At 41.2% G+C, this 144179-nt stretch overlaps 1 protein-coding gene across 1 annotated transcript; it reads left to right on the top strand.

Annotated features, from left to right (window-relative positions):
* Nucleotides 1–69310: 69310 nt before the first annotated feature.
* Nucleotides 69311–134032, top strand: HTR2A (5-hydroxytryptamine receptor 2A). The gene is made up of 4 exons (XM_004012066.6): nt 69311–69470; nt 69926–70669; nt 73757–73957; nt 130075–134032. The coding sequence occupies exons 2-4, from the start codon at nt 70258–70260 to the stop codon at nt 130872–130874; spliced, it is 1413 nt and encodes a 470-aa protein (XP_004012115.1). The 5' UTR covers nt 69311–69470; nt 69926–70257; the 3' UTR covers nt 130875–134032.
* The last annotated feature ends 10147 nt before the right edge of the window (nt 134033–144179 follow it).

The raw sequence follows: 144179 nt of genomic DNA, 5'->3' as shown, positions 1-144179 counted from the left end.
GCCTGGTGGGCTGCTGTCTATGGGGTCACATAGAGTCGGACACGACTGAAGCAACTTAGCAAGGTTGAGTGCTTACATATTTATTATACATGTTATAGCTTCCTGATAGATTGACTATTACTATGCAAAGTACTTATTTGTCTCTTGTTACAGTTTTGACTTAAAATCTATTTCATCTGATATAATTACAACTATTTCTGCTTGCTTTTCGTTACCATTTGCATGGAAGTATGTTCCCATCATTTTACTTTCTGCTTATGTGTGTCCTTAAATCTAAAGTGATTTACCATGTACCCCAATATTCATAGTAGTATGATTTATAATATCCAAAATATGGAAACAACCCAAACACCCATCAAAGATTACTGGCTTAAGAAGATGTGGTGTACATGTACGCAATGGAATAATACAAAGTCATAAAAAAGAATAAAATATTGCCATTGCAATAATATGAATGGACCTAGAGAATATCTCAGTGAAGAGAGTCAAAGACAAATACTATCACTTATATGTAGAATCTAAAATATACTACTAATGAATCTATATACAAGACAAAAACAGACATAGAAAACAAAATTATGATTATCAAAGGGGAAGGTAGGGAAAAATTAGGAGTATGGGATTAACAGATATAAATACTATATATAAAATAGATAACCAACAGGGATTTACTATACAGCACAGACAGAGGAGCCTGGCAGGGCACAGTCCACGGGGTCGTAAAAGACTTGGATACAACTGAACATGCAAGCACGTATAGGGAATTATATCTTGTAAAAATCTATAATGGAATGTAGTCTAAAAAATAACCGAATCGTTTTGTTGTACATCTAAAACCAGCACAATATTGTAAATCAATTATACCTCAATTAAAATAAATTACAAATTAAAAAAGCAAAGTGATTTAGCATGTAGGTATTTTTTTAATTCATTCAGTCACTCTATATTTTGATTAGGGAGTTTAATTCATTTACATTTAAATTAATTACTGATAGAGAGGTATATTATTGTCATTTTAATAACTGTTTTCTGTTTTGTATTTCTTGTGTTCCTCTTTGTCTCTCTTGCTGTATTTCCTGGTTCTTTATGGCTATTTTGTAGTGTCATGCTTTGATCCATTCTTATTTTCTGTTTTGAATCTTCCATAAATATTTTCTGTGGTTACAATAGGACTTACATAAAACATAGCTATCACAATCTATTTTGTTGATAATAAATTATCAGTCACATGCAAAATCATTTTTTTTCTTCCCACACACTTTATGATATTGATGTCACAATATCCAATAAGTCTCTACTCATCAGAATTAAATTCGCCTCCCATTTTAAACTTAATTATGATGAGTAGAGACGTAAATCTGCCTCCCATTTTAAAGGGCTTCCTTGGTGGGTTAGTAGTAAAGAATCCATCTGCAGTGAGGTAGTGCCAGAGACACAGGCTCAATCTCTGGGTCAGTATGATCCCCTGGATGAGAGTCTGGGAACCCACTCCAGCATTCTTGCCTGGAGAATCCCATGAGGACAGAGGAGCCTGATGGGCTACAGTCCATAAGGTCACAAAGAGTTGGACGCGACTGAAGAAATTTAGCATGCACGCACACTCATTTTAAAGGTTATTTTCAACTTTTACAAACAAATTTAAATGTCTGTTTTGTACTTCAAAACATTAAGGAAAAATGAGTTTTCGTAAAATAAAATTATTCTCATCTGAAATTTAGTATGATTAGCTAAAACAAAGTAACAACTGCAATGCTGATTAGCATGATCAAAGCAACAATGATACACATATTTAAACTGAAAATATACAATCACAGATGCAAATTTATACATGTATCCACTATCTTTGATCCAATTTCTACCATGCTTACCATTCTAGCAGCTTCTCAGACAGGAGAGCATGCATATCAAGCTTTCTCTGCTGGAAGCTTAGCAATAAGGAACTTCAGGCAGCCACAAACATTTCATTCCTCTTTTGTCTCTACTATTATACACACAGTTTGACCCCTTATTAAATGGCTTAAATAAAGTCCTGCAGTAAACAAGTGCTTATTGACAAATGCAACCGTAATACTCAAAGAACAATTTGCCTACCTTCCAACTGTTCTTAAAATGAGAAGCCACAGAAGAAATGTATCAGAAAAAAAAATATATATATATATATATATATATACACAGATCAAGCCAATGAGGAGCAAGTATTCATGCTATCTCCAATCTCTTCCCATTAAAAGGAGATATTTCATAACATTTGCACGTGTAGAGTCCTGCATATTAAATACCTACATGATGCATGCATGCTAAGTTGCTTCAGTCGAGTCCAACTCTTTGCAACCCCACCAGGCTCCTCTGTTCATGGGATTCTCCAGGCAAGAATACTGGTGTGGGTTGCCGTACTCTCCTCCAGGGAATCTTCCCCAACCCAGGGTCAAACCTGAGTCTCCTGCATTGGTAGACAGGTTCTTTACCACTAGCACCACCTGGGAAGCCCTTACATACCTACAAGGTTGTTTTTTTTTTTTTTTTTTACTTTATAATACTGTATTGGTTTTGCCATACATCAACATGAATCCGCCACGGATGTACATGAGTTCCCACTCCTGAACCCCCCTCCCACCTCCCTCCCCATACCATCCCTCTGGGTCATCCCAGTGCACCAGCCCCAAGCATCCTGTATCCTGCATCAAACACATGCAAAAATACCAACTAACTTGTCTAAGACCTGAATGATAAGGAGACCTCTGGGGCTGAAGTTTCTGGAGGCAAGGTTTTCAGACAAAAAGAATAATCTGGGCACATGCCTAGAGGTCAGATGAGTTTGATGTGCTTTAGGGAAGAAACCAGAGACAGGGGCTGAAGGGGTTTCACATGTGATGGGAGAACAGGAAAAGATGGGCTTAGAGATGCAGACAAGGGCCAAGTCAGGTAGGAGACATAGACCTTGGCAAGAATCTGAATTTTATTCTAAGAGATGCAGAGAGCCATTTGACAGTTTTAAGCCGGAGCATAAGAGATCTGGTAGATGGGCCAGAAGGCTCACCCCAGCTGGTGTGTTGGGAACAGCTTGTGGGCTCTCTAGATGGGGTGGGAATGGAAGCTGGTAGACTATCATAAGCATCAAGACAGGAGGTGGGGGCAGTTTAGAATAGAATGGTATAGTGGAAGCTGGGAGAGAGGGCAGATTCAAGACAGATTTTGAAGATGCTGCTGGTAAAGACATAATCAGGAGATAAAGGCAAGACAGCTAACAAGAGTGAATCCTGGGCTTTGGGCTCTGGTGGCAGAATACCTACGCTAATAGAATATGGACAGTCTGAATAGTGGGCTTAAAAATGCAAGACAAACGTTCATAAAGATCAACTTGAAATTCTGTCCCTAAATTATTACTTTTTAACCCACTGCAAAAGTTTGAACAGATTTGGTTTAACACAAGTGTATGTGAAAAAGGTTTTGGAGTTTCCATTGAGTCCATGCTTAATAGAACCCCAGACAGCAAGCAACAGAAAATATGGTTGCTACTGTACCCATATGCATGTTTTAAATACATATATGCAACGCATAAACACAGTGTTGTAACTCAACATTGTATTACAGAGTTGTTTGCTATTATAAACCTTTCATAATGATCATTTTATAAACTGCATAATATTCTGTTGATTAAGTACATCACAACTTAAATAGCCCTCTATGGAATATACAGGTTATTTCCAGTTGCTTTACGATCTATGAGTTCTCACAGTGACTATCAGGATGCACATAGTATTTTCAATACTGGGGCCCATTTCCTCTGAGAAAAATCCTAGAGATAGAATTTTTGAGTTGGGACCTGTTAATATCCAACCAGTACATATTAGTACAGCCATACTGATTGATGTTCATATTTAGTCATACTGAAATATGTCCCTGTAAGTTAGGATATGACCACTGCCCAGCACCTCCTGAGTACCCACTTTTCCCATCATTAACCCCTCCTTTGGAAGTATTTTGACATCTCCAGGATCCCAAAAGGAAAGTGTCAACACCTGGCTTCACAAAATGGCTCCAGCATTGTGCCCAGGGTCCTGACTGGTCACTGGCTATGCATTATTAGCTGTTCAATATCGTGATATTCCAGGGTCACAGGTATTTAAGTTCATCATCGTCGTGGTGTAGTGTTCAGTCATGTCTGACTCTTTGTGACCCCATGGACTGTAGCCCGCCAGGCTCCTCTGTCCTTTGGATTTCTCAGGCAAGAATACTGGAGTGGGTTGCCATTTCCTCCTCCAGGGAATCTTCCCAACTCAGGGACTGAATCCACATCTGCTCTGTCTCCTGAATTGCAGGCGGATTTTTATCACTGAGCCACCTGAGAAGCATTTAAGTTATAACATTTATATAAATTAGTCCAGCTTTAATAAGCGAACTGTGACTTTTATTGATAAATTGGTGCTATAACATTCAAAGAGGAATGAGTATTTTATCCAATTCATTCTGATTCTTCTAGACTCTTCTGGGGCTAAGGCTACCTCATTAAGTTGCCCTGGGTATTCCCCAGCTCCCACCCAGTTCTCCATGTAGCACATAGAGGCCTTTCTTCCTCCCTGAGACATTACAAAAGAGTAGAGTCTATTTCTTTTTCTGCTATTCCTCTCCTCACCTCCACTTCAGTACATTTTGGTCTCCACGGACAGGTTTTCTTTCCTCTCTCCTGTGTAGGAGGAAGTCTATAAATATTTTTATTTGCTGATGGTGCACAGTCTATATTTTTACATTTTTGATTTGTTGGTGGTACACAGTCTATATTTTTTTGTGTTGTCCTAAAGACATTAGAACTTTGAAAGATCACAAATGCAGTATTTTCAGGGCTGGTAAGGGACCAGACAGCTCTGAATTCAATAAGTTATTTTTCTCTTTCTGAAATAAGTATTTGAGGATACCTGATCTTGACAAAATAATCATTGTCTTTATTTAGTAAAAAAAAAAAAAAGAAAGAAAGAAAGAAAGAAAGAAAGAAAATGCATGTAAGTGACTTATGCTGAACATGCTTTTCTAAAAATGTTGAGCCAAAGCAATCAATCAGACACGGACTATTGCATGGTGTGACAGTCACTATTCAGGTGGCTACTGCAATATACAACTTAAATTTAGTATACTCTATGTCACTTTTGGAATATTTTCCTCAGCTCATCTCCTTTCCTTTTAGCAGTTAGCTTTGAGAGTCACTCCTAAAGCAACATGGTAAGTATTGATATACTATCATTCAATTAGAATAATAATAGAACCGGTGCACCCAGTTCTGAATGAGTGGTGATTTAATCCAGGGGTCCCCATCCTTTTTGGCACCAGGGACAGGTTTCATGGAAGACAATTGTTTTTCCACAGACCAGGGAAGGAGAATGGTTTGAGGATGATTCAAGTGTATTACATCCAATGTGCACTTTATTTCTGTTATCATTACATCAGCTCCACCTCAGATCATTAGACATTAGGTCCCAGAAGTTGGGGACCCCTGATTTGATCCACAGAGAAAATATATGATGGAAATCTGAGATGCCATGAGGCTATCTTAGGAAGAATCATCATTTTGAAATCTGCTAAGGAAAAGTATCCCCGCAAAAGTGAGGGTAGGAAAGATATGATGCTCTTAGAAGAAAGATGGCAGCACTGGGCCAGCTCACACTCAACCCTGTGCTTCCAATTATGCATTCAATTTAGTTGAGACAGAATTATGCTCCAGAATAAGGCTTCCTACTTTGGATTTCTTTTTTAATCACTATACTATGGCCTGCCCAGGAAGACTTCTCTTTGACAAGTTGAAATAGAAAACAAATAAAGGAAAGTAAATATAATCCCAGTCCCTAAAATGAGGTATCTACACGTACATACTTGAAGCAGAAAAAGAATGGCAATAGCAATCCAAGTTGACTAATAAATTTTAGAAAAAGTGATAAAAATCCATAAGAGTCATCATAACAAAAAATAGTGATAAAATTGGTGGTTAAATAGAAAATAGAGTTCTTGGTGAATGTTCTGAGTTTAATCTCATAAAACATCAGCTTACTATGAAGATACCATGTGGATTAATGCAATTTAAGTACCAGAACGATTTTTTAACTATTGGATCAAATATCATTCAATTTACAAGAAAGCAAAATAGACGGGAAAACAATAGGTCCATGTCTTCTGTATATTAAAAAATTCAAGAATTTGCAACAGCAGTGATGCTATATATCTAACAACCAGTTTTACAGAAAAGAAACTGATCTGTAGTGCTTGCCTATTTCCATGGTGTAAATATCATTGCCGTGGCAGATTTCAGCCTGCTGACACAAGTCACCAATTAGATTTGGAAAAAGATGGGCACAGTTGGTTCCTGCAAACTGGTGCAAGCTATCTCTGGCACACCACTGAAACAGAGGGCAATGGGCAATATATCATGTGAGTTCTAGTCATAAAAATAGCTCTATTACGTATTTATAGTCTGTGGAAACAGTACAGCTTAGTCTCTGCTGTTTATATATTTGGGTGATAAACCCTCCCCATTTACTATTGCATGGTCATACGCACACAACAAAGTTACAGTGGTCCCCTGAGCCGCAGCTTCATTTTTCAGTTTCCCAGTTACCCAGGGTCAACCACAATGGGAAAATATTAAATGGAAAACTGCAAAAATAAATAATTCATAAGACTTCAATTGTGCACCACTCAGAGTAGCAAGATGAAAGCCTGCACTGTCCTGTTCTGTCCCACCGGGGATGTGAATTATCCACTCGTCCTGCTTATCCCACCCATTAGTCACTCAGTAGCCATCTGGCTCTCAGACGGACTCTAGGTACTGCAGCTCTCATGTTCAAGTAACAATTATTTTACTTAGTGATGGCCCCAAAGTCCAAGAATAGTGATGCCGGGACTCCAAGCATGCCAGAGAAAAACTATAAAAGTGCTTCCTATCAGTGAACAGGTGAAAGCTCTAGACTTAAAAAGAATCCTGTACTGAGACTGCTAAGATCTATGGTAAGAATGAAGCTTCTGTGAAACTGTGAAAAAGGAAAAAAAAATTCAAGCTGGTTTTGCTGACACACCTCAGACTGCTAAGTTACACCTGTGATGCGTGACAAGTGCCCAGTTAAGATGGAAAATGCATTAAATTTGTACAAGAAGATACTTTGACAGAGATAAACACCACATTCACGTAACTTTACTATACCATATTATTGTAATTGTTCTGTTTGTAATTACTGTTGTTAATCTCTTACGGTGCCTAATTCAGAAGTTAAACTTTATCACAAGTATGTATACAGAGGAATAAACAAGTATATATACATATATGTCCATGGAATTCTCCAGGCAAGAATGCTGGAGTGGGTTGCCATTCCCTTCTTCAGAGCATCTGCTCGACCCAGGGACTGAACCCAGGTCTCCTGCATTGCAGGCGGATTCTGGACCAGCTGACCCATCAGGGAAGCCCTAAAACTACTTAAATGAATTTTTATAATTGTTCTATTTTATAACTAGTTACTGTTGTTAATCTCTCAACGTGCCTAATTTAGAAATTAAACTTTATCACAGGTATGCAGATATAGGAAAAAAAACAAGTGTGTGTGTATATATATATATACACATGTGTGTATACCCACACACACACACACACACACACACACACACGTGCCATGTGTGCTGTCACTTCAGTCATATCCAACTCTTTGTGACCCTATGGACTACAGCCTGCCAGGCTCCTATGTCCATAGGAGTCTCCGGGCAAGAACACTGGAATGGGTTGCCATACCTTCCTCCATAAATACTCTCACTGTCTGTGGTTTTAGGCATCCCCTGCCGGCATTCTTGGAATGTATCCCCTGTGGATGGGAGGAACAATTGTATTTCAATGTACCTAGATTTACTTTTCTATACACACAATGTGCATAAGATTAGTATTCGCTCTATACTACATAAGAATATAGCAATGCACGTAATCACTTGGCACAGGGCCTAGTACATGTGCACTGTGTGTGCTTAGTCGCTCAGTGGTGTCTGACTCTCTGTGACCCCATGGACTGTTACCCCCCTCCAGGCTCCTCTGTCCATGGGGATTCTCCAGGCAAGAATACTGCAGTGGGCTGCCAGGCCCTCCTCCAGGGGATCTTCTCGACCCAGGGATCAAACCCAGGTCTCCCGCACTGCAGGCAGATTCTCTGCTGTCTGAGTCACCAGGGAAGCCCCAGGTACATAGCATAAAGGAAAAACTTACATATTCAGCTATGGATAGAATACACTCAAACTCCTTAATATAACCAACATGTTCCTTTCCTAGCTACCTGGAAAACCACATCCCTCAGCTTTCTTCTCTTACACCTGCTTATAGCCAATGACCAACTTTAGTTCCCTGAACAGGCTCAGCAAGTCCAGACCTTGGTTTGTGTTATCCCCCTTCCACTTTCCTCCTGAGTAAATACGTATTCATCCTTTTGCTGCTAAGTCACTTCAGTCGTGTCCAACTCTGTGCGACCCCCTAGACAGCAGCCCACCAGGCTGCCCCGTCCCTGGGATTCTCCAGGCAAGAACATTGGAGTGGGTTGCCATTTCCTTCTCCAATGCATGAAAGTGAAAAGTGAAAGTGAAGTCGCTCAGTCCTGTCCTACTCTTTGCGACCCCATGGACTGCAGCGCACCAGGCTCCTCCGTCCATGGGATTTTCCAGGCAAGAGTACTAGAGTGGGGTGCCATTGCCTTCATCCTTTAAGTTCCTGCAAAAATCTTTGACTCCTCTGCCAATCTTTCCTTGACCACTTAGTTCCTCGATCTTTATCTTTATAATTGGAATATAACTGTTTTACAATGAAATAAGCCAACTATGTGCATACCTATCCCCTCCCTCTGGAGCCTCCCTCCCACTCCCCACCCCACCCTCTAGGCCATCACAGAGCACTGAGCTGAAGTCCCTGTGCTAAACAGCAGCTTCCCACTAGCTGTTTATTTTACACATGGTAATGTATACATGTCAATACTACTTGCCCAATTTGTCCCACCACTCCCTTCCCATCTAGTGTCCACATGCCCATTCCTCGTGTAAAATTAATCACTCTTTTCCCCATGCTTCTTCATCCCTTGTTCATATCTTCAACACTTATCATATTGCATCTTAATCATTTGTTTACGTATGTGTCCACCCAATACCATAATTATTTTGTAAATGATAGTCTAGTGTCTTGATAATAGGTTAGCATACTCCTCTTTATACCCCAAGCCCCTGATAGAGTGCTTGGCCTAGTGCCTCACATATTTTTTCATGATTTATTGAATAGAGTCCAAATAATAACTGAAGAACAAGAGAAGAAACACAAATTGAATTCCCTTAAGCAAAACTAGTATTTATTAGAAAGTAATAAATTCAGATGGCTTGCTATATTCATTGGGGTCTAATTAGAAAAAAATACCAGTAATTTGAATAAGGACAATATTAATACCAAGAATTGTTACCTGTGTAATAGGTAGTTAATTACTGAAAGAAGTAAAAGAAAATGTTAAGATATAAAAGGGTAGCCACTTCAGAAAGCTGTTGCCACTATTAAGCTCAAAGAAGTGAATAGGGAACCTAGAAACTTAAAGGAGGGGTCTTCTTCCTGCAAGAGAGCGATTCTGACATTTGAGAAGGAACTGGCGGCTGCAGAAACACATAGGCACTAACCAAGGTGAAGAAACAGGCTCCAGGCTACTTGCCAGAACCATAGGCAAGCGACCCACTGAGCTCTGATCTGCTTGACGTCACAGGAGAAAAAGAAGAAACAGAAGGAAAAAGGTCCGTCTCACAGTATCTTGCTGTCCTTTCCACAGCACCATCTATTGGCAGAGCTTAACATCAAGAAAGTTGGTAAAGGATAAATGCAGCCATATAGTCAAAGCTATAGTTTTTCCAGTCTGCATGTATAGATGTGAGAGTTGGACCACAAAGAAGGCTCAGTGGCAAAGAATTGGTGCCTTTGAATTGTGGTGCTGGAGAAGACTCTTGAGAGTTCTTTGGACCACAAAGTGATCAAACCAGTCCACCCTAAAGGAAAGCAACCCTGAATATTCATTGGAAGGACTGGTGCTGGAGCTCCAATACTTTGGCCACTTGATGCAAAAAAGCAACTCACTGGAAAAGACCCTGATGCTGGGAAAGATTGAAGGTAAAAGGAGAAGAGGGAAGCAGAGGATGAGATGATCAGATAGTATCACTGACTCAAAGGACATGAATCTGAGCAAACTCTGGAAGAGAGAGGAGGACAGGGAAGACTGGTGTGCTGCAGTCCATAGGATCACAAAGAGTTGGACATGACTTAGTGACTGAACAACAAATGCAGTTGACAAAGCCTATATCCATTACCAAAAGTTAGGACAAACAAAGAGTAGCTTTAGGACTGAGAAGTAACTGATAGCCAGCACATCCCTGCAACTGTAATAAGTGCAACAAAAACCAAGGACCGCTGCTCAGGTGCTAGGAGCAGGGACTCAAACCATAGCATCTTGCCTCTCCAGGCCCATCTTGCTCTTCTCTTAGCAAAACCCTCATTCTACCTTTCAACCACAGATGGGCTCTTTCATGAGTCAGAGATCATGAACACCATCACCAGCCAGAACCATCCTTCCCACATCAAGACCAAAGTGGAGGCTAAGGATTAGAAAGGATCCTGAAGAATTTCTGCCGCATTATAAGTAAACTCTGAAGGAATTCTGAATCATGGTCCCAGACCCCTGTTGCCTTCTTTAACGAGTTTCTGTGCCCAAGAGTGTGTACAACTCCAGTGTCTTAAATAACACATGCTCATTTCTATAGGGAGGAGATAATGGGCTCTAACTGTAGAAGCACACAGGGAGGATAAAGAAAAAGGAAGAGCTCCCCCAAAAGAAGGTGCAGAAGACAAAGTAACAAACACCTGCTTCAAATACTTCAACAGCATCATCCTATGCCTCACTTCTCTCTCCTTCAGGCCGTTATTTAAGATCCTGCTGCAAAGCTCAGTCTGCAGATCTACTACTCAGCAAGTCAGTTCTGCTTCTACACAACCTACTTGTTCACTGTGTTTGATCTCTTCTGCTTCCATTTCAGCAATGACAGAAATAGATGGCCAAGGGCTGGTGGTGGACACCATGATCAATCACCGTGGAGTGAGTCATAATGCTGCTCTCGTTTCCTTGCTGCAGCTTCTTAATTCAGGGTGAAAAGAATTTGAAAGGCAAGTTAAAGTTTCATAGACAAGAGATGATATGTTTAAAATTAAAAACCTCCTTTATAGAGAACCAATCATGATTATGACCAAGGGGGTTTTTATTTAAGGAGAGGAATACCCACTTAGATAGTACCTCATTTAGTGAGTCCAATTTATTCCTCTCATATATGATTTTTAAAACTTTCAAAATTGTTTTACTGAGCACTTGGACGTCAGTTAGAAATGTGATTAATTAAATTCCCTTAAACTGTAATTATAGATTAAATATGGTTGATTCCTTTGAAGGTATTAAAGTATCTAAAATAGCAAATAACTGAACTTCAGTGATTCCAAAATTTATAATACCTGAACATTAAAGCTAGTTATCAAAATGCTGAAAAAAATATTTAACTTCGTTTCTTCTTGCCCCGTACTCTGACACATTGCTAGTGCTATTTTCAGATGCTCTTAAGAGTTTTGGTAATCTAACCAGACACAAAAGAAAAAGATCATAGCCACACAAATCAAGGTTGCAGATTCTAGTTGTTGGCTAGGAAACTCTGCCTTGGGACCTTGATCTGACTGTAATGATCACAGTGATTCAAAGAAGTGACACTGAGCATCATAAGCTGAGTCTTTTTATATAGCCATGTTTTAAGTTTCATTTAAGTTGGTGCCTTTTCTGAAAATGATGTATTCTTCAACTTTTGGATTTCTTGGTCCCTAATCCCTTGGCCTGTCTCTATGATATATGAATCTAGTCTATTTGCATTATTATCAAAATACATATTTTTTCTAGAATCTTTAAAATTTTAATTACTAGAGCTATCTAGGGATTAATCTCTATGAATATTTCACCTCTTGAGCTGTTAGACTCAAGAGATTAGGCTACTAGAGATTAGGCTACTTTACTGGAAATGAATTTTTGAAATTTCCATCTTCATGATCAACAAGTCAGATTAACTTTTATATTTAATTCACTGGTTATTTCATATGATCACAGTCAGTTCAGTTCAGTTCAGTCACTCAGTCGTGTCTGACTCTTTGTGACCCCGTGAATCACAGCACACCAGGCCTCCCTGTTCATCACCATCTCCCAGAGTTCACTCAGACTCACGTCCATCGAGTCAGTGATGCCAGCCAGCCATCTCATTCTCAGTCATCCCCTTCTCCTCCTGCCCCCAATCCCTCCCAGCATCAAAGTCTTTTCCAGTGAGTCAACTCTTCGCATGAGGTGGCCAAAGGATTGGAGTTTCAGCTTTAGCATCATTCCCTCCAAAGAAATCCCAGGGTTGATCTCCTTCAGAATGGACTGGTTGGATCTCCTTGCAGTCCAAGGGACTCTCAAGAGTCTTCTCCAACACCACAGTTCAAAAGCATCAATTCTTCGGCACTCAACCTTCTTCACAGTCCAACTCTCACATCCATACATGACCACAGGAAAACCCATAGCCTTGACTAGACGGACCTTAGTTGGCAAAGTGATGTCTCTGCTTTTGAATATGCTATCTAGGTTGGTTATAACTTTTCTTCCAAGGAGTAAGTGTCTTTTAATTTCATGGCTGCAGTCACCATCTGCAGTGATTTTGGAGCCCCAAAAAAATAAAGTCTGACACTGTTTCCATTGTTTCCCCGTCTATTTCCCATGAAGTGATGGGACCAGATGCCATGATCTTCGTTTTCTGAATGTTGAGCTTTAGGCCAACTTTTTGCTCTCCTCTTTCACTTTCATCAAGAAGCTTTTAGCTCCTCTTCACTTTCTGCCATAAGGGTGGTGTCATCTACATATCTGAGGTTATTGATATTTCTCCTGGCAATCTTGATTTCAGCTTGTGTTTCTTCCAGTCCAGCATTTCTCATGATGTACTCTGCATATAAGTTCAATAAGCAGGGTGACAATATACAGCCTTGACGTACTTCTTTTCCTATTTGGAACCAGTCTGTTGTTCCATGTCCAGTGCTAACTGTTGCTTCCTGACCTGCATACAGATTTCTCAAGAGGCAGGTCAGGTGGTCTGGTATTTCCATCTCTCTCAGAATTTTCCAGTTTATTGTGATCCACACAGTCAAAGGATTTGGTATAGTCAATAAAGCAGAAATAGATGTTTTTCTGGAACTCTCATGCTTTTTCCATGTTCCAGCAGATGTTGGCAATTTGATCTCTGGTTCCTCTGCCTTTTCTCAAACCAGCTTGAACATCTGGGAGTTCACAGTTCACATATTGCTGAAGCTTGGCTTGCAGAATTTTGAGCATTACTTTACTAGCATGTGAGATGAGTGCAATTGTGCAGTAGTTTGAGCATTCTTTGGCATTGCCTTTCTTTGGGATTGGAATGAAAACGGACCTTTTCCAGTCCTGTGGCCACTACTGAGTGTTCCAAATTTGCTGGCATATTGAGTGCAGCACTTTCACAGCATCATCTTTCAGTATTTGAAACAGCTCCACTGGAATTCCATCACCTCCACTAGCTTTGTTTGTAGTGATGCTTTCTAAGGTCCACTTGACTTCACATTCCAAGATGTCTGGTTCTAGATTAGTGATCACATCATCATGATTATCTGGGTCGTGAAGATCTTTTTGTGCAGTTCTTCCATGTATTCTTGCCACCTCTTCTTAATATCTTCTGCTTCTGTTAGGTCCATACCATTTCTGTCCTTTATCAAGCCCATCTTTGCATGAAATATTCCCTTGGTATATTTAATTTTCTTGAAGAGATCTCTAGTCTTTCCCATTCTGTTGTTTTCCTTTATTTCTTTGCATTGATCCCTGAAGAAGGCTTTCTTATCTCTTCTTGCTATTCTTTGGAACTCTGCATTCAGATGCCTATATCGTTCCTTTTCTCCTTTTGCTTTTCACCTCTCTTCTCTTCACAGCTATTTGTAAGGCCTCCCCAGACAGCCATTTTGCTTTTTTGCATTTCTTTTCCATGGGGATGGTCTTGATCCCTGTCTCCTGCACAATGTCACGAACTTCATTCCATAGTTCATCAGGCACTCTATCTATCAGATCTAGGCCCTTAAATCTATTTCTCACTTCCACTGTATAATCATAAGGGATTTGATTTAGGTCATACCTGAATGGTCTAGTGATTTTCCCTACTTTCTTCAATTTAAGTCTGAATTTGGTAATAAGGAGTTCATGATCTGAGCCACAGTCAGCTCCTGGTCTTGTTTTTATTGACTGTATAGAGCTTCTCCATCTTTGGCTGCAAAGAATATAATCAATCTGATTTCGGTGTTGACCATCTGGTGATGTCCATGCATAGAGTCTTCTCTTGTGTTGTTGGAAGAGGGTGTTTGCTATGACCAGTGCATTTTCTTAGCAAAACTCTATTAGTCTTTGCCCTGCTTCATTCCGCATTCCAAGGCCAAATTTGCCTGTTACTCCAGGTGTTTCTTGACTTCCTACTTTTGCATTCCAGTCCCCTATAATGAAAAGGACATCTTTTTTGGGTGTTAGTTTTAAAAGGTCTTGTAGGTCTTCATAAAACCATTCAACTTCAGCTTCTTCAGCATTACTGGTTGGGGCATAGACTTGGATAACTGTGATATTGAATGGTTTGCCTTAGAGATGAACAGAGATCATTCTGTCATTTTTGAGACTGCATCCAAGTACTGCATTTCGGACTCTTTTGTTGACCATGATGGCTACTCCATTTCTTTTGAGGGATTCCTGCCCGCAGTAGTAGATGTAATGGTCATCTGAGTTAAATACACCCATTCCAGCCCATTTTAGTTCACTGATTCCTAGAAGGTCGGCGTTCACCCTTGCCATCCCTTGTTTGACCACTTCCAATTTGCCTTGATTCACGGACCTGACATTTCAGGTTCCTATGCAATATTGCTCTTTACAGCATCGGGTCTTGCTTCTATCACCAGTCACATCCACCACTGGGTATTGTTTTTGCTTTGGCTCCATCCCTTCGTTCTTTCTGTAGTTATTTCTCCTCTGATCTCCAGTAGCATATGGGGCACCTAATGACCTGGGGAGTTCCTCTTTGGTATCCTATCATTTTGCCTTTTCGTACTGTTCATGGGGTTCTCAAGGCAAGAATACTGAAGTGGTTTGCCATTCCTTCTCCAGTGGACCACGTTCTGTCAGACTTCTCCACCATGACCCGCCGGTCTTGGGTTGCCCCGCAGGCATGGCTTGGTTTGAGTTAGACAAGGCTGTGGTCCTAGCGTAATTAGATTGACTAGTTTTCTGTGAGTATGGTTTCAGTGTGTCTGTCCTCTGATGCCCTCTGGCAACACCTACCATCTTACTTGTGTTTCTCTTACATTGGGCGTGGGGTATCTCTTCACGGCTGCTCCAGCAAAGCACAGCCGCTGCTCCTTACCTTGGATGAGGGGTATCTCCTTACCGCCACTGTTCCTGACCTTCAATGTGGGATAGCTCCTCTAGGCCTTCCTGCGCCTGTGCAGCCACTGCTCCTCGGGTTGCTCCTCCTGGCTGCAGCCCTGGCCTCGGGCATGGGTGGCTCCTTCCAGCTGCTGTCCCTAGCCTCGGGCTCGGGGTGGCTCCTCAGGGTCACCGCCCCTGGCCTCGAGCACGAAGTGGCCACCCCTGTAGAGCTCCTACTTTACACTGGATTCCTTTCCTTACACAGAAACATATGTGTGTGTGTGTGTGTGTGTGTGTGTGCCCGTGCACAAAAACTTTAAAACTATCCAAATATATCTGTGCTCCTTTTATATGATAACTATTCTTTGCACACTTAGCATCAACCTTTCTTACTCCGGGTGTTAGAAATTAGCATCTGTAAAAAGCCATAAATTTATAACTATTATTATTATTTGATGCAAATTTCTAAGGGTTACTGTTGCTGAGTCCTCTTAAGTAGATCTCCTCACTCTTTCACTGCCCCTTACATCTCCGAAAGCATTTTTGCTTTCTGACAAGAGACTATTCCACACATAGATTATTTTCCTGGCTTGAGGAGGAAATCAAACACCTCCACAAGATCTGGTCCCTTCCATGCAGAGGACAAAATTGGATATCAAACAAAATCTGGACACTAGAGGTACAGTATAGAAATGATGATGGGCAAAAGAAACACTATTGGACTTTTTTTTTTAATGTCTGAGCAGGAATATGTATTTATCTTAAAAGTATGACTTCAAGTTAATTTTTGCAATTTAATGTATTTTCATTCCCACCTTTCCTTATAATATGCTATTTCATCAACCACTAGGATTTGTTTCTACATTGACTTAAGATCTCAATAGTTCAAAAAAACAAAAAAATAAACCTCGGAAAGGATAAAAGTTTAAGATTCTGCATTGCTTATATATCCAGAGGATATTTGCATGTAACAAACTGAAAGTAGAGTCATATGAGTAATTTTTTAAGCAAAGTATAACTCAGAAGTAAAGAGAATTAGGAAATAGAGTATGGTTCATGATTTTGGAAAGCAGGATTACAATATAAGAGTGGGAAATCCATGTCTGTGGTTCTAGACAAAGAATTATCATTCTTCATCTTTCTTCTTTGGAAAAATATAGAGCAGTAGAGGTTGGAGGACTAACTGAAGAGAAAAATATGAAACATGTTCACAAAATAATTCAGTCAATTTCATGAGTCCATGGATAATGATGGTAGATAAATCATTCTTACTCAAAGGAAAATTTTACTTATTTTTGTCACAAAGATATTTATTTCAAAATCATCTATTTGTTGAAAGTAATGCCATGGATGATGATGTACTACTTCATTTTGTATTCATGAATGTAATAAAATTTGATTCAGGGAAGATGGTGGCAGTGGCAATTTAGTTTTTCTTAAATTCTTCTTAAGAAGAATAATCCTACCATTCAGAAGACTGAGATCATGGCATACAGTCCCATAACTTCATGGTGGATATATGGGGAAACAATGGAAACAGTGAGAGACTTTATTTTGGGGGGGCTCCAAAATCACTGCACATGGTGACTGTAGCCATGAACTTAAAAGAGGCTTGATCCTTGGAAGAAAGGCTATGACCAACCTAGAGAGCATATTAAAGAGCAGAGACATTGCTTTGCCAACAAGGGTCTATCTAGTCAAGGCTGTGGTTTTTCCAGTGGTCATGTACAGATGTGAGAGTTGGACTATGGAGAGGGCTGAGTGCCAAAGAGTTGATGCTTTTGAACTGTGGCATTGGAGAGGACTCTTGAAGGTCCCTTGGACTACAAGGAGATCAAACCTAAAGGAGAGTCAATCCAAAAGGAAATCAGTCCTGAATATTCACTGGAGGGACTGATGCTGAAGCTGATACTCCAATGCTTTGGCCACCTGATGCACAGAATTGACTAATTGGAAAAGACCCTGCTGCTGGGGAAGATTGAGGGCAGGATAAGGGGATGACAGAGGATGCAATGGTTGGATGGCATCACCAACTCGATGGACATGAGTTTGAGTAAGCTCCGGGAGTTAGTGATGGACAGACAGGGAAGCCTAGAGTGCTGCAGTCCACAGGGTTGCAAAGAGTTGGACACAACTGAGCGACTGAACTAACTAACTAAATTCTACTATTTAAAGTAGGCAAGTAGCCAGAAAACAAAACATGATCAACATCTCCAACAAACTTAGGTGGCAAAGTATTTTCATACACCCCACAGTAAGGGCTGGTATAAACAAACTTTTAGTAACTGTAAGATACACAGAGCATCTGCATCATAGGAACCATAAGAAAGAACTGGGTATCCTCCGCAGTCTAAGACTACCATTCTAAAATCGCCAGCAGAAACTCACTGGAAATTCCAGAAGGCCAGTGTGAGAACAGCAGCTGGCATTGAGTGAATGTTGCATAGTCCAGTGGTGGGTGAAGGTGTGGGCCCTTGTGGTGAGTTTTGAAGAGACTGGAGCAGTCTGTGTCCCATGGACTCAAAGTCAACTGCCTAAACTCCCTTACAGGACAAAGTCCAACACTGAGCATGAAGTGCTAGGAAGAAAATCTAATTGAAAGACACAAGGTCAATGGAGAAGAACGAAGGAGGTGCTCACGTAGAAGCTGGACATGAGAACAGAACCAGGAGATCGAGAAGACCCACGATACTTTGTGTGGGTGCAGTCAGTCATGTCCAACTTTTTGTAACCCCATGGACTGTAGCCCACCATGCTCCTTTGTCCATGGTGTTCTCCAGAAAAGACTGCTGGAGTGGGTTGCCATTTCTTTCTCTAGAGGATGTTTCTGACCCAGGGATCGAACCCACATCTCTTCACTGGCAGGTGGATTCTCTACCACTAGTGCCACCTGGGACTTTGTAACCCTACATAAAAGAGTTAGAAGGGTTAACTGTGGAGCAGAAAGTTAGAGACGTTATCTTGAATGAATAAGTTTAACAAAACTGATTTTATATAAAAATAAGCAACAGAAAAGGAGAGATCAATCTCATAGCAAGTTAATTAATGCACATATTAAGTTAATATGAGAAAAAAAAAGTAAAAATGTGCCCCTGTTACAGTAAGAGATACAGATGTTGGAAAGCAAACAGGATATCTATGGAAAGATAAATATATCAAACCAACTTTGATTTTACACAGATCTAAAGGGTTTGTGGTATTTTTCTCCAGAGAATTGGAAAATGCCACAGGACAGACATCAGAAGCAGAGCAGCCATTCCAAGCAATGCAGATACAATCAGCCCAAGAATGAACAATATCCCTCAATCAGCCCAAGAATGAACAGAATCTTTCAAAGCAGCTGCACATGGCGTAATTTTTATTTCTGAAATGAAGATAGCTTTATGCTTGGCACAGAGATCAGATTAACTTTGATTACAAGGAAGCTAACCTCTATCGATGGGCTTCCCAGGTGGCTCAGTGGTAAAGAATCCACCTGCCAATGCAGGAGACGCAGGTTTGATGCCTGGGTCAGAAAGATCTCCTGGAGAAGGAAATGGCAACCCATTCCAGTAGTCTTGCCTGGGAAATCCAATGGACAGAGGAGCCTGGCGGCCTACAGTTCATGGGGTCGCGAAGAGTTGGACACAACTGAGCGACCTCTGTAGAGATTCCCTTAGAGAAATCTCTAACAGATTTCTTTCCAAGGAGACAGGTGTCTATGAGAGTTGAACTTCAGCAAGTTTACAGTTATTTTAAGAGATCTGTGTATCTTACATGTTAGTAAGCAAATGCCTATAGGCTGAAAGAAGATGTCATCCACATAAAATGTTCTGACTGTTCAAATATGAGTAGTTGATTTTATATTTAATAAAATTCTGAGTATTTCAAAAATTACTGAAGTCAGCTTTCTCTAACATTTAAGAGATGTTCATGTATGTTCAAATAAATGAGTAGATTTTCCCCTACTTTTTATGTTGAACAATGTTAAAGCTACAGAGCGATTGGAAGCACAGCACATAAACAGCCGTCTGTCCTTCACGTAGATTCACTCATTTGTAACATTACTGGCAATATAGTTCCATTCTCTCTCTCTCTCTCTCGGGTGCTCATCGATGACTTTTTTTTTTTTCCATTTTCCTGATATATTTGTAAGTGAATTTTAGACTTCACCTCTTCACCTTTAAACACTTTAATGTCTCCTAAGATTAAAATTAAGGAGATATCAATTCTACACAACCACAATATGACTGTCATGCCCACTGAAGAGGAGAAAGAGATGGGGAAGGAGGGGGAAGAGAGACACTGAATTTAAATTTTAACAATTCCTAAAAATATTTTAAAAGTTGGGGTTTTTCCTCTGACCTGGGATCTAAATAAGATTCAGAAAATGAACTTGGTTGCTTTTCTTTCAGTCTCTTTTAACACAGAAGTGTACCCTTTTTCTTATGGCATTGAGTTTTTGCCAGAGGCCAGGCCAATGGTCTTGTAATAGAATATGTCATACAATTAACTTGTCTGATTGATGAATCCACTGACTAAAAGATTCAGGTTATATATATATATATATTTTTTTTTTTTTGCAAAAAATGTTACAGGGGTGCTATTGTATACTTATTTCACTAAATCAGGACACATAATAATCATTGTCTCACAATAAGGAACATTAATTTGATCACTTGGTTAAGTGAATCGCAGCTTATATTCTCCAATGCAAAGAAATATTCACTTCTGCCTCTGTAAATCATGTTATCTAATTATCAACAAGGTATTAGCAAATTGAATGCAACAGCACATTAAAAAGAATCATTCATTATTATCAAGCATGATTTATCTCAAGATAGCTCAACATACACAAATCAATACATGTAATACACACCACATAACAGAACAAGAGCAAGAATCACATGATCATCTCAACTGATACAGAAAAAACATTTGGCAAAATTGAACATCCTTTCATGACAAAAAACAATAAGCTGGGTAAGAAGGAAGTTCAGTATAGAAGGAATATTACTTAGCATCAGTTCAGTTCAGTTCGGTAGCTCAGTCGTGTCTGACTCTTTGCGACCCCATGAATCACAGCACACCAGGCCTCCCTGTCCATCACCAACTCCCGGAGTTCACTCAGACTCACGTCCATTGAGTCAGTGATGCCATCCAGCCATCTCATCCTCTGTCGTCCCCTTCTCCTCCTGCCCCCAATCCCTCCCAGCATCAGAGTCTTTTCCAATGAGTCAACTCTTCACATGAGGTAGCCAAAGTACTGGAGCATAATCAAGGCCATATACAACAACGCCACGGTTAACATTGTGCTCAGTGGTGAAAAAATATCCTTTCCTCTAAGATCAGGTACAAGGCATAGAATCCCACTTTTTGCCATTTCTATTCAATAGAGTATTGGAAATCCTACCCAGAGTAATTAGACAAGAGAAATAAAAGGCATTCACATCAGAAAGGAAGAAGTAAAATTGCCTGTTTGTAGCTGATTGATTTAATATAGAGAAAACTCTAAAGACTTCATTTTAAAAAAACTATTAGAATAAATCAATTCAGTAAAGTTGCAGGGTACAAAATCAACATACAAAAATCAGTTGCATTTCTATACAGTAAGAGTGAACTACCTGAATGAGAAATTAAGGAAACAATCCCAGTTATAACAGCATTAAAAATCAATAAAACACTTGGAAATATGTTTAACCAAGGAGGTGAAACATGCGTACAACAAAAACTGTAACACATTGATGAAAAGATTGAAGAAGATACAAATAAATGGAAATAGATCCCATGTTCTTGGATTGGAAGAACTGATATTGCAAACACGTATACTACCCAAAGTGAACTACATATTTAATGAAATCTTAATCAAAATCTCAACAGCAGTCTTTACAGAAATAGAAAGAGATTACTCTAAAATTTGAAATCACAGAAGACCTTGTATTAATATACTCAAAGCAATCCTGAGAAAGCACAAAGCTGAACCCATCACATTGCCAGATTTTAAGCCTTATTACAAAGTGATCAAAACAGTATGGTACTGGTATATAAGTAGGCACACAAGGCAGGGGAATAGAATAGAGAGCCTAGACATAAACAATACATATAAGGTGAACTCCCAGCAATCTTGATTCCAGCTTGTGCTTCTTCCATCCTAGCATTTCTCGTGATGTACTCTGCATAGAAGTTAAATAAGCAGGGTGACAATATACAGCCTTGACATACTCCTTTTCCTATTTGGAACCAGTCTGTTGTTCCATGTCCAGTTCTAATTGTAGCTTCACACAGACTTCTCAGGAGGCAGTCAGGTGGTCTGGTATTCCCATCTCTTTCAGAATTTTCCACAGTTTGCTGTGATCCAATCAAAGACTTTGGTGTAGTCAATAAAGCAGAAATAGATGTTTTTCTGGAACTCTCTTGCTTTTTCGATGATCCAATGGATTTTGGCAATTTGATCTCTGGTTCCTCTGCCTTTTCTAAAACCAGCTTGAACATCACATACTGCTGAGGCCTGGCTTGGAGAATTTTGAGCGTTACTTTACTAGCATGTGAGATGAGTGCAATTATACAGTAGTCTGACCATTCTGTGGCATTGCCTTTCTTTGGGATTGGAATGAAAACTGACCTTTTCCAGTCCTGTGGCCACTGCTGAGTTTTCCAAATTTGCTGGCATATTGAGTATAGCACTTTCACAGCTTCATCTTTTAGGACTTGAAATAGCTCAACTAGAATTCCATCACCTCTACTAACTTTGTTAGAAGTGATGTTTCCTAAGGACCACTTGACTTGGCATTCCAGGATGCAAGGAGATCTAACCAGTCCATCCTAAAGGAAATCAGTCCTGAATATTCATTGGAAGGACTGATGCTGAAGCTGACGCTCCAATATTTTGGCCACCTGATGCAAGAACTGACTCATTTGAAAATACCCTGATGCTGGGAAAGATTGAAGGCAGGAGGAGAAGGGGACAGCAGAGGATGAGATGATTGGATGGCATCACTGACTCAATGGACATGAGTCTGAGTAAACTCTGGGACCTGGTGATGGACAGGGAGGCCTGGCATGCTGCAGTCCATGGGGTCGCAAAGAGTCAGATACAACTGAGTGACTGAACTGAGCTGAACAGAATAAGGTTCTGAATTGGAACTGAATAAACTCCAGTACTTTGGCCACTTCATGCGAAGAGTTGACTCATTAGAAAAGACTCTGATGCTGGGAGGGATTGGGGGCAGGAGGAGAAGGGGACAACAGAAGATGAGATGGCTGGATGGCAATACTGACTTGATGGACGCGAGTCTGAGTGAACTCCAGGAGTTGGTGATGGACAGGGAGGCCTGGCGTGCTGCGATTCATGGGGTCACTAAGAGTCGGACACGACTGATCGACTGAACTGAACGGAAGGAACTGAACTGACTAATTTTTAACAAGGGTTCCAAGACCACGCAATGAAGGAAAAGGACAGTCCCTTCAATAGATAGTCCTGGGAAAACTGGATATCCACATACAAAAGAATAAAACTGGACCTCTATCTTACACCACTAACAAAAATTCAAAACAGATCATCTAAACATAAAACAGTATAACTGCTAGAAAACATAGAGAAAAAGATTCTTGACATTGGCTTTAGCAAGGATTTCTGGGATAAGACACCAAAATCACAAGCAACAAAGACTGGAATAAGCGGAACTAAATTGGAGAGCTTCTGTGTAGCAGAGAAAACAGTGAATTGAAAAGGCAACCTACAGAATGGGAGAAAATATTTACAAACCACACAGGTGATAAGGGCTTAAAATTAAAATAAATATTAATAACTCATAACTCAATAACACATAAAGCGAATAATCCGATCACAAAAAAAAGGCAAAAAACCTGAAGACATTTTCCCAAAGATTACACATAAGTGTCCAATAGGTATATGCAAAGATGCTCAGCATCACTAGCCATCAGGGAAATGCACATCAAAACCAATGAGCTATCTCCTCATACCTGGTAAGATGGCTTTTATCAAGAAGAGGTAAAAATTCCTGGTAAGAATGCGGAAAAAAGAGAGCCCTTGTATACTGTTGATGAGAACGGAAATTGCAAGCCATAGCGGAAGACAGTATCAGGTCTCCTCAAAAAATTAAACATTCAGCTATCATATGATCTGGCAATCCCATGCCTGAAACATACATTCAAAAGAATCGAAACCAGTAGCTGAAAGCGAAACCAGCACTCCCATGTTCATTGCAGTGTTATTCTCAATAGCCAGCTTACAAAAACAATAGCCTAAGTGTCCATCCACAGATGAATGGATTAAGATGTAGTGTATATTTACGTATATAATGGAATGTTATCCAGCCCTGAGAAAGAAGGAAATCCTGACAGTGTGACCTTGAGAATGGACTTTGAAGGCTAAGTGACAGAAGTCAGGCAAGGAAAGGCAAGCACTGTATGATCTCACTTATGTAAGGTGTCTAGAAAAGGTGAACTCATACACAGCAGAATTGTGGTTATCAGGGACTGGAGGTCTGGGGAAATGTAGGAAATGTTTAAAGGTACAAACTTGAAACCAGTAAGTAAGTTCTGAAGATCTAATACACGATATCACAATACAGGTAGTAACAATCCAGTATTACAAACTTTAGAGCCGTAATACAAACTTTAGATCCAGGAATACAAACTTTATAAAGTTGCTCAGTTGCTTCAGTTGTGTCCAGCTCTTTGAGACTGCACGGACTGTAGCCTGCCAGGCTCCTCTGTCCATGGGATTTCCCCGACAAGAATCCTGGAGTGGGTTGCCATGCCCTCCCGACCCAGGGATCGACCTGCATCTCCTGCATTGCAGGCAGATTCTATACCATTGAGCCACTGGGGAAGCCCCCATAAATATATCAAACAGACACATTATATATCTTAAAATTACACAATGCTGTATGTCAGTTACATCTCAATATTTTTAAAGGTCAAAAAAAAAAAGTTATCTAAGGGATGATATTTCAAGACCATGTGAATTTCCTGTTCCCAACAACCATTGACCATTAGCTTAAATGACTATTGATATAATTCTGCTGGAAGTACCAAGCCAGTGATTTTCTAACTTTATTCTTTATGCATTTATTTGGGCTTCCCTGATGGCTCAGTGGTAAAGAGCCTGCCTGCCAATGCAGGAGATGTGGGTTCAATCCCGGGGTTGGGGAAGATCCCCTAGCAAAGGAAATGGCCACCCACTCTGGTATTCTTGCCTGGAAAATCTCATAGACAGAGGAGTCTGGTGGGCAACAGATCATGGGGTCGCAAAAGAGTTGGACACGACTTCGCAACTAAACCACAACAACAATGCATTCACTTACTAATGATCAATAGAAATAAAAAAAACTACTGTGATTTGAGAGTACAGGTCTTCAGAGAGCTCAGAAGCCACTTTGTCTAGGCAGACATGAGACTTTAGGCTCAAGATTATGTAAATGTCCCACTTCCCCCACAAGCTCACCACACCACTGCACAGGACAAGTATCTTTCCTGTTAGAAGCTCTGATGATTGACAGCCCTGCTGTCTGAATTATTTGCAAAGATTTCATTATTAGATTTAATAGGGATAAACATAATTTTCTTTAAAAAACTAGAACCTCTTTATTCCTGACGCTTAATATTAGGATTTTAGAAAGCTGTATGAAGTAACTGAAAAAGCCAGCTTAATCTAGTCTGTGAAAACACTAAGCAAATGCCTCTACAACCTCTATCTCCATACATGCTGAGAGCAATGAAATTTTAATATCTGCTGCCTAATTTATCTTTATTTTCTTTAATTTCTGATATATTTAACACAAAGACTACACGAGGTCAAGTTGTTAAACTCTTGTACAAGACTGGTTACTTTATAATTTGTGATTCCCTGGATCTTTCTTGAAAATCAGCCAGAAATTGCTACAGGTATCGAATTTAGCAGTTTGAAAACTGCACTCAAGGAGAAGAGGGACCATCTTCACTACGGAGATCCTTCAATAGGTTCTCATGTAAGAGCCTGACCTACTCATATTCAATGCCAAACCAAGGTCAGCATCAGTCCTAACCCTGTGAGGTTCACAAAAGCATACGTTCAAACAGGGGTTTCATTCTTTAGAAATGTCTCCACAATGTGTATAACAAGTTTTTTGTTGTTACTGTAAAGATTTCAAGATTTACTATCAAATCTACCTGCATGATTAATGAGCCACTCTTTTCTAATAAGGAGTCATCTTCTCCAAGGGAGACAGATGGTAGATATTTAAAATACAACAGAAGTCCAAGGTCATTATAGTCAATAGTCCATATCTACCTTCTGGATTCTGCTGTGTGATTTTTTTTATTTTCATTGTTAATCAAATTTGAAGGATAATAATGGAGTAAATATTTGCTTGTTGAAAACATTAATTTGTAGGAATTATGAAAATAAAGTAAGTAAAAGTAAATAATCCTTGAATGAAATTTAGAAATGGTTGAAATCTGGGGGTGGATCCTGAAAAAGGGCCAGCTTCTTGAGAGAGTCAGTTCCTAGGCAGGTTGGTAAGAAGTCCGGGGTCCCCAAGGAGGAGAAAGGGGTCTGGGGCTCTTGAAGCAGAGATAGGGGTCTAGAATTTTCAAGGAGGAGGAAAAGACATTTTTTTTTCTCTCTACATTCCTTAGTCTTAGTCACATAGAATGCTTTTTTTCTTTAAGCCCGGAACTGATGATTAACCAACAAACAACTCAGTTTAAACTCTGTCCTAAGGATTATATAACAACAATATATCCTGCCTGAGGACAGTTTCTCCTTCCTAAAAGCCTTCTGGCTAATCCAGTTATCTTAAAATGTATATTATGGGAGTGGGTCCAGTAAAATTTCTACAACCTTGAGACATTCTTTTGATTTATTGTAATAACTAACTTAAAAAGTCTATAACTCCCTTTGCTAAAGACTAGCAGGGGGGCACTCTCTGGCCCCCTCCTGATGTCTATGTCAGAAACTTTCTCTGTCCCTTTTTATACTTCAATAAAACTCTGCTATACAAAAGCTCTTGAGTGTTCAAGCCTGGTCCCTGGTCCCGAAGCTAAATCTTCTTCTTCGGAGATCACGAATCCAACACCATTCACCATAGGGTATCATTCTCAAACAGACAATGCTTTTTCAGAAAAGCCCTTTTTTCAGATCAAAACAAACATCCTAATAAATTTTTAAGTAGATTTCCAAGTATGTTTCAAACAGAATTCTTCTATATAAACATCCAACTGTAACTAGCAAGTTCACAAAATACATAGAAGTTGGCTTGTTAAAAGCAAAATGCATTTGTTCTTGAAATCTATCCTTTGAGTAACTATAAACAAGTCATTCATTTAAGACTCTCCATCTAACATTCAGCTTGGATTAGCATGGTTCTTACCAGAGTTCTTACTCAGAATCACCTGGTAAGATTTCATTTAAAAAAAAAAAAAAAAAAAAAGGTGATGTACCCTGACGTTCGTTGCAGCTTCACATAGCCAGGACAGGGAAACAAACAAGATGTCAACTGACAGATGAATGGATAAAGAAGTTGCAGTACAATGGAATATAACCCAACCATAAAAAGGAATGAAGTTGAGTCAGTTGTAGTGAGGTGGATGAACCTATAGACTGTTATACAGAGTGAAATAAGTCAAAAAGAGAAAAATAAATATTGTATATTAAAGCATATATATGGAATCTAGAAAAATGGTACCAATGAACCTATTTGCAGGGCAGGAATAGAGATGCAGACGTAGGGAACAGACTTGTGCACACGGATGGAAGGGGAGGGTGGGGCAAACTGAGAAAGTAGAATTGACATAAAGACACTACCATGTGTGAAACAGCTAGCTAGTGAGAAGCTATAACAGAGAGAGACCAGCTTGTTGTTCTGTGATGACATAGAGGGGTGGGATGAAGGGGTGGGAGGGAGGCTCCAGAGGGAGGGGATATATATATATATATATACACACACACACATACATATATACACTTATGGCTGATTCACATTGTTGTACAGCAGAAACCAACACAACATTGTAAAGCAATTATCCTGCAATTAAAAATAAGTTTTAAAAAGTACATGTGCTGAAACACACACCCAGGCACTCAGAATTACTGGAGATTTACTAGAGTCAGGAATATACATATTTTTAAAAACTCACCCAAATGATTCTGAGATGCACTGCCATTTGGGATGAGTCAGTGGAGAGAGTAAACGTAGATAGGTTCAAGCAAATATTGCCTAACTAGTTAGACAATCTTGAGAAAGACACTGAATATCTCTGAACATCCTTTCATCTGTATGTAACTGAGCCACACAGCCATGAAGTGTCATCAAATACCATAGTTCACTTTTTAAAACCATTTTTGTAACTGTTTTAATTCTAAAAATCTGTCCACATATTTAATGTTTCATTTTTATTTTTAAAAGTTATTACTAAAGTCAAAGTGAGTCTTACAGTAGTAGTATCCTAGCATGAGGAAGTAAGAATTAGACCCAATGAAAATGCCCCAAAGTTGATGGTACCGCTAGCTACTGTCTCTCTCTGCTGCGCCTCAGTACCAGTCAAGAAGGGCCTTAGAATCTTAAGAAAATTCAGTCTTAAAAGTCAAGGCAGGCCATTTGAGTCCCTGAAAATATGAATCTTTGTAGGAATGACACCTAAATTAGCGTAAAGTCCTTTTTTGGGGGGGAGGTACCATCTTGGAATGTGATCTTAAAAATATGACCTTAAAAAGAAAAGTACCCAGAATTCATCCTAACCAAAATTTTAAGTCTCAAATTCAAGTTCTTATACAAGTTCTGCCTCTTTATACCATCTTCAAAAGACCCGTATGTTCTTGCTTCTTTGTCTTAATTACCTCTCCTAAGATACTTTTCAGGTGGGTAGCTAACCTTCATGTGCTTGGTACCATCACATATTAATACTGTTCATCACATTCTATTGAGGAGGAAGAGCTTTCTAACAGTAACACTGGAACACCTGCAGTAGAGGCTTCTCTTCCACAATGTACTGCTACGGGTTGTTGGATTATGACTTCTCTCAGAGTATTAGGTATCTCAAAGGAAAGTTATGACCGACCTAGATAGCATATTCAAAAGCAGAGACATTGCTTTGCCAACAAAGGTCCATCTAGTCAAGGCTATGATTTTTCCAGTGGTCATGTATGGATGTGAGAGTTGGACTGTGAAGAAGGCTGAGCGCCAAAGAATTGATGCTTTTGAACTGTGGTGTTGGAGAAAACTCTTGAGAGTCCCTTGGACTGCAAGGAGATCCAACCAGTCCATTCTGAAGGAGATCAGCCCTGGGTGTTCTCTGGAAGGAATGATGCTAAAGCTGAAACTCCAATACTTTGGCCACCCCATGCGAAGAGTTGACTCACTGGGAAAAGACTCTGATGCTGGGAGGGTTTGGGGGCAGGAGGAGAAGAGGACGACAGAGGATGAGATGGCTGGATGGCATCACTGACTCGATGGACATGAGTTTGAGTGAACTCCAGGAGTTGGTGATGGACAGGGAGGCCTGGCGTGCTGCGGTTCATGGGGTCGCAAAGAGTCGGACACCACTGAGCAACTGAACTGAGACTATGGGGAAAGAAAAATCCATTTACTAACCCTACAGCTTCTGCCAGGAGATCAAGGAACTTCTGGAGCCCTCTCCAGGGTCAAGGGCTCTGAAGAGCATCACCCGAGTCCCTTCATGAGTAATCTCAGCCCACACCTTCTACCGAGTGGTTGTGGAGATTAAATGATAAGCTTTCATATGAAATTATTAAACTATTCTTTTCACAAGAAATGCTGGTTTCACCTATTCTTCTTTCCTTCCTTCGTTTCTTCTTTCTATCCTTTCTGTTCTTATTATCAGCTCCTCAAAAGCTCCTCAAATAAGAGTTGCTGAAAGTAGGGTTAGCAGAGAGGCCTATTGGACAAATCAATGAGAACCCCAGACCACAGCCTCCTATCAGCTTCCACCAAAAGCGAAATTCTTAGTAGAATTTCAAGTGGAAGTCTCAGAATCTCTGCAGATGCCTGCCTTGCACAAGACTGACCAGACTTTGGTCTGAAATATAAAACCGAAAACTGCATTTATCCTGACAGATCTCTTGAAATCAAGACAATACATCTCTACCAATTCTCCTTGGTTCTTGGGATCTCGGAAAACTGTTTCTGTTCTCTTGATGACAGTAAGTGGGATAATATTCAGGCCTGAGAGGCAGCCCAAGTAGACCCTCATACACATTTGCTTCCACACTTGAGCATTAGTTGAGTTTCTCTGGTCCAAACGTACCTCTAATTGAGTTGTGTTGGCCTGGGGACAGTTGTGAAAGAGAATGTTTCTGATTAACCAGGACTGAGATCAACAAGCTTTGCCATGGTAAACAGCAAAAATACTGTGCTGCTATGTCTACATGAGTTAGTAGAAATGTCAGTCTTGTACTATGAAATCGACATTGAACAAAGACACAGACGTTGGCAAGAAGAGTGTAAGACTGCAACTTAGCCTATAACTCAAGTAGTAATTCTTTAGCACTTAAATGCCTAGTGGAGTATGATATACAATAGGTGGGAACATCACAGTTTTTAAGTGACTCGAAATAAAATAGCTAGTCACTCTTGAGACGTATCATCCACGCTAGATTTCAACATCGAAATGATACAAGAAAACATTTTATATTTCCTATGGCTGTTCCACATTCCTACCAGATAAACATCCTCCACTCAGTAAGCCTTGAATTCATCATCTAAAACAGAGACTGGCAAGCCATGGTCCACGTGCCAGACACCTATTTTAAAATAGAATCTTCCTGGAACACAGTCATACCATTCATTGTGTATTGTTTACGGTTGCTTTTGTAACGGAAGAGTTGATAGGGCAACAGAAATTGTGTGACCAACAAGCCTAAAATATTTACTATCCGGCCCTGTAGGGAAAAAAATAGTCAATCTAAATTCTAAGCAAAAGTTTCTGGCTCTGGGTAAGATGGAGTGAACAAACTCCTCACTGTCTCTTCCACTGAATTCAGTTTTAAAACCTGGACAGAATATACAAGGAAACGATCAGGTGACTGCAAAGTAGTGGCAAGTGGGTTGGTGAAAAAGACTACAGTTCAGAGTAGTACCAAACCAGTGGTGGGTCTGCCATTGTCTCCCCTGTATTTGGAAACCCCATCATTTGTTCCCCTGTGGATGCAGCAGGGGACATCCATTCTGACCAGGATAACTAAAGCCCCAGATTTCCGGCCAAAAGTCTGAAAAGGAGATCCCCCAGAAAGCTAAAAAGTACTGAAGAGACTGTAGTGGTGAACAAGCATAAAGTGACTTCACAAAGTTTATTAATCCTAGGAACACCCCGACCTGCGTACATATGGACAGGATCTTAATCAGAAAATAAAATATTTTGAGAACTGGTCCCAGGCTTGTCACTTGATGCACGCATGGCGTACATTCAAATCCTGCAAAGGCTTTGAAAGCTGAGTTGACATTAGAACTACAGTGCAATGAAGGCAATTTTAAACTTCCAAATGAAACCTGATTAGGCATCCAAAAAAAATTTTTTTTCAACATTCACTGTAGGATTTAACAAGATCCATAATCTCACAACCTAATATTCAAAATGTGTCAGATTTAATCCAGAATTACTGAGCATATGAAAGACCAAAAAAAACCCATCTCCACCTCACATGGGAAAGAAAACCTACAGACATCAACACCAAGATGAGATGGATATTAGATGTATCTGACAGACTTTGAGGCAGCTGTTATACAAATGCTCCAGCAAGCAAGTCTAAATACTCCTGAAACATGAAAAAAATTGAAAGGCAGCAAATAAACAGATAAAGAAAATCCGAAATTCCAGAACTTAAAAATACAATAAAAGAAATTTAATGGAAAGGACTAAGAGTTAAAATTCTCCTACCAGAGTTACTAGGATACATTTTTTTTTCCTTACAACCCATACAGACATCCCTTCACCAAAACAGTATAAATAAAAGCTCTGGGTCTCAAATTCTATAAAATTTTTCTAAAGATCCATTGTTGCTCTTTTGAACTACCTTTAAAATAAGCTTCAGTTCAGTTCAGTCACTCAGTCTTGTCCAACTCTTTGAGACCTCATGGACTGCAGTGTGCCAAGCTTCCTTGTCCATCACCAACTCCTGGAGCTTTAACTCACGTCCATCGAGTTAGTGATGCCATCCAACCATCTCATCCTCTGTCGTCCCCTTCTCCTCCCGCCTTCAATCCTTCCCTGCATAAGGGTCTTTTCAAATGAGTCAGTTCTTTGCATCATATAGCCAAAGTATTGGAGTTTCAGCTTCAACATCAGTCCTTCCAATGAATATTCAGGACTGATATCCTTTAGGATGGACTGGTTGGATCTCTTTGCAGTTCAAGGGACTGTCGAGTCTTCTCCAATACCGCAGTTCAAAAGCATCAATCCCAAGGGCGTTCAGCTTTCTTTATAGTCCAACTCTCACATCCATACACATAGCCTTGACTAGACGGACCTTTGTTGGAAAAGTAATGTCTTTGCTTTTTAATATGCTGTCTAGGTTGGTCATAACTTTCCTTCCAAAGAGTAAGCAGCTTTTAATTTCATGGCTGCAGTCACCATCTGCACTGATTTTGGAGCCCCTCAAAATAAAGTCTGACACTTTTTCCCCATCTATTTGCCATGAAGTGATGGGACAAGATGCCATGATCTTAGTTTTCTGAATGTTGAGCTTTAAGCCAACTCTTTCACCCTCCTCTTTCACTTTCATCAAGAGACTCTTTAGTTCCTCTTCACTTTCTGCCATAAGGTTGGCATCATCTGCCTACATGAGGTTATTGATATTTCTCCCAGCAAGCTTGATTCCAGCTTGTGCTTCACCCAGTCCAATGTTTCTCATGATGTACTCTGCATAGAAGTTAAATAAGCAGGGTGACAATATACAGCCTTGACGTACTATTTTTGGAACTACTATTTGGAACCAGGCTGTTGTTCCATGTCCAGTTCTAACTGCTGCTTCCTGATCTGCATATAGGTTTTTCAAGAGGTAGGTCAGGTGGGCTGGGATTCCCATCTCTTAAAGAAATTTCCACAGTTTATTGTGATCCACACAGTCAAAGGTTTTGGCACAGTCAATAAAGCAGAAATAGATGTTTTTCTGGAACTCTCTGGCTTTTTCCATGATCCAGCGGATGTTGGCAATTTGATCTCTGGTTCCTCTGCCTTTTTTAATCCACCTCGAACATCTGGAAGTTCCTGGTTCCCGTACTGTTGAACTTTGGCTTGGAGAATTTTGAGCATTACTTTACTAGCGTGTGAGATGAGTGCATTGTGCTGTAGCTTGAGCCTTCTTTGGCATTGCCTTTCTTTGGGATTGGAATGGAAACTGACCTTTTCCAGTCCTGTGGCCACTGCTGAGTTTTCCAAATTTGCTGGCATATTAAGTGCAGCATTTTCACAGCATCATCTTTGAGGATTTGAAATAGCTCAACTGGAATTCCATCACCTCCACTAGCTTTGTTAGCAGTGATGCTTTCTAAGGCCCATTTGACTTCACATTCCAGGATGTCTGGCTCTACATGAGTGATCCCACCATCATGATAAACTGGGTCGTGAAGATCTTTTTTGCACAGTTCTTCTGTGTATTCTTGCCACCTCTTCTTAATATCTTCTGCTTCTAGGTTCATACCATTTCTGTCCTTTATTGAGCCCATCTTTGCATGAAATGTTCCCTTGGTATTTCGAATTTTCTTGAAGTGATCTCTGCTGCTGCTGCTAAGTCACTTCAGTCGTGTCTGACTCTTAGCGACCCATGGGCTGCAGCCCACCAGGCTCCTCTATCCATGGGATTTTCCAGGCAAGAGCACTAGAGATCTCTAGTCTTTCCCATTCTATTGTTTTCTATTTCTTTGCACTGATCACTGAGGAAGGCTTTCTTATCTCTCCTTGCTATTCTTTGGAACTTTGCATTCAAATGAGTATATCTTTCCTTTTCTCCTTTGCTTTTCACTTCTCTTCTTTTCACAGCTATTTGTAAGGCCTCCTCAGACAGCCATTTTGCTTTTTTGCATTTATTTTTCTTGTGGGATGGTCTTGCTCCCTGTCTCCTATACAATATCATGAACCTCCATCCATAGTTCATCAGGCACTCTGTCTATCAGATCTAGTCCCTTAAATAAGTTTACTAACCACACATACAAAAAAATAAAGCTGTTATTTTTACTTTATGGTTATATATTAGATTTACTTGTTTGCTTTAAGTAAAACTGGTATCACCAAGCTCTGTTTTTCATTATAGGCAACAAAGTTTCTGGCAAATACGTGTCAGATATTTGCCACATTTACTGGGACATTTTGTGCCAGTTATAAAGTATCAAAGACAACTGGGTTATATCAAGAAGGTAAAGAGCTAATTGGAAAGAGTTTCTATCAAAAAGAATGAGTGCAATTGATTGGAAAAGAGTGGACTTCTAAAAACCCATGGATTGATAATATTAATGTTAAAATAGGTAAAGGGAAAGAACAAAAAACCTCATTTAACAACTTTGGAAGTAACTGGGTCAATAATTCCTTATTTTAAAAGTTAACAATTAGAAATTAAGAGGAAAGAATTAGTCATTCTACCTTAACTTACATAAACTGTATTTCAGGATAACTAAATAGTCTTGACTGATGATGGAAAGCTGTTTCTTTAATCAAAATACTTTAGCTAAATCACGTAGGGAGGAAAAACAGATTTAGAAAATTACAATTTTGTAGTCCTTAAGTAAAATAATTGAGCCAAGCAACACAATCAATGGAAAGAAATCATTAAATGGAGAGTTGATGGGGAGCTTAACAAGGGAGGGATCAGGATTTCAGGATTAAAACAACCGGACATCACTATCTTATGTGACACAACAGGAGCATGTAGCATCCTTCCTATAAAGGATTCTTGCCAAAAATGTGGAGCCAGAACCAAATCAAGTGTCAAAAGCTAATGCTAATTTATCCAAGCAAAACAAAACAAACCAAAAAAAAAAAAAAAACCACGAATTCAGAGAGTAGCATGAAATACACATATTACCATGCATAAAAAAGATAGCAAGTAGGAAGCTGCTATGAAGCGCAGGGAGCTCAGCTCAGCGCTCTGTGATGACCTAGAGGGATGGGATAGAGGTGTAGTGGGAGGGAGTCTCAAGAGGGAAGATAAGTGCATGCTTATGGCCGACTCATGTTGTTGTATGGCAGAACACAGCCACACACAACACAATTTTATGTATGTACACAACACTGTAAGACAATTATTCTCTAATTAAAAATAGAAAATTTAAAAAGCAAACACAAAAAACAGGAGCTAGACAAACAAATTACACGACACCACAATGAAGCAAACAAAACTATTCTAAAATTGGGAAATTCTAGACGTTTCTGTTGACAAGCCATTGACCAGGTGTTACAACTAATCAAAATGTCATGAAAGTGAAAAATAAGGATGGGGTCAGTATAAATGAAAAGAGTCTTAGGATACATAACATCCAATGAATAGATCTTTCTTGGATTCTGACTTGAAGGAAAATTGCAAAGAGGCTTCTTTGCACCTTTGAAATGATGGTACTGCATAATATTAAGGAATTAACATTTTATTAAGACAATGGCACTGTAGTTATATTTAAATATATCCTTTTTAGAGATGTACACTGAAGCATGAAGGTATAAAATGACCGATGTCTTATATTTGACTTCTACCACTTCAGAAATAGAAAAAAAGAAAAAGCTTTAGATAAAGCAATATGGAAAAAATTCTGATAACATACCTTGATGTTGAATATACAGAAATGAAGCGACTTAGCAGCAGCAGCAGCATACTAGTCACTCTACTTTTCTGATGTTTAAATTTTTTTCTTAAAAATATTTTCACTAAAAATTGCTACTGATTAAATCTTAAAGATACTCTGAAATCTGTCAGCTAAGTTCTAAAAGCATCTCTGAAATAACAAAAGATTTGGGTGCATTTGCACCCTCATTCAGATATGTGGTTGTTCTCCCAAGGTGCGTATTTTGAAGGAGCAAAAGTAGCAAAACTCTGAGCTCTAAGTTCTAATGTATTTTCTTTAAACTGCAGACACTTTTATCTGTAATCTTAACATGTCTTATTATTCACCATAGGTAAAATCATCACATCTTTTTAAAAACATCAAAGCCCAGATCCTCCATTGATAATGGGAAAGAATATGAAGTGGAAGAGAGAACACTATCTGAACCGCATGACCATCCCGCTCACCCAGAGATTTACCTTCTTATTACTTATAGCTGCTCCAAGGGGGCCTGCCACTCCTGTTTAATATTCTGACCTAGGTCACCACAGGGGCTTCCCTGGTGGTTCAGTGGTAAAGAACACACCTGCCAATGCAGGAGAGATAGGTTCGATTCCTGGGTCAGGAAGATCCCATGGAGGAGGCAATGGCAACCCACCCCAGGATTCTTGCCTGAAAAACCCCACAGAAAGAGAAACCTGGTGGGCTGCAGTCCACGGGATGGCAAGAGAGTCAGACACGACTCAGCGACTACAGGAAAACAACCATGTCCTAACGTATGACCCTTTTCTTACACCCTCAAGTAAAACTGAGTCAATGCTGAAACATTTACACAAGATTTAAGTTAAAAATTGGGAATAAACTTACACCAGGAGTAGCATAAAACTAGATCAGGGCTGCTCACAGAGTGGCCGTTGAACCAGCAGCATCAGTATCACTTGGGAGTCTGTTATGAATCTAAATTCATGAACTCCCACCCCAGGCATATTGAGTCAGAATATCTGGGGATAAGGCCCAGGAATCCTTGCTTTGAGAAGTGTTCGTATAATTCTTTTATAAGTACAGGTTCAAGAATCACTGAACTTGATAACCTCTAGAGATTCTGATTCAGTTGGTTTATGATCATCATCCTCAAACTTGGCAGCATATTAGAATTACCTGGGGAGCTTTTAGAATTCCTTACACCCAGGACTTACAACAAACCAATTAAATCAGAACCCTGGGGTATATTCCAGACATCAGTAGCTTTTAAAACTCTCCAAAGAATTCCAATGCACAGCCCAACTTGAGAACCATTGGTCTAGAATATGGCATGATCCAGACATCAGTATCTTTATAGAGCTCCAAGATGATGCTAAGTGCAGCCTGAGTTGAGAACCAACGAGTGATATAGTTTAAATTCAAGGTACATCAGTTTCAACAAGGGGTATTCTAAGTCATCTCACTATCTGCTTTCACACATCAGGGGTCATTTTTTCCCCTCCATGCCAGGAATCCCCACAAGCACACCTTGATGCTAAAAAGTCCAAGGAAATAACAGTGAAGATGGTCATTCTCTCTTCTCCCTTTTTGTATGTGCCTTTCAAGTTCTGATGATTTGCCTTCCACAGATGTATGATGTCAGGAGTATCAACCTGACTTTGAGAGGCCCCACTTCTTACTCACAGGGAGAACTTATCCAAAAGACTTCAATAGAAATTGTATCAGAATCTGCCTCAACATAGTAACTTCAACATTTGAACATGAGACACTAACTTAAAATAGTAGATAAAACAGTTCCTGTTACCTATATATACCAAAAATAATGCAAATAAATATTTCAGTGTCCAAAAAGAGAAGTAATTAAAGATATACATATACTATACATACGTGTAAGCTGCTCTGTGGTTTATACTTTAACTGATAATAGAGCCTATGGGAATTAAATGCTCTAAATTTTCAAGTTTTCTGAGAGCTTTAGATTCTAAAGAATAAATCTGCCTCTTACTGATGCCATTCTGAACTACCACCAGGGCGATAACCACCATATAATGAACTGTACTTGAGATTTACACAGACCTTCATTTGAACCCAAATCCACCACTTACTAGATATATTGAATTAGTGATCCTGAATGAGGTATGTCCTCTGTTTGAACTTTGATTTCATGTATAAAATGGGAATAATAATAATACCTATCTTGAAGGGCTTTTAGGAGAATCCATATATGTGATACACTAACAATTTGCTTACCATATGATTTGTGATCAACAATGAATATTTATTATTGTTTCCAGAATACCCATGTCATTTCATGCCTCCAGGATTTTGCCACACTGTTAACCTGGTTCATTCAACTAATACATATTTTTTTAATATTTACTGGATGTGCTGGATCTTACTAGGCACTGAGGATAATTTAATTCTTCATGTAAAGACAACCCAAATTGACAAATGCTATGAAGAAAAACTATAGGATAAAATTCAAGTGGACCAAGGGGGCCTTCTAGTCGGAGGTGTCATCAAAGACTGACAAGGTTAAAAGCATGGACTGTGGAGTCACTTCCGACTCTGCACTCCACTCATTGTGTGACCTTGGGCACATTACTTCAACCTCTGTGTTCTGCTTCCTTAGTACTTAACATAGAATGTTGGGACAATTAAATGCTGGTCAAAGAGCATAATATCTGGCATATAGCAAGTACTTAAGTCTTAATCCAGTGAAAATCATCTTGCCTTTAAGTGTTATTTTTCCTATGAAATTTTTCCTACCATTAGTGAGCGCATATAGTAGAAACACTATAAGTGTTGACAGAATAAATTCTATATGTACTGCAAATAAGTCAGAAGTTTACATCAAGTTATATATAGTATTTCAGCTAAGTATGGAAGCATTCATTTGGCCATCTAGCTCAAGGTCTTCCTTTTAACTTCCATATAATAACTGCTCATATATTCCACTGGCTTCCTCTCTATAACAGTTTCAAAGGGAAGCTAAGTTTTAACATAGAAAACAGATTCTTTGTTTGAGGATAGCCTTTCTAAATTTATTTGTGAATTAATTTTGTACCTGTCCATAATATTATCTTTTAACTTATAAAGTTATACTTATCAATGCTTAATTAATTTGATTTTCTGTATATGGCTATTATTAAAATCTCTACTTTATAAAGAAATAAATTACAGCTCAGAGGCTAAGTAACATGCCCATGTGCATAACTAGTAAATGGCACAAACTCCCTCAAACGTGTTTCCAAATTTCATGACCTTTCACCTTCTTTCATTGCAGCTGTAGACCAAAAGACCCTTGTCATACTTAAACCCATCAGTTTTAGTAAATGATTACCAACATCTGCTAAACACTCCAAAGCCTGAATCTGTCTTTATGTTCAGATGCCAATGCTCCACTACAACTAAGCCCCCATATAATTAGATTATGTCTAGCAAATCAGCTTTGATATAATTATAACAAGAATAAATCTTAACATTTATATGTATTATATGCCAAGCACCAATCAAAACACTTTACAGGCATCATCTTTAATTCTCTCAACACCTCTGTAAGGTAGCCAATACCATTACTCTATTTCACAGATGAGTAATTTGAAGCTTAGAAAGGTTAATCTAAGCCACAGAGTTCAATTTCCACCTTACATTCATATTCAAAGCACTAATTTTTAGTTGGGGTTTTTTTGTTGTTTTTTTTTTCAGTCTTCTCAGCCTATCTGTGTTCTTGGTTATGGACATAATAGCATTTTAACATTTCCTATTCCCAGTCTTCCCTGTTGCTGGAATTGTAGTTTCCTGCTTCAAGGTTATTGTTCTTCTTTATCATAAATTGCCTGTAAGATTTTTCCACTGAAAGGGTACCAGACTGGCTTTGAGAATCTCGCTGTTGAGTTGTCAGGCCCCATTCCTAAAAATTGTGTCTATCAGGGATCTGAGGGTAGGTGGCTAAGATATAATTCCTAAGCTATGCCTCTTTCTTAGCTGGTTTGGATTTAGAAGTCCATGAACTTAGCTGGATTTAGAAGTCCATGAACCAAAAATACATCCCCACTATGACTCTCAAGCAGATAAATGCAGAATACCCAGAAATTAGCTTGAATCAAGTCATGATGACCCCTAGGCACCACTTACAAGTTGAATAGAAATTGCTGAGCTATTGTAGCACCATCATTACAACAGCTGGGGAAATGTGCTATTAGTTATTGAGTATTCCAGATGGTCAGTCAGACTCATGCATCACAATACAAGTTACCATACCAGCTAAGTCTTGGATCAATTTACAGGTAGGAAATTGTGTGTAACCCAACCTCTACAGGAGCACAGATCCCTAAGAAATGCAGAATTTAAGGAAGGAGAGAGGGGAGACAATGCAGATATGTCTTGGCAAATTCAAGATCCCCACCCTCTTCCATCTGCTGAGACAGGATTGCTTGAAGACAACTATTGCTGGGGCTAATTAGCAAGCACACAAAGGAACCATTGGCAAGACCACATACCATTAAAAAACTTTCTCAGGAAGAACATAGGCAGGAATAAATAAGACCTGAGTTATGTGTGTGCCACTGAATAGTTACTGGAGTATTTAATCTTGAAGGTAGCACGAATTTTTGGAAATCACATAATGTTTTGTAGAACAGGGCATTAGAAGGGGCTTCTTGGTGGCTCAGTGGTAAAGAATTTGCTTGCAATGCAGGCGACACAGGAGACATGGATTTGATCCCTGGGTCAGGAAGATCCCCTGGAGGAGGGCATGGCAACCCACTCTAGTATTCTTGCCTGGAAAACCCCATAGACAGAGGAGTCTGGCAGGCTATAGTCCATGGGGTTGCAAACAGTCAGACAGGACTGAAGCATCTGAGCACGCAGCACACACAGGACATTAGAAGCTACACGTGCTCTCAAATCCACAAAAGCCTCCATTTCTCTGGCAAGATAGTAAATGGCATTTAAAGGATTAGGTGGCAAAAATGTCAAAAGTATTATTTAAAATAACATGAGAGAAGTATCATGCAGATAAACAGACTTGGATCCCCATCTTACATCACCCACAAAAATTAACTGGATAGATTAAAAATTTAAAGACTTAACACTATAAAATTCCTAAAAGAAAACACAGGAGGAAAATCTCCTTGATATTGGTCTTGGCAATGATGTTTTTGGATATAGTGCTAAAAAACAAACAGAAAAGACAAAGATCAACAAGAGACTTTGGTACAGAGTGAAGTAAGTCAGTGAGAGAAAAACAAGTATTGAATAATATTGCTTATATGTGGAATCTAGAAATATGGTACAAATTAACTTATTTGCAAAGCAGAAACAGACACACAGACATAGAGGAAAAATGTATGAGTACCAAGGAAGGGAGTGGGGAGAAGTGGGACCAATTGGGAGACTGGGATGGACATATATACACTATCGATGCTATGCATAAACCAGATAAATAATAAGGACCTACTGTATAGCACATGGAACTGAGTGCCCTGAGGCTAACTAAATGGGAAGGGAATTCAAAAAGAGGGGATATATGATTCAGTTTGCTGTCCAGTAAAAGCTAACACAACCTTGTAAAGCAGCTATACTCTAATAAAATTTTTTAAACACCAAAATAAGAAAGAAGCCATTCTGCTTTTCTATCTAGCACTGCCTAACACTATAACCCAAACTGGGGGGCCTTAAACAAACTCTTTGTATCGACCTCGTAGTTTTGTGGGTCAGGAATTTGGAGAAAGCCTGTCTGGGCAACTCTCCTGCACTCTGATAGCATCACTGTGGATCATTCATTGGTAGTCGGCTAGCAGTGGGTAGGGATAAAAGGTCCAATATGTCCGTGTTCACACGCCTGGCACCTTAAGGTGAGGTCTGCTCACCTTCTTCATGCATCCTCAGAGCCTCTCTGAGGGCCCTTCGGCAGGGCAGTCTGACTATGTGTTGGATTGGCCAAAAAGTTCGTTCGGGTTTTTCCATATGATTGAATAAGCTTGAACGAACGTTTGGCCAACCCAGTACATGTGGCCCAGGGGCCTAAAAGTGAGCATTTTAAGAGACAAATAGAAACAATGGCCAGACCTGGAGCTAGTATGGGGTCACTTCCCCAAACTCTATTGGCTGAGACATCACAGGCCAGCCCAGATTCAAGGAAAGTAGGCCCACCTCTCAATGCAGCCATCTTTCATCTGCTACCAAAGAAAACAAGTTTGGTCCAAGGACAAGTAGGTGTTTTCCAAGGAGAAGATACTTTGCACGTTTATAGAGTGTGCTATGCAGACTGCCCGATCACCCAACCATATACACTGATTTTTATGGAGGGGAGCTGCAGAACAGAATGAGCATGAAAGAAAGTCCTCAGGGTGTTTGTAGAAAATTGAGGAGACTAACAGCTCTACTTCAAGAGAAAACATAGCCCAGGTTGAGGTAGAGTGTCTTGTCAATGTCAGACATGGAAGAGACTGGGAGCCACTTGGACCCTAAGCCTCCCTTCTGCACCACAGCCTAAGGCAGGCAGGGTACAGTCACCCCACACGGCCACCGCATTACCTCACACAGGTAAGGTGTCCACAACCCCAGACCTCAGGGAGACGGGGCTGATTTTGTGGGTGTTGAATGAGTCAGAGAATGCACTTCTGTTTATACTCTTATGATCTCCCATTTCTGTTAAGGAAACATAGGGCCATTGCTTAAAAGCCAGTTACTTTGAACTTCTACTGAGAACACAGAAGCAAAGTTTGCCCCCCAAGTGGGCTTGTACACATTGTGAAAGCAAATGATAGTCACTCAGTCGTGTCTGACTATATACCCATGGACTATAGCCCACAAGGTTTCTCTGGCCATGGACTTCTCCAGGCAAGAATATGGAGCGGGTGGCCATGCCCTCTCCTCCAGGGGACCTTCCTGACCCAGGAATCAAACTTGGGTCTCCTGAATTGCAGGCAGACTCTTTAACAACTGAGCTACCAGGGAAACAAGGAAGTACGCACTGTATGAATGGAAATAAGCAATTCCCAGTGAATAACAGAGAAAAGGAGACAAGGGTGGCAGAGGATGAGATGGTTAAATAGCATCACCAACTCAATGGACATGAATTTGAGAAAAACTCCTGGAGATAGTGAAGGACAGGGATGCCCGGTGTGCTGTAGTTCATGGGGTCAAAGCAGCAAGCACGACCTAGTGACTGATCAATAATATTTAGTGACTGATCAACAAACAATGGATTTCTTCCTCATTTCGACATTATTGCCAATCTGTCTATTCAAATACTGCAGTAAAATGTTCTTGCGGATGTAGAGGTAGTTTCTTGTTTCAATTGGGAGATTTTCCTTTATATTCGTGAGAATGTAACACGATGGGTTCCCAGGATGAAAGTGGGTTCATTCACGAAGCAGACACAGTCTGCTCTCATAGTCCTACAGACTCAATTACTTTACAGGCATCTCAGCACCATACCAAAATCCATGCACATGGCAGCCAGCATTGACAGTATCATTTCTTTTAGAGGTGAGTGAAAATAATAATCTGAGGGAAGAAACTAAAAGAAAAAATATGTAACAGACATATTTCTCAGCTAGTTTCCTCTCTTAGTATGTCCACCCCTATTCCAAGCAGAAATGGAAATCCTATATGACAACCAGAACATTGTTTTTGATTACCATTCTGATCATCTGACACCCTTGGCATTTTTTAAAATACGTCATTTGTTAACCGTGTGATATAATATGAAGCAATGTTAGGACTCTGGCAGATGCAACTGATAGAAACTCAAAATCACATGACCTTAAGCCTAAAGAGGGAATTATTGGCTCAGGAAACCAACAACTCTAAGGGAGGATGCTCTCAAACCCAGATATATCTGGAGGCTTGAGTGATGTTGTTCACACTCTTTTTCTTCACCTCTGGGCTCTGCTTGTCTCCACTTCTTTTTATACATTTATCTCATTCTTTCCTACTGGAGGCTTACAGGTTATTCCTCAAAAGCAAAAGACATTCTGTCTCCTAGGATCAATATTTAAAACCTCATAAAATTCATTCCACTTTAGTCCTCTTCCATCCTATATCCTCTCATCCAGTAGTGAGAGACATAGGGGTCCCATGATCAGCCTGCCTGCGTCCTGTGACCACCCCAAGGTCAGCAGGCAGTATACAAGGTCCATCAGAATCCTGGGCTTAAGAGAGAACAGTTTCCTCACTGAAAGATGGGCGCTGGGCAGTCAAAAACACATGTCCCCATCACATGATCAATCCTGTGTTTGGTTAAACTAGAAAGCATGTGTTAAGAGATGGGATGGGGGGAAGAAGTAAAAAAAAAAAAAAAAAATCTAACAGTTTACAATGCAAACAAAAGATTTTATTCATTTATTCTTTTCTATGCCACTCTAATCGGCTTTTATTCTGTTGTACTTCCATTCTATTCTATCTTATCTTAATCCCCATGTTATTCTACTTTACATAGAATGAGTTTAATGTAGCTACAACTATCTCTCTCATAACACTTTCAGTGCCCTTGCTATGGAATCACTCCTATCCTACAAGCACACTGCCACATTTCCATCAGAAGTGGGCCCACCTACAATTTAAGGACCCTGAAACTACCTGGATCCACCCAGATCACCCAGATAACCTCCCTGTCTCAAGGTCCCCAGGTTAAAGATCTTAGTTTCATCTGCAGTTTACTTCCCCTTCACCATTCAATGTATTTCCAGGTTCTAGGGTTTGGGACATGGACATGTCTAGGGGTTGTTATTTTGCCGACCACAGACTCCAGGGCTGCCTGACCCTGGATGACTTGCCGAGATACTCTTGTGATGAGGACTTTTGCTTCTTCTTCCTTCAGTCATCTTGATTTACTTTTTAAGTAAAAATATTTCTTAACAACCTCAAAAGAAAAAAAAAGTGAGAGAGAGAAACAGCCTTCCCCTCAGCCCCTGCCAATCCCCTCCTGCTCTGCCAACTACTGCAGTTTCTCAGCTCCTCTTTATAGTCCCAAGCTCCTCACCAGGACCTGCAGGGCCCCATGCGATCTGACTGCTGCCTGTTTCTCCAACCTCACATTTCTTCCCCTCACCTCTTACTCTCTTCTCAGTCCTTGTAATCAGACTTTCTTCCCACTCACATCCCAAACAGACCTCTCATCAACAAGGTCATAAAACAGTATTAATTTTGTGATTCTCAATTCCCAGTCCTCTCTTTGGTCATGCCTCACCATGGTGTTCCCTGGTCATCTCGGAAGACCTTCCTCTCTTGGACTTCACAACACATTTCTGTCCTGGGTATCCTTCCATCTCAGTGGCTGCTCCTCCCCACTTTCCTGCGCCAGCGAGCCCCCTGCTCCCCAGTTCTCTTACTGACTTCTCTCTGGAGCACCTTGAAGCTCAGGCGTTTTCTTCTCTTCATCTCGATTTACTCTTTAGGCAATTTTCTCCCAATCCTATGACTTCAAAGATCACGTAAATGGTGAGGAATCTCAAATTTATACTCCAGCCCTAATCCCAATTCCAGGCTCATATGTGCAACTACTTAATATCTCTATTTGAGTGTCTAAGAAGAACCTTGATGTAACAAATTTAATATTTGCTCTCCATCTCAATATATGCTTCTCCCATAACTTTTCACATATCAGCAGATGGCAACTCCATCTTAGTTACCTGGGTCAAAAACTTCAGAGTCATCCTTGACTCCTATTTTTCTCTCACACCTCACTTTCACACCATCAGCAAGTCCTGGGTCTACCTTCATAATATATCCCAAATCCAGTGACACCTTATCACATTCACCAACACCAGCTGGCTCAAGCCTAGATTACTGCAGCAATCTCCACCTAGACTTTCTGCTTCTCCTCTTGCTTCCTTCAGTCAATTTTCTATCCAGCTCAAAGCATTCTTGTGTTCTTAGGCTCCACACTTCTTACCAGGACCTGCAGAGCCCTACATAATCTGATAGTTGCCTGTTTCTTCAACTTCATATCCCACCAGTTTTCCCCTCACTCCCTTCACTCTAGCTCCACGGACTGTCTATTGCTCCCCAAGTAGCCCAAGTCAATCATACATCTAGGATATTCACATTTGCTTGGAGCCTGGTGGGCTGCCGTCTCTGGGGTCGCACAGAGTCAGACACGACTGAAGTGACTTAGCAGCTCCCGTTAGCTCAGATGGTAAAGACTGCTTGCAATGCAGGAGACCCAGGTTCAGTCCCTAGATTGAGAAGATCCCCTGGAGAAGGAAGTGGCTACCCACTCCAGAATTCTTGCCTAGAGAATTCCATGGACAGAGAAGCCTGGAGGGATGCAGTCCATGGGGGTCACAAAGAGTCAGACACCACTGAGCCATTAATACTTTCTCCCTGGAAAGCTCTTTTCCCAGCTTCCCAGGATTCTCCTGGTTATTCCGCTCTTAGCTCTAATATAACCTCCTCAGAAAGATCTTTCCAAAGAATACCATCTAAAATACTCCCCACTGCTCTCTATCCTCTAACACTATTCCATTGTTTTCCTGGTCAGTCATCACCACCTGGCCCAACCTTTACATACTAGTGTGTCTATGGTGATCTACCTTCCCAGATAGAATGGAAGCTCTATAAGGGAGAACCATAATTCCATCCTGTTCATATAAGTATGGCTCAGCAGTAAAGAATCCACCTGCCAATGCAGGAGAAACAGGTTCCATCTCTGAGTCAGGAAGATCCCCTGGAGAAGGAAATGGCAACCCACTCCAGTATTCTTGCCTGTGAAATCCCATGGACAGAGGAGCCTTAGCAGGCTACAGTCCAGAGGGTCACAAAAGAGGTGGACACGAATTAGTGACTAAACAACAACAATTCACATAAGTATACCCAGCACCAAGAGCACTGCCTGGATAGTGGGAGGCCATTAATAAATAGTTAACAAATGAGGAAAATGCCGGAGACTGTTTAAGAGAAACTGGGTGGTGGGAGGGGAGGAGAGAATGAAGAGCTGTCAGGGTAACTGGAACTGGAAAGAGGTTACAGAAAACATCCTTCTTTTCAATTAGAGCATTTTTATCAGACAGATAAAATCTAATTACATTTGCAGGAATCTAACTGATTTTTAAATACTGTTCAAAAGGCACAGCAAACACTGTAGAGAATGTCAAACTCCTGACAGGAAAATGACAGTTGAAATTTGTCAGGAATATGTAATGAACATCTTCTGCCGGAGGAGGCGATGATTAATAGATTGTATTTTAGAACTAATAGGTTGAAGTGATGCATATGGAATTTGATGGTTTCAAAGATGTACAAAGATGGTTATATGGTATTTCTTCCTCATGTATTATTAAAGATTATTGATATTCATGATTTATTTATAATTTAAAGTTTCTCTCTTATAATCAAAAAGAACTATTCAATACCTCACGCCTCTCCATATTGAATTTGTTCATTTACACACAGTTCTCAGACCTCCCAAGTATTGCAGAACTAAATAATTGGCATCTCTTCTCAAGAAGGGAACACATAAGGAATCAGGTAATAGTTCTTAAAAACTTTAAGAGTATAGATATATACACATATATATATATAGATAGAGAGAGAAAAATCATCTCTCAGAATAGCAGCCTGCTTTCACTCTCCCAACTGAGTAGGTAATGAGCCCCAGGACTGCTGACCTCCCTAAAGATAAGCAGAACAGATGTGGACAACTGATCCCCAAATGGACCATTCAGATGGTCTCTGCCTATAATCCTGAGATGGTCTTCAAAAACTCCAGCAGGAGAATTTTCACTTGCAAGAATAAAGAGTAGACATATTTTTTTTCCTATTCCTTCCACTAAGCATAGGTAAAACCCCTAGATGCCATATATAAAATGAACATAACACTCTGAAAGGTAGAAAATGGGTGTCAGAATGCCGAGGGCCCATAAGACCTAACAATGCAACACACAGGTGGTGAGCTTCTGGGTTTTCTTTTGGTCTCATGTAACCCAAACCAGTGCTGGAGAGAACAGCAAGCAACCTGGAAACACCAACAGCAATAAACAAACAAACAAAAAAAATGCCTCAACCAGAGCCTCTCTCAAGCCAAAGGATCAGGAAAGCAATAGCTTAGGAAGACAGAAAAGCTTTAGATAATAACCACTCTACTTTGCACACCAAAAAAGTAAACTGTGGTCCCCATTTCGTAAACATAGCAGTCGTCTTTAGAAATAGGGGTTGCAGTGGTAAAGAATCTGCCTGCCAAAGCAGGAGATATAGGAGATAGATTCAGGTTCGATCCATGGGTCAGATATATCCCTTGAAGTAGGAACTGGCAACCTACTCCAGTATTCTTGCCTGGAGAATCCCATGGACAGAGGAGCCTGGCAGTCTACAGAATCACAAAGAGTCAAACACAATTTAAGCATGCACACATCACCAAAGGAACTTGATCTAGGACATGGGAAATACTCTTAGTACACTTAAATCCCCTACACACAAACAAGTTCTGCTCCTAGAACATTTTCCTAAGTCCAAACAAGTTAGCCTTGGTACCCAACTAACACAATTAGCTACTCAGCATTATTGATTATAACTGTAAAATGCACTTGCCCAGAGTAATTAACCTATGATACAGGATGAGACTTCCCTGGTGGCTCAGACAGTCAAGCGTCTACCTACAATGCAGGAGACCCAGGTTCGATCCCTGGGTTGGGAAGATCCCCTGGAGAAGGAAATGGCAATCCACTCCAGTGTTCTTGCCTGGAGAATCCCATGGATGGAGGAGCCTGGTGGGCTACAGTCCACAGGGTCACAGAGTCGGATACGACTGAGCAACTTCACTTTCACTTTCATAGGATGAGATGGTTGGATGGCATCACCAACTCAATGGACATGAGTTTGAGCAAATTCTGGGAGATGGTGAAGGACTGGGAAGTCTGGTGTGCGAAAGTCCATGGGGTCGCAAAGAGTCGGCGACAACTTAGCCACTGAACAATTAACCTATGATATAAGTATATAATGGCACTGAGATGTTCAATTTCAATGGGAAAATCTACTGTTTTTCCAGTAGTTGAAACAAGTTGTTTTGATTCTACCTCACTATTTATCATTAGCTCATCTTCAATAATTATAAAAATGACAGGAGAATATTTAAGGGAAACGTAATTGTTTATAGGACATATTTTTTCAAGCTGGATAGCATGAAGTGTAAGTTGCTCAGTTGTGTCCGACTCTTTGCGACCCTATGGACTGTAGCCTGTCAAGCTCCTCCATCCATGGGATTCTCCAGGCAAGAGTACTGGAGTGGGTTGCCATGCCCTTCTCCAGGTTGAATAGCATGAGTGGTCAACAATTTATATTACTGGGCTATGTGGAATTGTCCAATTAGCCTACGCCTCATTGTTACGCACTTAGGCTTATGATCATTCTTATGTTCTCAATCTGCCCACAAATAAATGCAAAAGGTGATCCTAATCCTGTCTTAAAAATAAAAGAGAGAGAGAGAGAAATGATTCAGTCTAAGACATAATCCTCTCAGAAGCATTTTTCTCAGGTTTATTTAAAATAGCAATTATCCCTCTCTCTCATGAAATCCAGATTGACAAAAACTAGTTGCCCTGTTTCAGAACATGTTTGCTATACACAGCAAAGGGGCACTCACACTGTTATACATTAAGCTTGATCTACTAAATATAACCAGTTTTTAACACTCTCACAGACAATAAGGGGACCACATCCGCAGTGGGTCAGTGAACTGATTGCCCATGAGTAAGGATTCTGGGATATGCAAAGGTAAGCAGCAAAAATTACTCCATTCAAAGTGAGACTGGTGAGGTTGTATTGATGACTTTGTGTGTAAATCTAATCACATTGACCTATCTCACAGCTTGTTTTATGACAGCGAAAGGTAAGCTGGAGCCTGGAGCCTGTCATGAACTAGTCCTATTGAGAATAAAAAATTCAAACCAAAAAGCAACGCAATATTTTAGAAATTAGAGACCTTGTGCCATGACGCTAAAAGAAAGAGAAAGTGAAGTTGCTCAGTCGTGTCCGACTCTGCGATCCCGTGGACTGTAGCCTGCCAGGCTCCTCTGTCCATGGGATTTTCCAGGCAAGAATACTGGAGGGGGTTGCCATCTCCTTCTCCAGGGATCTTCCCAACACAAGGATTAAACCCAGATCTTCCACGCTGCAGGCAGACTCTTTATCGCCTGAGCCACCTGGGAAGCCCCATGTCACTAAAAGTGCTTTTTAAATAGGGAGATATGAACCGAAATTGCATTATGGTTGCACACGCTGTGACTACCAGGATGGAACTTCATCGTATACTCTAATCTTAAGAGAAGTCTGGACCCCAGAAATGTTACCTTCAGGCCGTTTGACATTTTAACTCAGCAAATTATAAAACCATTATGCCTGACATTTTCTGTGAGTGGGACAAGTTTCCAACTTGCTTCTGCTCCTGTGCAAGTAAGGATTCAAATGAACAGACATTTTAATAAGATGAGCAATGCTATCTGAGTGTATCATACACAGCGTCTTCCTTTCTTACCTCATAAAAGTGCTTTGTTATGGAAGCAGATTAATAGTATAATTCTAATCCTCTCGGTCTCGTTAATTGAAGGCCCACCACACACCAGTTACTCTACTTGGTACTCTGCAGCTGTCATCATACATAATCCTCACAAAAATCCTATGAGGTAGAAGAGGAAATGGAGGCTCAGAATGATAAACCAGCCTAAGGTCACAAACCAGAATACAATACTGCCGCCAAGAAAAGTCACACACCTCCTGAATGCTTAGGAAAAGGGAGGAGAAAGATGGTGATTGAGGTTGTGGGTGAGCAGGAGAGGTGGTGGGTGAACAAGTGGGACTTTTATTCTTATTTTCTATATCTACTTTTTTTAACTGGGAAAATAGGGTTACTTTTATAATTAAACAGAAACTACTGAATTCCTTGATCTGATAAGACACTTGTATGCGTCATGCGAGTGTATGTTCCTCAATTCTTTGTCTCGTCACGACAAAGATTTGGAGTGACGGACGTTAAAGCCCCCTCGGTGTGTCACAGCTCTCAAGTCTTGGATAGACCGTGTTATAGCTCTCAGGTCTCGAATGGACCATGTTATAGCTCTTAGACAAATCAGTGTTACAGCTCTATTTTCTTTAGAAGATGGCAGGAAAATCCATCTTCGAGGCATGAGGGCACCTCGATCCAAAGACACGAGGAGAAGAGCGCCCCAGCGCACGGGAGAGAGAGCGAGCTAGCTTTGGCTCCTGTATTTATATGTTTCTCTCTCCCTGGGCCTGTTCTATGTAAATTGGGCCAGCCAGGAGTGTTGTTTGTTTTACCTGAGGTCCTCACTCCAGTCCTCGGACCTTCTTTTGTTTCATTTTCACGGGCTTTTCCCTTCCTTGTCTTGTAGCCACCGCCATTTTGGACTCCTTTTCCCGTTTTACCTACTAACATATGGAAACTGCAAATCCCTTAAAAGCAAACACACAGCCCGCTCGAAGTAAATACTAGATAGAACTGAAGAGGGTTAAAGTAATTTATTCTTCTTTCAAAACAGTGAAAGCTAAAACCAGAGAACAGTTAGCAAAGTATAAGTAATGTGATTGTATAATATGTATAAAGTACCATTAGGGTACAAGGAATGCACAGATACCCTGTATAAAACATAGAAAAGGTATCTAGGGAGGATTTACCATTGTTCTAACATTAGAAAATGTCAATAAGTCTCAGCTTCTGCTGCACAAGTATTTCCATGGAGTTTTTGTTTCTGTTTTAATGAAGAAAATTTGGCCCCATTCCAGATGCCCTGAATCTAAATTCCTAAGGTAGAATGCAGGTAGAAGCATTTTGAAAAATCTCCATAGATATTTGTTGAACAGACCAGTGACTGAGAATCCCTACTAAAATTGTTCCTTTAAAAAAATAACTCAGGGTCCTCCCCACCTACACCCTACAGTACTGCTGACTTTATTGGTATTTGAACTGCAAAGAAACAAACTGAAAATTAGAACTCAAATCTTTTTTCGCTCTGTGTATTTTGATGAAAAGTTTTGTTCTGATGACTTTTGCTTAAGAAAATAATGTGTTTATTGTTCATTTAAAGTGAAGGCAAGACCATGTGAATTTTTTTTCATGTATGGGTATGAAAATCTTTTTTATACCAAATATCTCAGTTGATAGACTATTAATTTTTTGTACATTTTCCAAAACATTTTAGTAAATGTTTAGTGAGCATTTATATACCAAAAAATTCTCAGCAATTCTGCTCCTAAACATATGTTCAACAGAAAACACTTTTTACCAAAAAAGCATTGACTAGCTGAATAATAACAATTCATAGTACCCAAAACTAGATACTAACCAAAACACTAGTAACGACAGAATGAGTAAGTTGTACTAGTAACAATCGGATGAGTAAGTCACACAAAGGTGGGAAAGGCATAAATCAATCAACAGCTACAGGCAACAAAGATGAATCTCACAAAAAAGATGTTGAATAAAAGTTGCCAGCAAAATAGTACATACTGCAATAATTCTACTAACATAAAATTTAGTAATTGATAAAACTCATTTTGCTGTTAGAAGTGGACAGAGTGACTGAAAGGGAAAATAAAGGGGATTTCTTATATGCTGGAACTTTTCTGTTTCTCAGCCTGAGTGCTGGACACCTGGGTATGTTCATTTAAGGAAAAATGCATCCAGCTGTACACTTACAATATGTGAACTTTGCTGTAATATATTATATAGCAATATCATAAAGGCAAACTAAAACTAAAATGTCCATGGCAAAAGAAACAGCAGCCATTAGGCGGTTTAAAATTTAAAAGCCAAGAAATAATAAAATCCAAAGTATATAATTCAAAGAAAACACGATGCAATAGATTAAGAAAAATGGAGACACGGGTTACGATTCCAACACGAGCATGGGCGTGTGAGATTAAACTTGGACATACCTCTTGACTTCTGAGGGGCATCTGTGTCATAGACTTACTTCACCTCTCTTGCAGAGTTGCTCCCAGGACTATATGACATATACGTAAAGCATAGTACTTGTCACATGGTTCTATAAGCATTTATTTCTCTTCCTTGGTTTTAGAATAAGATATGACTGTAAGTTTCAAAGACAGCTGCTGGATGAATGGACAAAGAAGCTGTGGTACATATATATACACAATGGAATACGCTACTCAGCCATAAAAGGGAACGCACTTGAGTCAGTTCTGATGCGGTGGATGAACCTAGAGCCTATTATACAGAGTGAAGTAAGTCAGTAAGAGAAAAACAAGGACCACGTATTAACACATACATATGGAATCTAGAAAGATCGTACTGATAAACCTATTTGCAGGGTCGCAGTGGGCTTCCCTTGTGGCTCAGCTGGTAAAGAATCTGCCCGCAATGCGGGAGACCTGGGTTCGATTCCTGGGTTGGGAAGATCCCCTGGAGAAGGGAAAGGCTACCCACTCCAGTATTCTGGCCTGGAGAATTCCATGGACTCTGTAGTCCACGGGGTCACAAGCAGTTGGACACGACTGAGTGACTCTCTCAATAGAGACGCAGACATAGAGAAAGACTTTCGTACAAGGGCCAGCGGGAGGAAGGAGAGGGTGAAATCAATGGAGAGAGCAGCATGGAAGTGTATACACAACCATACATAAAATAGATAGCCAATGGGAATTTGCTGTGTGACTCGGAGAACCCAAACTGGGGCTCTGTAACAACCTAGAGGCGGGGGAAAGGGTGGGAGGTTGAAAGATTCAAGAGGGAGGGAACATATGTATGCCTATGGCTGATTCATGTTGATGTATGGCAGAAATCAAACCAATATTGTAAAGCAATTATCCTTCAATTAAAAATAATTTTTTTAATTTTATTTTTACTTTATTTTACTTTACAATACTGTATTGGTTTTGCCATACACTGACATGAATCCACCATGGGTATATACGAGCTCCCAACCCTGAATCCCCCTCCCGCTTCCCACCCCATATCATCTCTCTGGATCATCCCTGTGAACCAGCCCCAAGCATTCTGTATCCTGTATCGAACACAGACTGGCACTTCGTTTCTTACATGATAGTATACATGTTTCAATGCCATTCTCCCACATCATCCCACCCTCTCCCTCTCCCTCAGAGTCCAAAAGTCTGTTCTATACATCTGTGTCTCTTTGCTGTCTCACATACAGGGTCATCATTACCATCTTTCTAAATTCCGTATATATGTGTCAGTATACTGTATTGGTGTTTTTCTTTCTGGCTTACTTCACTCTGTATAATCTGCTCGAGTTTCATCCATCTCATTAGAACTGATTCAAATGTATTCTTTTTAATGGCTGAGTAATACTCCATTGTGTATATGTACCACAGCCTTCTTATCCATTCATCTGCTGATGGACATCTAGGTTGTTTTCCATGTCCTGGCTATTATAAACAGTGCTGCAATGAACACTGGGGTACATGTGTCTCTTTTAAAAAGACATCTGCTGTTATTCTTAAATGCAGGAAGAGTACATAACCAGTAGTCTAACTCAACATCAGTGTGGACAAGTGTACTACAAAGAATGTCCATGCCAAGATAGAATTAGACAATTCCAGGGGATTTTTTAACATTCCAACATTACATGCCTTTCTAGGATGGGAAAACAAATGGTAGGTGGTGACTAAGCTACCAGACAGACAGATATGTATATATATTGTGCTGCCTGAAAGAATATCAGCTGTGACAGAGTTTTTAACAACCAGGAGCTATGATCCTGATTCAGTTGAGTGTCACTGTAACAAGTGTCATTGAACATTGAAGGAAGAAGTGATGATCAAACTCCAGGAGCCAAATTCCAACGCAGCAAGGGAAAAAAGAAGACCTGTATATTAAAAGATTTTGCACTGCATGGCAATTGGCACTAGCATGTTTCCATTTAAATAAGGCAAGTCAGTATCAAATTTGACAAGAGCTAGTGTATTGTTAGGCTTGGTGCATTGACTGGCCTCAGGAAGCATCACTATGAACAAAGCTAGTGGGGATGATGGAATTCCAGGTGAGCTATTTGAAATCCTAAAAGTTGATGTCATTAAAGTGCTGCACTCAATATGCCAGCAAATTGGGGAAACTCAGCAGTGGCCAGAGGACTGGAAAAGGTCAGTTTTCATTCCAATCCCAAAGAAGGGCAAAGCCAAAGAATGTTCAACTGGACAACTGCATTCATTTTACAAACTGCTGCTGCTGCTGCTAAGTCGCTTCAGTCGGGTCCAACTCTGTGTGACCCCATAGATGGCAGCCCACCAGGCTCCCCCATCCCTGGGATTCTCCAGCCAAGAACACTGGAGTGGGTTGCCATTTCCTTCTCCAATGCATGAAAGTGAAAAGTCAAAGTGAAGTCGCTCAGTCGTGTCCAACTCTAGCGACCCCATGGACTGCAGCCCACCAGGCTCCTCCGTCCATGGGATTTTCCAGGCAAGAGTACTGGAGTGGAGTCCCATTGCCTTCTCCGCATTTTACGTGCTAGCAAGGTGAAAAGATCAAGCCCCAAAGCATAAGACAGAAAGAGGAAACAGCCTCACTAACCTCATATTTCTACACAGTCATACTCAACCCCAGAAGACAGGAAGAGAGTATGTACAATGCCCTCCTACAGTAGCCGGGAACATGGAAGCAATGGAAATAAATATTCACTGATGAACGAATAAAGAAAATGTGATGTTCACGTGCAATGGAATATTATTCAACTTTTAAAAAGAAGGAAATACTGCCATTTGTGACAGCATGAATGGCCACTGAGGCTCCCGCAGTGGCTCAGTGGTAAAGAACCCGCCTGCAATGCAGAAGGTGCAGGAGGCCTCTTGTTCAGTCCCTGGGTCGGGAAGATCCCCTGAGGAGGGCATGGCAACCCACTCCAGTATTCTTGCCTGAGGAATCCCATGGACGGCGGAGCCTAGCGGGCTACAGTCCACAGGGGTCACAAGGAGTCGGATGTGACTGAAGCGACTGAGCAGGCACACATGCAGTGGACCAGAGGACATTGTGTTAAATGAAATGAGCCGGATCTAGAAGGACAAATGCTAGATGATACCATTTACATAAGGAATCTAAAATAGCCAAACACAGAAGAAGGCAGAATGGTATTGGCAGGAACTCAGGAGTAGACAGTGGTGGGGAGCTATTAGTTGAGGGGTACAAAATTCAGTTATACAACGTGAATAGGTCCTAGAGATAGGTCCTACTGTACTCCACAGTGCCTAGAGTTAACAGCTCTGTGTTGCATACTTAAAAATTTGTAAAGAGGGTAGATCTTAAGCCTCCTTATCACCCAAAGGGAAAAAAAAAAAAAAAAGGTAAGAGGGCAGGGGGAAATTTTGAATGTGGTAGATATGTTCATGTGTATGTTTATCACTGTATCTATATCATAAACATAGATATGGCTGATGGTGTCACAGATGGGTACTGATCACCAAACTTATCAAGTTGTATATATTAAATATGCACGTCTTTTTACATGTCAATCATACCTGAAAAAGGTTATGTATCTCACTGACACAAATACATACATACACTCACACACATTGGCTTCCATGTGTGGCGCTAAGTGGTAAAGAACCTGCCTGCTAATGCAGGACACTTAAGAGACATGGGTTCGATCCCTGGGTCAGGAAGATCCCCTGGAGGAGGGCAAGGAAATCCACTCCAGCATTCTTGCCTGGAGAATCCCGTGGACAGAGGCGTCTGGCGGGCTACAGTCCATGGGGGGGTCACAAAAGAGTCAGACATGACTGAAGCGACTTAATGCACACATAGAAATACACACATAATGTTCTCAAGGAAAGAAAATGTGACAAGAATTTTAGACTAAAGTGTAAAGATAGAGTAATGTTTTTGAACTATTAAACACTCGGGGAATACAGTTTCATGACTTGCTTTTTTAAGAACCCACTAGAGAACAATCTTCAATCAACCAAGAGATAACTAGACAGCAATGGCAAAAATAGATGTTGACAAGCATTCACCCCAGCAAACTGTAGGACTAAGCCTGGAGCAGGTGTGAGGACCGTGATCACAAGATGGATTTTGTTATTGGGCCCCAGAATCATTTAGAAATGATATAATTAACACAATTGGAAAAGTCAGAAAGAAGGTAAGAATGTGAAAGAAGAATAAGCACGCTGATTTTCTCTTCCCTCACAGATACTATGTAAAGCTGATAAGTAAAGGCACGCGTGTGTGCATGCTGAGTCACTTCAGTCGTGTCTGACTCAGAGCAACCCCATGGACTGTAGCCCGCCAGGCTCCTCTGCCCATGGGATTCTCCAGGCAAGAATACTGGAGGGGGTTGCCATGCCCTCCCTTCAGGGGTTCTTCCCAACACAAGGATTGAGCCTGCATCTCTTACATCTCCCAGGTACACATACACTTAGAGTAAGAAGAGCCATAAAGACCTTGTTCACAGGCACAGCTCTGCACAAGTCCTGTGTGTTACATTTTCACGGTGCATTCATACGCCAAGTTATTTTCTCCAAATACATTACAGCCTTTGACTTTTCTTTATGGCAAATTATCTAGAGGAAAGCACTTGATCTTTGTAGAGAAATTATGTGGAACCAAGTTTCTAAAATGCAGTTAAAATGAACATTGATGGAAATGGTAAAAGCAGAGAATCTCCAACTGAGGGATAAAGATACTCCAAGGAGAAGTCAGGGTTTTAAGTGGATATGATTGTGGCTTCCAAAAACTGTTATATTTCTTGGCCTTGAAAGTTAACACACAAATGAAAAGAAATTTTCATAAGTAGCAATACTTCACAGACATTATATTCACAGATACCTTCATTAGAATAATTCTGTTTTATAGTTAGTCATTTTATTAGAGCCCAACAGTGGTTCATAAAATGTGAAAATGTTCGAGCTGCCAAGAACCCTGTGTTAGATGTGGGGAAAATATTAATAAATTGTTTGTAGAAACATAAGTATATTATTTTAGGTATTTGGTGGTATCTTTGAAATTTAACATTTTCAATACTAAGATGTGATTTAGCCTGTTTAACAAGATGAGAGCAGTCAAATGAATCATAGTGTATCCTTCACTAGAATTCTATTGCCTAAACGTTTTAAAGTTATACATATAATTAAAGCTTTAATATATATACATATATATCATCTAGGCTTCCCAAGGGCTCAGTGGAAGAGAATCCACCCGCCAATGCAGGAGACACAGGAGACGTGGGTTTGGTCCCTGGATGAGAAAGATCTCCTGGAGGAGGAAATGACAACTCACTCCAGTATTCTTGCCTGGGAAATTCCATGGATAGGGGAACCTGGTGGGCTATAGTCCATAGGGTCACAAAGAGTCAGAAATGACTGAAGTGACTTATAGCATGCCTTATCCTGGAAAACACAGTCCAGAGTAACTTGGGACAGAAAATAGAACAGAAAGAGTAATTGTATCTCAGTGGATAGCATGGCCTTAGGAGAAGCTACATTGCGGTAACATTCTTTTCCATTTCAATAGTTATGGGCCCTTTCAGATACTTTAAAAAAGGCCCTGAGGAGTTTAACTGCCTGAATTATCAATATCAGGCGAAGACAGGGAACAATAATTTGGCTATAAAAAGTGACCTCATGAAGGTGAAAACTTGCCTTTTCTGCTATACTGTTATACTTCTGAGGAAGTCAATACTTCATATTGACTTATCTAGGGCTATTGAACCCACTGGAATTGATGAACCCAGTGTACAATTCACTCATTTAATCCCATAAAAATTCAAGACTCCCTTTCTACCACATGGACACTCACCACAAAGAAGGGAGAGCTCTAATCTGGGTCAAGACCAAGGTCACAATTAGGCCATAAGTGCTATTTAATAAAAGATACAGCCTTCATTGAGAGGAACAAAGAGGTTAAACAATCTATTCCAAGCAGTGAGCTCTGATTATTTGCTTTTTAGATCAGTGTATTTTCTCTCATAGGCTGTTTTTCTCATAGCACTAGTTTGGGAAAATTGACCCAGAGGGTTTCTGTTTCTTGGAAAGTACCTCAACCGTCCATCTCCCCACCCCCACTGCCCTATCTAGAACTTGAGTGGAACACAGAAGAACTATCCAAGAGGCTGTTAGGCATGACTCTGACCCAACAATTTAACCCTCACAGCCCATGTGGTTTAGTCTGGCTCACTGTGTTCCCTAGTTACGAATAAGAAGTAAATTTTCCTGGAACATTCCTTTAGCATATACCACAGACATCTAACTGGGTGTCTATGCCCACAGTTGAGACAAAATTTAGAATCCTGCTCAAATATCTTTGAGATTCAACCAACAGACATATGTGAAATTTTATGAGGGCAATTCTTTGGGACTAGCAAAAGCACTGCCTCACAATAGCTTTCTTGTCTTGTTTGTTTTTGAATTAAATGTGTTTTCTTTGTTTTTGTTTATGTTTTTAATATAAATTTATTTATTTTAATCGGAGGCTAATTACTTTACAATATTGTATTGGTTTTGCCATACATCAACATGAATCCGCCACGGGTGTACAACGTGTTCCCCATCTTGAACCCCCGCTCCCACCTCCCTCCCTGTACCATCCCTCTGGGTCGTCTCAGTGCACCAGCCCCGAGCATCCTGTACCATGCATCGAACCTGGACTGGTGATTCATTTCACATATGATATTGTACATGTTTCAATGCCGTACTCCCAAATCATCCCACCCTCGCCCTCTTCCACAGAGTCCGTAAGACTGTTCTATACATCTGTGTCTCTTTTGCTGTCTCACACACAGGGTTATCCTTACCATCTTTCTAAATTCCATATATGTGTGTTAGTATACTGTATTGGTGTTTTTCTTTCTGGCTTACTTCACTCTGTATAATAGGCTCCAGTTTCATCCACCTCATTAGAACTGATTCAAATGTATTCTTTTTAATGGCTGAGTAATACTCCATTGTGTATATGTACCACAGCTTTCTTATCCATTCATCTGCTGATGGACATCTAGGTTGTTTTCCATGTCCTGGCTGTTATAAACAGTGCTGCGATGAACATTGGGGTACACGTGTCTCTTTCAATTCTGGTTTCCTCGATGTGTATGCCCAGCAGTGGGATTGCTGGGTCATAAGGCAGTTCTGACTGAACTGATGGCAGTTCTATTTCCAGTTTTTCAAGGAAATCTCCACACTGTTCTCCATAGCGGCTGTACTAGTTTGCATTCCCACCAACAGTGTAAGAGGGTTCCCTTTCTCCACACCCTCTCCAGCATTTATTGCTTGTAGACTTTTGGATCGCAGCCATTCTGACTGGCGTGAAATGGTACCTCATTGTGGTTTTGATTTGCATTTCTCTGATAATGAGTGATGTTGAGCATCTTTTCATGTGTTTGTTAGCCATCTGTATGTCTTTGGATAAATGTCGGTTTAGTTCTTTGGCCCATTTTTTGATTGGGTTGTTTATTTTTCTGGAATTGAGCTGCCGGAGTTGCTTGTATATTTTTGAGGTAATTCTTTGTCAGTTGCTTCATTTGCTATTATTTTCTCCCATTCTGAAGGCTGTCTTTTCACCTTGCTTACAGTTTCCTTTGTTGTGCAGAAGCTTTTAATTTTAATTAGGTCCCATTTGTTTATTTCCAATATTCTGGGAGGTGGGTCATAGAGGATCCTGCTGTGATGTAAGTCCGAGAGTGTTTTGCCTATGTTCTCCTCTAGGAGCTTTATAGTTTCTGGTCTTACATTTAGATCTTTAATCCATTTTGAGTTTATTTTTGTGTATGGTGTTAGAAAGTGTTCTAGTTTCATTCTTTTACAAGTGGTTGACCAGTTTTCCCAGCACCACTTGTTAAAGAGATTGTCTTCAATCCATTGTATATTCTTGCCTCCTTTGTCAAAGATAAGGTGACCGTAGGCGCGTGGATTTATCTCTGGGTTTTCTATTTTGTTCGTCTTGTCATTTTTTTTTTTTAAAGAAAGAGGTTATCCTTTTGCTCTATAGTAAGCACCTAAGTAATCATATATTCATTTTCCCCAACTCTAGGATATGCCTGGTAGTAAAGTAGATATATCAGGAAACAAACTTACACTTTTCGGACACTGACCAACTGGAGTACTATTTGCCTCTCCAGTGAGAATGTACCAAGTGGCCTCCTTGTGACCTGAAATGCGCGCAATGTCTCTTAAAGTACCTAAGTATGACTTGGGCACCAGAGCCAATCTGATGGAATGAAAACACACAGGAAAAAAAAAGGATAAGTATTACCGAGTATTACCTTCTACTAACAGTGAATAGTCACTGTTTTACTAGTCTGGGCAAGAAATCTTTGTTTGACAAAAGGGTCCGTTCCATACAGTCCCCGTGAAACAAGCACCTTGCACTCATCTCTCCCGACAGGTATGGGCAGGCACAGGTCCCAGACTGGCCACCAATTCAAGGGCTCCATCCCCCCAGCCAGAAGAATCTGCCTGTGATCCAGAAGACCTGGGTCCGATCCCTTGGTTGGGAAGAGCCCCTGGAGAAGGGAACAGCTACCCACTCCAGTATTCTGGCCTGGAGAATTCCATGGACTGTATAGTCCACGGGGTTGCAAAGAGCTGGACAGGACTGAGTGACTCACTTTTCATTCCCCTAGCCACCATGACTGGTTCAGAGATGGGCATGTGACCCATGGAGGTCCAATCAGGGTCTGTCCTGCAGGTAATATAGGAGTGTCACAAAGTTAAATCACAAATTATGTAAATTCAGAACTGCCAACCATCATCCTTCCCAGTCGCAGGAAGGAAGTCAGGTGCAGCCAAAGAGAATCAGGTCGACTGAGAGGAAAACATATTTCAGGGACAGAAACGGCCTGCATCTTTTTGGCCACTGGGTCCAGCCATGTCTGAAGTATCAGTTCCATTCCTGGACTTTTCAATTACATAAGAATCTCCTTTGATGCTTCTTTGTCTTGGATTTCTTCCATTTACCAATAATAATCTTGAATAATACAACTGCCATGCTTAAAAGAGGAGCTATTTTTTTTAACATCTCACCTTGAAGCCAGTGTATCTCTGTCATCTTCAGAACATAAGATCATTCCTGGTTCTCTTCTTATGACCTTTAATTTGTTTAAATATTGTAAAGTAATTTTGTTTATAAACCTAACACATACATGCTTCAGAGAATTTATAAAATCCAAAGTAAACATAAACAAGAAAACATGACTCTAATTCTTGACCTGGATGATTACTGTGAATGCTTTCATGCATTTCCTTTCAGTCTAGGACCACGCATACGTGTTTTTTAAAGCTGAGATCACACCCTATGGAATTTTTATCCTGCTCTTATTTGACACATGAATAACTTCCCACGTAATGAAATGCTCTTCAACTATATGACTCTTAAAGCTAAATGCTCTTTCCTTTGCCTTCTCTCCTCCCTGAAATATCTCCTTCCCTTGGCTTCTAAGACTAAGGGAAGAGAATATTTCTGTTTTTCCTCCTTCCTCACCACGCCTACACCTTAGCCTCCCTGAATGGCTCTCAGTTCAGTTCAGTTCAGTCGCTCAGTCATGTCCGACTCTTTGCGACCCCATGAACTGCAGCACGCCAGGCCTCCCTGTCCATCACCAACTCCTGGAGTTCACTCAGACTCGCGTCCATCGAGTCAGTGATGCCATCCAGCCATCTCATCCTCGATCGTCCCCTTCTCCTCCTGCCCCCAATCCCTCCCAGCATCAGAGTCTTTTCCAATGAGTCAACTCTTTGCATGAGGTGGCCAAAGTACTGGAGTTTCAGCTTTAGCATCATTCGTTCCAAAGAAATCACAGGGCTGATCTCCTTCAGAATGGACTAGTTGGATCTCCTTGCAGTCCAAGGGACTCTCAAGAGTCTTCTCCAACACCACAGTTCAAAAGCATCAATTCTTCAGCGCTCAGCCTTCTTCACAGCCCAAATCTCACATCCATACACGACTACTGGAAAAATCACAGCCTTGACTAGATGGACCGTTGTCAGCAAAGTACTGTCTCTGCTCTTCAATATGCTATCTAGGTTGGTCATAACTTTTCTTCCAAGGAGTAAGCATCTTTTAATTTCATGGCTGCACTCACCATCTGCAGTGATCTCACCTCTAAACGTTGAGGTATCCCTGGATTCAGCTGTCCAACTGCTTCTTTGTCTGCGCAAATGTTTGGAAAATCTCACCCTATCTCATGTCTTTCAACATCACCCATCCACTGACAATTTCCTAATTTACATTGTATCCTTGTCTATCTGGACCCTTGTATACAGCACAGTCACTTGTTGGTCACAAGACATCTTAAGTTTAACACGTCCAGAACTGATCTGATATTCACCCAAAACTTGCTCGCCCTTGAAGCACTTCAATGAAGGGCAATTCCATCCTTCCAGCTGTCCAGATCTAAAAATCTAGTCACCTCTCTTTCTCATATGCCACATCCTGTCTATCCATCAGCAAGTACTCTTGACACTGTCATCAAAATATACACAGAATCTGACCATTTCGCACAAACCCATCACCACTACCCTAGTCCAAGCCGCCATCCTCTCACATGAAACGGACATCGTGCTTCCCTCCTACCCACCACCTAGCCCTCATCTCGTTCTGTCCCCAAAGCAGCCAGAGTGATCAATTTAAATCTATCTCAGAGCGTGGTATACTCCCACCCGCATCAAATGGCTTCCCATGTCACTGAAGGATGAGCCAAATCCTTTCTCCGGCCTCTGTAAGGTTCTCCACAGAACTCCCAGCCCACTCATGCTATTCTAGCCACACCGGCCTCCTTGTTTTTTCTCACCCATCCCAGGCTTGCCCCACCACCTTAAGGTCTTCGCTTGGAGAAAAACTTGCTAAACAATCTTCACCCACTCCCCATATATCTGCCCGAATCATTCTATTTCAAGTCATTGATCAAATACAAGCTTCCCATAAAGCCTTCCCTGACCACGTGCTATTACAAATCTACTCCAGTCCCTACCCCAGGCTTCATTTTCTTCTAACACCTATCACTTGTAGACATTATATAACTTACTATTTATATCCTTCCACCTCACACTCTCCGGACAAAATCCACTCACCGCATCGCTCTTGTATACTTGAACATTTTCAGTGAAACTGTTCTTATTTCTTACTAAGGTCAACAACTAACCTGTGTTGCCAAATTCAATGGATTCTTCAATGCTTTCATCTAAACAGCCATCTCAAGATGGTACACTTCTTTCGGCCTCTTTTGGGTTTTTTTTTTTTTTTTTTCATTTTTATTTTATATCGGAGTATAGTTAAGAGTTGGCCTTTTTCTTTTTCTTAAGACACTTTCCTCTGTTGGATTCTATGACGTGGGACTCTCCTGCTTGTCTTACCACTTCTCAAAGGGATTTTTTAATTTGCTGAATCCTTCAAACCCTTAAGATTTAGAGTATAAATGTTGGCATGCTTGGTCCAAGGCTTCTGTTCTTCTCTGTCATAACCTTTGCTCTTTAAAGTACTGTGATGTGGATTGAGTAATGACCCTCAAAGATGCCCATGTCTCAGTCCTCCAAACCTGTAACTACGGTACCTTAAAATGGTAAGTACAACTTCACAGGTTTAAGGCTAAAGGCCTTGAGACGGGGAGAGTAGTCTGCATTTTTCTAGATGAGCCCAATCTAATCATACAAATCCTTAAAAGTGGAGACTCTTTCTCAGCTTCAGAGAACCAGGGAGGTATCAGCATGAGAAGAAATCCCCTTCTAGCCTCTAGCTTTAAAGATGGAAGAAGCCAAGGAGCACAGATGTCCTCTAGAAACTGGAAAGTAAGATTAGATCTAAGCTCCCCTAGACCCTCCAACAAAAGTGCAGCCCTCTTGACAGCCCCTCTACACCTCCCTGAGTGGAGTAATCCAGGGCTCATCCCTCAAACCTCTCTGCTCTCATAATCCCATTCACTCTCTGGCCGATCTCACTGAGCTTCAGACTTCAAGTACCATCAACATACCATGGACAGCCAAGCTTATACCTCAACTCTGTACTTATGCTTACCACCACCAAAAACTCCTTAAGTGAATGAATTAAGGCAGAAATACTGTCCATCTTCACAGTATTAGCTCCTCAAACTGTCTGACACAGCACTTAGTTTTTATCTGTGAAATTAATGAATATTATTAAAACTAGACACCCGTGTTGGCAAACTGAAAAGACAGACGACAGGGTCATTAGCTCATTTCAAGCAGTGGTTTCTTTTCACACATGCCAATGGCATTAACAGAAGGCAATGCAGGACACTGCTTTCCAAGCATGCAGTGCTCAGGGGGCCTGGCTTGTTCCAAACCTCAAAACTGGAACATCCAAAGGAAATGATGGATTGATTACACACCACTTGGGAAATCTGTGAATTTTTTTTTTCTTCTCATTCTTAGACCATTAGTAAGATTTGAGTAATAGAAATCTCAGGGGCCTATTGTGACGTGAAAGAACATGGAATAAATAAATTCTATGCTGCCAATTCAGAACAAAATCAGATACAACTAAATGAAGGTTAAAGTGGCCACTGTCTTTAAAAATAAAGCATAAAAGGACAGACAAAAGAAGGAGCTAGTTAGTCTATGCTTCTTTGAATAAAATCAAGTGACTACCCCAGACATCCAGTCCATTTAAGTTTCCCAGATTGCAATCTACTAAAAAAAAAAAAAAATCAGTATACCTGCACAACAATATGAATGACTCTTACAGTCATACTATTAAGCAAAGTGAGACAGACACCAAATGAGCACGTACTGCATGCTTCCATTTAAATGAAGGTCCGAAAAGGGCATAAGGGAACTTACACCATGGTGGAAATGGTAGAGATCTTGATTTGAGTAACGGTTACATGAGTATATATTTATCAAAATGCATTAAACCATTTAAGATCTTAACAATTTAATGAATGCAAAATATAATGTGATTTAAACACACAGAAGTTTTCTGCAATGAGTACTCTGGGGGCTGGAAGGGGAGTGGGAAAAAATAGAAAACAAATGCCTTCACAGCAGGATCTCTCAGAGCCCTTAACACACTTCTGTGCACTGCTCAGTGGTAAAGAATCTGCCTGCAATGTGGGAGACCCAGGTTCGATCCCTGGGTCAGGAAGATTCCCCGAAGGAAAAAATGGCAACCCACTCCAGTACTTCTGCCTGGAGAATCCCATGGACAGAGAAGCCTTGTAGGCTATAGTCCATGGACTTGCAAGGAGTCAGACCCAACTGAAGTGACTTAGCACGTGCACTGTAAATTCCTGAGATGAGGCTACAGGATACTGTATGTTCCAGACTCAATTGCTCAAAGAACTTTATTCTGTCTTACATATATTAACATGTATAAGGCATTAATATTTCAGAACCCAGTAACTTTAGCCTGGAAAAATTCAAACAAGGGCTATGTATACAATGCCAGTCACTGAAAACATAAAAATCAACAATTTTTAGTGAATCCCCCACAATAAACTAGTTGCAAAACGCACACTTAGAGAAAGTCCTATTAAGTACTGGAGTACCTCTGCCCAAAATAATAAATTTTATTTTTATTTTTATATTAGTGACCTCCAATTCCTTCTGGCAATAATTAGAGAGTAAACCCTATCTTCGCTACCTAAAGATAGTATCTATTGAAGAACTCCAAGTGAGTAGCAAGAAAGGACTCATCAATATAAATAATAATTATCTTTCTGTCTCTGTAAACCATGCAAGTCTTCCTTACGTGGCATAAAGGCACTGAAACGCAAGTTTAAAATTGGAAGTCTTAGGTTGGGCGCCTTAGGAACCCTTGTGTGTAGATTCACTAGGGAAAGCTTCAGACCAACAGCTGTAGGGAAGCAGGGCCAGCCAGGGGGAGGACTTTAACTGTGATGCAGCCACCACAAAGGTGGGGCACTCTGGAACAGGGGAGGGATCCGCTGAGAGCCGACAGCTGCCAACACTTCCAGCAGCAGATAGAGGGAGAGCCTTAGCCCTCTTATTCAGTTATATATATACACATATGCATACATATACACATGCTGCTGCTGAGTCACTTCAGTCGTGTCCGACTCTGTGCGACCCCACAGACGGCAGCCCACCAGGCTCCCCCGTCCCTGGGATTCTCCAGGCAAGAACACTGGAGTGGGCTGCCATTTCCTTCTCCAATGCATGGAAGTGAAGAGTGAAAGCGGAGTCGCTCAGTCGTGTCCGACCCTCAGCGACCCCATGGACTGCAGCCCACCAGGCTCCCCCATCCCCGGGATTCTCCAGGCAAGAACACTGGAGTGGGTTGCCATTTCCTTCTCCAATACATGAAAGTGAAAAATAAAACTGAAGTCGCTCAGTCATGTCCGACCCTCAGCGACCCCATGGACTGCAGTCTTCCAGGCTCCTCCATCCATGGAATCTTCGAGGCAAGAGTAACATATACATATATATATATAATATATATGTATGTAAATATATATTCTTTTTCATATTATTTTCCATCGTGGTTTATTATGATATTAAATATAGTTCCTTATGCTACACAGTAGGACCTTATTGCTTCCTTTGCCTTTTATAAATAAAATTAATCCCGTTGGATAAAACAATGAAAAAGGAGTTAGAATTTTCTCCCTGAATCAGTTCATTTATTCCTTAACAATAATGCATCTACCAAGGACATCCCATTAGGGGACGTTATGTTTGGTACTGAAGGTACAGAGATGAATAAGAAGTTCACTGTCTAATAAGGACGACAGACATGTAAACAAGTGACTATAAATCATTCATTCATTCCACAAACACATCTAAGCACCAACTATATATACCATGAATAATAAAAACATAATCTTTGCCCTTCTAGCGCTTGCATGCAATGTGGGACGCGTTCAAATAGAAGGTGCTATAGTCTGCCTCCGTGCAGAAAGAATGCCATGGAAAGCTTTGTAACAGTAAGCCAAACAACAGTAGTAACAACAGCAACTAACCTTTACTGAGGGTGTAAAATGTTCCAGGCAAATACATGAATCTTAACTCTCAAATCAATCCCCAGAGGTAGATATTATTATTACATCCTATTTATAGATGAGGAAGTCACAGCACAGAGAGGTTAGTAGTTTCACCCACATCACACAGGTGGTAACGGTTGGCCTGGGATTCAGAGGACATAACATTGGAACTGAGCCTTGAAAGCTGAGTAGCAATCTGCGAAATGGACACAAAAGTGGTGGGGGGAGTATTCCAGACACAGTGAACGGGAGTGAAATGCTTTAAAATCATCAGAAATTGACAAATTCATCTGCATGTAGGCCGCTGGTGGGAGCAGTGGGGGATGGGCACAGACAGGAGCCGCGTGCCCTAGGGAGACTGAAGGCATGTTGGCACAAAGTGCCACATTTAGTAATATCAGTAAGAATATTAATAAGAATTAAAGCGGCTAACATTCTTCCAGAGCAGCCAGACATAGGCTAAATATTTCTACTCCTTATCACATTTTAGTTTTACTGCAATCAAATGAAGCAACTTGACTGTCTGTTACTCCTTGTGAGTAACAGAGCTGTGGCTCAAACCTGGGGAACTCTGATTCAAAAGCCCGTGCTCTCTCCGCAGCTGGCTCTGTAATACGTGGCAATCAACCCCCATCCCAAGGGAAGCAGAGGAGTCAGAGGAAGACAGGAAGGGCAGAGAGGGGTGGATTCCTGCTCCAGCCCAGGAGACAATGAGAAAGTGAAAGTGTTCATTGCTCAGTCCTGTCTGACTGGTCTGAGACCCCATGGACTGTGGCCTGCCAGGCTCCTCTGTCCATGGGATTCTGCAGGCAAGAATACTGGAGTGGGTTGCCATTTCCTTCTCCAGGGACTCTTCCTCACCCAAGTATCGAACCCCAGTCTCCCACATTGCAGGCAGACTCTTTACCACCAGGGAAGCCCAGGAGAATATGATACAGCCTTTAATCAAACAAGTGAGGGTTGTAGGCTGGAGAAGAGATTCGAGAAATGTGTACACAGAGGTGGCCCTGGAGACTTAAGATCAGGCAGTGAAAAGGAGGGAAGAGATGTGGAAAATAGCCAGCTGTCTGAGAGAGGGTGATTCTCTAACCGAGTGGAAGGATGGGAATAAGCAGGAAGAGGTGGGGGCAGAACGGGAGAGGGGGAAATGATGCTCAGGCCAACATCGCCCAGGCTAGAGATGAAAGGGCCTGCTGGGCAACTAAATATCTGAGGCAAATCCACCGTGAAGGCACAGATTGGCCAAAACCATGTTAAAGGAATGAGAAAGGAGGTGTATTTGGCTAAGGAAAATGTAAAGAATAAAAAGATGAACAGAAACCTAGAAAACCTCAACTATTCAGGAAAGAATCCATTTTCCCACATACACACACAGAGATTCCAGACATATCTGCCTTATTTAAAAATCTGAGAAGGAGCTTTCTTACAAGTAAAGGTGACTGTTCTTAATGTTATCTCTGGAAAAACTTATTCTCTTCCCCGTGGGAAGTATTGGATTACTTCTAGGGGGTATATTTCTGCTGCAGAAAATAAGCTAGTTTAATGGGTATGTTTAAAAATGTGAAGGAAAAAAAAAAAAATAGTACTAATAGCTTCTCAGCGTTATTACCAAAAATCTGCTAGGCATTCTGAGCCCAAATCGCGGAAGTCAGGAATTCCACTTTGGAATAAGCTCTCTGCCTGGAAGCACAAGCGCTCCGAGGAAATACCATTCTCTGCCTTTACTTACATTCTCTCTTCACCTTTCACCCTAAACAATATCACAGTAGGGCTTACCTGCCTTAGGAATCTGTACCAAAGGCGATTTCTCCCGTTACTCTCTTTAAAATTTAAAAAAAAAAAAAAAAAAAGGAAAACTTCCCACTGTTAATATGTAGCAAATGAAAAAAAAAAAAAAAACAGCCCTTCTGGTCCGCCCTCCCTGACTGTTGCTACCTTGCAGTTTATGACACAGACTGAGGGAGGGCTGCCGGAGCGAACCAGGCGGCGGTGGGGAGCAAGTCCCTTGCCGGGGACGCGGGAGTCCCTGGAGTGGGCGGCTGTGCCCACTGGAAGCCCGCGACGCGGTCCGCACGGCCGGGGACCATGTCTCCGCGCGCCCTGCCCGGCGAGCCCCGCGGGAGGGAGGGAGCACCCAGCCGGGCGGGGGCAGAGGGAGCCGCCGCGGACCTGGCAACGCTGGCACTGGCTCGACTCTCCCAGACAGTTTTGAAGTCAGCAAAACAGAAATCGAATTACTACGATGCTGGCAGTGGCCGCTCGGGGAGAAGGGGCTCTCTCTGCCGGCTTGATCACCAGGAGAGATGCAGCGAGTCACAGATGAGCCGAGCGTGTCTCCCGGGCGGACCCTGAGGACCCGTGTAAGTTGCCGCGCTCTCCGGCTGGCTGCTGTGTTTTACGCTTGTGTCATTTTCTTTCTGGCTTGAAAGGCTGCTTGGCCGCCATGGAATTGTTTCGATGAGAATTCCCAGTGTGGAAAGTTGTCTGCTGATCCTTAAGATTTTTTTTTTTTTTTCCCTTTGATTAACTAAGCCACAGAATACAAGCTGAAATTCCTGAAGGCAGTCGGGGCAATGCATCCCAAGACTGACAACTATAACCCAAAGTACCACTATACTTACTATGGGATTTACCCTGGATGTGTTTTTAACAGCCTGCCGTACTGTAGGCTGCCTGCAGCCCCACTGTTTGGGATCGAATGCTATTTTAACGCTGCTGTGGCTAAACTAGTATGATCAGTGTAACCAATGGAATGAGATAGAGCTAAATGACAGTCCTGGTAGTTAACAAAACTTTTCTTTTTTTTTTTGGCCAGGATTATATTTTTCTCCCTGACTCCTCAAAACTCAGCAACCTCTCTCTTAAAAGTTTATGCTGCTTTTTTGATCTTGCTTTGGAGAGAAAAAAAAGAAAAGAAGCTAGACAGAGGATTCTACTGAAATTGTGAAGGAAAGCACTGTAAAGAAGCCACCGCAGTTCTTTATCTTCTATTGTAATAATGGAAGAAGAAAAGCCAACCGATGGAGCCCAGCACATACGCCAGCCTCATTGTGACAGAGCTTGGGGACATAAAGCTGAATGGTGACCAGAGCCTGTAACCGGTAAGGTTTTTCTTACACTTCATCTGCTACAAGTTCCGGCTTAGAAATGGATATTCTCTGTGAAGAAAACACTTCTTTGAGCTCAACTACGAACTCCTTAATGCAATTACATGCTGACACAAGGCTCTACAATACTGACTTTAACTCCGGAGAAGGTAACACTTCGGATGCATTTAACTGGACCGTGGACTCGGAAAATCGAACCAACCTTTCCTGTGAGGGCTGTCTCTCACCACCCTGCTTCTCCTTACTTCATCTCCAGGAAAAGAACTGGTCTGCTCTGTTGACAGCGGTAGTGATTATACTAACCATTGCCGGAAACATACTCGTCATCATGGCAGTGTCCCTAGAGAAAAAGCTGCAGAATGCCACCAACTATTTCCTGATGTCACTCGCCATAGCTGATATGCTGCTGGGTTTCCTGGTCATGCCCGTGTCCATGTTAACCATCCTCTATGGTGAGTGGCATTAGCTTCCTAGCTGTACCCACATGGGTAACAAAACGCACGCATGTCATTAGCAGATGAGTCTGGGCTCAGGGGACCAACTAAGCGTAAGGCTTTGTTTATGGAGGAGGGGCTACCATGTTATACTACTTAAATTTTAAAATGAGATCACATTGTAAAAGATCAGACAAACTGTATGCTGTGATCATTGGAGAGTTTTGTGCTTTGAAACATACACAGTTTACACAGGGAGAGAAAGCATTGTGCTTAAAAGCACGTACATTTTATGTAGAATTATAAAGGTCCCAAGACAGTCCTAAAGCAATAGCATCTGTCATATCTGAATCCACTTGGTTTTCAAGCCTTTATATTCCCAACCAAATATCCCAGCCTTCGAGACAGGCCAGTTTGATCTTGGTCACACTGCTTTCAGTACTTCTAATGGAGTGGTAAAACCTTCCCAGTTCCCTTGGAATATTTACAGAGAGAACATTAGTAGTGCAGTGGGTTTAATGTTAAAATATGCAGCGTCTCCATTAGACTAAATGACTTATACCAGTTTTAATTGTTCCCTGCCTGAAGCAGCATTAATTTGGAGGTGTGCCTTTGAATTCTACCCCTCAGCTCTTTAAAAATGCATATGCATAAACTCCTCCCGAATTGTTTGGAGGAGGGTGGGAAACACATGGGAAGAGATTTATCTTGCCTCTTCTCAGTGGAGTTTGAAAGAGTCAAACCTCTCAGCAAGTCAGCAAACACTGGGACGACTTCAGCGGGAAGCAGAATGTGATATTCTTTCCAAATTATGAGTAATATAGCCAGATGTCTCCGTTTAAAAGTGGAAGAGGAGGGGAGATTATTGAGACCGCTGACACAGGCACACCAGCCCGTCACCTAGAGCTAGAAACAGTTTATGGGCATTTTTAGAAGGGATTTTTCTGGCTATGTCTTAAGACCTAAAATATGTGTATCAATCCATCCCCAAGCAGTATGGAGGAGGAAGGAGGTGAGCAAGGGAGCGTGGGCGTCAGGTTTGCACAGGGTCCACAGTGCTCCTTGCAAGGCCAGCCCCCGCTTGACGACTCAAAATGTCACACCAGGATGATCTGATTACATTCGCTTGTCATTTCCCAGACATCCGGGAGAGGTCCCCGCTTCCTAAAACCCTGCCATGTGGAAGGCAAACTCCAGGAGTGGGAGATGGCTCCCAGAGGGCCCATCCGGGAACCCAAGCCCCGGTGGGAGGCGGGGAGCGGTAGGTACCCCAGAGCGGCGAGTGGGGCTGGCAGATGTCAGCCAGGTTAGCAAGTCGAGTCCAGCTGGGCACCGCCGGCTCGGGGTGCAATGGTGCCCCCTGGTGGCCGAGGCTCTGTGCGCAGTTGATTCCCGAGAGAGACGCGCCTCTCCTTTGGCTGGTCCCCAGGACTCCACAGAAATGCCCCCTCCTTATCCCCACCACAGAAACCCAGACTACGGTCAGCCGCTGCCTCCTTGCAGAGAAAACTCCTCCCACGGTCAGCATCAGTTCCGACCAGGCAGCGGGTGGTTTCCTCCCAGGCACTGGGCTCTCCTTGGAGCTCAAGCTCTCTGCATACAGCATAAAAGGCGCCAAGTCAGACTTGTCTCCTGCGCTTTAACTTTTCTAAACATCAGTGGTGGCGTCTTGGTAGAGATGGTTTGTGAATAGAGACTTTGTTCAGCTTTGCGGGTCCAGAGCGTGGGGAAAGATGGTTTTCATAATTTTCCTTCTTAACATGTGTGCAGATCTAACACCACGGCTTAGATTGTCATCAAAACTAAGGAAGGTTCCTATAACCATTTGATCTCCCTCTAAAACAGATACAGGAGACTGTGTGTCCCTCAGACATACCCTATCTTTTTAACATAGCAGGTGACTTCCTGCCCTGCATCTCACAGTGGATCCTTATGGTAGCTTTAAGTCAATTTAATGTTGAGGTCCAACTTCCACCCACCCTCCTGGATATCAGGACACCCAGAAAAGCTGTTCAACTGATTCTAATGTGCACCCCTGGGTGAGAACCACTGCTCCAGGCAGTGGTTGCCCAAGTGTGGTTCCTGGACAGGTAGCATCCGTACCAGCTGGGAAATTGTTAGAAATGCAATTCTTCCTGCTCCACTGCACATGCGTAGAATCAGAACACCTGGAGGCGGGCTCCAGTGGCTCATTTTAAGAAACCACCTCGGAGATTCTGAGGCTCCTTCAAGTTTCAGCATCACTTCCCTGAAACAGTTCTCAGAAGAATACCATCCTTTTCTTCACCACTGTCTTCATCCCTCCTGCCCCACCTCCTGTCCCTCCAGTTTGAATTTAATCCCCAAATTATTAGGGAAGCTTCATTTTCATGAAGGCATATACCCAGTCTGTGGAGAAGGGCATGGCAACCCATTCCAGTATTCTTGCCTGGAGAATCCCAGGGAGAGAGGGGCCTGGTGGGCTATAGCCCACAGGGTCTCACAGAGCCGGACATGACTGAAGAAACAGCATGCACACATGCCCAGTCTGGATTTTTAAACATTTCTTCATTCACACCAATAGCATTTTTGGCAGACTGCTAAATGCCGTCACTGCACAAGACTGAGCAATTGTAATAATGGCTAAGAGATGGTCTAACCTCAGGAAACCTACAGTCTGAAAAAAAGTAAGTCAATAAGTAAGTAGCTAATAGGATTCTTTGACCAGGCTCCCCTGTCCATGGAATTCCCCAGGGTTCTTTGATAGAGGAACCCAAAGTACATCACAATTCCCAACCTAAGTCATTAAAAACAAAAAGAGAAGTAGATATTGTTAGGTAGAGGAGACAGAACGAGAGAAACCCTGAAGAGACACAGCCTGAGTTTACAACACACCAGCATGATTCCAGCTATAAGTTTTCAAATCTTGCGTTCAACCAGGGCAGTCTTACTCTACTTCAGTACAGTTGATTGACATCAGGCTGCTCTGAAGTACTGAAAATATCTCATGTTGCCCTTTGCTGTTAACCATGCCTTCTCCCAGGATGAAAACTATTCAAGCAGGGTAAATTTCATGCACCAGAGAAGCTCAAGGTCACTCGCTAATGCTAACCTTCTGCATCCCAGGGTACCGGTGGCCTCTGCCCAGCAAGCTCTGCGCTGTTTGGATTTACCTGGATGTGCTCTTCTCCACGGCCTCCATCATGCATCTCTGTGCCATTTCCCTGGACCGCTATGTTGCCATTCAGAACCCCATCCATCACAGCCGGTTCAACTCCAGAACTAAGGCGTTTCTGAAAATAATTGCTGTTTGGACGATATCAGTGGGTAAGTGGAACAGTATTTCAGACTCTCACTTCAAATGACAGTTCATGCGTTCTAAGTAGACTTCTGTTGTGGGTTTTTGTTTGTTTTTGCGCTGAACCCTGACATCCTCAATTAATTGTTCTGTTTGCTGCAAGATATGATATAGCATAGTAATTCGCAGCTTTGCTTTAGGAAAGAAAAATCTGTTAATGTCACAGGCAGACAACATAAATTTGTATTCTTACTTTTGCATAAGAATATACATGTACACCAACAGACTCAAAACAGAATAACTGTGCTGTGTGTGTGTTCAGCACTCAGTCGTGTCCAGCTCTTTTGCAACCCCATGGACTGTAGCCTGTCAGGACCTTCTGTCCATGTGATTTCCTAGGCAAGGATAATGGAGTGATTTGCTGTTTTCTTCTCCAAGGAGATCTTCCCAGCCTAGGTATTGAACCTACATCTCCCACATCGCAGGCGGATTCTTTACCACTGAGTCACCAGGGAAAAACTGTGCTATAGCCGTCTTCAAACACTTTTCCCATCTTACACTTTCAAATTCACGAAATTCAAGCGCCTGAATTCCTAAATCTTGAGTTTCCCAGAGACCTCAATGTTTATAATCACTGGACTTTGTGGTCAATGTAAGAAAACAGAGCCCAATACTGGAGAATGGACAGTGTCTAGGGGTAGAGAAAGGTGCCAGGCACCATAACTCAGAGGGAGAGGTAAGGACGACAGATGGTGGCGGGACTTAGTCAAAGAGAACCCAGCACCTCTGTAAGCCTCCTCATCCTGTTATGATACAACATGCCAGAGGATTTCAACCCGCTTCACTTAGGCTGATTACACACCTTCACCTGTCACCAGTATTGATTTTCTGTCAGACGCCTAATAGTCAGAAAATCCCAGGTAGCGGAAGCCAGAGACGGCTCCCAGGCAGCTAAGTGAACTGCACCCGTCACCTCAACAGGCTCGGTTCATAACCAAAGATTCCCTGGGAGTCTTTTTTTTAAGTTTTAAAGTTGCCAAGTGGAAACCACAATCCCACCAGGGCCACGTGGCTGCCAGTGTCTGCTCACAGGAGAAACTATGGGATTTGTTGGCAGGCTTGCCATCGAGGACTCATGGGAGTCTACTCACAGTTTTGTAGTGATAAAAAATACAAATGAATTATTGTTGAGTCACTCAGTCATGTCCAACTCTTTGTGGTCCCATGACTATAGCCCGCCAGGCTCAAGACATTTCCCAGGCAAGAATACTGGAGTGGTTGTCATTTCCTTCTCCAGGCGATCGTCCCAATCCAGGGATCAAATCCGAGTCTCCTGTGTCTCCTACATTGGCAGGCGGATTCTTTACCATAGGGATAGCAAGCACAATAACAGGATAGCTTGTGTTTTTCAGGCCCTATGGTTTTGCCTTGCTGTTAAATACATCATCTGCAGAGTAGGTAACTCCGTTCTATGGATAAGGAAATAGGTTCAAAAAGTAAACTGGCCAAAGCTAGTGAATAGCAAAGATTGTGCTCAATTGTGATAGGAACTTATTTAATTAACTTAAGGGATCATCCCTAGTGGTTCAGACAGTAAGGAATCTGCCTGCAGTGAAGGAGACTCAGGAGACCCGGGTTTGATCCCTGGGTCGGGCAGATCCCCTGGAGGAGGGCCTGGCAGCCGATTCCAGTCTTCTTGCCTGGGAAATCCCATGGACAGAGGAGACTGGCGGGCTACAGTCCATGGAGTCACAACAAGTCGGACATGCCTGAGCAACACACAGATGGGAACACTAACAAACTGCACCCGTGTGATCTCAGCATTTTTAGAAGTCCTAGCTGTTTTCCATTTTAAACTTCACAATACAGTCTGAAGCAGACAGAGTGGGAGACCTTATTTTGTATTTATCTGAAGGACTGAGGAAACAGGGCGGAGAAAGGGTGTGGCTTACTGGGTCGCCTCTCCAACTGGGTCAGGGCTAGGGCTCTAAGCTTCCAGCACCAAAGCCTGCTGTCCCTGCTGTCCCTGCTGAACTTGGTAAGTTCTTTCCTGAGAAAACAGATGCTGCTCCCAAAATATGCTTGCAGTTTCTGGGCCTGTGCAACCTTGAACTCATCCTACTAGGATCAAGAGAATGCAGGATTGCTCGTACTCAATCCCAGCTGCGTGTAAAAGCTCTGGGGAGCTACTGATTTCACCGGGGTGTGTGTGTGTGGGTGTGTGTGTGTGTGGGTGTGGGTGGGTGTGTACTCAGTCACTCAATCATGTCCAACTCTTTGCGACCCTATGGGCTTATGGCCCACCAGGCTCCCCTGCCTGTGGGATTTCCCAGGCAAGAATACGGGAGCAGGTTGCCATTTCCTACTCCAGGGGATCTTCCTTAACCAAGAATCAAAGCTGTGTCTCTTGCATCTCCTGCATTGGCAGGTGGATTCTTTACCATGGGCCACCTGGGAAGCCCTAGTAGTATAACGGCTGTTTCTTTAGCACAGCAACCAGAGACACAGTAGTGTTCAAAGCACCTTACGGGGGATAAATTGCAGAGAAAGAAGTTGCACGGGATGACAGAGCTCATAACCAGGAGTCACCCCAGGGCAATTCTGTTTGAAAGCCAACACTCTTAGTACTGCCCAAAACACAATCTGCTTCCTGCTCCTTCCAGCCATCACCCCAGGAGTCAGGCAGGCTGGAATGAGTTGTCAAGGAGACAGTCAGGAGCCATCATCCATCCATTTGGCCAAACTTTTATTGCATAGCTACTATGTCCTTGGATGCGCGTTTTGTGGTCCCTGACCATGTGGTCAGAGAAGGCAGATATGAGAAACCCTGAGGTTACCTAGGCTCTGTACCAGAATTCTGTGAGAGGTATGGCTGAGGAGTTGGTAAAGGTTAAAAAAAGAGTCAGTTCTAGTGAAGATGTGCACATACTAAATTGTGTCTTTGCGACCCCATGGACTATAGCCCACTGGGCTCCTGTGTGCATGGAATTTTAATGTAGCATAAATATTCTCCTGAATTATTTTTTAATGTTTCCATTTCCATTGATTTTTGTTGTTGCACATTTAAATCCTTAGGCTGGAAATTTTGTGTATGGTCTAATGTGCTTTCTTCTACCAATTATTAAAGCCTTTTCAGCATCTACTGATATCAGTTTTTCCCCTTCATTCAGTTTATTGATGTATTTAGTTTTCTTTCAGATTTGAATATCAAACTGCTCTTGCTTGCCTAGAATATGTTCATAAATGAAGTTGGATTTGTATAATTTGCTTAGTTGGTTTGTTATTCTTATAAGGTTTCTTTCGGTGGCTTTATTAAATTTGGGAGATTTTTTTCCCTTAAGATCTTGAAATATTTAAGTAGGAATGTGCTTTAAAGGTTATATAGAATTTAATTCTAAATCTTTCTCATCCTGGTGGCTTTTAAAATGGTATCTTTAACTATATCACAAACCTCTTTAACATTTTTATCTACATTTTCTACCTTGTTTTGGGTTACTAGCTGAATGCAAAGTTTGTCTTTTGTATTGATTCATTATCATTAAATGCAATGCTTTTGTTTTAAAGTCTGCTTCATCTGAAACTAGTATAACTATGCCAGGTTTTATTCTAGGGTCTTATTTTCTAGATATATTCTATTCCTTCCTGTTACTGCCAAACTCCTTTTTGACTTCATGTAAATATTAAGTACATTGCTTGTAAGAAGCATAGGAAGTTTTGCTTTTATTCAGTCTGTCTTTTAATTGTACTATTTTATTTGTATTTAATGTAACCCACATGTATTGGGATTTAAATTTACCACCTTGATTTTCTTTTTATTTCCCATTTTTCCTATGTTCCAGATGCTTTCCATTTTTGCCTTCTTTTGCACTAATCAAGAATTGTCGATTCATTATACCCCTTTATAGAACTGTTATCTCAGTCTTCTAAATCCTTTTAGTGATTATAACACTCATTTTTCCCCTAAAAGAGGCTAATACAATTACTTTATCACTTCCTAAATGATTCAAAAACCTTAGCATATTTAAGTCAGTTTACCCCATCCTTTGTATTGTTTTTGCTAATTTCTATTTATCTTTTTAAAACCTGTAAGTCATCATAAACGTTCTGTTCACTTAGTATTTGTTCTTCGCATATTGACCCTTGCTATTGCTATTTATCGCTTATGTCACCTCTGTGATTCTGCCTGGGTTTATAGTCCTAATTCCTGAAGAATTTCTATCAGAATATCACATAGGTTTATCTCAGCTTTATTGTTTTTATAACAAACATTTTTTTTCACCTTCATTTTAAGCATATTTTTGTTCAGTATAGAATTCAAATCTGGGAGTTAAATTTTTAAAGCAAGTTATGGATGGTGTTCTAAAGTTCTAGTTTATAGTTTCTTAGCAAGAACTTTGCTGTCAGACTTGTTTATAATCTACCACCTCTTACCACCCTTTCCAGCTATAGGATTTTTTTACCATTTTTTTTTTAATTTCTTTCATTACATCAACATGAATCCACCACGCGTGTACACCTGTTCCCAATCCCGAACCCCCCCCCCCCCCCCCCCCCAACACACCATCCCTATTTTAACAATTTTACGCTGATGTACTTCCGTGTGGGTTAGTTTTGCTCTTATCCTGAGTGAGTGAGTGAAGTCGCTCAGTTGTGTCCGACTTTTTGCGACCCCCATGGACTGTAGCCTACCAGGCTCCTCCCTCCATGGGATTCTCCAAGCAAGAGTACTGGAATGCGTTGCCATTTCCTTCTCCATGGGATCGTCCCGACCCAGGGATCGAACCCGGGTCTCCTGCATTCCAGGCAGATGCTTTAGCCTCTGGGCCACCAGGGAAGCCCTTATCCTATGTGGTGTTTATACTGATTCTTAAATTTGTAGCTCAATGCCTTTTGTCAGTTTGGGAGAAATCTTGGTCATCATCTTTTCAAATATTGCTTCTGCTCCATTCTCTCTCCTGTCCTCCACTAACTTCTTAGACTCCAATTTCCCGTATGATAGAACTTTTACTCATGTTTATGATTCTTAAGGGGCTTTCCAGGTGGCTCAGTGGTAAAGAGTCCGGCAATCAGGAGACACAAGACACGTGGGTTAGATCTCTGAGTTGGGAAGATCCCCCAGAGGAGGAAATGGCAACCCACTCCAGTATTCTTACCTGGAAAATTCCCTGGGCAGAAGAGCCTGGCGGGCTACAGTCCATGGGGCCGCAAAGAGTTGGACACAACTGAGCACGCACCCATGACTCTTAAACGCTTTTCTACATTTTTCACTTTTCAATTCTTACTTTAGTGTGGATCATTTTACTGACTTGTCTTCTCCTGGGTTGTTAATCCCCTCACCAGCTATTTCTAATTGGCTGTTAAGCCTATGTTGTATTCTTAATTCGGTACTAGCATGTGTTTTTAGAATTCCCACTTGATTCCTTTTTGTAGATTCGAGTATGCAGGTGGCGCTGGTGGTTAAACAAAAAACAAAAAAAAACCCACCTGCCTGCCAATGCAGAAGACTCAATCCCTGGATCAGGAAGATCCCCTGGAGAAGGAAATGGCAACCCACTCCAATATTCTTGCCTGGAGAACCCCATGGACAGAGGCGCCTGGTGGGCTACAGCCCATGGGGTCGCAAAGAGTCGGACGTGACAGCACGCACGCACATGCACGCACAGGCACGCACATGCACGCACGCACTCTGGAATAACTCTGTTTTCGTCTGTTTTCTTAAATATTAATCACAGGTATCTGAGTAACCTGGGAATTTCTATTTTCTAGAGTCTTTTTCTATTAGGTTCTGTCAGCTGCTAAGCCTGGTAATTTTATTAAATATAGACATTGGGGAAAAAAAATATGTGGATACTGTGTTGATGTTGCCATTCTTCAGAGAGCGGTCCATTAACTTTAGCAGTTAGGTCTCCTAAATCCAGCCAGGTTTAGGATGAGTTTTTGTGAGCACTGGTCTATTTTCATTTTACCCTTATACCTAGGATATATTCCTTCTTGACCTCAGATGAACATGACTTCAAGTCTCCAGTTTCAAGACCTCTCAACTCTCGTTTTTGTCTCCTTGGCACCATAAGGCTGCTGCTAACCCTTTCGTTTTTTACTGGAGTATAAGTGACTTACAATATTGTGTTAGTTTCTGCTGTACAGCAAAGTGAAATGGTTATACATATATCCACTCTTGGAGATTCTTTTCCCATATAGGCTGCTACAGGGTATGAATAGAGTTCCCTGTGCTATAGCAATAGGTCCTTATTAGTTGTCTGTTTTATATCGAGTAGTGTGTATATGTCTTTACTTCTCAATCTGTCCTTCTAACAAGTTGGTAAATGCCTTAAAGGGAAAGGAGGCTCATACCATTACATTCACTTTTTTTCTCTTCCTTTCACTCCAGATCATAACCCCTGAAATCCTGGCTACTTTGACAGCCTTAACTCCCAATTTTTGACCACCCAACCCCACCCAAGACAAAGATTGAGGCCTTGAATTTTGCTTTATTTGACACTAATATGCTGTACCTCCTTCTTGTTCGAGTCTTTCCAATATATCTTTTCTCACCCCTTCATTTTTAATATCTGTTCTTTTGTTTAATATACTTATCTTCACCGATTACTTACAGATGGACTTTTTAAAATAAAATCTGATACTCTGCCTTTTGATAATGAAATTCAGTCTGCCTACATTTACTGTGACAACTGACATAGTTGGGTTTATTCCTCTGATTTTACATTCATCACGTGCCTTTCTTTGTAATAGTTACTTTTCTTCCTCGTTTCATATGCTTGCTGACTTGCACAATGTTTTGTTTCTTTCACCCCATCCCAGTTAGTTTGAATTTCTTCTTGGCTTTTCCATTCCTTTTTTGATTATAAAAGCTGAGTCGTGTCCAACTCTTTGCAGCCCCACAGATAGTAGCCCACCAGGCTCCTCTGCCTGTGGAATTTTCCAGGCAAGAATGCTGGAGTGGGTTGCCATTTCCTCTTCCAGGGGATCTTCCCAACCCAGGGATCGAACCTGCATTTCTTGCATCTGTCTCTTGCATCGGCAGGCAGATTCTTTACCACTAGTACCACCTGTAGTCTTATCCCAAACAATCATTATACTGACATTTCTATTACTATTAATTTATGTAAAATAAATAGTAACCCCACTAAATTGTTTTATTTCCTCATACATCCTGAGTCCCAATCATAGATTTTTCTGTTATTTTACTTATTTATTTTAATTGGAGGCTAATTACTTTACAATATTGTGGTGGGTTTTGCCATACAATGACATGAAGCTAATGGCACAATAGATCCTTTTTAAGCAAGTCAAAAATGAAGAAACCATAAAGATCAATATAGACAGAGCTCAATACATGAGAAATAGTACATTGTATATGGCTAAAATCAACATCAACAAAGTCAGAAGCAAACTTTCAATGTCTGGATAACAGACCAAAGAGCACCCGCATTTTGATAAAAAAAAAAAAAAAATGAAAACACAGGCAATTGAACAGGGTAAAAATAAACTATACGAACAGGCAATTCACAGAAACCTAAGTTAGAATGGACAAAGCTCATGAAAAACACTCAGCCTTTTTAACAGTTATGGAGATATAGTTTAAAACAATAATGCAATATCACTTTTTACCCATTTGACTGGCAAAATTAAAATGAGTGAAAACACGCACTGCAGTTCTGGATACGGTGCCCTGTGTACCCATATTCAGTTTGTGTGAATATGAGTTGTTTGTTCTTGAACAGTCTAGCAAACGTTATTAAAATTTGGCCTACCAGCCTCACTCGAGGGGATCTGTTCTACAGGAAAACAAAAGTACATGTAGGAATCTATGATAATTTGAGGGAATAGCAGAAAAGCTAGGTCATGGTTGAATATATTATTTTAAATTATGGAATATTCTGCAGCTCTTAAAAATCTTGGGTTGGGGTTATGGAGATTCAACTAGAGGAATGTCTGTGAAGTTAAGTGCAGAAAGCAGGTGCCACGCATGGTCTGGACCCATTCTGGTAAGTAACAGTAAACTGTTACTAATAGGAACAGTACACGGAGATGTTTACATATCATTAATAGCACTGAGAAACTATTAAAGGACTTCACACTTGCCAAGAAGGTAAAATTAGGAAGAATGGCAGGATTATTATATTTTCCCTCACATATTTCTGTATAATTTTTCACACAAATATGATAATAAAGTGTTTTAGATCAGGGGTCCCCGACCTCCAGGATCTAATGCCTGATATTCTGAGGTGGAGCTGATGTAATAATAATAGAAATAAAATACACAGTAAACGTGATGTGCTTGATCATCCCTATGCCATCCCTCCCCAAATCCGTGGAAAAACTGGCTTTCACAAAACTGACCCCTGGTGCCAAAAGGGTTGGGGACCACTGATCTATAGGTCCACGAATGAAACCGTTACACCTGCCTCATAGGAGAGAGGGCTCTGTGAGAGGTGGCGGTGGTGTTTAGTTGCTAAGTCGTGTCCGACCCTTTGCAACCCCATGGACTATAGCCTACCAGGCTCCTCTGTCCATGGGATTTCCTAGGCAAGAATGCCAGAATAGGTTGCCATCCCCTTTCCTTTCTTCCTTTCCCAGGCAAGAATACTGGAATAGGTTGCCGTTTCCTATGCTGACCCTCAAAGTTTTGCAAGGATCTAACAGATGGCAAGCTTGGTAACCACATCAGAGACGACTCAGGTTCTCTTGCTCTAGGTGTCTCTGAAATTGGCTGCTTCTCCCCAGCTCCTTACAGTGACCAGCTTGGTCAGTTTACTTTTGCCAAGGCCTCTAACTCTGAGGAACAATGAACATAATTACAAATTGATTCCATTTTCTATGTGTGAGTTTCTCTGAGTAAAGAAGTGATGACAGTCAAGATTGAAGCATTAGATTAAGAATGATCCTGAGCTTCTCTGAATTTCATTTTGCCTTTATAAACACAATTCCCTTGATCAGAGGGAACCATGACTTCAGCTACAATATATAAAATGAGCAAACCTCTTCCTCATCATGATTGCCTTGCTAATGCTGTATGAGAAAAGAAAATAGATGCTGTTTATTCCCTGACTGTCTTTAGCAGGTAAAAGTATATGTCAGATAGAAAATGTGAAAATGACTATTTTCATGTTGCCATATCCTGCCAAGCAAGCCAAGACACCAACTTAATTTTTTCCCTTGTGCTTATTTCATTTTAGAATTGTATTTGCAGCTCATGAGTAATTTTGAAGTATCGTGAGTATAAATAAGATTTTTCCTCCCTCAAGGCTAAGCATGACCTTGTATTTTATGCACTATTACTTTTGTAATAGAAGAGACAAGCTGTGTCAATTTATTCAGTCCTTCGCCTTCACAAACTGGGACACCACACACAGGATCCTAGACTAAATGTTTAGGTCATTGGATCCAACCTCATGCCTTCAGGCAGGCCAAACTTCCCTTCCTAGACTACGTAGATGAATGAAGCAGCTTTGAGGGACAATGAAAACGCTACATCTCATTACAGCTTTAATTTGTATTTATCTGATTAGATAGTATTTGAGCATCTTTTTATGTTTTGAGCAAATTCATATTAAGTTTGCTGTAGTTGGCTGCCTGTAGTTTTGGCTGTAGAACTTGGTGGTTATGAGCAAAAAGTCTGGAGCCAACTATCTGAATGAGTCCCCTGTAAGCCGTGTAACCTTGGGCAAGTTACTCAGCCTCTCTGCACCTTTGGTTCCTCGTGAGTAAATGACAATAACAGTACCTACATTGTGAGGTTGCTCTAACAATTGAATAAATACAGCATTTGTCTCATGTTAAAAGCGTACAACATCCTTTGAACTCCTTTCTGTAAGGTTCTTGGACTTTTCCTAACACAAAATAAGAGAATTAGCTGTTTGTTCATGTTTTCACAGTTTATCTATATATTCCCAATAGGTTGTCACTTGCCATTACTTATGGTGGTCTTTTTCCCTCACATACTTATATATATGATTTTATTTATAGATGTTCTTTTCTCCTTTATGGCTTCTGAATTTTGAAGTGTTACTAAAATTGCTTTTCCCACTACAAAGTTATAAGAGGAATTATTCCCTATTGTCTTCCATTATTTCTGTGGCTTTGTTTTATACACTTAAGTCTTTGATCCATTTAGAATTTAACCTGTGGCTTAATTTTATTATTTCTACACTGCTTTTTATACCAGCTACTTACTGTACCACTTATTTGCCCTTTGATATGCCGCCTTTATCATACACTCAGTTCTCAAATATGTATATTTGGGTTTATTTCTGAACTTTATATTCTGTTGACCAGTCTGTTCATTCACTTACAGCATACTTTTGTTGAGATGAAATATGGCCTTTATTATCTCTTAAAACTAATATTCCCTCATTGCTCTTTTTCAGAGTTTTCCTAGCTGAAATTTTCACTTGCTTTTTTGAGTCTGAGTTATTAGAAATCAACTTCTATCTAGTTCCAGAAAAGAAAATTTTATTAGAGCTGAATACAATTTTGTAAATCAATTTTCTGGACCTTTTTGCTGGCATATCTGTATACTTCTGGTCTTATTTAGTGTGTGTTTGTAAACAGCCTCAAATTCCATTTGGAATTAGGTGAAAGTACCTACAGGTAGCTACCAAAAATTTTAGCACTTAGGTTTTAAAAAATTACATGTGTATTTAGGTCCAAGAGGAATGATAGTGAAATATGTATGTCGAGTTTTCCCATCATACCATATCTTCTGGGGGTGGGAAAAGGCTTGGAAAAATACAAAATAAATCAACAGAATAAAATAGGCTCAAAACCAGATGGTGTTCTGTTGCCCTTCTTAGTGGGGTACACCCCTAGCTCTACTGTCAGAAACAGATGTACCTGGGGACCCCATTTGGGGTTCTCTCCTCAGACCTTATAGGTGTATGCCCAAGCCCCTTGCTGCCAGGAGTCAGCCTAGGAACTGGGTTTCAGAGACTCATCACACAACAAGGACAGGAAGGACCTGGGTTACCTGCTGTCTCTCCCACTGCGTAGAGATCACGTTGTAGTTGAGCATCTACCGAGACACTAGGCTGGCCAAGAAGTTCATTCGACAGGTTCCATATGATGTTGGCCCAAATGAACTTTTTGGCCAACCCAATACAAACAAACTGCTGAATAATTCATCTAACTTGCCTTTCCCTCAGTTTTCTCTATCTTCTGATTTCTCTCCTGGGTGCAGTAAGATCGCCTCCCCTCTTTTCACCCCTGCCACAATGCATTAGCACATCAGAGATCCACAAAGAAGCTCTGGGCGCTGCCCCAGCCTGCAGGTGAGTGGGTTGGTGTCCAGGAGCAGTGACGCTCACAGTCCAGAGGGGCTGCCATCTTTCCTTAGGGTGCTACAGCACCAGAGAGCTGCCAAGGAGCCCGCCACACTGTCCCTGCCCTGAAACAAAGCCTCTGCAGGGTCACCTCACTGTCCACCTCCTTCTCTTGACCCCCGAGTGAAGCACCCTTTCCCTTTCCAGACACAGGTGCGAGAATTCAATGACATCTCCCCCAGCAGACCACCTCATCTCATACTTCTCATTTACTTCGTCCAAATTGATCCTTCCCTCTGGGGTCAGCAGGTAGGAATCTTCACTAAGTCAGGATCAATAGCAGATCACCCGATCAATTTGTTGGAACATCACATCACAAAAAGACTGGGCTCTTAGAAGACATGTCCTTGGTTGTCCTTTAGCACACTGCCCTCCATGGATAAGAGGAGATGTAATGGCCCAAGTAGTTTAGAGCCTGCCAGAGTGACAGCTGACTTCTCTACGCATGGCAGATTCTAGCCATAGCCATGGGACTGTGTACTGAATACAACAGCATTCGGTAGCATGCCTTCTCCACAACCACTGGAAACTGGTGGGGAAAATTCAGAAATGATCCAATGAAAAAGAAACACTTTCATCCTTTATGGACTGGGCTTTCATTGTAGACTGAATTTCTTGGCTTTTTGCTCATCATTGTTCTAAGGTGGAAGAGTTACAGGAGGGGACACAGGATTGGGACTTTTATAGCTTCTGGGCAATTACAGCAGAGAACTAGCATCCATAAATTGCCCCCTCCTGCCCTTGGGCTGCATCAGGAATTTGCAAGCTATGGAAGCATCTGCTTCCTCCAAATCTATCATTTCCTTTTGGGCCAGCAGGTAGGAAATCTTCACTAAGTCAGGAAGGGTAACAGATCATCTGATCAATTTGTTATCGCTCTCACCCTTTGTGCCCTGGTACTTCTTCCCTCGGTGGCCTGACAAAACCCCAGCCCTGGACACCCAACCTTTACTGTTGCTGGAGAAAATTACACACTGTGAATCGAGCACCACCCACCTGTGGTCTCCATGCCTGCCTGGACTCTCATTGTTTTCAATCTTTTGGTTTATCTTTAGTGGATGTATTCAAATCTTTTTCCTATTAAAGTCTTATAAACCCTGGGTACCATGCTCTGAGCAGACGATCTTATTCCCTTTCAACCTAAGAAGGGGCCATCAAGTACAATTCCTTTACTCCCACTTTCTAATTCCACTTTCAGTTTTCAGTTTCCAAATGGGCATCCCCAGAATAGCCAAGTTCTTCCACACTTTGTCTCTGCATCCTATCCCTCCCACCAGAAGCTCTGACTTCTCCCCATCTGCCTCTCTCTGAATCAATTTCATGTAAAGGTTCTGCTCACTTGCTCCACTTTGTCACCTCTGGTTCACACCCTCACGCACCATCCGGCTTTGACCTCTCTCCTTTGTACTGTTCTTCAAGGTCACCTAATTCGTAATCCAATCCAAAAGTCTGTTTCTATTTTAATAACATACTCAAGTAACACATGAATGCACCCTCAATGTGAGAAAGTCAAACAGCTCTGACTATAGAATGAAGTTGTCCTTCACCCCTCCTGCCTCTCCAGACCAGCACCCACAGGCACTGTGCTGACCTTGAACCTCACTGTGATTGCTCAATGCAGAGCATAAGCAGGAGAGGAGAGAGTAACACCAGGCAGAACTCAAGTCCCCTCCCACTGGTATATCCCGACTCTGCTTGCATTTCCGGCTGTACCCTCCAGACCCTGGTGACCTCTGCTGCAATTTCTTTGTTTCAGCCCTTTCTTCAGCTTCTTCTCCTCTCTAAACCAAGTCCCATCGGCTGTCTGTCTTCCAGAGATGCCTCCATCATTTGTGAAATACTAATAAGATGATATTTTCGTGGGTCGTTATAGTTTATTCTGATCAATGTGCTTTATCTTTTTTTAATCATTAAATGGAATTTTGGGAGTGAATAGAGACACATGGACATGTGAGCTTGGATAATATCTTGATCCAAGTTTTATTTACATATAGATAAACCAATCTTTATCTACAATCCTTTCATGCATTTAAGTGTGTATTGACATCTCTTCAAAACTGTCTCTTTCTTCAGAATCTCCCCCTCCCTCTCTGATGTGTTGCTTGTACAGTCTCCTTTTTCTCTTATTCCGTATATGGTAGTGTTCTCTCTAGATCTATTCTCCACCTTCTCATTTTTTTATTCTCCTCGCTTTGCTGGGTCCCTTCCTTTTCCATAGATTCACCTATTAGCAGAACACTGAGAAACTAACAAATCTATATTCTAGCCCAAAGTGCTCCCCAGAACTTCAGACTCTGGCATCCAACTATGTGATAAGGACTTCTAGCCAGAAATCCCGCAAGAGCCTCAGTGTTACCAGATCAGAAGCTGTGCTCACTGTCTGCTGTTCCTCCTCCTGAAACCTCTAGTTCAGAACATGGCTAACATCTACTCGATTACTACATACCCAGAAGTCTTCCATATCTAAGCAGTTGGCTACTCCCTTGGCCTTGACTTGCTAGTCGTTTCATATCCGCTTCTTCTCCTTTCATTCAGCTCTACCATCTGTCCTGCTCACGGGGTTTTGAGTTTGTTTGGTGTGGTTTTTTGGGAGGCTGTCATTCTCCACCTTGTCACCAAAGTCACCCTGTGAAATAAAGGTTTCACTAAATCACTCTCCTGTTGGAAACCCTTCGGTTTGCTTGTTCCCAAAGGACTGGCTTTGCTGCCTGTAGATTATAGATCCTTACATGAGAGACACAAAGCCCCGTAAGTCTGGTCCCTCCCACACCTCTGTTTCACCTCCTACCATACTTTGCCTCACATTTTATTCTCCAGCTACAATAAATTGCCCAGAATTCCCGTGTCATTTCACCTTCATCTTTGCCTCTCCTGCTGCAAACGCCTTCTCACCTGCTCACTTGGCTAATTTCTACTTCTCTGTTGGTACCGCCTCCTCTGGGAAGCCTTTTTCATTTCTCACTTCTCTCCAAGGATTAGGTATTTGCCTTGCTTTGATTCTTCCACAACTTTTAATGTAGTATCTTTGCACAAATTTTAATCATCTGTTTATTCCCTTGCTAGATGATGAGTTACCAAAGAAAACAAGAAATGAAAATATATATACTTAATCTTCAGCCCAAGTTACAGAATAGATAATGCCTTTCCGTGCTTGCACGCAAAAATTAATTTCTAGAGTCAGACTGAAGGTACCTTTAAGAAATTTAGTTTATGCTTGATTTCAGAAACCTATTTTCAACCTGTTTTTAGATTGCTTTCCCCATACTTTATGAAAGCCTAACGCTTATATCCAAATAAACTGCTACTTTTATTTTTCTACTTAATACCTCCCATGCTGTGGTTATTATAAAGGCCTAATTAATAGGGTCTGTAAGAAAGTTGTTGAATCTTTTCCCCCACCAGTTGATGGACTTTGGTTTGCGATTTTGTGGCCTGTTTGGAAAGTGTGGGACAATTCTCCTCCTTTGAAGCCAGGTTCTCTCCTGTCAGAATCAACATAGCATCTCAGTGTAGTTTTTCATTGGCTGCTTTTTTAAAATAGTAACAAGAAGGTAAGTAATATATCTCTCGGGGGCCTCAAGGATGTCTCAGGCAGAATCTCATCATTGCAGCTGAACATCCCTGGGGTCTCCACATTCTGCAGTCCAAACACCACCTCTCCAAGTTCATATTTTTCCTTCCTTTACCCCAGAATTATGCCACTCTGGGGAAGCTGACTAACATGAGTCCAGTTCAAATACACTGACTTATTTGATACATCGGTAATATACACCCATCTTCCTGGACCCATTCACCTGCTTGGGATTCTCCTTCCTGGCTGGGCAAGCCTCTCAAATGGCCATACAAAATAGCAATGTGAAGTAAGGGAGGGTCCACAGTGGGCCAGAGGCAGGATAAGCATGTAAGTGACATGGTGAAGCCTGAACAAACCTACAAGCACCTAGCAAAGGGCCTGACGCATACAATTTCAAGTCTTTTTGTTTGTTGTGAATCAAAATATAAGCACATAAAGGGCTTATAATCTAATGGAGCAAGGACTGTAACAGAAAACAGAACTGCCATTATAATAAAAATGCAAAGAACTCAGCCGCATTTGAGGACGAGAGAATGTTGTATAAAAATAGAAATTTGAGTTGAACTTTGAAGAAGGAAGGAATGTTGGGAAAATGGAGAATGAGACAGAACTCTCCAGAAAGAGAATAACGCAGAAGAAAGACATGATATTGCTTGACAAACAAAAGGATTGAGATCTATGAGTGTAGACAACCTTTAAAGGATATTTTTACAACAAACACTGATGAATTGCCCTTTCCCACTCTAGGGATTGTTGTTTTTCTTTAGTCTCTAAGTCATGTCCGACTCTTTTGTGACCCTGGGGACTGTAGCTTGCCAGGCTCCTCTGTCCGTGAAATTCTCCAGGCAAGAATACTGGAGTGGGTTGCCACTTCCTTCTCCAGGGATCTTCCAGATCTGGGAATCAAACCCATGTCTCCTGCACTGGCAGGCGGATTCTTTACCACTGACCACTAGAGAAGCCCCCCGCCTCCAGGGTTGTCTGTCTTTAAATAAGCCAGACCCGTCATCTTGAATCAGAGCAGCTTTCCCCTGGACAGCACTGAAAGAAGGCTGAAGGTTTCTTAGCTCTCAGCCTCTTTCAATATTTCATCTCAGTCATCCAAATACTTCATTATACATTAATGTTGAGCTCTAAGATTAGCACTTGCTGGCCTTAGTCATGTTACAGGTGCTGGCTAAGAGAGGTACCTTGGACCCTCGGATAAACAGGGATATATGTTTTTATCGGAAACATTTACAAGCCTCTCTTCTAGAGAGTTGCTTCTGGGAAGACTTCTGCAGGTGGAGGGTTTCATCATTTTATTATAATCCTTCTTGGATTTCATTCTAGAAGGTGGCACTTTCTGATAGTCCCCTGCATTTTGCTCTCTTGCTTAATGAGGGGGAATGGCTTTTGTTTTGGCCACAGAATCAGGAAGCATGAAGAATGCTGGCACTCTAAAATGTCCCCCTAAACTTAGTTTCTAATCTATCCTCATATTTCTCAGTTTTTAATGAAGGCTGATTACAAGAGTTAGGACTGCTTGCTATGGTGGGGTGTAGAGGTGGAGAGAAACTTCTTGCTCAATTTCTATTAGAGTGTGCCCATAAGAACCTTTATGATAAGTTGTTGTCTTAGCTTTTTAAAACATTTTCCAAAACGAATTACTTTCTCTCCCACATCTCCCTGTTTTCTATGGAATGGCTTCTTTCTCATATTCCTATTCCTTTTTAACTCCCAGATGAACCGTTGTAAAGTTTTCATGGGTGACTGTGTTTACAGGCTGTCCTCGAATGGTTAAAACATGACCAAGTTAATGCCCACTGTGTGTTATATTCAAAGAAACTATCCAGTTTCTACATTTGACATAGAAATTTGGCAACCCCCCAGTTGATACAGAAACCAAAATCTGTCTATTCAGGGGTGTTCTTTCTTTTTTTCCTCTAATACAGCAATTAGCCTACCTGTTGGGTAAGGGCTGTTGCTTATTAAACTTTTGCTTCATTCCTTGAAAGACATTCAAACCTGTCTGGAGGAAATCTGATCTCCATTGATTGTCTCTGTTTGGCACACTGGTTATTGTGTCTATGCCTGTTTTAGGGACTGGCTTCTGAGCCCCTGGTAGATAGATGCCCGTGGTGTACCACAAACCACGTACCTCTGTTGTGTCTATTTAAAGACAAAAAAGAGATGCTTATTATGTTTCCCAGCTACCAACTCTGCAACACCTTCTTATATAGGACTCTGCCAACATTCTGTTGTGGCTCCATGCTATTCAGGCATCATTGTTTTTGATGCGAATTGAGCCATCAAGCTTTGAATGGTTGGTATGCAAAAACCCCAACCCTGCCCTTCTATCAGTGTGTTTAACAGGTAGTCTCCCCAGGTACTAAAGGCAAGGTTGTATTCCTGTTGGTTTTGTCTCCTAAAGCCATCTATCGGACCCATATAAGATGGGGGAAAAAAAAAGTTTGTGGATTTAACCTCATATAGGAGCTCATCTATACTTGTTGATTGAATAAATAAAATGAATGATTGAGAAAAAAAGGAGGGAAAGATGGGAAAAGGAAAGGATAGGAAAATAAATGGAGGAAGAGAAAGAGGGTTTCCTAGAAGCCTTTGTTGTTTTCCTGATAGCAAGTCATCTTTAACATGTTCACCTAAGCCTGTTTTGCATATGGGGCCTCACCTGGCAAAGGATAACACATGAAAATTTACAAGAACATCTCCACAGTAGCCTCTCTAGTATTTTCGCTTAATGTCCGTTTCCATAGAAACGGATTTGGCAAGGCTAGTCACAGAAGCTAAGAATGAAACACATATGCCAGGAGACTTTCATGTTCTAACTTCAAGCAAAAGCTGAGAGTCACACGTTTGTCTAACTTGGTGCTTTAAACTCAGGAGAGAGCCTTAATAATTTGAGAAATAGTTTCATTAATGATGTCTTCATTTTTGACTATTTATGTATCTCATAAAAGTGAAAGCCACTATAGGACCAGTGTTCCTAGGGGATGTCCTCCAGGGAGTGGAGAACTCTGGATTCCGGGTATGGCATTCAGAATGAACACCCCACCGACCACCCTTTTTTCAATTAATGGTCTTAACCAGAACTTGCTCATCTGCCTGTTTTCTTCCCATTTGGCTAAACCGTTTATAAGACTGTTAGAAAAAAACTGAATGAAATACTCAAAGATGGAGACTACACAGTGAAATGATTCTCTAAGCATCCATCATAACCATGTTATGCTTCCGAAACAAGATGTAAGACACAAAAGTAATGACCCATAACAGGAAAATAATGAACCATTTTATCCTTGGATGAGAACCCATTTCTGTGAAGGATGGCTTTTCTATAAGACAACGATGGAATTGAGTTAGAGTCATAGGAAAGTGCATATTCTCAGGGTCACTCCCAGATAATCTGATTTAGTTGATAAGAAGAAGCAGCCCAAGGATTGGTGTCCACTAACAGGCACCTTAGTGCCTTACTCCTTGGAAGGAAAGTTATGACCAACCTAGACAGCGTATTAAAGAGCAGAGACATTACTTTGCCAACAAAGGTCTGTCTAATCAAGGCTATGGTTCTTCCAGTAGTCATGTATGGATGTGAGAATTGGACTATAAAGAAAGCTGAGCACCAAAGAACTGATGCTTTTGAATTGTGGTTTTGGAGAAGACACTTGAGAGTCCCTTGGACTGCAAGGAGATCCAACCAGTCCATCCTAAAGGAAATCAGTCTTGAATATTCATTGGAAAGACAGATGTTGAAGCTGAAATTCCAATACTTTGGCCACCTGATGCGAAGAGCTGACTTATTTGAAAAGACCCTGATGCTGGGAAAGATTGAAGGCAGGAGGAGAAAAGGATGACAGAGGATGAGATGGTTGGATGGCATCACCGACTCAATAGGCATGAGTTTGAGTAAACTCCAGGAGTTGGTGATGGACAGGGAGGCCTGGTGTTCTGCGGTCCATGGCGTCGCAGAGAGTCAGACATGACTGAGTAACTGAACTGAAGAGGAACCGCCTGAACTATCAGTTTAGAACTGGGATAGATTTTTTAATGTATATTCTCATGGGGTGCCTCACATGCACTTTAAGATTTCAGACATATGCATTTTATGCAGATTTGTTTCCAAGGAACCAATGGTACAATAGTGGTACACAGAGCTGTCAACCCATGCAGTAGGGCATGCTGGGTTTTTAACCTTGCACACACAGGGTCCATACTGTCTTTGATTCATTCATCACTAGCATAGTAGGCACTTGATAGATGCTGGCAAAGCTGACCATTCAAGAGCCCATTCTGATTTCCTCAAGCCAGGTGTGCTGGCCTTGCTTCTTTATAATCTCGTACATTATCTTGGATTTAAAATCTAAATTTAAGAGTAGTTTTCATTCCAAGTTGGTCAAAGTCACAGGAACCATCTCACAACTCAAAAAGCACCATGATACTTTAAAGCGATCATTGTACATCACGAACTTTACCAGAATTGACGAGGAAACAATTGAAGATACAACTGAAGTAATTTCCCTGGAGTTCTTTTGAAATCATAAGACTTATCTGTTAGATCTCAATACCTAAAATTGTCAGCAAGCCACTGAACAAAGAGGCTTTTGTTCTGGCTCCAAGGGATTCTACGCAATCTTCAGAATTATGCTCAGAACAAGTTAGGTGTCAAGATTCAGAGAAACACACTGAAACCTCTGACTGGCCCCACCAACACAGGTGGTGTTATCTGTAACTCTTGTCCATTTGCCTAACTGAAGAGTCTATTAACACTCTGTTTTGAAGTAGAGTTGGATTTTGGTGAATAAACTAAATCACAGACTATATCAACAGAGTAATGCTAAAATTTCTATTTTCAGAATGATTTGCTTTTCTTTTTCCATAATGATTGAATGCAGAGTAGACTATGGATTATTTAGTAACCCAGTAACCAACCAGTCCATTCTGAAGGAGATCAGCCCTGGGATTTCTTTGGAAGGAATGATGCTAAAGCTGAAACTCCAGTACTTTGGCCACCTTATGTGCAGAGTTGACTCATTGGAAAAAGACTCTGATGCTGGGAGGGATTGGGGGCAGGAGGAGAAGGGGATGACTGAGGATGAGATGGCTGGATGGCATCACTAACTCGATGGATGTGAGTGTGAGTGAACTCCGGGAGTTGGTGATGGACAGGGAGGCCTGGTGTGCTGCGATTCATGGGGTCGCAAAGAGTCGGACATGACTGACCAACTGAACTGAACTGAAGCAATTCAGGAGCTTAAATAAGGCCAGGAGAGGACTGATGGACCAGAAGAGGTTCTCTTTTCATCTGCCGTCAAGTAGAACTGAGTAAATAGTAGTCATGAAAGCAGATAGGATTTTGTGATTGATTTCCTTTTTGTTTTTCAGGTCAAAATGGACCTGTCTAGTTTATGGGATTTTAACCAATTTCTCACAAGATATGAAATATGAATCAGGTTGCATTTATAGGTCTTTTTCTACATTAAGCTTTTTCTACATTAAGCTTCTAGCATGCAGAAAAGTCCAATTACTGGTAAATTGAAATAATTCTCACAGTGTAAAATACACTGAAAGTTAGAGGAGAGAAAGGATGACGGGTTTGATTAGCATAATATTAATAGCAGTAATCTAACAACTTTTTAATGGGCTTCCCTGGGGGCTCAGTGGTAAAGAACCTACCTGCAAATGCAGGAGATGTGGGTTTGATCCCTGGGTCAGAAAGATCCCCTGGAGAAGGAAATAGGAGCCAACTCCAGTATTCTTGCCTGGAGAATCCCATGGACAGAGCAAACTGGTGGGCTACAGTCCATAGGGTCGCAAGAGAGTCAGATATGACTTAGTGACAAAACAACGTTTTGAAGATACATCTTCCAGCACTGAGCTCCTCTGGTTATAATACAGTGTCATGCACAGTTCAGCACAAGATATAAGAGTATGAAGACTCAGGCAACCTGGGCTACTGTCCAACTTTGACTTTTGTCAGAATACAGGCAGTGTATATTCCCTCACTTGTAAAATGAGTTTTGACTACTGAATTCCTAACTATTTAGTCATGTCAAAGGATCCCTGAAGTCTTGGCATTAAATGAGAGTATTCAGTGAGATCCCAAGCAATGTTTAATTGGAATTTAACTTGCTGCTGCTGCTGCTAAGTCACTTCAGTCATGTCCAACTCTGTGCTACCCCATAGATGGCAGTCCATCAGGCTCCCCCAAACCTGGGATTCTCCAGGCAAGAACACTGGAGTGGATTGCCATTTCCTTCTCCAATGCATGAAAGTGGAAAGTGAAAGTGAAGTCGTTCAGTCGTTTCCGACTCTTAGTGACCCCATGGACTGCAGCTTACCAGTCTCCTCCGTCCATGGGATTTTCCAGGCAAGAGTACTGGAGTGGGGTGCCATTGTTACCTTACCTTTTAACCACTGGTTTAACTCTGGTCATTAATTTTGGCCCAATTTACATTTAAGTCTTCAGATTAAAATTGAATATAATTGATACAGCTCCAGGATAAGGGGATCTAGTTCAAACCAACATTACTTTGCACGATATCTAATTACTAGAGATGCAAAGTATTGAGCCCACCAATATATTTCACTTTCCCTTTAATCAAAAAAAAAAAAAACAAAGCAAAAGCATTAGAAATATTTTATTCCTAGAACTTTTTGTTTTGACTCCCACATAAAATGTATTTTAGCAAAGATAATATTGCACATACTATATACTACATCCTGACATTTCACATAATGTTGTATTAATGTATTTTTATTTTTCCATATGGGCTTCAAAATTAAGATTTTAATGGCTACAACTTATTCCCTCATGTTGCTGTTTTAAAATCTACCAGCCATTTCCCCAATTCTGTTTCTAGTTTTGACTGATAAAGTAGTGTATTCAAAACAGTGGTTTGGCATATAGTATATCTTATTCCATCCTTACAGTAGTCTGTTTGTCCTTTTACTTTCACTTGCCTATAAATTACCTCAGATATACTTCCTTTGGTCCCAATAAATTTACTTTTTCAGTTTAAACAAGCCTTTGACCCATTTAGAAGTTAAATTTAAAAGTCAAAAATAAAAGGCATGTACATTTAAACAAATTATGGTTAACAAATTTGCCATTTAAAAAATATAATTTAGGAGTGTTATATTCATAATCTCATGCAACCATTACCATTATTTATTTCTAGACTTATCCCCGCAAACAGAGACCCTGAGCGTTGAGTAATTATTCACCATTCCCTCCTGCTCCAGCCCCTGGTACCCTTCAGTCTATTTTGTCTATGATTTATCCATTCTAGATATTTCACATAAGTGAGATTTTATTTATCCTTTTTTGTCTGGCTTATTTCACTTAGCATCTTTTCGACTTTCATCTATATTATAGCACGTATCAGAACTTGATTCTTTTTTATAGCTGAATAGTCATTACATATACATTTTGTTTGATTTATGTGTTAGACAGTTGGCCTGTTTCCATCTTTCAGGTTTTGTGAACAATGCTATAATGAACATTGGCATACAGAGATCTGTTTGAGTACCATTTACTGCGGAGTGTAATTGCTGGGTCATATGACAATTTTATGTTTAGCTCTTTGAGGGACTGCCAAATGGTTTTCCATAGTAACTATTTTACATTCCCACCAGCAATGTACAAGGATTCCAGTTTCTCTGCATCATTACCAACGCTTATTTTTTGTTTATAATAGCCTTCCTCGTAGTTGTAAAGTGTTATCTCATTGTGGCTTTGATCTGCATTTCCCTAATGACAAGTGTTATTTCACATACTGACCTTTGCATATCTTTGAAGAAATGTCTATTCGAGTCTTTTATCCATTTTAATTAGAATGTTTGAGTTTTAGGAGTGTTTTATATACCCTGGTTATTAAACCTTTGTCAAATACAGTTTGCAAATATTTTTTCCCATCCTATGGGTTGTCTCTTTACTTTCTTGATAGTGTTCTTTGATGCGTGGGATTTTGATGAAGTCCAGTTTTTTTCTTCAGTTGCCTGTGCTTTTGGTATCATCACTATCCTCTTAGTCTTGTCTCCATTTTTACTCCACATTCCTTTCAGTGACTTTATTACCACAAGTATTACTGTCAAATAGTAAACCAACAGTTATCTGAGGGTAAAAAGTAAAGACTTAAAAAAAGTTATTTTCCTGTAATTTCTTAAGATATTTTAAAACAAGTATTGAAACTTCTGTGTAGCAATATAAATAGCTGATAATTTTTCCACCTTTTAAATGGCAATCTTCCAGTTGTTAGTGAATATAGATGTGGTTTATAAGTCCTTTTGGATACTTCAATGATGAATAGCCATCCTAGACTTCCTTAGGGAAGTGCTTGAAGATAAATATTGAAAATTGTGTGTAATGGATAAAATAGAAACCCAGCAAAATATAGGCTCTTTAAGGTATTCTCCCTGTGAGCAGATTCTTTCAAAGAACTAAGTATAGTAATTACACATCTTTAAAGATGTGATTTCCTCATTTAAAGGGAAAAAATTCCAATGGTATTTTAGGGAAATGCTAGTCTGCAATTCGAGTAGAAGCGTGTTTTCAGTCATGAAAACAGTCAAGTGTTTTCACTTGACTTTATGTGTTTTCAGTCAATTCCTCCAAATACATCTTCTAAATAGCATTGTTCGTAGCAATGCCTTCACCCTCAAAGACCTTGTACAAACGTTAAATCTCAATCCCAAGCTGTCTTGAGTTTTGGCTTCCATTTCATCTTCAGACTCCTTTTCCAGCTGCGCAGACCCTTCAGTAATTCCATTCAGCATGCCTCTCTGACCCAGCTCTGGCAGCTTTGCACATTCAGGAATGCTGAGCTTTCATATAATTCAAATATTATGTACTCCCTGAAGTCTGACTTCTTAGGGAAAAGACATCCCCATAACTTTACAGAGATGGAAAGAAAAGATATTTGAATATAGAAACAGAATGTCCACTGATGACATAAAATTGCGAATTTAACAGATTAACTAGATTCCCAGCTGCCTAAGGAAACCAGCTGCTTAAGAACTGACCGTCTCTTTGCAGCAGTGCCGAGACAATTGATGAACTATCTTTTTTGTTTCTTACTTTTTCTGGATATTTTTTACTTCAGGCAGGACAAAGTTAAAATTTAGACTTTAGGAAACTCAGTTTGTGTATAAGCTTTATCATCAGTTCTCACGTTCCCTTAACTATTCCATTGTTCTACCAAAATCACTAATTCATTGAGAAATTACATGTGATGCCTAAAGGGTGCATCTTAAGATTCTACTCTCCTTGCCAGGTATCAGGCACAGGTTTACCTGCCAGAGTTTCACAGATGCTGGCAGATGGCATGAGAGTTTTGGACCAGAGGTTTCTGGCAATAATAGGCAGAGTATCATCATTTTCTTGAGCTGGTCGCCTGAGCCTTGTTTCACACAGGGCAATGGAACCACATAACCACCCACAGTACACTACACTGTGAGTAAGGAATCTGCGTGTAACAAACCCAAATCCTTTATGATAAGCAGTAAGCAACCTTCCCTTTGCTTCAGATGGGTACACTATCTCTATCATCCAAGGCTGTTCACTGTTCAAACATCCTTGATAAGATATTCCGGAGGAAGAGCAGCTCAAAGTTCCACGGAGAATCGCCTGCACAATTTTATAATACACTGTATACACGTTTGTATACATAATGTTACATCATAATGTTGATGTAAATTCATAAGTGGTAGATTGCAGAATAAGACACATTCAAATTGAAAATGGCCCCTTCCCTGAGACTGGCAATTTGTTAAGATTTGGTGGGTAGCCTTCACTTTCCAGGATGAAGGTCACCTGTAACCAGCTTGTAGTTAGTTTAGATGCAAGATATCTGCTAGCTAACTTTGTCTACTACATGCCTAGCACAGAGTAAGCATTTTAAGAGTAGCTGTTGTCATTGTTATTAGTTCCAGGCAAGGGTCAAGAGCTAGTTTTTAGTTTCCTGTTTTCCTGTGTTTAGACTCCATTTGGAAAGTTCTTCTCAAGATAGGTACATGTTCTATTGCCTCTTAAGCCTTTGCTCAAATGCTTGTTTCTTGCAAGACCTACCCTGATCTCCCCAGAGAGGTTATCCCATTCTTTCTTATCCATTCATTTCACCCAGCTCTCTCTCCCCACCACCTGATTTTATTGTCTTTTTAATGCATTTACTTATGTTTTATCTTCACCCAAAATGTATGCTTCATGAGGGTAGGGGTTGTAGTCTAGTTCACTGATGAATCTACAACCCCACACACTGTACCTAGCCCATAGCTGGTGTTCAGTTGTTCGATCGCTCAGTCATGTCCGATTCTGTGCGACCCCAAGGACAGCAGCACCCCAAGCTTCCCTGCCCTTCACTATCTCCCAGGGTTTGCTCAGACTCATGTCCATTGAGTCAGTGATGCCATCCAACCATCTCATCCTCTGTCGTCCCCTTCTCCTCCTGCCCTCAATCTTTCCCAGCAACAGGGTCTTTTTCCAATGAGCCGGCTCTTTGCATCAGATGGCCTAAGTATTGGAGCTTTGGCATCAGTCTTTCCAATGAATATTCAGAGTTGATTTCCTTTAGGATTGACTGGTTTGATCTCCTTGCTGTCCAAGGGATTCTCGAGAGTCTTCTCCAGCTCAAAGAGACTAAGTACCTAGTCTGGGTTTCATAACAAGGCTGTACTGTGCTGTGCTTAGTCACTCTTTGTCCAGCTCTTTGCAACCCCATGGACTATAGCCTGCCGGACTTCTCTGTCCATGGAATTCTCCAGGCAAGAATACTGGAATGGGTTGCCATGCCCTCCTCACTAACAAGGCAGGACTTGTCAGATGCATGTCTTCTGATCTGACGTTCATGACTACTGCTGCTAGGTAACACTTTCTTTCCTCAGCCTCACACCTACACTAAGACCTCTAGGCAGGTCCAGGATAGCTCTAAGAGCTGAGAGACCTCAGAAAAAGGAGGGAGGCAGACAAGGAGAACTGTGAGGCCAGGCTAAGGCTGAAAGATGGGTCAGCTTCACCGGTAAACAAATCAGGGAGTGGATCACCTGATCCCACTGTCTCTACAGGAGCCGGCCTCCTGGGTTAAGAATCCAGATGCTGAGCCCTGGAAATGGGAACTGTCAGAAGTCTAATCTCTCCAAGTCAGGACTGCCTGTAGTAATCAACACTTTATAGAGAATTTTAATCTACAAAGTAATTTATAAAACTCTCACAAATGAATCCTCTAAGGAGTTCCAGCATGTGGGCAAGATACAGATAGCAGAACTTAATAATGAAGTGTAGACAGCATAAAGGTCTCATGAGATGGCCAGAGGAAGCATGTTCCCATTGCTGCTAACATCTTTCAGGTGTGCTTCGACTGGTCTATGCCTCCTCCAGTCAGTGAGAAATGCTGCTCAGCATCCCATATTGCAGGTTTATCCCCTCCCCCTCCTGCATCAGCACAGGTATGTGTGTGTATATAAATATACTCTAAGTAAATGACCCCAAATTACTGGGTTCACCAAAAAGTTCATTCGAGTTTTTCCATTACATTTTACAGCAAAACCTGAACTAAATTTTTGGCCAACTCCAGAAAATTTTGCCTGGAATCCAGTAATTCTGAGTTATCTATAAAATAGCCACTAGACTAATCTATTGCTATTTTAAGGCCCTATGTCCCTTGATGGCATTTCAAAGGGTTGGCTCCCTGGTCCTTAAAGACATTCCTAGTTGTAAGACTTGCAAGAGGCTTTGTAAAAGATTTAAAGCTCAGAGTCAGAGAAAGAATTTACAACTGTACAAAAGAAAATGCTTTAAGGGAAGGAAAGGGAATGTCTTTCTCCTTGTTTTTAATAAGGAGAATTTATCCTTTTGATTTTGATTTGTATTTGCCGTTAAAGTCTATACAAGCAATATACTGACTCAAAGTTGTATAGCCATTCATAATGTGACCTTACTTGACTGTCGGGAAAATAAGTCATAATTAAAGAACTTTTAATTACAGAGTTTTTAAAAGAAATGTTTACTTTCAAATGCACATGATAAAATAGGGTTATACCAAAGAGAATCAGTTCAGAGGTCCTTAATATTTTATTTGAGGAGTAAATTGAAAAGTTGTATAAATTAGAGATTTAAGTCATTTATACCGAGATGACCAAGTGCTTAGAAGCATTCTAAACATTAATATTTCCACCAGTAGCTTGTTTTCTTTGTGAATCAAATGTCATTTTATAAGTAGTATCAGTATTTTTCTACATAGTCCAAGATAGGGCTTTCAAATACAGAAAGTAGTATAATTAGCCATGCAAAGAACTTAATTTTCCTTGACTGTGTTACCTTACTATAGGTCTTTGCCTCCTTTTTGTGCTATTGAAGATGTTACATGTAACAATCATATGCTCTCAACTTCTGTTATAACTTAGGAAAATTAACACCCTTTACTGCTTTATTAAAAAGCTGGTTTCAATACTTGGTAAGATTCATCCTCAAGGAAGGGTCACACCATCATTTACTTGAAGGAAAATTCCAGCTGCTATTCATGTACTCTGTAGTTCATTTTCATAAAGTACCTTCATGTTAATCAAGTGGTCAGAAAAGTGTCAAAATTTTTACGTAGTCATTAATCTGTGCACCTATTAACCCAGTCAATTTGTAGATAAACACTTGAACGCTCAAACCACCGCAAGTTTGATGCCTTATTCAAAATTCTGAGATAGGAGTTGTGTAAATAAAGATCTTTAATAACTTTTCAATGGCTTCCCATCACCCTTTGGATGACTTTGAAATACCTTCTTTAGGTTTAAATGCTTAGACGTGTCCTTTGGCCCTTGGGGACCTGCCCATTTCTCCACCCTCACTTCACCCCACTTGTTCTGTGTCTCCCTTAGGGTCTGCCTGCTCTTTCCCCAATTAACAGGCTCTTTGACTTCAGGGCTGAAATATCACCCATCCTTCACTTCAATTCCTACTCTTTCTGCCAGTCTTGGCTCCAAATTTTGTAAAGTAGTATACTCTACCACTGAAGTTCTCACCAATTAGAGGAAGTTCTTAGAGTTATCTGATCCAACAGATGTTTTGTTTTAGGAAGGCTTCGTTTGCTAGAAGTCACTAACTACAGTGACAGACTTTATTTTGGGCGGGGGGCGGGGGGGGGGGGGGGGGGGGTCCAAAGTCACTGCAGATGGTCACTGAAGCCATGAAATTAACACTTGCTCCTTGGAAGAAAAATTATGACCAACCTAGACAGCATATTAAAAAGCAGAAATACTACTTTGCCAACAAAGGTCTGTCTAGTCAAAGCTATGGTTTTTCCAGGGGTCATGTATGGATGTGAGAGTTGGACCATAAGGAAAGCTGAGTGCAGAAGAATTGATGCTTTTGAACTGAGGTGTTGGAGAAGACTCTTGAGAGTCCTTGGACTACAAGGAGATCCAACCAATCCATCCTAAAGGAAATCAGTTCTGAATATTCATTGAAAGGACAGATGCTAAAGCTGAAACTCCCATACTTTGGCCAACTGATGCAAAAAACTGACTCATTGGAAAAGACCCTGATGCTGGGAAAGATTTAAGGCAGAAGGAGAAAGGGGTGACAGAAGATGAAATGGCTGGATGGCATCACTGACTCAATGGGCATGAGTTTGAGCAAGCTCCAGGAGTTGGTGATGGACAGGGAAGCCTGGCATGCTGCAGTCCATGGGGTCGCAAAGAGTTAGACACGACTGAGCAACTGAACTCAACTTATTGGAAAAGACCCTCATGCTAAGACTGAGGGCAAGATCAGAAGGGAGCGACAGAGGATGAGATGGTTGAATAGCATCAGCAACTCAATGGACATGAGCTTGAGCAAACTCCAGGATAGTGATCAACAGGGAAGCTTGGCATGCTGCAGTCCATGGGGTCACAGAGTCAGATAAGACTGAGCGACTGAACAGCAACAACTGCAAGACAATCTATTGTTTTCTTCTAAAGGAAGTTGCCCCTGCACATATCCAGTATTCATTATCTCGGGCTCTTCGGCCCTATATAAAGGCACATGACAAACTGACTTCCATTAGGTCATTAGTGATCCAGGAAGTTTTGGCAACACAGATTAAACCAGAGAAGGAGCCTTCTATTCAGAATTGCAGGAGGGCACTAACAGGCTTTTCCACTGCTGAAAAGTAGCACTTGGAGAAGGAAAAACAGTAATTTCCCCAGAATAATTCATTCCACCTGCTTCAGCACCCATAGGACTTCTATCTAGGATAAAGTGTTAGTTGATAAGAGCTAATAGGTTCTAAGTTATCAGCCCTTTCAGAAATGGGTGCATTTTAAGTAGAGAGTGCCAGAAAGATCGAGATGCTCAACAGATACAAAGAAATGAATCTGTGATGGGAAAATCTAGGGAAAGTAGGAAAGAATTTGAGACCTTCCTTCCCAATGTCTCCTAAACTGTATTGCAAGAGCAAGTTTACTCCTTGGCCCAAAGCTGACAGGGGAGCCCCAAGGATTAGTGAAAGGAGCTGTGTGGATATTTGATGCTGGGTCATAAGTCTGGAGGTAAAGAAAATTTAATAATGGTTTTGGGGACAAGGGAAGACATTTATCACAGTCTAGAAGTATGTCAAGAGAGAAGGAAGCTGCTTAGAATAAAAAAATAAAATCCTATCCTTTGAGAGCCCAAGCTCCAAGTTTCAAAAAATGCGAACACTCAATCGGATTTCATCTTATTCTCTTTTTCTTGCTTCTAAGCCTTTCTCCTCCATTTCACTCTGAACCTGGTTGCTTTCTTCATTTTCTCATCTCGGTTCAGTTTCCTACCAGCTGTTAGGAAATAACTAGGACCTTTTAAAAGGATAAATTATTTTTTCCTCCCGCTTAGTTTCCCATTTCTGCCTACCACAAAAACATCTGGTGAGTCTAATTTTAAGTAATCAACCTTTTCAACATGGTGATTAAAAGATATATATCTGAATTTGCATTCATTTGTAGAAATGCTTCCTGGGAGCCATTCATTTTCCATCAAGCTCCCTGTGGTTTTCACTACTTCCTGCCATCCCCCGGTGGTCAACCTGCCTGAGTAAGCAGCTCTATTTCACCCCCATCTCTTGCTCAGCAAATGTGAAACCATTAGCAAATGTTAATAATAGTAACCCATCAGACTTCATTATTTCAGTAATGGAATCTGTCAAGGTCAGCCACTGATAGCTGTTAATGACCACTTTGTTGACAAACAGGGGGTAACTAAAACAATATTCATTTTAAGCAAATAAAATATGTTCTGATTAAGAATTCATTCACCCCAGTTGGAATCCAATTAAGCCAGCTTCTGCTGGAGAAAGGCTCACTCAGATCTCTCCACTTAAGAGTATGGTCACAGAAACAGTATAGTTTTAAGTGGGACTTCTTTCAATAAGTCTTTTCCTCTTTAGAAGCAAAGAGCTTTCCTTCATCCAAAAGAAAAATAAAAGGCGATTGTTTGGCAATCCTTCTTTGCCCCATCTCAGGCCCCAGCACACAAATGCACACCCACAGATCTTCCCGCCACTTTTCCATCATTGGCCCCATGTGCTTGTGTGCTAATTCGCTTCAGTCCTATCCAACTTGTTGTGACCCTATGGACCGCAGCCCACCAGGCTCCTCTGTCCCTAGGACTCTCTAGGCGAGAATACTGGAGTGGGTTGCCGTGCCCTCCTCCAGGGGATCCTCCTGACCCAGGGATCAAACCTGAGTCTCTTACATCTCCTGCGTTGGCAGATGGGTTCTTTACCACCTACGCCACCTGGGAAGCCCCGTTAACACCATGGTTTTAATTTGTTCATGTTACCATTGAGGATCTCTTTTTCGTGTAGGGAGGGCTACATTGTGTAGCATGTGGGATCTTAGTTCACCAACCAAGGGTCAAACCCTCACCCCTGCATTGGAAGTGCAGAGTGTTAACCACTGGACCACCAGGCAAGTCTTTGGATCTCTTCTTAATTAGTATGGAGGTTTCCATGTATAACAGAGCAACATAAACTTAGGCCTCCAGTTAGAAATCCAGACAGGGGAACAGTCAAAATCCTCACTACTCTTCATGACACAGATACCAACCAAGAACCCTATAGTACAGTGAGAAACAAATATGTAAACAAAATATAATCTGAAGCAGATAAAAAGAGCTATGAGTGAATGGGACATAGTACCAATATCACAACAGTAATAATGGTAACCATTTAGAGAAGATGTTCAGAAAAGACTTGGAGCATTTTTATTTCAACTGAAACTTGGAAAATAAGTAGCCACATAGTAATATCTTGAGGCTTTGGACAAATCATTAAAAACTTTGTTGCAGAGATTTGTGTGTGATTATTTGGGAGAGAAAAATGCCTACAAATGGTAAGTTATAGTAATATTTTCTTTTTTCCCATATGTTGAGTACTGCTGTCTCCTTGGAGAAAAGTAGTTTTTCAGAATGAAATAATTCCTGATCCTTAATATTGATAGAAAAGGATAATATGACATCACTGCAAGTTCTTTACTGCAGACAAAAGTTATCAATGTTTCTTGTAGTGAACAAAAATCCCAGTATTTTAATAATTCATGAGTTCAGTAGAATGAAAACCCAAGGGTTAAGGTCCATCTGTCCTCCTTTTCTCAGTAGTTACTTTTTCCCATCACCCGTCTTATCTAGCCTATGAAGTGGCCAAGTCAGATCCCTGAACATCATTCTTGCCATTGTCCTTGCCTCCCAGAGTCCATAGCTGGGTCTTTAGTCACTTTGGTATCGCCTGATTTCATTCCTTTTTTCTCCATCCCCTCTGCCTGGGCATCCATTCAGGACTTTACCTTTGACAGGAATAGTGCTATATTATCTAAAGTGGTCCAGCTTATTCCCATTTCCAGTTCACGCTTGTGTTAGTGCCCAATCTAATTTGTAAAGCACAGATATAACCGGGTCTCTCCCCTGCCTAGAATCTGATTGGCTTCTTCCTGGTTCATCGTGCATCAGGTGTGACATGGAAAGCCCAACAAGAATTATTTCCTGGGACTTGCCTGGTCCAAGAGTTCAGACTTCACCTTCCAATGCAGGGGGTACGGGTTTAATACCGGATTGGGGAGCTGAGATCCCATATGTCTCAGGGCCAAGAAAACATGAAACAGAAGCAGCATTGTAACAAATTTAGTAAAGACTTAAAAAATGGTCCACATCCAAAAATATATTTTAAAAAAAATTATTTCCTGCCTTTCTACTCCATCTCAACCCCTCTGTGTTACCTGCAACTCCTCATTGTGTTCTGATCTCTTTCCCTAAGATGCTCCCCCTGTCCGGGGCATCTTCTGCCTCTTTATTATGATCACTGCTCTTCATCCTTCAAGGCTCAACTCAGCACCCTCTTCTTCCTAAGATCCTCCCCGACAACTGAGGTGCTGGTCCTGGAGGAATCCTTAGCACCTTCCTTGTCCAGACTCCTGCCTGTTAACCAAGCAGTTCCTCTTGGTTGGGCTCTATCTCCAAGTCATTGCATCCAAAATTGACATTCCTTTCTCCCTAAAACTTGTTCTTTTCTAGTTCACATTCCATGAGGGGCAGGGACCACCCCACAGAGCTAAAAACCCTCAGTCTTCATTTCTCTTTCTGTCCTCACATCCACACCTAGTCACTTTGATCTACCGATTCTTTTAATGTTTTATTAATCCCCCACTTTCTTTGGCTCCGCAGCTGTCACTTCTCACCTTGTGTTCGACACCAGCCTGTTTACTGGACTTCAGTTCAGTCGCTCAGTCGTGCCTGACTCTTTGAAACCCCATGGACTGCAGCACGCCAGGCCTCCCCGTCCATCACCAACTCCCGGAGTTGACTCAAACTCATGTCCATTGAGTCGGTGATGCCATACTGGGCTAGTTCCCTTCTAATCCATTTTCCACGCTGCCAGACCTTTCATCCAATCATTTCCATTCTCTGCCTTAAGTCATTTAATGGCTGTGTGTCCCCCTCAGGATAAAGTTAAAACTTCTCCAAATGGCCTTCAAGACCATTCACAAGGCCCTTCAAGATGCGACTCTTGTGTACCTCTTCAGGCTCATCTTTCCCTGCAGGATCCTTACCTCATATTGAATTACTTTCACTTCTTATTACATGCTGTGCTTTCCTATCTCTAGGAAATGTATTCAGTTTGTCTGGATAAAGCCTTCTTTTTGAGGTCTCAAGTTTTTGGTCACTTTCTGCAGAAAGCTTTCTTGATCTGATCCCCAAATCTAAGTGTCTCTCTGTGCTCCCTGTTGTACCCCCCAACTGCTGCCACCATAGAATTTCTTACCATTGTTAGTAATTCTTCCCACTGAACTGTAAACTCATAGCAGGGACTGCTTCGGCCAAGGGGGTATCCCTGGGGCTCAGCATCATGCCTGACACTTAGGAGATATTTGAAAAGTATTTTCTGCATAAATGATAAGTCATTAAATAATGATAGCCCTTTAGCCTAAGTTACAAGCCTTTTCGTAAGAAACCCTGATCCCAGGATGTAAATTTTGGGTTGACCAAAAAGTTCGTTTGGGTTTTTCCATGCCATCTTGTGAAAAACTCAAACAACTTTTTGACCGACCTAATACTTTGTGAGTGCTTCCATGAGAACCACCATACAAGCCCCATTCACTCTAACACTTTGTGCTAAGAGTTGAAGAGGTTCTACTAGAGGAAGGCAAGCTGATCTTACCTTTTTACCAATTACAAGGCATTTATAAGACCTGTAGGAGAAGGCAATGGCACCCCACTCCAGTGTTCTTACCTGGAAATCCCAGGGACAGGGGAGCCTGGTGGGCTGCCGTCTATGGGGTCGCACAGAGTCAGACACGACGGGAGCGACTTAGCAGCAGCAGAAGACTGTATTCACCCTAAACCTAACCCGAGCCACAAGGGAAGCCCAGAAGTATTGGGGTGGGTAGCTTATCCCTTCTCCAGTGATCTTCCCAACCCAGGAATCAGATTCTTTACCAACTGAGCTCTATCAGGGAAGCCTCTGTATTCACATAAAATATCAATATTCCATAAGGTTGAAAGATAGCCAAGCCCCACATCCATTTAGAAGACTCATTTCTATTCAGAACCCTGCAATTTTTACCTTCAGTTTCATAGGTTCATAGTGAATGAAGTAACATTCTTACATCTTTACTTTCTACCTGTCTTTGTTGGGAAAAAGAGGTTAAGTAATAAGGTTTATTAAGAGTTCACTGGAAAGATAAATGCAAGCATTAGGTACAACTTTATTTCAAGTCCTTTCTAAATCACATATTAGGTTGATTAGAAAGCCATGAGGGATTACTGTTTTATTTTAGTGAGAGATTTTTATAGAGAAGAACAATTCAAATTGAGTACTTTTATAAGGAGGTTAAGAATCATATTGGTAGGACACAAATGCCTGAATTTTGTTCTTAACCCATTATTCAGAACACTATCATTTTCCAAGGGAAATTTATAACCAGAGATGAAGCAGGACAAAAGATTGCTTTGTTCTACCCTCTTTTGCCCTAAAATCCAATCTCTTATCTTGAATGTCAAGAAATATACCAGCAAGGAACAAGCTGTAAGACTAAGACGATGGTGACTAGAGCAAAGACCATTTTTCCCCAGAGCCCAGGTTTGTTTAAGACTTTTGGTGACTTATTTTTAGAGACTCCATCCACATAATCTTAAAATGTAAGTTTCGTCCATTGTGGCATATTAATGTAGCTAGGTAGCCAGCTCAGCACTGATAGTTAGAGATTACATTGCATAGACACTAGATGTTCATTTTGAAAAGGTTACATATTTGAATTTTGGATCCTTTTTTCCAGGTCTTACAATTTTCATAGGCCCTTCAGAACACTAAAAAAGTCTCCAACTTCAGACCTTTTTAGGGAAAGCAAGCTTTGCATTTCTGTCCCCAGGTACAGTTTGTCCGTCTATATGGAATAGAGAGCAACCAATATCATAAGGAAAAGGCCAAAGAAACAGGTGACCAGGATACCCCCAGTAGGGAGCCCCTTCCCAGTCCAGACAAGGGAGAGACAACCCTCCATACCACCCTAATGAGGTTTATTTAGGGGTCTCAGAAAGAATGTTCTGTGTTGGATCACGTGACACTGACCTTTCCGAAGATCAAAGATGGCTAAATAGCAACATTTTCAGGCTTCACCCTAACAATTCAATGAGTGTCCTTGAACCTAACCAATCCATAGCAATCACTTCTCCCAGGAGGCAGAGTGAGAGTAAAGGGGTGTATTACTTTTCTAGGCTGCCATACCAACGTGCCACAAACCGGTGACTTAAATACATTTGTTTCACAGTTCTGAAGGCTAGCAGTCCAAAATGAAGGCCTGGGCAGGACTGGTTCCTTTTGAAGGCCAGGGGGCAGAGTCTGTTCCACACCTCTCCCCCAGCTTCTGGTGGTTTGCTGATAATCCCATTTATTCTTTGTTTTGGTAGATGCACCATCCAATCTTTACCTTAATCTTCATATACTGTCGTCCCTGTGTCTGTCTCTGCATCCTAACTTCCCCTCTCCGTAAGGTCAGATATACAGGATTAGACATAGGGCTTATTCTAATGACCTTCTTTGAACTTGATCATCAAGGAAGTCTATTTTCAAATAAGGTCATGTTCACAAATACTGGGAATTAGGACTTCAACTCATTTCCCAGCAACACTCTTTAACTCATCACCTTAAAACAGGGGCAGGGGGCAGCAGGGTTGGGGGGTGGGGGCCATGGGGGCAGGGAGGCAGAAGGTAATCTATGATCACTTGACCAGAGGCTCTGATCTGTTTTTCCCTTGAGTGTTATCTAATGTTAATTTTATGACCACATACCTGAACCTAGGAGTCTCTGCTGACTTCTCTTATTAGTGAGGTATACCATAAAATCCCTGGACAGATCCTAGATAGAGCTGAAGTAGGGCCAGACCTGGAATAGTGATATTTTATTCTAATAGAGGTTCAAAAAACAAGAAAAGAAAGAAAAACCACCACTACTGGAAGTCCTAACAATAAAAGTCAACTCTAGCAGTGTCTGCCTCGAGCCAGTACAAGCCTGAAATAAGCTAAGTAGCTTATTTCTATTTTGCTTCTAAATAGTTCCGCAAGTTCTATTATGTGCCTTCTTGTAAGCTAACAAAAAAGTCTAATTAACTAAATTCTAACAAAATCTAATAAGCAATCCTAACAAAAGGGAACACTAAAGGTATGACTCACAGCCACCAAGAAACACCTAAGCCATTTGTAACACCACCTCGTCTAGGATTCTCTTATTCTCAGGGCATTGATCCCCCTGTAACACATTATGTTACTGTTTCTGTCCTCTTCACACCACAGGAGTTCAAGTTCAGCTAACATCTGTGGGCATCTCCTGAAAGATGACACTGCGGGGGAGGGAGGGTCTTTCCACTTCGTCTCATTAAATCCTCACAACAACTCTGAAGGACAAACTTGTTAGGTAAGAATCAAATCCCAGGGCTTCCCTGGGGGCTCAGTGGTAAAGAATCCACCTGCCAGTGCAGGAGACATGGGTTCCATCTGGCCAGGAAGATCCCACAGACTGCAGGGCAGCTAAGCCCGTGCACCCCAACTACTGAAGCCCGTGTGCCCTGGAGCCTGAGCTCTGCGACAAGAGAAGCCGCCGCAGTGAGAAGTCGACACGCTGCAACTAGCGAGCAGCCCCCTCTCACCTTTGCTGCAACTAGAGAAATGCCCAGGCAGCAGTGAAGACTCGGCACAGCCAAAATAAATTTAAAAAAAAAAAAAAAAGAATCAAATCCAAGGCTTGGCACTGTGTCCGGAGTCCTGAGATGATACCACCACCACCACCCACCCACCCCCTAATCTGATAGGAAAATGCACGTCGTGCCGTTGACCACAACCCATCTAGCTTAGTCTCTCAGGCTGGCTCCCCTTTATTCTTCCAGATGTAAAAGTAAAGAAGAGCCTCAGGGCGCTGTTACAAAGGCAGACCCTATGGAACTGGAGACTATCTCTTCCCAGCCTAGCAGAAGAAGGTTATTAATGACTCTGAGGACTAGCATAAAAGCTACAGCAAACCTCTAGGAAAACAGGTTATCAGGTCCATGCATGGGAGACACGTGATCTAGAGAGGAAAGCAGTGAGAGCCACAGACGGGGTGGAGGGCCCCCTTAGGGTCTCCCCACCACCCTGGGCAGAGGCTGCTTTCCCTGGTGACCAGGCAAAGCAAAGAAACCGCAACCTCCGCCGGCACCTTCTCCAGCCAGTGGGCTTGTTCAGGCCAGCCAGGGCTGGGGCTGCAGAGCTTGGCCTCCACAGCACATGAGAATCACCTGTGGGGTTTTAAAATCTTCTGTCCTGGGCCTCACCTAGGGCTCAAGGTCAGACGGTGGGCTCGGCCCAGGTGTTAGTATCTTAAAGCTCTGAGATGTTTTTAACGTACCCCAAGGTCGAGAACACTGAACGAGAGCATGGGGGAAGCAGGGGATCTGGTCCCTGAGCTCTCTCTCCTCCTGCTCCTCCCAGCCCGAGGGCCAGGGGAGGGCTACATCAGCAGCCCACGCAGGTGCTCACAGAGGCATCCAGGCAGGTTATGGACAAACAGGAAATTTGGGCGCACATTTTAATGCTAGAGATTGTCTGCACTAAAGTCCTTCTTCCTTCCCAACCAAAATCACCAGGAGGCATATGGGCTAGGGCGTGAGCTGTGTAACCCCTTCTCCTGGTGTCCCCATAGCTGCGGCACAAACTCAAACAGAAGATACTTCGGCCTATGAGAAGCAATTCGATAAAGGGAATGCATCCCCCAACCTTTACTCAATAATTCAGAGGTAACACAGCGTACAAAGGAACAGCAGCAACCACGCAGATGGATATGGGCCAAAAAAAAAAAAGCGGTAACATAAGAATCCTCAAGAACTTTATAAAAAAAATTAAAAAGTCTTACACTCTTATGAGAAAATAAGACGACTAGTTAAAAACATATGTAACATGTTCATATTGGGATAATTTGACATAGTTAATAGCACAACTTAAGATACTAGTTTTCCCCTAAATTAAACCCACACTTTCAATTCAAAGATCAAAAGGATTGGAAGAACTTGACAAAGTTGTTGTCACTGTTTATGGGAGAACAAAATCCATCACATCCATGGCTTGTCTGAGGAAGAGGAAGGACCAAGGACGGAAGGCACTGCTTCCCAAGCCCAGCCTCCCGCCTATTTATTTCCCCCCAGCCCCCACATGACCACAGCTGTGAATGGCACTTTCACAGCATAAATAAAGGTGAAAAGCAATGCCGCTTTTCATATTCTGGAATAGTTTGCTTCCTCACAGGAGAGTTTAAAAATTAACACAGGAGCCTAGATGAGCATCAAAACTCATGAAGTTTTGAAGGATTCATCAGGTGAATCCCACTCCAAATGCACAAAAGCAATGCCATTGAAACAGTGAGGGCAGGGAGGGCTGTGCGCAAGCCAGGGCTGTGCCCATGACCTGGAGAGCTCCGCCCCCCCAACCCACTGACCGTCTCCCCGAATGTGCCGAGTACAGCAATACCCAAGTGTACGAGCAGGAACCGCTGCAAGCAATGTGTATCCTTTTCTGGGGCTGCAGTAACAATTGTCACAACTGAGCAACAGTTTGGTCAGATTTTTTAAGAAACACATGAATGTATTACTTCCAGTTTCAGGTAGAAGTCTAAAATAGGCCTTACCGGACGGAGTTAAGGCATCAGCAGGGCCACATTCCTTCAGGGAGCTCAGGGACAAAGTATCACCTCGCCCCTTCCAGCTTCTAGAGGCCAATGGCTGCCTTCTCCAAAGACCTGGTCGCTCTGATCTGACCCTCCCCCTCTCTCTTCCACTTTAAAGTCTCCTGTGATTACAGTGAGGCCACCTGAATGAACTGGGATTCTCGCCCTGGCTGAAGGTCAGCTGACTGGCATCCTTAATGCTCACCTGCAACCTTAGCTCCCTTTCGCTGTGAAACAACATATTCAGGTTCCAGAAGTTAGATGTGAGTATTTCAGGGCATCATTATTCTGTCCCCCACAAAATGTTTCAGTGCAAAACTTTAGTGGACTGGAATTTGTTAAACCATGTCTCTGCTACTATCACAAAGTTTAGAAAAGCAGTGAGCATATAATCAAGAAGTTCACAGTTTACTTGGCCATATCCACCACTACTCAACATGCCCAAAAGGTTGTAAGAGGGTCTCTCTCCCCCTTAGTCTAAAACCATCCTACCCTTAAAAACTAAGTGGAAAAGGGAAAATGAAAGTCACTCAGTCTTGTTCGACTCTTTACTGCCCCATGGACTATCCATGGAATTCTCCAGGCCAGAATACTAGAATGGGTAGCCTTTCCGTTCTCCAGGGGATCTTCCTGACCCAGGAATCAAACCAGGGTCTCCTGCATCACAGGCAGATTCTTTACCAACTGAGCTATCAGGGAAGCCCAAACCTAAGAGGACAACTGAGGAATTTTTCAGAAGTCCCTGTTTCCAAGGTATAGAAGTTATCTATATGAGAGTGTTCTTCTGGTCTGACTTATTCTAAGAGTTTCAATTTTAACATGTAACTGGCAAATTAACTTCTTGGACCATAAAGACAGCTTAATGCCAAAGAACTGATGCTTTCAAACTGTGGTGTGGACTCTTGAGAATCCCTTGGACAGCAAGGAGATCAAACCAGTCAATCCTAAAGGAAATCAACCCCCGAATATTCACTAGAAGGACTGATGCTGAAGCTGAAGCTCCAATACTTTGGTTACCTGATGCAAAGAGCCAATTCATTGGAAAAGACCCTGATGCTGCGAGCGATTGAAGGCAGGAGGAGAAGGGGGCGACAGAGGATGAGATGGTTGGATGGCATCTTCAACACAATGGACATGAGACTGAGCAAACTTTGGGAGATAGTGAAGGATAGGGAACGGAGAAGGCAATGGCATTCCACTCCAGTACTCTTGCCTGGAAAATCCCATGGACAGAGGAGCCTGGAAGGCTGCAGTCCATGGGGTCATGAAGAGTCAGACACGACTGAGCGACTTCACTTTCACTTCTCACTTTCATGCATTGGAGAAGGAAGTGGCAAGCCACTCCAGTGTTCTTGCCTGGAGAATCCCAGGGACGGGGGAGCCTGGTGGGCTGCCATCTCTGGGGTTGCACAGAGTCGGACACAACTGAAGCAACTTAGCAGCAGCAGCAGCAGAAGGATAGGGAAGCCTGGCATGTTGTAGTCCATGGGGTTGCAAAGAGTTGGACACGACTTAGCGATTGAACAACAACATAACTTTGTAGAAGTTAGAATAAATGAAATCTTACTGAGTAGCAATTTTATTATCACTCACTGAAAATACAGTCTGGGAGAAATCAAAACCCAAAGTTCTTCATCTCAGGCTTCCTTAAACCGGATGGGAAGTTTAGAGGTCTTGGCCAACCAGTGCGTGCGTGCGTGCTCAGTCACTTCAGTCATGTCTAACTCTTTGTGATGCTGTGGACCATAGCCCACCAGGCTACTCTGTCCTTGGGATTTCCCAGGCAAGAATACTGAAGTGGATGGTCATTTCCTCGTCCAGGGGATCTTCTCTGATGAGTTTTTGATAAAAGACTGGGAAGCTACAAAGCTCTACAAACCTAGCAGTTCAAGGAGAGAGTGGCTAAGACAGGAGGGAGATACAGAAGGGTAGCTTAAGTTAGAAAAGGGGGTCACTGGTTGGTGACTTTCCGTGTCCCCCTCCTCCAGGGACACTGTCAGAACAAGAGTTTACCTATCTGTGTGGCTATTGCATTGATCTGTGTCCAAGGGGAGTGTGTCTGCCACCCATGCTGAGAAAGACCCTGCTTGATCACAGGACTTAAGAACCAAATTAAAATGTGTTTGAGCCTTCCGGTAGAAACAATGTCAGTTTATCAGTACAAGGACAATGACCCCAAGAACATGGCAAGATGAGAAACCTATAAGAGATGTGAGTAAAGAAGAATCCACTTAAAAGCACTTTAATTTTTTTTTTTTTTTTCCACCAACAGGAGATGCAGTTTAGTTACACCAGCAGCTATGGGGGCAGGGCAAATACACAATGCAAAAAAAAAAAAAAAAAAAACCTTTTTAAACCTCCAAACCAATGCCAAGCTAATTGAATAATGAAAAATTGGTCTGGCGTACAGATGTTTTGTTTGGCTTGCACAATGTGTTTTTTTCTTAATTGAACCTGATTGTCCTTAGACACTGTTCAGCTTACCAAGCACTACTCTGCCATCCTCTTATACTCCAACACAGAACGCAGTTATATGACTACACCAGTGCCCTACGAATTCAAGTTTACACCTATTAGTATGTAATTTCCAGACTGATCTATGTATTAAATATTTGACCATGTGCTGACTGCAGGGATGATAAAGAAAGAGGACAATCGCAGGAAGAAGAGGAAAGTAGCAAAAGGCCGAGAATTCCAGCACTGTCTGTCATCTTTGAAAAAGGCATTTCCCTGCCCCTAGCCCAGTGATAACAGCTGCAAATCGTAGCATAGCTAGGTCTGGTGAGATGGGTATCTGGCATAGTCATAGCTGGCCATGTCTTCCAACAAACCTTTCTGTATTTGGAGACATTCCCAAGAGGCAGAACTCAAATTCCCAGCCTTCCTTGCTGGTCAGACATTGGCTCATGGCCCAGGTTCCTCCAAAGAGCAGCATTTGTCAAAACTGTGATATGGAAAAGAGCAAAGTAAAAAAAAAAAACAGAATGTCTTTGCCAGCATGGAGGTAGCTGAGGCGTCAGGTTCCCAGTGGTAGCAGAATTGAGTCCCTGGTAGAGACGTGACATTGATGAAGCAGGAAGCTCTGATACTTAGTGGACACGGAAAATAGAAGTTTCCTCATCATACCAGGCAAATCTGCAATGAAACTTTGGTGGTTTCAACCACAGCAGAGATTTTCACATAGAATGAAGGACTCTGCATGTTAAGAAAGGCTGTTGAACATTTTTCTCTGTTATTTCTGTCTGCTAGACAGAATAAGACTTAACAAGTTAAGACCTAATATTTACTATACCAACAGTAGAGCAATTCTCATTTATAGTCCTCATGAGAATTCTTTAACGGGGATACTATTAAACAATCCCCCATTTTATGGAAGAAAAAGCTCAGATGGATTAAGTGGTTTGCTTAAGGTCACAGGGGATCCAAACTTGAGTTTTCTGAGTTGAAGCTGGTGGCTTTTTCTTCTCCATCAGTGGTTTTCAGTGTGGATTCCAGGGATGTCTGGGACACTTTCAGGAAGTCTAGCATGCTAATACTATTATCATCACCAACATCATCATTGTCATCAACATTGTTATCATCATATCCAAAGGAAATAAGATCACTGTCCTGAAGAGATGTCTATACCACCTCCCCAACATTGTTTGCAGCGTTATTCACAACAGCCAAGAAATGGAAACACCTAAGGGCCCACTGATGAATGGATAAGAAAATGCGGTGTGTATAGATATAGAGGGAATATCGCTCAGCCATTAAAAAGGATGAAACCCTGCCTTCTGTGGCAACATGGATGGACCTTGAAGGCATTATGCTAAGTGAATGTCTGGCAGAGAAAGGCAAATACTGTATGACCCCACTTGTATGTAGAATCTTGAAAATTGAACTTTTACAAACAGATCAGAGTGATGGTTGCCAGGGACTGAGGGTTGGGGGAAATGAGAATGTAAACTTCCAGTTACAAGATGAATAAGTTCTGGGGATCTAAGGTACAGCATGGTGACTGTAGCTAACAATACCATATTGTACATTTGAAAGTTACTAAGAGCACAGCGCTTCAGTGTTCTCACTGTACCAACAACAGAATGGTAGTTTTCTGAGAGAAAGGATATGTTAACCAACCTTATTGTGGCAAACATTTTGCAAAGTGTATGTGTATCAAACCATCATATTATATACCTTAAACTTACACAGTGGTATATGTCATATATCTTGATAAATTGGGGGAAATAAGGTGTCATTTTCTTTTTTCCCTTTCATTGTTTTATGAGGGTGCAGTGGAATTTTCCAGAGGATACGTGGCATGTGATGTAACAGGCTGAAGAAGAAGCATGTGTGAGAATCCAGCTGTCGTCCATTAAGTCAGACATAAAAGAAATTTCCAAAACGGCAAAACAGAGCCATTCTTCTCACTGTTGCATTCTGGAAAACATAATTATTTTTCATAAAAATGTTATTTATGTTAATACGTAATGGGTTATTAGTTTTGTTTTTAAATGGATTGGTAAATTATTATTGTAAGTGTTCTCAGCTTTCTTTTCTAACACAACAAGTATTTATAGATATAACCCACAGAAACAAAAACTCTTTGGAGTCCCTGATAATTTTTCAGTGCGTGAAAGAGTCTTGAGACCGAAATACTTACGAAGTGCCATCCTGCATTGTTGTTGTTAAGTAGCAAAGTGGTGTCTGACTCTTTTGTGACCCCATGGACTATAGCCCACCAGACTCCTCTGTCCATGGGATTTTCCAGGCAAGAATATTGGAGGGGGTTGCCATTTCCTTCTCCAGGGAATCTTCCCGACCCAGGGATCAAACCTGCATTTCCCGTGTTGGCAGGCGGATTCTTTACCACTGATCTACCTGGGAAGCCCACCATCCTGCATTATACCTGCCTTAAAAAAATATCAAGATTTACCTTAACTGCATTTTAACAATTTGATGCCAGGGCTAAACCTAGATTTTCTGCTTATCCTCTGTATGCTCTTCCTCCCTAGTCTTGATTTGGATTGATGAGTTCGTGAATGACAGGCAAAAGTCTTGAATCGTAGTGATTATAGACGTAAGCACCTTCTTCCTGTCAGTTCCTAAAGTACCTAGTTCTCTGTATGTTCAATTAATATTTGATCACTGGATGAATGACTAACATAGGTTGCTATCACAGAGAGAGGAACTGCTTCTTGTCGCTGACAGGCACGTGCCCTTGCTCCTGAGTTCACAGTTGCATGCCAAACACAACTGAACTCAGCCCCGGCCAGTGCTCCCTGGCAGGTGTACTACAGCCCTGTGTGTTCAGCAATAGGATACCTGCCCCTCTACCTTTGGACTTGACCCCTGTGCAGAGTCTGTTCACCCACAAAACCCAGCTGAATCACATAGTCTCCTACACAACTCTTTCCCAGAGACACTGACCCACAACGACCCTCACATTCTGACAGTGCGGAGGAGTGTTCATCCACATCACCTGCTTCGCCTCCTGGTCTCATTCCATCCTGCACTGCTATCTTCTTATTTATTCATTTAATTTTATTTTTTTAGCTTTTTATTTTAATTGGATTATACCCAAATAACCTCAGGTATTCTTGCCTGGAAAATTCCACAGACATAGGAGCCTGGCAGGCTATGGTTCATGGAGCTGTAGCGTCGGACACTCTACTGAGTGCATACACATAGCCAAATAACAATATTGTGACAGTTTCAAGTGGATAGCAAAGGAGCTCAGTCATACAGATACATGTATCCATTCTCACCCAGACAGCCCTCCCATCCAGGCTGCCACATACCATTGAGCAGAGTTCAGTGTGCTATACTGTAGGACTTTGTGGCTTATCCATTTTAAATATTGCACTGCTGTCTTTCTAAAGGCTCCCCGGATAGCTCAGTTGGCAAAGAATCCGCCTGCAATGCAGGAGACCCCAGTTCGATTCCTGGGTCAGGAAGATCCGCTGGAGAAAGGATTGGTCACCCACCCCAGTATCCTTGGGCTTCCCCTGTGGCTCAGTTGGTAAAGAATCCACCTGCAATGCGGGAGACCTGGGTTTGATCCCTGGGTTGGGAAGATCCCCTGGAGAAGGGAAAGGTTTCTCCCATCCAGGCTGCCACATAACATTGAGTAGAGTTCCGTGTGCTATACAGTAGGACTTTGTGGGTTATCCATTTTAAATATTGCACTGCTGTCTTTCTAAATCACCTGTGTCTATTTTGTTTTCCCCGCAAGATCTTAGGCTTCACAAAGGTTCTCAAAGGTCTTCTGTGGTATACTCAGAGTATAATGAGTCAAGCTTGGCATACTCAAGCACAATGTCAAGGACATTATAATAACTGCTATCTTAAAAGTTTAGAAGATAATTCAGACACAGGACCTTGTTTTCTCACCAAGGCCCTATAGGTAAGTCAGGAAAGGCCTCTTTTTCTTATCTCCACCTTACAGAGAGAGGCGTCACAATTAAGCAGTCTGAGGTCACCCAGCTAGTGACCGACAGAGTCGGGATGCAAACCTGTGTCTTGTGATGCCTTGTTCTGTGTTTTCTGCACCGTCTTGTGCTCTGGTTTCCTCATATGTACCTGTGTAATTTACCTGAAGGAGAACTTTGATAAAAACAATCACCCTAGATCCAGGTACTGAATCAGAACAGACAGGAAGAAACCCAGGTCTCCTGATTCTCCCTGGGACACTGCATTTCACAGCGTCTTTTCCCTGTGATCACAGCTGTTCAGATGGTCAGCTCATGTGCTGGTTAATCCTCTATGTAGTTTTCTCCGCAGGTATACAAGTTAAGGACCCCATAATTATCTGATTTCCCTCTCTCTGCCCTAGGTGGCTAACTGGCAAACTCATTTATTGTGTTTTTCTGACAAAAATGAAGGATAACATTATGAAATAATCCAGTAAATTCAAGTTATGTCTCTAAGAATTATTATTATAATTTACCTTTGTAATCCCTCATCTTTTCTCCTCTTTCCACTCATTCATTCAATCAGCCCCACAAGCATTTGCCCAGACCCAAGGATGAGCAGCGCTGCATTAGCTGCTGGAGGAACCTGCAATGAGTAAAATAATTGATGTCACATAACCGATTATCATAATGAGATTATCATCTCGTGGTTGAAATGGCAATTCTAGAGAAAAATTCTAAGGCATTAGAAGCGTGGGTGAGCTCAATATACATGATTTATGGAGGTGATGAAGGTCTATAGCAATGCAGGAGATGCAGAGACCTGGGTCCGGTCCCTGGGCTGGGAAGATCCCCTGGAGGAGGGCACAGCAGCCCACGCCAGTGTTCTTGCCTGGAGAATCCCAGGGACAGAGTAGCCTGGTGGGCTGCAGTCCATGGGATAGCAAAGATTCAGACGCAGCTGAAGCAACTGAGCACGCACACTCACATAAAGGTCTATAAAGGAAAAAGGCTCTTATTTTAGAGAAAAACAATTGGGGGAAGGCTTCATACCAGGGGTGTCTTAAGTGATGTCATGAGATATGTCTTAAAAGAAATGTGGACTATGGTCTGGGAACATGATCTCCGTCTATAGCCCCCAGATCACCCCCAAATCATCATGCAGTCAAAGTGAAAACAAATGTAGCCACAAGACAAGTTGCCTTGCTCCACACACCCAGCCAGCTGCCACCCCAGATCCTTGCTACAGAGAAATTCTGGAGCCCCCCTAGGAGCTGGCAGAGCATTTCAGGGGAGAGAGTGGCATTGTAACTGATCTGGGGCAAAATGGAGAAGTGAGACTGTACCTTCCAGATTCTGCGTACAGAGCATCTTCCTTCCCCTGAGGTGCATCCCCAGATATTCTCAGTATTTCTCTCCTACAATGTGCTTCTTTCCAAGGCCTGTGCCCTCAGGAGTCTCTCCTGTTACGCACTTCTGTGTTTCCACAAGTTGAGCTTGGATTAATAGGTAACCCTCCAAGGTGCTGCAGGTACACAGAATGGGACCCTTGCTCCAGCAGCAGGACACCGCCATGCCCCAAGTACACCACTGGAAGAAGACACAGCTGGGAGCAGGCAGATCCACCAGCTGAAGAGTCAGTTCAGTTCAGTTCAGTGCAGTCGCTCAGTCGTGTCCGACTCATTGCGACCCCACGAATCGCAGCACACCAGGCCTCCCTGTCCATCACCAACTCCCGGAGTTCACCCAAACTCATGTGCATCGAGTGGGTGATGCCATCCAGCCATCTCATCCTCTGTCATCCCCTTCTTCTCCTGCCCCCAATCCCTCCCAACATCAGAGTCTTTTGCAATGAGTCAACTCTTCGCATGAGGTGGCCAAAGTATTGGAGTTTCAGCTTCAGCATCATTCCTTCCAATGAACACCCAGGACTGGTCTCCTTTAGAATGGACTGGTTGGATCTCTTTGCAGTCCAAGGACTTGCAAGAGTCTTCTCCAGCACCAGAGTTCAAAAGCATTAATTCTTGGGTGCTCAGCTTTCTTCACAGTCCAACTCTCACAATCCATACATGACCACTGGAAAAGCCATAGCCTTGACTAGACGGACCTTCATTGGCAAAGTAATATCTCTGCTTTTTTATATGCTATCTAGGTTGGTCATAACTTTTCTTCCAAGGAGTAAGCATCTTTTAATTTCATGGCTGCAATCACCATCTGCAGTGATTTTGGAGCCCCCAAAAATAAAGTCTGACACTGTTTCCACTGTTTCCCCATCTATTTCCCATCAAGTGATGGGACCAGATGCCATGATCTTAGTTTTCTGAATGTTGAGCTTTAAGCCAACTTTTTGACTCTCCTCTTTCACTTCCATCAAGAGGCTGTTTAGTTCCTCTTCAGTTTCTGCCATAAGGGTTGTGTCATCTGCGTATGTGAGGTTATTGATATTTCTCCCAGCAATCTTGATTCTAGCTTGTGTTTCTTCCAGCCCAGCGTTTCTCATGATGTTCTCTGCATATAAGTTAAATAAGCACGATGACAATATACAGCCTTGACGTACTCCTTTTCCTATTTGGAACCAGTCTGTTGTTCCATGTCCAGTTCTAACTGTTGCTTCCTGACCTGCATACAGGTTTCTCAAGGGGCTGGTCAGGCGGTCTGGTATTCCTCTCTCTTTCAGAATTTTCCACAGTTTATTGTGATCCACACAGTCAAAGGCTTTGGCATAGTCAATAAAGTAGAAATAGATGTTTTCTGGAACTCTCTTCCTTTTTCAAGCCATATGTAATATCCTCCTGAACAGTTCAAGATATGACATAAAGAAGACAGAGAACACCACATGGCTGTGTCAGAATCGAGAAAGGTGAATAATGACATTAAGACCAGATCACAGAGATCTTATAGCGTGGACTCAAGCATTAGGGACACTGTTTCTGCACACGCCTTCCAAGCCCAGAGGCCCTGAAATGAGCTGTCACATGTGAAATTCATTCTTCAGGCTTTCAGAAGGAATCACCCCAAAACTCTATCCCTTTTTAAACACATGGAAGAAAAGATATAGTTCTTCGAAGATGTATGTTGGGCAGAGATGAAATTTTGTAAATAAACCTTTGCTTTTGAGCACATGGCTAAATATATGGTCTAGAAAAGGACATTTTTCTGTTGATGGATAGTGTGATGTCCACTTATTATCAATACAGATGACAAGTTGAGTGAAAGAATTTGAAAAGTTTCTCTGTTGTATTCCAACAAGAAAATGAGACTCTGATCATTTTTTTTTAATTCCATCATATCACTCAGATTCTATCTGGGCTTCATGACATATGGTCAGGTGATGAAGGTGGTGGATAGACACTGATCCGCCTGGGATGAGGCACCTGGATGGACTTCCAGGTGTCCTGTCCATGGCTGAAAACACACCTTCAACAAGTCAGAATGCAGTCCCTTGACCTTTCCGTGCAAGATGGTCACGTTAAAAGCACAACTTCATTGAGGGTGAGGGTGGGGGGTAAATCAAGAGTTTGGGATTAACATATATACACTACTATATATACACTATTATATAGAACAGATAATCAATAAGGACCCGCTGTACAGCACAGGGACCCTACTCCATATTCTGCAGTAACCTACACAGGAAGAGAATCTGAAAATGAATGGATATAGGAATATGCAGAGCCAAAGCCCTTTAGCTGTATACTTAGTTACTGTGTTGGGGCTGTTTAGCTGCCCAGTTGTGTCTGACTCTTTGCAACCAGATGAACTGTAGCCCACCAGGCCCCTCTGTCCATGGGATTTCTTCCCAGGTAAGAATACTGCAGTGGGTTGCCATTTCCAGCTCCAGAGGATCTTCCCAACCCAGGGATCGTACCCGCATCTCTTGCATTGGCAGGAAGATACTTGACCACTGAACCACCTGGGAAGCCCTGAATCAACTGTACACCAACATAAAATAAAAATTAAATTTAAAAAAGCACAACTTCTCGGCTATAAACACAATGGGAAAGGAATGAGGGTCAGAAGAGCAGGAGGTCACCTTTCTAGGAAGCAAGGACAGGGAACCAAGGGCACCAGCTTGGGCGGTGAGTGCACAGCTGCATGGACCGCAGGCAGACTTGGAGCATTCCTTCCAAGAATCGTATATGGACTGGGGCAGAATACAAGCTTGAAAGACTTTTCGGACATTTAGTCATAATAGTTAAAGAATTGCAACAAAGATTTGGGGCTTCACATAATAACCTCACTCAACATTTTTCTCCCCCAATTAACTACTACTCTCCATCAATTCTCTACGTTGCCTTGCTGTTTGCAGCAGGAAGTTGGCCTGAGTCAGTTGGAAAATTAATAGATTTATTTAATGAAGGCAAAGGGCAGAATTGTAAAATTTTACTTGATTTGGTTTTATTTCACAATCCACACTTTTTACTGCACTTTTAATCCTATACATCATGGGTTCTTGACACCGGTTGTAGATTAAGATCAGCTAGGTGTTCTTTTGTTTTAATAATAATATCCCGGCAGGACCTGAGCATTAGTATTGTTCAAAGTGCTAACATCAGAACTTCTGGGAATGGAGCCCAGGCGATGAAATTTTCAAAAGCTCCCTGGGTAATATTAATATGCACGCAAGGTTGAGAATAACTGCAATATAAAAAAGAAACGAGGTGTTGATTATAAGGATGTCAGTTTTAAAATGTCTGGCCTCAAAGATAATGTCTCACTAGAGAAAGTTTCAACTTTGAGAGTAAAGAATGAAAAAGAAAGCATCAAGATACAGAGGATCATTGGGGATTGTGTGTGTGTGTATTCTGTAGGTAGGGCACTGATAAAATTCAGGGCTTATTAACAGCCTTGGGAGCAAGAACGTTTCTGATAATCTGATGAAGGCTCTATCTTCTCTAAAACAATGTACATATACATAAATTTTGCAAATTTTAGGGCTATCACCGTGTTCCTACAACCAATGTTAAGGACCTCTGATAAAGTCATAGACTGTTATAACTACCATAAAAGGAACAAATAAGCAGGTAAAAAAAAAATCAACCATAAGAACTGAAAAACCTAAGACGGGTCTTGATTTTGCCCCTAAATTGCTGTGTGATTCTAAACAAATGACCTAAGCTTGCTAAACCTCAGTGTTTCTATAAAGTGAAATGTTTATCTGACTATAGGGCAGTGTGGATAACATTTTTACAATTCTGTAAAAATAAAATCAATTCAGAGTAAATGAATAACTGTAAAACTACTTTGAAAAGCTACAGTTTATTAATAGAGATATGCAGCGGGCTTCCCTGCTGGCTCAGGACTTCCCTGGTGGCTCAGACGGTAAAGCGTCTGTCTACAATGCAGGAGACCTGGGTTCGATCCCTGGGTTGGGAAGATCCCCTGGCGAAGGAAATGGCAATCCACTCCAGTACTATTGCCTAGAAAACCCCATGGACAGAGGAGCCTGGTAGGCTACAGTCCATGGGGTCGCAGAGTCGGACACGACTGAGCGACTTCACTTTCACTTTCTCTGGTGGCTCAATGGCAAGGAATCTGCCTGCCAGCGCAGGAGACATGGGTTCTATCCCTGACCTGTGAGCATCCTATGTGCTGTGGAGCAACTAAGCTCACGTGCCCCAACCATTGAACCTGTGCTCTAGAGCCCAGGAGCCACAGTTACTGAGTCCACGTGCTGCACCTACGGAAGCCCGGGAGCCTCAGAGCCTGCGCTCCGCCGATGGCGAAGAGAAGCGACCGCAATGCACTCGTGTACTGCGCGACTAGAGAGCAGCCCCTGCACGTTGCAACTAGAGAAAGCCCAAGCAGCAGTTAAGACCAAGCACAGCCAAAAATAATTAAATAAATAAGATTATTTAGGGAAAAACTGAGAAATTCAGAATTTATCTAAGAAGAAACATACAATTTCCTGGGTAACTGACATGCATATCTGGCTTTCCCTGTTATGTACATCTGCCTCGTTAGCAGACCACCGATTTACAAGGAATTCAGCAACTCTTGGGCAGACTCAGAGCTATATTAGAAGCTCAGTACCAGAAGGATGGTAAGTCCCAGCCCCAGTTGGCCTATATATTCAACCTATCTCTCCGTACGGTATGATGAGTAGCCTGCAGTTACCATGCATGGTGCTTTCTCTCAAACTGCAGGTAAATCCATTCCTATTACTTAAAAAAAAAACAAAACTCATGTATTAAAATGCAAAGGAAGAGTAGTAGTTTCAGGAAAAAGAAACCTATGAAGCAAAATTTGGTCTTTGAGGTCCTGGGGATTCCCACTGGCTCCCTATCAGAGAATCTCTGCTTCTTCTTTCACACAGAAACACTGTCTCAGAAATACCTTCAGTCCCAAGATATTAAAGTGTAAAAATCTAGGACTGAGAATAAAGTTTGCTTTTCACAGTCAGTGCTGCAGAGTTAAGGCCATTCACCCTGACTGTGGTAAGCTGTTAACCAGAGGGGCAAACTTTATAGGCAAATTCTAAACAGGGTTACCCTAAAAGAAAGATCACCAACTGAAGCCTTCATGTTCCTGGGTGTCTAAGGTTCCTATTCACTTCACTGTCTTAGTCTTTATAAAAAGAAAGAAGCAATGTGCAAGGAGGATCTGATACTGATACTGAATTTCGTTTGTTGTTTTCCACTCCTCAGAAAAATATATTAAGATGCAGCGTAGCTCGCACTACTGTCTGTCTGTTCATAAAGGAAAATGCTTTATGTGCAGAAATTTCAAGTGAGAGGAGATCTCAGGTCTTCAAAAGCAGCTATTACCAAACAAAGCAACCAGAAAATTAAAGCGCTGTAGATGGCTCCTACCACAGCCTTGGCTGTCTGCCAGCATCTCTGGCTCTCCTGGTAGGAGCATTTTTGAATTGCTTATTGTGTCCACAAAGTCCCTCTGAGTGTTCTGCTTCTTTGACGTAAAATTCCTCCCCCTCTTTTACAGACTATTACTTTCACTGTATAGTTAGTCTCTCCCTAAACCCCTGTTTACCATCTACTCTGAGTGAGGCACTGAAAAGAACGGTATATGAGAGCATTCAAGGTGTTTTTGTTACATTCAAAGAGGAACGGCCATTAAAGACCCAAGCACTTCATTCTGTCCCTCCTAACCAAGGTCCCCCAAGTTGAGGACCTTCCTGTGCCTCTTGCCCCACCCACTTTACAGTAGCTCTTCACCCCAGACCTAATGGAGGACTCTCGGCTTCCATGATCATTCCTCTCCCTCCCTGACCACAAAAGTTGGGCCATTCTGGAAGGGTGTGTGTATGAGAGAGAGAGAGAGAGAGATAAAATGTCTTCTCCCCAAACAAGGACACACATCTGAATTCCAAATGATTGAAAATGATTGATGAATTTGGTCTCTTAAGCAATCCTATATTCTGGTTAATTGAGAACTGCCACTTATATAAATTACCAGGTCACAAACAAATAGGGCAAGAGGCTCTCAAGGTGGTAACTTCCTCCATATTAATCAGGAAGATGCACAGCTAAGAGTTGAATAACAAAATCATACACGTTTTTTGGATGGTTGGTATTTTGTTTCTGTGTATCATGACAAATCGTAATGGCTGTAATTCATCACATTAGAGAAGCAATCAACAGTTCTAGCTGGACAAAATTAAAATTGATTGAGACCCTTTGTCACCCTGGCAGAAGATAATAATTACATCATTATTTATTAACTATAGAGCCAATAGCCAAAAGTCTTTTTAATTTCTTTTGATTTAAGATCCATTATACATTAAAGTGGGCTTCCCTGGTAGCTCAGTTGGTAAAGAATCCACCTACAATGCAGAAGACCCTGGTTCGATTCCTGGGTCGGGAAGATCTGCTGGAAAAGGGATAGGTTACCCTCTCCAGTAGTCTTGGGCTTCCCTGGTGGCTCAGCTGGGAAAGAATCTGCCTGCAATGCTGGAGACCTGGGTTCAACCCCTGGGTTGGGGAGATCCACTGGAGAAGGGAAAGGCTACCCACTCCAGTATTCTAGCCTGGAGAACTCCATGGACTGTATAGTTCAACTGGTCACAAAGAGTCGGACACTACTGAGCAGCTTTCACTTTTTCATACATTAATGTCCAGAATATACAAGCAAAGCAAAATATGACAAAATTAGGGAAAAATCAAGTGAATGTATTTAATCTGAATAATCCTGGAAAAAGGCTGCTCTTGTGTTTACATCCCATTGGCAGAACATCTACTCTGCAGTGAACACTGCCCTAGGTACTCTGCATCTTTGGTTCATTTTATCCTCACCACATCCATGGAAGCATGTTGGTTGCATCCATTCTAAGTAGTGAACAACCACACTAACAAAGGTCATGTAGATTAACACAGGAAACACCTTCTACGGTTAGTGCAAACACCTAGAAAAACAAAACACTCTTCTTAGCAACCACATCTCAACTTGCAGGGGAGCAATGGAGACACAGACCTAGAGAACAGACTTGTGGGCACAGTGAGGGAAAGAGGGTGGCACGAACTGAGAGAGTAGCGTGGAAACACATACATTGCCACGCATAAAATAGGCTGCCAGTGGGGATTTGCTGTATGACACAGAGAGCTCAAGCCGGTGCTGTAGCGATCTGGAGGGGTACAGTGGGGTGGGAGGGGGGACGGAGGTTCAGGAGGGAGGGGACATATGTATACCTATGGCTGATATACGCTGATATATGGGCAGAGACCAAGACAATATTGTAAAGCAGTTATCCTCCAATTAAAAATAAGTATTTTTTTCTAAAAAAGTCTGTTGAAGGATAAGCAAAACTGGTATGTATCCAAAATCTCAGAGGATGTTCCTGTTGGAACCACATTTCTTTCATCTCTTCTTGGCCCACAGCATGTTCCCAGAAACAGGCCAGGGACAGAGAGGAATGAAGGAAATGAAGAGTCATCAAGCACACCGAGTGTCCTTAAGAGTAGTTCTGATGTCATTCATCTCCACCTTCCAAGAATCCTGGGGTGGCCTTGCACAGACAAGTGACAGATACTGCCCGTTCAGCCTGTGACCATAATGGCCAAGGTCACCGAGGAAGATTTGCGTCCAGCATTACAATAACTCAAGCTGATGTACCCTCCTTGCAAGGATGGCCAGTGTGAGGTGACATGAGGTTAGGACAGTCCGATCCCTGGTTGGATGGAGATGAGCTCAACGGAAGTTTTCTGTGGATAGCAACAGTCAAGCAAGCAGTAGCTCCTGGCATGGGAATGAAACTGTTGTTGGCTGGTTTGTGACCACTTTCAGTTCAGTTCAGTTCAGTCACTCAGTCATGTCCAACTCTTACTGACCCCATGAACCGCAGCACACCAGCCCTCCCTGTCCATCATCAACTCCCAGAGTCCACCCAAACCCATTTCCATTGAGTCGGTGATGCCATCCAACCAGCTCATCCTCTGTCATCCCCTTCTCCCCCTGCCCTCAGTCTTTCCCAGCATCCAGGTCTTTTCAAATGAGTCAACACTTCACATCAGGTGGCCAAAGTATTGGAGTTTCAGCTTCAAAATCAGTCCTACCAATGAATATTCAGGACTGATCTCCTTTAGGATGGACTGGTTGGATCTCCTTGCAGTCCAAGGGACTCTCAAGAGTCTTCTCCAACACTACAGTTCAAAAGCATCAGTTCTTCGGTGCTCAGCTTTCTTCACAGTCCAACTCTCACATCCATACATGGCCACTGGGAAAACCATAGCCTTGGCTAGACGGACCTAGTTGGATTAGAGGCCAGCTGTTGCCTTTATTCCCTCTGTGCCTTCCTCTGCCTGAGCCTAACAACTCTAAAAGCTCCCCAAATTTGAGTGAAAAGGCAACTTGACCGTGGACTCAAATTCCCATATATTTGGCTCATCCTGTCCCCAAAACTTATATGTGTCAATAAGAAAAGCCTGTGGCTGCTAATTTGTTTGTAACTCACCCTTCTGAATGCTTTACTTACAAAATTATTATAAAAAATATATAATAACTTTTATGGGACATTAGGAATGTGGATACCAACTCTGTATTTAATAATATTAGAGAGAAATATTTAAATTTCTAGGTAGGAATGGGAATGGTATCATGATAATATCAGGATTTTTAAGAGTGCATGGCTTTTATAAACACACACTAAAATATTTACAGATTGAACAATAGGATGTCTTGGATTTGTTTCAAAATAACGTGGGAGGGTTGCAGCAGGTGGGGATATGGGTGAAACAAGATTGGCCTCCAGCTGATCATTGTTGAAACCGGGTGATAGGCTCACTGTGCTGGATTTTGTGTGGTGGTGTTTGTATATGTCAGAAGTTTTCCATAATAAAAATCTTTTTTTTAAAAAAAGAATCAAAACAGGTTAAAGTTACTTTAAATTCACATTATAAAATCATATTTTTCAAAAATGATTAAAAATAGATGCAGTTTTATGATTTAACATTAAATGAGATTTAAAGCTATACATAAAATATTGCCTGCATATATATATATATATATATATATATATATATATATGCACACATATGCATGTAAATGGAAAACTAAAACTACAGAAAAGGCAAATTATGGGTGCCCCTGACTGGCGAGAATACATGTTATTATTTGTACCTTGTTACTTTTTTTTTCATTTTCCTAATTTTCTAGAAAGAAATACATTGTTTTTAATTTTGTGAAGTTATTTGTATAACTCATGCTCATGATGCATAAAGTGAAAAACAGAGTTATAGAATTGTACATGAAGTAGAATCTGAGTTTGTTTTTAAATGTGTGTGCACAGTGTGTGTATGTGTATCTAAAATAAACATTATCAAATTGTTAACGATGATTATCTCTGAGTGGTGGCATCATTGGTCGTTGTTTTTTTTCTTGGTCTGTTTCTTCTTCAGTAAATATCTTTGTCTCAGTCAGTAAGTATAATGTTATAATCAGAAAAACATAGCATAAGAAAAGTTAATTTATTGCTATTTCTTTATAAGTAAAGGATTGTCTATGTAGGACAATATAAATATAAGGAACTATATAAAGTATACTTAATGAAACAGATAAGTCCAAGGGAATTTTAATTCTCTTGAAAGTATATGTTAAGCTTTTAAACAATGCTGATATAAAATTATTCTAACAGCCACCATTATGTGGTAATGCTCTTGTCTTCATATACTCACTTCCTTAATAATCGTGACTCATTTTCCATCCATCTCCAGGTATATCCATGCCAATCCCAGTCTTTGGGCTCCAGGACGATTCCAAAGTCTTTAAGGAAGGGAGTTGCTTACTGGCGGATGAGAACTTTGTCCTGATTGGCTCTTTCGTGGCCTTTTTCATTCCCTTAACCATCATGGTGATCACCTACTTTCTCACCATCAAGTCGCTCCAGAAAGAAGCCACTTTGTGTGTGAGTGATCCTGGAACACGGACCAAATTAGCTTCTTTCAGCTTCCTGCCTCAGAGCTCCCTGTCTTCGGAGAAGCTCTTCCAGCGGTCCATCCACAGGGAGCCATGCGCCCACGGCCGGAGAACTATGCAGTCCATCAGCAACGAGCAGAAGGCTTGCAAGGTGCTGGGCATCGTCTTCTTCCTGTTTGTGGTGATGTGGTGCCCCTTCTTCATCACCAACATAATGGCTGTCATCTGCAAAGAGTCCTGCAACAGGGATGTCATCGAAGCCCTGCTCAACGTGTTCGTTTGGATCGGTTACCTCTCCTCAGCAGTCAACCCACTGGTGTATACACTGTTCAATAAGACCTATAGGTCGGCCTTTTCCAGGTATATTCAGTGTCAGTACAAGGAAAATAAAAAACCATTGCAGTTAATTTTAGTGAACACTATCCCAGCCTTGGCCTACAAGTCCAGTCAACTCCAAATGGGACCGAAAAAGAATTCGAAGAAAGATGGCAAGACGACAGATAATGACTGCACTATGGTTGCTCTAGGAAAAGGGCATTCTGAAGATGCTCCTGCAGACAGTAGCAACACAGTGAACGAAAAGGTTAGCTGTGTCTGATGGGCTGGTTGCCTTAGCAACCGTGGAGGGCAACCCGGAGTCCGTTTTCCCTCTCTGGGAGGGGAAAAACACTGGGAGACTGGAGAAAATTAGGCCAGTCTAGTGGAACCAACAGTAATATCTATATGCCTCATTTTATTCTGTCAATGAAAAGCAGGGTTCAATGCCACAAAACGTGCACTTCAACAATATTCTGACAGCATTTCAGCTGTGAGCTTTACGATATTATTTTTAACATTGTAAATGATGTGTCTTTAAAGTAATTAGCTTTTATTGTATAATTACAATGAGGCCATAAATAAATCTAAATTATCTTCTATTTTCAAGTGTAAACCTCGCTGCTATGATGTCAGTTGATGGCATGAGTTGGGTACCTTTTGCTGTAAATAAAAATAGCTCTAAACAGTGAAATATTGGTTACATATAATGGCCTCTTACATAAAGAAAAATTCTCTGTAAAACTTGCCATGATACATATTTTGAATGACAACGACAAAAAGACACTAAGGACAGTGTTATGAAATCTGTATTGCTATGATACTTAAAAGAAACACTTGACAACTTTTTCATTCCTGCTTTTTCATAGATGCCATTTTGAAATATTCACAGAGCTGCTGGCATTTGCTGCACTTCAAGTTGTTTCTTCTCAGAAGTGAACAAGATTTTAAATGTTGTGTAGTTAACTATTGCTGCTTTCTCTTCTACTACTTGGGCTTTATTCTGAACTTCCAATGTGGTCTTGTTTAGTGTTTGCTCCACTAGGTAAACCTATCAAAAGGATAATGAAACATTACCGATACATTTCTAGAAATTGCTTCTCTTAAACAGCACAGTAGAAGTGTTTGGTATCTTGCCCTTTAATGATTGCATTGCGCATGCGCTCCTCTGAGCAGTAAAGCAGTATCGATGTAACTGTCAGGATTGAGGCACGAACTCAGGTTGTTTGGCTACTGACTGCAGTAGGGTCTTGTTCAGTTGCCCAGTCATGTCCGACTCTGTGACTCCATGGACTGCAGCATGCCAGTCCATGGAGTCTTGGGACAACTCTGTAAAATGCAGTGACCCTCCTGTTGGCGTCCAATGCTTTCAGATCCATGTATGTTATTTACTAAAACTGCTCAGTTTTGGATTCACAATGGGTGATTGAGTGCACACTAAGTGTGAAAAAATGCCCTAGGTATAAAGTTAAAAAATAATTAAAACAAGATCTTTGCCTTTAAAGAAAACTAACCTAATGACAATGGTTCTTATCAAAAATAGTAATTAACAGACATTTAGAGAACCAGTTCAATTTATTTCCTTCTCATCTGGCTCCGATGAGGTTTGTTTCCACTCTGAGGATCATCTTGTCAGTTTCCTGACCATTTGCCCATGAATACCCACCAAATAAGGAGGGAAAAAAATACCACTGAAGGTCAAAATCAGCAAATTAATTTAGGAATATGCACTTCAACCTTGACCCCAACTCTGACTACCAAATACTGAGCGAAATTTTTGTTCCACTTTCCTAAAAACAAGCTCATTTATTACTCACTGACACTGGACTCTCTACCCCTAAAAAAGTGGTAATGTAATATTTTGTAGGAAAGTTTGCTAAAGAGGCAGAGATGAACAGCAGTTAATTCACCTTGATGTTACATTACTCTAAGTTAAACTGTACTTTCTTATTGGAATAGATGTTAAATATGTTATTACCATACTGAAGCCTGTGTATGAGTCAAAAATAGTTTTCTGCTCTATGACATTTGAAAAAATACTCTGTTTGAAACCTAAAGAATGTGGGAAATATCATTGTGTAATTTGGAAATGTATTTAGGGCTGTCCTATTAATAATTATGTCCTTTTAAGTACATTGAAAGGTGTCTTTTTCAAAGCTAGAATTTATGGTAAGCTGCTAATATCTAGGCTCCATTTGAACTGAACTATTTTAATGATTATACCATACTAACTGATACAAAGGTTAAAAAGTCTCTGCTCTAATGTATTTTGCCTTAGTTTATAACTCTGCCCATCTCATTATATAGTAAAGACTACAGATTCTACACCCATATACTCAATCTTGGTCAGAATGAACATAAATACTGCCTGATATGTCTTTTGACTACATATATATTACAAATGTGTCTGTTTTTCTCTCCATAATTATCTCTTCAAGTGTATATAGACAAACATGTATCTGTATACTTGTACAGACATGTTCCCATGCACTTTATTCAATATTTATATATTTATATGGAGGAAAGCAAGAGTCATTACTGAAAACATTTAGTATATACACATGTGTGCATGTTTGTATGATGTCAATTTAAATGTGAATTTCATGTTCTAACGTTTCTATGATCTTCCATTGCTGTCAAAGCAGATTAAAATGTAACAGAGGTGTCAGCTCTTTAAATAAACTGGAAGTTGACCTAATTTTGTGGGAAGACTAACACGATTCTATGAGGGTGATGAAAGCAATGTTCCTTTTACATACTTGATTGAGCCTAAATAAAATGGTAATTTTGGGTTCTTTGTTAAGTCTGGGGACTTTCAGATTACTAAGTTTTGTGGGTGTCTTGGGTGGTTTGTTTTTTTTTTTTTTTTTTTGGCCCCAACACACAGCTTGCAGGATCTTAGCTCCCAGAACAGGAATTGGACCCACGCCCTTGGCAGCAAAAGCACAGGAAACCTAACCATTGGACCACCAGACAATATCCACTAAGGCTTTTTAACATACCTCTTACTCCAGTGAAACAGTCCTTGACTTATTTATGGATCTGTGATTAAAAGAGTCATTCCTAGTCAATATTAAAGTAGAGTGACCAACCTTATTTTACTGTAAGTTGAATGTAGATTGTTCCACATTTAAAGAAAAGAATTAAGTGTCATAGAGAAATCTGTTTAAAACATGCTTAATCTACTTGGGCACAGCACCATCTCATGGTCATTTTTTAAAGTGCTACCATAGAAAAATTGAACTAAGTTATTGTAACTGCTTTTGCAAAGGGTGCTTTCTCCACTTGTGCATCAATGAAACATATTTATAAAGTGCTAAATTATTCTGTGCCGTATGGAACACATAGAATGAAGATTATTTTATGTTATGATTTTAATCAAGGCTAAATCGATTTTGAGAAAGAATAAATAATTGTAAATAAAGTATACTCAAAAATAAAGGCAGTTTTGTGAGTCTATCGCTGTGTCTGCTAAAGAGAGTTGCCTGAAACCTCCCAAGTGATCAGGCTGGGAGCTCCAGGTACCATCCAGGTATTTGGAGAGTACAAAGCCTGTGCTTCTGGAGCTCAGTCACAAGAGCTAGGACCCTCCCGGTTGAGTTAGATTTATGGTGACGGTCCAGTTTCTAGTTATCTGTAGCAGTCAAATGCTCCATGTTTTATCACTATATCTGGTCCCACCTGTGGGTACACCTGCCTGTGAGTATACATATACAGGTGTACCCAAAGACATCGGTACATACACACACACAAACCACACACATTTTCACATAAGCTAGTTTCAAGAATTATTTAAAGTCAAGATGCAATATCATTGAATAAACAGGAAAGTTGCTCTGATTCATCATTTCACCTCTGAATGTAGGGGAAAGGGGAGTAGGGATAACAAGGATCTTTTCCAGGTATTTCCAGCTCCATGTATTGAGAACCTGTCTTGTGTCAGGCAGTAAGTTGTTTGCTTTGCTTGCTTCACCTGATGGAATCATCACAAGCCTATAGGTATGCATTATTATTCCGTCTTTTTCACAGATGGAGAAACTGAGATTCAGAGAGATTAGTAACATGCCTTGAGGTCACACAGTTGGCAACAAAAGTGATGAGTGCAAGCCTGGGTCATCTGACTCTGAAACAGAAACTCTGTCCCTGCTCAATTTGGTGTAGGAGAAAGAACACTGGACTTAGAACCAAAAGATACAAGTTCCCATCTTAGCTCTCTATGCACTGATTATTTGAACCTGGACAGGTCATTCCCTGTGCCTTGATTTCATTGTCTCTAAAATGGAACTACTAGTACTTGTCTTGGCTAACTAACCACATTGCTTAAATGAGGTCATGGCTATGGCTGTGCTTGATAACCTATGAAACACTATATAAATGTTGTAGATGTGTTGTTATTAAAAAGAAAAAAAAAAGCCTCTATACATTATTAGCCAACAGAGCAAATTCTAGACAAAACTAGGGGCTAAGCAACATTATTATTCAACAGCTTCTACTAGCCTTTCTCTGAATGCTTCTCATTTTTTGACAACTATTCGTTTCTGTTTTGTTCTTACCACAGTGTAGAATTCCCTTCACTGGTTTTCTTCTATTTACATCAAAACTTATTTATGTTATGCACCGTTCCCTCTAGTTTCTTCCCTTTTCTGGAGCGCTGGTAAATAATTCTAACAAGTAATTCGGGCTTCGCAGGTGGCTTGGTGGTTAAGGAACCCACCTGCCAATGCAGGAGATGCAGGTTTGATCCCTGGGTCGGGAAGATCCCCTGGAGGAGAAAATGGCAACCCACTCCAGTTTTCTCGCCTGGGAAATCCCTTAGACAGAGGAGCCTGGCGGGCTACAGTCCATGGGGTTGCAAACAACAAATAAGCAACTCAAGCTGATAACTCACTGTCTCTCACAGATCCCTCCAGCTGCCCACCACGAGGAGAAACCAAAGGCAACAATTTTAAACACCAGAGAGACGAGGCAGGAAGAAATCTGAGGGCAAGAAACATCCTCCCGGTATCACTCAAATGATCCACAGAAAAACACGTGCCTTCAGACGCTTCGTAACTTATATAAAGTTTTATAACTTAACGCTGAGCTCTAATCCACAGTAACAACGATGATTTTGAAAGAAACATCTGTGACTTTAACGATGTCATTCTAAACTGAGGACAGTGTAATATTACTAAGCTTTCTCTTAATGGCTGTTTTCCCCAGTTGTTGAAAACAATTGGCACAGTGTGAGAGTAGTATGTTAAGTTTTACTTGAGGCAAAATGAGGACTGCAGCCCAGGGTATTGCATTTCAGACAGACAGACAGACAGTGAGAAACTGCTCCAAGGAGGTGAGGGTCGAGTTCGCATGTAGAGGAGTTTTGCAACAAACGGCAAGTAACCAGGAACATCAAAAAATTACTGTTAAATAAAGAAAGTAGATATGTCGAGTTAAGGAATTTAGCGCTTTTCTATGTATTGGAAGATGCAAGAGTCTGGGCTTACTGAAATCCTTCCTTTGGTACACTCAGCTATCTGGGGCCAGTATCCTGTGTTTTCACGACTGAAATTTGCTCAGGGCTCAACATAGGGAGTGGCTGCAGTCTGATGGCTGCTAGATGGCTTGTATTCTTTCCTTCCTGAGTTTCCTCAGGGCTCACCAGCACACGGTGGAAGGCTGCAATCACAGATGAGGATGACACCCTTGTTTATTGACATGGCAGGAAAGATTCCTTTTCTCACAGCAAATATGCAGTAGAACAGAACTTCTTTGTTAATTTTTATAATTTTTTAAATGGTAAGTTTTATCATTTTGCAGGCAGTTTGCAAAAACAAATAGCTTCCCCATTTTCCCTTAGTGACATTCCCATCAGTCTTGGTTCTGTCTTTGGTTTTTGATATTTAACACCAGATGCCCACCTGAGCCAACGATGTTACTGGGAGTTTTCACATCCAGTTGGAACCTCAGGATTTGCTATGATTCCACTGGGGCAGAAGACTGAGACAGAAAACCTCCATCTGCTGCTAACGTCTGACCTTGGTCTTAGCTGAAGCCTCTTTTCCCTCAAGTGTATAATGAATACTTGGAATCAATGATCTTTGCAGAGTCTAAGGCTATGCTACTCTGAGTGCTAGGGAGTCCAGTCAAGGCTTTGATGAACCAAGGCATAACTTCCTGTGCAAGGAATATTCCAGAACCCACAATTTTCACATTTTCTTAAATTCTTGAGATTAATTTCAAATAAAAGACAGCTTTAACTTTTATTTGGGGATCTTCTGAGAAAAATCAAGTTGTCAATGATTTTAGGAGTTTCTAAGAAATGAGACCAAGAGTCTGATATCAATAGGAAGCATTTCTGCTGTGGCATTTTTCTCAAAGTCAGCCCCCATCAAGTTGCTCTTTTAAACAGCCCCCAGGCTCCCTGAAGAACAAATGTTCCCACTATTCGAGTCCTTGAAGGGTTAAAATTTCAAAGCCCAAACAGGTGTAGAAGGCACAATGCAGAGAAAGCTCTCCTTTTTAAAAGCTAGATTTTTGTTGAAAATGATCCAAGGTCATTTAAGTTTTTATTTATAATTAAGATTATGAGGTCTTAAAAATGTGCTTATTCTGGCTTCTAGAGAAGAGTACGATTTGTACTTCCTATCTTACATTGATTTCAGATATTGAAAGGTAATAACACGCTATTATTCAGATGATCTTGTCTTAGCTGAGGTGACCCCAAGTGCAGAGCTGAGACAAGGACTGGGATGCAAGTTGTTTTTGTGGGAAATGATGCCAGGAAGCAGAAAGAAATAAGGAAGATGTAAAAGTCTAATTAAGGGTATGGTATCAAGGAAACTATAGACAATTAGGACCCAGTTCCACCAGCAGTAGGAGACAACTTGGAACTCTGCAATGCAGGCAACTGAGATCAAAGGTGAGCCAAAGATACCTGGTCAGGATCTTACTTGAGCGTTTTATTCAGTTGGTAATTAATCATGGTCAGCTTCCCTGGTGGCTCAGCTGGTAAAGAATCCGCCTATAAAGTAGGAGACCTGGGTTCGAGCCCTGGGTTGGGAAGATCCCCTGGATAAGGGAAAGGCTACCCACTCTAGTATTCTGGCCTGGAGTATTCCTTGGACTGTATAGTCCATGGGGTCGCAACGAGTCAGATACGACTGAGGAACTTTCACTTTCAAAAATCATTACGCTTCCTCAATAGAAAATGGTATCATTATAGTCAATAACAATTTTTAAATAAAGATATCTTCATACTACATGATCACATCTAAATTTATTCCTGAGACCCTCCAACCAGCATGCATGTTTCATACAGAATCGGTCTCAGAACCACGCTGCAGATAACTCTTTTCAACTCTGCCAAGACAGTTATGGACAGTCATTATCATTCCTACAGGAGCTGTAGAAGACCTAAAAAAAAAAAGTGTACTCTACAGTCTGGATATGTAAAAGAGAAATTCTTTGTATGAGTTCCATTTGTTTAGCCCAATTTTTTTGTATGAGTTCTATTTATTTAGCCTAAGTGATCAATCTAAAGTATTGAAATGGAAAGAACAGAAAGTAACATAGTCAATATATTTAAGAGCTAGAGGAGCCTAGATACCATGCAGTTCAGGCTATTTATTAGCAGAAGTGGTGATGAAGAGTCAGAAAATTTAAATAAATTATCCAAGGTCACCTGGCCTAGTAGCATCCAAGTCAGCTATGGGATTCAGGCCTCCCAATCTCTACTTTTCTCCTTATATGAACAATAGATCTAAGAAGGGTCCAGTGATTTATGGACTATGTGCCTTATTTGGTCATACCACTAAATATATACTAAATCAAGTTCAGATACCAGTGTTGCAACCTCACTTACTCTCTCAACAGGTTTATTAGCGAGGCCTACTATGTGCATGTTATACCTAAGGCATCGCTAAGTGTAAGACTACGAATGCAATTCCTTTTTAAAAAAAATAATAGAAATAAGATGTTTCAAGAGAAATTATCCTGACTCCTTTATAAAATTTATGTTGATTTTGTGGAACTTACTTTGTCAAAAATTGGCCTAAATAACTTGTGGATAACTTCACCCAGCTACCCAGGGATGCCTCTCGAGAGACTGCATTTGACAGAGGTCCCCTGAAGCAATGCCACCACCATTGGCAAAAGTGTTAAGAACAGCATTTGGAAATTAGTTTTAAAGGGGAAAAAATTAAAATTAGATAAAATGTTCAATATCACCATCTGCAGTTTCCACTACTAAAATCTATATTAGAAGATGCATGGTTCAAAATAGAGTATATAAAAAGAGACTATCCTGAAGATGGGAATCGAGTCAACATAGAAAAGCAAATGAAGAAGAATTTCTTTTTAAATAAAAGGAAAAAAATTTAAAACAATGATAAAAATTAAAACTAATTTGCTCAGCATGCACACATGTAATACTTTGAATTTGCCTCTTTGACCTCTAAAATGAGACATATCTACAAGTATTTAATTTCTAAAAATGAGATGATGGGGTTTTTTTCTACATTAGCAGGAAACCAGTAAATAGTTATTCATGAATTATTTGAGTATGACACATTTAGGAAAACTAAACATTTTCAAGACTGAAGAGAAAGAAGAGTGATGTGCATGAAAATATATGGTATACTTAGCCTTCAAGTATAATTACCAGAGGACTCAACTATGGTTAATTCATCCCTGCAATTGTGTGAAGTAGAAAGTGGAAGCTATTACTCACAGTTGGTCCTCTACCCATTCACCAGATACATCAGACCGAGTCCAGAAATCCATTAAGACCACTCAAAAGGAGTTCAAATCGTAATCATGATGCAAATAGCAAGTTACTTCAATTTATATTAAGTATATAAATAAAATATTGAAGCTATGGGTGTACTTATCTAATTTTCTTTAAGAAATTTGTTTTAATGACTTTGAAAGACAAACTATTTTCCCCTTGGAGAAGAATACTTTTTATTTAAATTTAGTAACAGCTTCTATTGCTCATGGCTTTGAGCAGTCATACTTGGTTCTAAGAATTCAAATAAAGTACAACTACCCACTTATAGGTAGATAGGTAGGTGTATCTATAAATGATAAATTAGCAATGTTTTGACATTTTGGGGAAAAACAATGAAATTAAACCCAGAACCTTCAGCCAACCTCCCTTACTATAGGAGAGAAAAGCAGAAAGAAGATACAGATGTAAATACTTATTTACATTCCAACAATTATCTATTTATCTCATCATAACCAATGAGGAAACTGAATCTGAGAGGGAAATTAGCTCAATTTCACCAAACTAAGGAGCAGAATTCAAGAGCAGATCTGTATGACTTAAGTTTGTACTGTTTCCTATTTCTACTATGCCGAAGATCAGAAAACATTTTCAGTAAGGTGTCAGTCAGTTCAGTTCAGCTGCTCACTTGTGTCCGACTCTTTGCAGCCCCATGAACTGCAGCACGTCAGGCCTCCCTGTCCATCACCAACTCCTGAAGTTCACTCAAATTCATGTCCATCGAGTCGGTGATACCATCCAGCCATCTCATTCTCTGTCATCCCCTTCTCCTGCCCCCAATCCCTCCCAGCAACAGAGTCTTTTCCAATGAGTCAACTCTTCACATGAGGTGGCCAAAGTATTAGAGTTTCAGCCTCAGCATCAGTCCTTCCAAAGAACACCCAGGGCTGATCTCCTTTAGAATGGACTGGTTGGATCTCCTTGCAGCCCAAGGGACTCGCAAGAGTCTTCTCCAACACCACAGTTCAAGAGCATCAATTCTTCGCCGCTTGGCTTTCTTCACAATCCAACTTTCACATCCATACGTGACTACTGGAAAAACCATAGCCTTGACTAGACAGACCTTTGTTGGCAAAGTAATGTCTCTGCTTTTGAATATGCTATCTAGGTTGCTCATAACTTTCCTTCCAAGGAGTAAGCATCTTTTAATTTCATGGCTGCAGTCACCATCTGCAGTGATTTTGGAGCCCCCCAAAATAAAGTCTGACACTGTTCCACTGTTTCCCCATCTATTTCCCATGAAGTGATGGGACCAGATGCCATGATCTTCGTTTTCTGAATGTTGAGCTTTAAGCCAACTTCTTCACTCTCCTCTTTCACTTCCATCAAGAGGCTTTTTAGTTCCTCTGCACTTTCTGCCATAAGGGTGGTGTCATCTGCATATCTGAGGTTATTGGTATTTCTCCCGGCAATCTTGATTCTAGCTTGTGTTTCTTCCAGTCCAGCATTTCTCATGATGTACTCTGTATAGAAGTTAAATAAGCAGGGTGACAATATACAGCCTTGACATACTCCTTTTCCTATTTGGAACCAGTCTGTTGTTCCATGTCCAGTTCTAACTGTTGCTTCCTGACCTGCGTACAGATTTCTCAAGAGGCAGGTTAGTTGGTCTGGTATTCCCATGTCTTTCAGAGTTTTCCACAGTTTATTGTGATCCACACAGTCAAAGGCTTTGGCATAGTCAAAGCAGAAATAGATGTTTTTCTGGAACTCTCTTGCTTTTTTCCATGATCCAGCGGATGTTGGCAATTTGATCTCTGGTTCCTCTGCCTTTTCTAAAACCAGCTTGAACATCTGGAAGTTCATGGTTCACATATTGCTCAAGTCTGGCTTGGAGAATTTTGAGTATTACTTTACTAGCATGTGAGATGAGTGCAATTGTGTGGTAGTTTGAGCATTCTTTGGCATTGCCTTTCTTTGGAACTGGAATGAAAACTGGCCTTTTCCAGTCCTGTGGCCACTGCTGAGTTTTCCAAATTTGCTGGCATATTGAGTGCAGCACTTTCACAGCATCATCTTCCAAGATTTGAAATAGCTCAGCTGGAATTCCATCACCTCCACTAGCTTTGTTCGTAGTGATACTTTCTAAGGGCCACTTGACTTCACATTCCAGGATGTCTGGCTCTAGGTGAGTGAGCACACCATCGTGATTATCCAGGTCATGAAGATCTTTTTTGTACAGTTCTTCTGTGTATTCTTGCCACCTCTTCTTAATATCTTCTGCTTCTGTTAGGTCCATACCATTTCTGTCCTTTATCAAGCCCATCTTTGCATGAAATGTTCCCTTGGTGTCTCTAATTTTCTTGAAGAGATCTCTAGTCTTTCCCATTCTGTTGTTTTCTTCTATTTCTTTGCATTGATCACTGAAGAAGGCTTTTTTATCTCTCCTTGCTATTCTTTGGAACTCTGCATTCAGATGCTTATATCTTTCCTTTTCTCCTTTGCTTTTCGCTTTTTTCTTTTCAAATAGCATATATTTTAGGTTGTGTACGCCATATAAACTGTCACAGCCATTCAACTCTGCTATTGTAATGTGAAAGCAGCCACAGACAATAAGCAAACGAGAGGATGAGGCCGTCTTCCAGAAAGACTGTATTTACAGAAACAGGGTGTGGTCCAGACAAATCCCACTGGCCACGGTTAGCCAATCTCTGAATTACACCATTCAAGAACAATAAAAGCGATTACATCTAATACTATGGGCTTCCATGCTGGCTCAATGATAAAGAATCCACCTGCCTAGGCAGGAGATGTGGGATCAATCCCTGAGTCAGGAAGATCCCCTGGAAAAGAAAATGGCAACTCACTCCAGATTCTTGCCTGGGAAATCCTGTGGACAGAGGAGCCTGGCTATAGTTCATGGGGTTGCAAGAGTTCGACATGACTTAGCAAATTAACAACAGCAATACGGACTACAGACTTCGTAACTGTGTATTTGAGCCCTAATTGAAAGCCAAGTATAGCGTCAGGTCTTCAATATATCATTTTATTTAATTCTCATAAGATCAAAACTGTATGCTTAATACTATCATCATCTGCATTTTGTGTATAAGGAAACTGGAGATTAAGTGACATGCCCCAGCTCATACATAGTAACTAACAGAGTCAGATTTTGAATCAATATTCATATTCTCAGTTATTTGTTCTGTTTCTTCCCTAATTCAAAAATGCAAGAGTGGGAATTCCCTGGTTGTCCAGTGGTTAGGGCTCTGTGCTTTCACTGCAGGGAGCATGGGTTCAGTCCCTGGTTGAGGAACTAAGATCTCACATGCCACACAGCACAGCCAGAAAAATAAAGTAAAATAAAAACAAAAAAAAATGCAGGAGCACAGCACCATCAGGCCTGAGTCTGCCTGGCTTAAGTTAAACTGAAAAATGAAGCTCAACAGAACTCTAATCTTGAGACTTTAAGCAAGCTCCGGGAGTTGGCGATGGACAGGGAAGCCTGGCATGCTGCAATCCATGGGGTTGCAAAGAGTCAGACATGACTGAGTAACTGAACTAAACTGAACTGAACCTTGTGAAGGCACAGTTTTTCCCAAAGTACCTAACTTACAATACAGGTTAAATTAGACTTTGCTGAATAAACATAATTTTAACCCATAACGACAGTTCACCATCAACAAGATTAGTTCTCTCTATAAATGATGGTTCTTGATCTTACGTGATACAATTGTGATAGGTGGATTGTTGTTTGTTCTCTTGGTTCACCTTCATGCCCACAGAATATAACATTAAGTTCCTCTTAAAGGGGAAAACAAATAAACCCTATGCCTTTCATTCAGTAAAATTAAGCCCCAAAATAACTTTCTTGTATATCCATTCTATTTCTTGCACTAACAAATAAAACCTGAAGGGGGAAGATACTATTTAAAATGAAGGTTAGACTTGCTAATTTGTTGAAAAATCTCCATCAAGTTCCTCCATCAGTTAAGGAGTTTATGATCAGGATATACGCAGGAACGAGCAAGCAGGAATCACTAATGTCTAAGAGGCCCTGCAGAAGCCCAGAAAGAAAAGCACAGCCAGCTCTGTACGAAACCTAGGGCCGCCTGAGGTTGCACAGGGCACCTCCATGGGAGTCAGCTGCTCTCTCCCAGGCCGCTCCTCTCTGTGCCCCTCTTGCTTCTCCAGCTCCTACACTGACTCCCTCCATTTCCTCCTTCCTTTTCGCATCCTCACTCATGATCTACTGTGACTGCATTTGTCTTCCACACCTGCCACTCATCACTTGATCTTTTCCATACTCCTTGGTTCAGATTTCTAAGAGAGGGTGACCGGGTTGGTTGAGGTTCTCCCTGTCGGGGCAGAGATTTTGTTCTGAGCCTCTCTTATAGCCTTCTCACCAGAGTTTGGCCAGATGCCCCAGTCCAACCAGCTGTGGTAGGTGGAGCGGAGTGTTTCCCTGCTGGATCCCTGGACAGAAGAAGTTTTCACACAAGGATCTAAGAAATGTCAGTACTGTGTCTGGTCAAAACCCTCTCCAAAAAAAAGAGAACCTATTGACTCTGCTAAGGGTTGTTGTCTCTTTCAAACAGCACTCCCATTTCTTACTTCACTTTTTGCTACCTTCCAGGACAACTATTTTCAATTTCCAATCTGTTGTCATTGTTTAGTCACCCAGTCATGTCCAACTCTTTTCAGCCCCATGGATTGCAGCACGCCAGGCTTCCCTGTCCTTCACCAACTCCCGGAGTTTACTCAAACTCATGTACATTGAGTCAGTGATGCCATCCAACCATCTCATCCTCTGTCGCCTAATCTATAACAACAGAACATTCACACTTTAAAGAAAGTCACCAAAAAGTGAGCCAGCCAAGTTTT

This window comes from Ovis aries, chromosome 10, assembly GCF_016772045.2.
Source record: "Ovis aries strain OAR_USU_Benz2616 breed Rambouillet chromosome 10, ARS-UI_Ramb_v3.0, whole genome shotgun sequence".
Lineage (NCBI taxonomy): Eukaryota > Metazoa > Chordata > Mammalia > Artiodactyla > Bovidae > Ovis > Ovis aries.
Note: the sequence above shows the minus strand (reverse complement) of the source record. Positions and strands in the feature narration are given on the sequence as shown.

Excerpts from the sequence above, each read along its gene's own strand:
- HTR2A (XM_004012066.6), top strand. The coding sequence starts at position 70,258 with ATGGATATTCTCTGTGAAGAAAACACTTCTTTGAGCTCAACTACGAAC. Across the intron at positions 70,670-73,756 it reads CATGTTAACCATCCTCTATG|GGTACCGGTGGCCTCTGCCC; the intron begins GTGAGTGGCATT and ends TCTGCATCCCAG. Across the intron at positions 73,958-130,074 it reads TGTTTGGACGATATCAGTGG|GTATATCCATGCCAATCCCA; the intron begins GTAAGTGGAACA and ends ATCCATCTCCAG.